We start from the raw sequence: 144179 nt of genomic DNA on the forward strand, positions 1-144179 counted from the left end.
GTTTTATTTTTACAAAATGTCTAAAATGTAAACTTTTTTTAATGTCAATTAACTAAAAATGCATACTCAGATTAGTTTTCTTCTCATTCGCATATGTTGTAGCTTAGACCCTATTTCACATCTGAAGTTTTTGCGTTGTGCCCGCCATTGGTTGAGTCAACTTGTTCATGAATACAGGGTGTCATTAAACTCATAGAAATATAATTCATAGACTGGACCTATCCTTTCAGACCAGGTACACCAGCTAAATTCTTTGTTGTAGTGATTAGTAACTTCTAATTACTACCACAAAGATTATCATGCACTATTGAATGTCAACTTCAATGGTCATGTTTGTTCTGTTATCTATATTTCAACAGGTTTCCTAGGGAGGATTGTCAGTATAATTTTAAACAGATATTCCCATTCAAGTCAACATTCTGTGTGAACCTACAACCAGCTTTGTGATACCATTTGAAAGTTTACATTTAAATTGTATTCCCATTTTAATACATTTTATCAGCCAAAACATGACGCCCACCCTGTATTCAAGAGCATGTTGTCTCAACACAATCTTAGATGTAGGTCGAAGGTCTAAGCTACAACCTATGTGAGAATATCTTTAAAAATATATATATATATATATATATATATATGAATTGACTTGGTTCACCGCTCTCTAGTGACTCCTTGTGGCGTGCCGGGTGCCTGCAGGCTGACTTCTGTCGTCAGTTGAACGATGTTTCCACCCACACACTGGTGCAGTTGGCTTCCGGTGTAAGCGGGCAGGTGTTAAGAAGCGTGGCTTGGCGGGTCATGTTTTGGAGGATGCATATTTCGACCTTCGCCTCTCCCGAGCCTGTTGGGGAATTGGGAGAAAAAGGGTTTAGAAATTACTCCGAGATCGATAGAAGTGGAGGCACCATATTTTATGACCCAACAGCTTATATATGTCCTCTACCATTACCAACTGTAATTTCTGGGTTAAGGGAAATGAGTTGAAATTAAATAGGCCGACAACAGAACTACCGCAACATTACTTTTGTACCTGCCGGCAGGGTGGGAATAACACAGCCTTGGAACAGGAGTAACAGCTGGTGAGAAGTGCACAATGTCTCTTATCTCAGTGTTTCCGGTATGTATTGCTTGTTACTTAAAAAAAAATGCTGCGCCATTAGACATAATTTCATGTTTGTGTCTATTTGAATAATTCACGCTATAGGTTAAACATTTGAATAAAATGAGCTGTGTCAACATCACAATGTTGCGAAACCACAATATTTTGCCTACAATATTAACCGGACTAAAATGTATCACATTTTTCTCCTCCCTTTAATGGGAATGTAGTAGATGTATTTCACAATTTTTAATTACTATTCATGCTTAGCCCTACCAGTCATGTGCGCTCCATGTGTCTTGATAGAATACATGTCTTTATTCTCTTCATAATGGCAAACTCATCATGCTTATCACATTTCCATGGCTTGACATAAGTTAACTGGCCCTCAGAATCATGAAGATATATTTTTTAACCACTAACCTGTCGATTTAAAAAAAAAAAAAAAAAAAAAAAAAAATGTTGGAAGCTGATCCATCAAGTCAATTGATTAAGGCATAATTCTAATGTCATGTCATTGTTGATATTTTGCTGAGTAAAATTATAAAAGCCACATGAACTAGAGACACAATGGCCTCTGCTTAAACGTTTATTTAAATTTATTCCAAGTGTAACAGTATAACTTTAGACCGTCCCCTCGCCCATACCCGGGCGCGAACCAGGGACCCTCTGCACACATCAACAACAGTCACCCAGGAAGCATCTTTACCCATCGCTCCACAAAAACTTCGGCCCTTGCAGAGCAAGGGGAATTACTACTTCAAGGTCTCAGAGCAAGTGACGTCACCGATTGAAACGCTATTTAGCGCGAACCACCGCTAACTAAGCTAGCCGTTTCACATCCGTTTACATTGTTACTTTCGTACAACTCGTCTCTCCTGTAACTTTTCCCAGGCGAACTCCCAACTCCCAATACTAGCTAGCATGTTACTTTTGTCCTGGCTCTGCAGAGAAACATTTCAAGTTTTGAAGTTAATTTCCTGTAATTCTACACATACTGCCACGAGGCGCAGGATTTTTGTATGCTGTTTTAAACATTTTTTTCTGGAATTCTACACATTTTTCCATGGGGCGGAGAGAAAATGTTGCAATTTTAGAGTTCATTTCCTTATATTCTCCACATTGTGCCATGATTTATGCCATGTTAGTGACTAACAAAATCAATGGGGGCCCCCTCGAGGTCAGGGCACCTGGGCAAGTGCCCTTCCTTCCCCGTCGGTAATTCGGCCATGATTACGACAAGTTTAAATAGCTGGCTAGACTAATTACCTATCTAAAACATGTTAGCTGATATGGGCTAATTGAGTGACTCTTAGTGACTGACATAACAATTGAAAAACTTGTTGACGCACAACCAAATGTACTATTCTAACTCTCAACAGTAAGTTGAGACCTCGACTGAGTTCCTCCACCACTTGTGTCGCTTATTCCTAGGGCAAACCGTCACTACATAGTAGGTTCAACAATGTAATCTGGGAATGTCCCACAAGGTGGCACTATTGTAACCTGAAGTGACTGCTCTGCTTTCTGTCACCTGCTGCTCAATCACTAGAGCACATGTTCCAGCTTATTTTTGTGCTTGATTTACGATGACAGACAAATACTGTGTGCAGAAGTTTAAGGACCAGACACAAATACAGGTACAGATGTCAAGCACAGGGTTACTATTTTAGCCAATGGTGTAATTGCCTGTGTGAGGGCAGTAGAGGTGACAGGGATAGACAGGTACCACTTGAAGGTATTGAGTCCCAAATGACTGATACGTATTCCCTACATAGTGACCTGTCATTGGAATAATATCAGTGTCTAGTGCAATCTTATCAAAGTGCAATATTTTGTAACAAACACAATTTCAACCAATGTTTTAACTGTTTATTACATCTAAAATTTTAACATAGATTTTTTTACATTTGTAAAGGATACACAAATAAAATAAAGTAACAATAATGAATAGTATTTAGGGTGGCTTGGGGTTAAATGCCCAAAGGATTAAATTCAAAGGAAAGACACCAAGAGACAACAAAAATAATATTTACCCACTATTCATATGTGACTAATTTCAGGAAACTAGGCATATGTCGTGATCAGGTCATCTGATGCAGCCCTCCATCACTCTCCTCCTTGGTCAAATAGCTCTTACACAGCCTGATGTCCTGTTGTAAAAAAAAATTATAGTCCCACTAAGCGCATACCAGATGGGATGGCGTATCGCTGCAGAATGCTGTGGTAGCTATGCTGGTTAAGTGTGCCTTGAATTTTAATTAAATCACAACAGTGTCATCAGTAATGAACCCCCACATTATCACACCTCCTCCGTTCACCTACTCTGCATCTCACAAAGACACGGCGGTTGGAACCAAAAATCTCAAATTCGGACTCATCAGACCAAAAGACAGATTTCCACCGATCTAATGTGTTTCTTTGCCCAAGGAAGTCTCTTATTATTGGTGTCCTTTAGTAGTGGTGTCTTTGCAGCAATTTGACCATGAAGGCCTGATTTCATGCAGTCTCCTCTGAGCAGTTGATGTTGATGTCTGTTACTTTTATTTGGACTGCAATTTCTGAGGCTGGTAGCTCTAATGAACTTATCCTCTGCAGCAGAGGTAACTCAGGGTTTTCTTTTCCTGTGGCGGTCCTCATGAGAGCCAGTTTCATCATATCGCTTGATGGTTTTTGCGATAACTTTCAAAGTTCTTAATTTTCTGGATTGACTGACCTTCATGTCTTAAAGTAATGATGGACTGCTGTTTCGCTTAACTTATTTGAGCTGTTCTTGCCAAAATATGGACTTCTGTATACCACCACTATCTTGTTACAACGCAACTGATTGGCGCAAATGCTTTAAGAAGGAAAGACATTCCTCAAATGTACTTTAACAAGGCACACCCGTTAATTTAAATGTATTCCAGGTGACTACCTCATGAAGCTGGTTGAGAGAATGCCAAGAGTGTGCAAAAGGTGGCTACCTTGAAGAATTTCAAATATAAGATATATTGATTTGTTTTACACTTTTGGTTACTACATGATTCCATATGTGTTATTTCATAGTTTTGAAGTCTTCACTATTATTCTACAATGTACAAAATAGTAAAAATAAAGAAACCCTTGAATGAGTAGGTGTCCAAACTTTTGACTGGTACTGTGTGTCTGAAGTGTATGCAATAGATTATACAAGTGGTTAGACATTTAAAAAGATGAGAAAAATGTACTACTTCTCTTCTAAACCATGAAAGACTATCATGCATGCTATTGATGTTAGTTCTTTGTGTGCAGATAAGGGCAAGGTGTGCTGCTTTGTTTTGAGCCAGCTGCAGCTTTGCTAGGTATTTCTTTGCTGCACCTGACCATATTACCGGACAGTAATCAAAATGGGACGAGAGCAAAGCCTAAACAACAAGTACAGTTGATCTTTGCGTTAAATGCACAACATATTTTTATAACAGACATACCTCTCCCGATCTTCACAACTTTTTCAATATGATTTGACTATGATAATTGACCATTAGTGTTTAGCTTCCTCAACTTGTTCAATGGTCACACCTTATATGCACAACTCCAGTTGAGGTTTAGGTCAAAGAAAATGCTTTGAACCAAATACAGTGCTTTTGGTTTTAAATGTATTTAAGACCAGTTTATTTTTAATTACCCATTCTGACACGGACTTACTCATTTTTAAGTCTTGGTGAGCTCACTGGCTTTAGGTGCTGATGTATAGAGTGTGCAATCAGCATACATCGTCATTTGAGCTTCTTGTAAGACAAGTGGCAAATTATTTGTAAAAATAAAGAGTAATGTCCCAAGACAACTTCCCTGAGGGATACCGCACTGTACATATCTGTTATAAGCTTCCATTGAAGAATAGTCTATTCTATTTGATAAGTAATTATCCAACCATGTGATGGCTAACAGTCACAGTAAAGCCATAATAAGTGAGTTTTTTTCAAATAACAAATGATCAATAAAAGGTTGCACTGAAATTGAACAATACAGATCCAACTATCTTATTATCCATTTATTTGAGTCAATCATCAGTTATCTGCGTCTGTTTAGTACAAAGTTAAGTGCCCTTCCCTATATGCATGCTGAAATAAATCGAGATGAATTGTTTTTTTGCCCATAATATATACTTAAGTCTTTTCCCATTGTTTTTTATGTAATTGATCTTGTTTTTGTAATAAAATCTTTTTTTGTTAGGTTCAGTCACAACATTTCTCTATTGAAAGTATGTCAACCAATCAGCTGAGCAGCCTGACTTGTTTGACACTTTTTTGTTGCATCATTTCTTTATTCATCATCGATACAGGGGGCTCTAACAGTTTGCCCAGTTATTGAGGTGCATTTTGTCAACAATGGGCAAGAATAATTTTACAAATACTCCCAAGTGTTGCATCTGTATTCTCCTCATACAAATCAGACCAACATACCTTTTTTACCTCTTCAACAAAAGAGTCATGAGAGAACATTTTGTACGATCTCTTATAAATAACTTTAGGCCCTGCCTTTGGGGTTCCTTGTCATTGCCACAATGTTATGGTCACTACAGCCAATGGGAACTGATATTGCTATGGTGCAAAGTTCTGCAGTATTGGTGAATATATGGTCAATACAAGTGGATGTCACCGGTCCAACACTATTGGTATACACTAGTTGGTTGAGTGATAACCTGGGTCATGTTACAGGCATTAGTCACAGTAAGAAGCTTCCTCTTGAGAGGACAACTAGATGATAACCAGTCATTGTTCAGGTCACCAAGAAAATGTCTCTGTTCGCATTAGAGACCTTATCTAACATCACACACACATTCTCCAGATACTGACATTTTGTACTTGCTGGCCAAAGCAGCACCCTAAAAGAAGAGTGATTAAATGCCATCCTGTAATTCTCACAATGTGACAAAGTTATTTATGTCACTTTCTTCAAACTTTCCCTGGATACCAATAGTCTTGCTCAACTAAAAATGTCATCGGTCTGAACTTTATAAGTTACTCCAACAAACCATTTGAGGTACATTGATCTAATATTTTGTCATTTAGAAAAAAGTTTTATATATAATGTAATGAAGTTAGATCTATAAACTTTTTTTACATAACATTTAGGAGAGCCTAAAGAGAAATAATCCACTTGGTTAGAGAGAGACATTTGAATAAGTTTTTTATGAAATAGTAACATTTTAAAGTGAGTATGTTTGGGGAAAAATGTCCGGCCTTCAGTGGGGCAAAATACCCCCAGGGCAATCCAAAGCAAGACAATGGTACCTATATTAGCATTTTCCAGAATCATATCCAAATCATCTATAAGTAACTTAATTGAATTACACAATCAATTTTGAGATACTTTAGCGTGATTTGGGTAGGGAGTGTGAAACTAAAAAGAGGATATTAATAGTGAGATGTGCAATACCATTTTGTTTCGATATTTTATTTATTTAATTAAAATAAGATACCTATTTTTTTAGGTTTAAAGAGTCAAGTACCAAAATGCCAAAGTAAAAATGTATGAAATGGTTTAGCACACTATTCTTCAGGGGGAACCCTTTATAAAGTTTCTGTTTTTATTGAATAACAACCAAAAAATATGAATTCTGCCCACTTATTTCCCTTCAAAAATGTGTTTGCCTAAGGATAACCAGTATGGATATATCTAAATCTTACTAAATGTAGTTTTTTTTCTGTCAGAAAATACTACACGTTCCCTTAGACTTTGTATATACTTTTATAAATCCAAGACTTGTCCAACATTTTATAAAGTAGTCCAATACTTAATAACATTGACACCCCCAGACAACTTTCCCCTAAGACATGGGCAAAAAAATAGATATAACTCAAAAACACATTGTTCTAACCGCTTGCACTTCCTTCAATATTTTCCATGTTTAAACGTTTAAACTCACTGCCCTGGCCCCTGTTTTCAGGGTGGGAAATATTGTTCTCGATAGAATAAGATCAGAAGCATGCATTAGGCAATGTAAAAGCCATGTCCTGTTTACTTTATAGACACAGGCCTAAGGGTTATCATTGGTGGCCACTCACTGTCACTCAAGGACCTAGTGGGTGTTACCCAATGTCTGTTACCAGTTTACTTCGTAGGATTTACAAAAGGTAATTTAGTATAACCGTGATTGACACTGACAGTAGACATCGACAAGCGTGATATACATGCTACGAACAGAACACGGATACACTTTAACTGTAACCGCGCAGTTTTAGATAAAGGAGCTAAACATTTTTTTGTATTACTTCATCGTAAACCACCGGCGGTTATCAACCAGTGCCTTCTATCTGGGAGTTCGTGAAGAAGTGACGACGGTTTCTACACTTTTACATTTGGTGCCTGGACTGGTCGATTCATTGAGTGTCTTTATGTGACAGTTGCGCTATTTGCCCGTTTGCTTTTCGAGATGGCAGAATTACCACCGCCGCAACAGTTGGTTGATATTGACCCGGATTTCGAGCCGCTCTCCCGCCCCCGGTCATGCACCTGGCCTCTGCCTCGACCGGAGTTCATCGAACCCGCCAGCTCGAACACATCTTCACCGGCGCCTGCAGTCAAGCAGGAGCCTGTCGAATACATTAGTAACCTCAGTTTGTTAGAGGAGTCAGAGGACTACCAGGAGGATGAGAAACGGCTCGTTTTGTGCAATGATTTTCAATGCCAGGAGAAATGCATACACCAGCAACAGCAGCAACATCATCCACAGCAGTTACAGAAACACCCGGGTACTCTGCTGCCACACCAGCAACAGGTGCCCCCGCTCTCGTCTCCCGTCGGGTCAAATTCGGTGGCCGCTGCTGCCGCCGCTGCGCAGAGGAAAAGCAGCTCGTCGCGTCGGAACGCGTGGGGGAATATGTCCTACGCGGACCTCATCACCAAGGCGATAGAGAGCTCACCCGAGAAGCGACTCACCTTGTCTCAGATCTATGACTGGATGGTGAAGAGCGTGCCATATTTTAAGGATAAAGGAGACAGTAATAGCTCTGCAGGTTGGAAGGTAAGCAAGCAATAAGCATCCATTCGCGCGTAATATCTAATATGACATTATGTAGGCCTATTTTACAGCCATCACGTTATGAATTGTCCCTGAATTATAGGCTACCCTGTGTCAAGTCAATTAAATTGTGTCCCAGGTCATTAATTCACTACGAGCCACAATGTCCCGCAGTCCAGAATCACGGATAGATGGGGGTATTTGGAGATCACGGGTCAGTGACTTAAAAATGTGTATATTAGATCGATTGTCTGGGGCCAAGTTTACTTTCCCTCATGTAACAAAGATGATCATTTTGTTGGCCTACTTGACCAATTCCAGTCCACTTTCTTAGTGGGTCCGTGGTCCTCCCTATGTTATCAGATTTGCTATTAGCAATAAGCATTATCATCTGTAGCCCAACTGATGCATTTACTCTATTGGACAGAACATCCTGATTTGTTATTACATCCGTATTACATTATTTTGTATTATAAATGTAAATGCATCATTATTAATTATTATTCACTCAAATATATATTTTGGGTTTCTATTGCAAAGTACACTGAGTACACAAAATATAAAGAAAACCTTTTTCCAGGACATACACTGCCCAGGTGAAAGCTATGATCCTTTATTGATGTCACTTGTTGAAACCACTTAAATCAGTGTAGATGAAAGGGAGAAGACAGGTTAAGTATTTTTAAGTGCCTTTGAACGGGTTTGGTAGTAGGTGCCAGGGGCACCAGTTTGTGTCAAGAACTGCTACACTGCTGGGTTTTTCACTCTCAATAGTTTCCCATGTGTATCAAGAATGGTCCACAACCCAAAGGACATCCACCCAACTTGACACAACTGTGCGACGCATTGGAGTCAACATCCCTGTAGAATGCTATCGACACCATGTGAAGTCCATGCCCTAATGAAGTGAGGCTGTTCTGAGGGGGAAAGGGGGTCCCTGATTTGATTGACGCAAATCAGGGAGTCAAATTATGCAATTTGGTTCCCGACGTTCACCAAAAAGTACACTATGCTTGAAACTCTGGTTTAAATAAAGTGGTAGCAATGGAGAACTTGGATCACCCTCTTTTTCTTTTTAACCAAAAAGCTAAAACTGTTTTCAAAATACATTAGCCAAAACTGATTTGAAGTGTTTTCCCGGTGATTGCATTAAGAATTGCGCATTGACTGCTTGTCATAAAACATGTTTCCCTACCTATGGCTCTCGCAACTTGAAAGCACCTCGAGGAATGCTTCTCTCACACTGAACACACAACAAGCCGACTAGGTAAATAGGTAAACTACTCTACTATGGGGTTGTCTGATTTTGTTTTAATAACAACCTTACATGGCAAAAATATTAGCACTGGAAAGTTGCACCTGAGTGATATAGGCTTTGAATGACTTTGCCAGCAGCTACAGTAGACTACACACCTCTGTCTGAGTTGAGCGCTGCTGTGGTGCACATTATAGACTATTTCATTCCCTTTGTCTGAACATCGGACTGTTAGCAACAATCATGCGAGCTTGTTCTCAACTGGCCTACCTGGTAGATTTTAAATGCAGATCTACACTGACCTCAAAAACGACATCTCCAGAATCCATATGATGGAAATCTGTTGCAGTGACGGAGAGCATGAATCCCTCTGACAAATTCAGAGAAGTTGACTTGTTTGTCAAAGCTGAACTGTTAATTCTGTCTACACAGAGTGATGATCTCTTCCAGTGAAGAGCACATCTCTCAATTAAAGTTGGACCATCTTGCTTATCATAAATGCTTTATAGAGCATTCATAAACTATTCATAAGTACTACACAGATGCTTCACAAATCATCTAAAAAGACTTAGCAATGGTAATACAATTTAAAATAAGGCATTTATAAATGGTTTGTTTAATGTTGTATCTAAGGGGCCTTCTCACAGGCACAGATAACTGTGTAATTGTAACTGTGCCTTTATAACCGTGTCGCTTAGGGATGCACGATATATCAGTGAACATATTGGAATCGGCCAATATTAGCTAAAAATGCCAATATCGGTATCGGATGATGTCTAGTTTAACGCTGATGTGCAAAACCAATGTCAAAGCTGACGTGCATACCTATATAACGTAATGACGGCACGTAAAATTCTGCCCTACACGCGCAACACAGCATTCCTAACCTAGCCCACAATGTCTGCTGTGTGGATTGAGCAGTCATTTGAAAGAGTAAGAACATTTCAGCGGGACAACTCAAAGGCGAAAGCCATTACAGCCAAGATAATGGAATTCATTGCCCTTGACAATCAACTGTTCTGTCTTGGGTGATGTTTGCTTTCGCCGCCTGGTTGAGCACCGGTACACACTACCAAGTGCGCTATTTTTCAGATGTTGCCCTACCGAAGTTGCATAGGGATAGCGTCACTGCTATTAGCTTCACGACATACATACTATGGAACACCATTTGGGTCTTTGCGTGTCAAAAAAGATACAGTAGCACTGTCAAAGCTGTACAAAAAAGTCTGCAAACACCGGCCACGTTGATAATAAAGCAATTTGTTTGACCACAACTTCTGGGGTAGCTAGCTTTAGCTTGGAACCTAGCTAGCACCAATACAACCAACCTGAAAACATTGACCAGTAGAAACTGCAGTCATTTTCATTATTCTTAGCAATGATTTAGGAATCCTTGTGATTAAGTATTAGCTAGGTTGCCACTTGTTGTTCGCCTATTGAAATTGAACTTCAGTTCATGAAAATAAATAACTAGCCAGCTACTTAACCCTGTTGCCCAAAGCTAACGTTATAATCAGCCAGCTAGCTTCATCTGGCTAGCCACAATAAAGATTAGGCACAATAGTGGAATTTGCAAAAGTATGTTATTGACAGATGCAAATAAATGCAAATAGTAGAATTATGCCATACTTTATTTTGAAGGCTAACCACAAAGTCCACTATTGTGGCTAATCCTTATTGTGGCTAGCTTCACATAGATGGGTCCGACCACCATTAATCAAATAAGAACTGTCTTATAAATTAGGGTTATTTTAGATGACACCTAGCTATATAGTTAGCTAGCTAACTATAGCTACTGAAACATTGTCGTTTTTCTATGTTTTTGGGGAACATTGTTTGCATCCATGAGCTAGCTAGCTTTTTTTATGACCAGAACTGTAGGTGTGCGAGACAACTTTACCAGCATCATAGCATACGTATCGATTAATCGTTGTGACATATGAAATATGAGTGATAGTGTAATCAATGTGTAATAACTACGTAAAAAATGTATGAAGCCGTTAAATTGTGACATGCAGTCATATTCAGGTCCTAATTGGTCAACAAGCTTATTTGACACACAAAGACCCAAATGGCGTTCCATAGACATCCTTGTTGAGAATGAAATTACTGAACAAATTAACAACGCAACAGCACAGCAAGTTAGTGAAAGAAATAGGTTTTGATTATGTTTTACTGGTATTGGGGACATACGTAAATGCCAACAAAATAACTTTTTGGTCAGTGTGTGTGTGTGTGTGTGTGTGTGTAACCTTTATTTAACTAGGCAAGTCAGTCAAGAACAAATTCCTATTTACAATGACAGCCTACCCCGGCCAAACCCGGATGACACTGGGTCAATTGTGCGCCGCCCTATGGGACTCCCAATCACGGCCGGATGTGATACAGTCTGGATTAGAACCAGGGACTGTAGTGACGCCTCTTGCACTGAGATGCAGTTCCTTAGACTGCTGCGTCTGTGTATGTGTTAACTATTTAACTGTACTAGAATGCTTAAAAGGCCGCTAAAATGTTAAATATCGGTTATCGGTATTGTTTTTTGTTGGCAAGGAAAATCTTGGGTATTGGCCAAAAATGTAATATCGGTGCATCACTAGTTTCGCGCATTCAACCCACTACATAGCTGAAGTTTTAGCATAGCAGTCTTGCGGTTGTTATGCTACTCTAATGGACGTCAGGGGCCCCTCCATTCTTCAGGATAAAAATAGATGTGGAGAGTTACCTGTGTTTACCTGTGAGAGAGGTACTCCAGAGGTGTGTTCCAAGACGTAACAGTCATGGTCTGCCTATGCGTGCTGCCACAAAACGTCTGCCCACGTTCCCCTTGAGACAGCGCCGTGTCAACATTCCATGAGGTCATGGGATGTTTCTGTGGATCTACTTTTAAGCTGTAGCTGTGGGCATATGTATCAGAGATCAAATTTGATTTGTCAAATGCGCTAGAATACACTTTACTGCGAAATGCTTGCTCACTAGCCCTTCCCAATGAAGCAGCGAGACAAAGAGAGAAAACGAGAGAGAAGGAAAAAAAGCAAGACAGACAGACAGAGAGAAAGAGAAGGAAGAGAGAGAGAGTAGAATTGTTATTGATTCAGGAAAGCTAACCTGCTGCTCACACATTTCGTGCTACTGCTGTTGTGGTTCACTTTGAAGTTCCCCTCTAGCATAGGAAGACTATTTTATTATTGTCTTCTTTTCAGTCCAGCGTACAGTTATGATGGGCTCAGCCCAGCAGAGCTTTGGCGGTCTGTCTCCACTCCCGAGTGTAAATCATTGACTGTGAAACAGTTAAGTGTCTCTCAGCAGGCCCCTGGGAAAGAAAGAAAGGAGGAGAGAAAGAGAAAAACGAGAGAGGAGAGCAGCAGGTTCCAGAGATCAGGTACAAAAAACCACCTAGGGGAAGTGTGATTTAAATCTCTGTATCAAAGTCATGTCATCATTTATTTTATTGAACCTTTATTTAACTAGGCAAGTCAGTTAAGAACAAATTCTTATTTTACAATGACGGCCTACCCCGGCCAAACCCTCCCCTAACCCGGACGACGCTGGGCCAATTGTGTACCGTCCTATGGGACTTTTGATCACGGCCGGTTGTGATACAGCCCGGGATTGAACCAGGGTCTGTAGTGACGCTTCTATGACTGAGATGCAGTGCTTTAGACCAACGCACCTCTCGGGAGCCCCATGCTGTGCTGGTTCATTGGTTTTAGATTTATATATTGACAAATAACTGAATGTGTAACAACTTCCGTTCCACCTGAATTGTGTGTATGTGTCTGTCTGTGTGTCGGTCACTGTAGTGTAAGGAATGCGACTGGCAAACCCCCTGTCCATATCAACTTATCCATTGTGATCTTAAAGGTAAACTCATCCTAAACCAGCACTCTGAGACGCTTGATAGGCTACATACAGCCCCTGACTAGGGTGAGTGACGGCTCTAAGTGTGAGGTTGGCGGGGGAGAGAGAGAGTCTGTTACTGGAGTGAAAGGAATGCGACAGGCAAACCCGCTCGGTGACTTTATAGGCACCGTGCCCATTTGGGGTGGCACTGCACTCCTATTGGCTGTATGTGTATTCCGAGTTTTACCCCACCCCATTAGAATTAATGCTGGTCATGTTTAGTTTCTGTTCAAGACGTGTTGGCAAAGAACGGAAGCTAGGAGGAGTGGGCAGACAGGCCTGTAAGGAGAACAGTGAGGGAGCAATATATCTGTTTAATCAGAGTACCTGGAGCTACACTATACCAGTATTAAAGGACTGAAGAATGGTTTGTCTTCGTCATATAGACTTGCTAAAGAAATGTCCCAAAATAATTTACACTGCCTATAATGATCATTTCAGCACATTGTATTGACTCTCCTTCTAAACCAGGTTAAATGCAATGTTTTCTTACAGATTCCTTTTTGACCCAGTTTAACTAGGCCTATAGGCAGTGTCCATGATGCTATGGTTTGTTTGTGTGTCAATCTTGAACATTTTGTTCCTTTGAAACTCTTAACACACACATACACACCCTTGTTTATATAAGTAGTGGTGTACTCTGTGTCCTTGTCCATATTCTTCAACAGCACTGTGTATGTAGCAAAGGACACTGCTTCTGGTGGCTGTGCAAATGTTTATCAGTCAGCCTTGATATGGCTGGTCGCTGGATGAACCTAGGTACCCCAGTAACCTTTGAAGTCCAGAGGAGTGAGGGGAGATATTCTCCCTCCCTCTCCAGTGATGCACCACGTGCTTTGTCCTCCCTTCTGTCACTAATTTTACTGACTTCTTCTCTCGAAACAAACAAGTTATAGGACATCTGTTGGAATACTAGAGAGAGCGAGCCCCGCTGCAGGCTTATCGAAAACAAAACAAAAACACTATCAGTCGGTGCGCCTTATGATATTCTAGGACAAGAGGAGCACAACAAACAGTGAGTGTGTTCAGAGTTGGTCATGGAAAGATTTGGCATACAGGTTGTTGGCACCTAAACGCACTGATTTGATTTGTCAATTCTACCAGGCTTTGAGTTTGTTGTGGTGCCTTACAGACAGACATCCAGTCAATCAGAGAAAGCTTTACTCAGCTCTATTCCTCCACCGGCTGATTTGGTGAGCAGCAGACACTAGACTAGACGGTTGTAGAAATACCTTAAGTAACATAAGCCTCTGTGGAGGTGGTCTGGCACGAGGCCAGTTCAATAAGAGCTATCGTAATGCTGGCACAGAACTTCTCTCGTTTACTACAGCACTGTGAGCTTAGAGCAGGCTGGCGTGTATTTCAGCATTTCAGAGTAGGACTAGGAGTGCTGATCTATAATCCTTAACAGCTTGTTTGTGCTTGTTAAATAAAAAGGCCCACATACTGTATTTTGTCACTCAAAACATTCCTCAGTGCGAAAGGAATGTAACAAAATATATACATATTCTCGTACGGACGGTAATATTCTTTATCAGTCAAAACACCTTTTCCCCCCCCTTTTTCCGACGCTATCTTTTGCAGCACCGACCGAGGCACCGCCGTGGGTAGGCTAAGTGTGAGTATGGATGTGTGAGTTCAGATGGGGTGACTCGTCTTATAAGAGACATTACGCAAACAAAAACATTTACTGGAATTGGAATGCCCTGGGCCAAAGTCTGCTGCCGTGCGTAGGTAGTTAGTCAGCTCAGTGGTGATGATAGGATAGGGAGAGCCGTCTACTTAGACCAGATACAGATGGAATTACAAACAGAAGAGGAGATGCAGACACATTTAGACAGACAGAAATGACAGGTTGCCCCAGACAGACACACACAGCTAGACAGACAGACATGAAACATGGACTCAGAAATTAAGGCTAACTCATCTCCCACAGCATTTTGTGCTTTACTTGTGCTGTGTTCAATCTACTTTTTGCAGTATATGCCTAGCAGCCTAAGTGTTTAGGAGTTTAATGTCACTTCTGTGAGATGAAACACCAATAGTGAGTCAGGAAATGCCTGCAGAGCTATGCGTGACTGACGGTGCTGAACAAATCAGTTTCCATTGTGTGAAACAAAACAACTTGGTCACTGCATGGCCGCTTTATGAATTACTGCCCTAGCTACAAGACAGCCTTTTCCTCCTTTTCATTCTAAACCTGTCTGAAATTATTCATCTATAGCCTCTCTTCTTTTTGAACATGGGGGTGAGTCGTGGGTTAGGGGCGCTTGGTGCTGCTAGTAGCGACAGAGCTTATTTTTACTCAATTAAATGTTTTTCTTTTTCTGAGTCCTCAGTCTTAACAATAACAGGAGGCAACACAAACACCTCAATCAATGTAGGGGGGAGGGGGCATCAAACATCCTTGAATTCCAGAGTTGTGTGCTCATATCCCTGTGTCGTCCATGTCCTCTAGTTTCCTGTGCGGACTCAACAGCTTGGCCTTTCAGGTCGGTGTCGCAAATGGCTAGTGCTGAGCGATTTAACTGACATCGGTTCAATTATTTGAATTCCATTTGGTTCAGGGGGTTTTCTGTGAGGGCAATGTGCAGTTTCTCTAGAGATAAATCAGATCAAGCCTGAACTGTGTGATTTGTAGTAGGGAGTTGTATTTTCCAACAGGCCAATATTCTACATAGTTTAGCACAGAAACGTGTTAATGAACTATAATGGCCATAATCCATTGCGAGCCTCCTTGTCCGGCCTGAGACGGAGAGAAGAGACAGAAGACAGTGCGATTGAGAGGTATAGAGAGCAGTTGCTTCGTGAGGTATCTATACTTGATCTAAGATTGATAGTTGGTTTTCAGCAGTCATAAAAGTATGCCTTATTTACTTTGAAGAGCTACTAAAATAGTGATTTGTGTCAGACAGCATAGGCAGCAGCTCTATATAGATATGTTGACTTGGAATTAAATAATAAAGTCATCAAATAGGCCTAAAACAAACGTAATATACTGTGCCTTCAGAAAGTATTCACACCCCTTGACTAATGTGAAAGTGGAATGTGTACAAATGAATTAAAATTAAAAGCTGAAATTAGTAAGTATTCAACCCCTTTTGTTATGGCAAATATATTCAGGAGTAAAAATGTGCTTAAAAAGTCACATGAGTAGCATGGACTGACTCTGTGTGCAATAATAGTGTTTAACGTGATTTTTTAATGACTACCTCATCACTGTACCCCACACATACAATTATCTGTCAGGTCTCTCAGTCGAGCAGTGAATTTCAAACAGAGATTCAACCACAAAGACCAGGGAGGTTTTCCAAATGACTCGCAAAGAAGGGCTTCTATTGGTAGAAGGGATGAAGGACAAAACATGAAGAAAAAAAGAACACTGAATATCCCTTTCAGCATGTTGAAGTTATTCATTACACTTTGTAGTGATTGTATGGTGTATCAATACACCCAAAGATACGGCTGTCCTTCTTAACTCAGTTGAGGAGAGGAAGGAAATCACAGGGATTTCACCATGAGGGTAAGGGTGAATTTAAAACAGTTACCGAGTTCAATGGCTTTGATAGGGGAAAACTAAGGATGGATAAACAACATTGTAGTTACTCCACAATACAACCTAATTGATAGAGTGAAAAGAAGGAAGCCTGTACAGAATAAAAAATATTCCAGAACATGCATCCTGTTTGCAACAAGGCACTACAGTGATTCTGCAAAGAATGTGGTGAAGCAATTAACTTTTTTCCACGAATACAAAGTGTTATGTTTGGGGCAAATCCAATACACACATTACTGAGTACCACTATCAATATTTTCAAGCATAGTGGTGACTGCATCATGTTATGGGTAAAAAAAACACACAAAAAACGGAATGAAGCTAAGCACAGAGGAAAACATGGTTGTCTGATTTCCACCAGACACTGTGAGATAAATTCACCTTTCAGCAGGACAATAACCTAAAACACAAGGCCAAATCTACACTGAAGTTGCTTATCAAGGAGACAGTGAATGTTCCTGAGAGGCCGAGTTACAGTTTTGACTTAAATCTACTTGAAAATCTATGGCAAGACATGAAAATGGTTGTCTAGCAATGATCAACAACCAATTTGACAGAGCTTGAAGAATAAAAACTAAAAAGTTGCACTATCCAGGTGTGCAAAGCTGTTAGTGACTTACCAGAAAATATTCTAACATATTGACTCGGTTGTGAATACTGTATTTCGGATTCAAAAAATGTGCTATAATTTCTAAATGGGATATGGGATATTGTGTGTAGATGGTTAATATTTTTTAAATATTTGTTTTTACATTTAATCTATTTTGAATTCAGGCTGTAACACAATAAGTAAAAGGGTCGGAATAATTTCTGAAGCCACTGTATATAAGCACATCATGCCTGTATGATTATGAATGCATCCATCTGTCTGTCTGTAGTGTGTAAGCTGCTATGTGACCAAAAGTCAGTACAAGCCATTGCATCATGTGGAACATTCGTGGGTGGCGGGGTGAGGGAGTGTTTGTGCGTGCATGCGTGTTGTTGGCCACGGGGTGACGGAGTTGGGAGTGTGAAGGGTCGGTTGTGTGACATTGCATGTAGTCACCATGAACTCTAAGGATTGGAATCAAGCGCCTTAACCATTCATGACCACAAAGTCTCCTGTTTGAGCCCTGTCCTGCAGTAAAGGCCCACTCATTGGAGACACAGGGAGAGCTGCAGCTTGGGCGTTTGTGTGGGTAAGTCAGTCTGCTGGCATGAACTGAGGTCATGTCTTTGGTACTACTACTATGTTGTCAACCAACAATAAAACACAAGAATACTGTTATGACAAATACCGCATAGGCATGGCATACATTTAGTGGTTGAAAATTGGATTTCAGGTGATTATAACCTGTTAATAACAAAATAAATACAGCACTTTGACAAAAGATCCGGGAACACAACCTCAAAGAGCATCCTTGCTTGTTGTGTGCAAATGGCTGTTCTCCTTTAATCTAAAAACAAACAAACAAACAAACATAACAGGAGTTTTTCATGTCATGTTATGCCGGCCCAACCCCCGGCCCCAGCCCCGGCCCTAAGTCCCGGATGGTGGAACCTTTGGCGATTGGTTATTTTTACCCCTTCCTGTAAAAACAGCAGCAGCTCGGTCGGTGCCTTGGTTTGTCCCCCACAATGAACTATGATGCACATCCTGCTGACTGGCTGGAAAATAGCACCGGCCTGCCGTGTGTTCGTATCTCCTCCGTCCTGAAAAACATAAGGGCCAGGCAGGGTGGGAGGGGGGGAAGAGGGAAGGGTAGGGAGGTAGGGGTAGCAAGAGGAGGGAGGGAGATGGTGAGATAGAGAGGGAGGGAGTAGGTAGGGAGGCAGAAGGGAAGCAGAGGGGAGGGATAGTTAAGGAGAGAGGGAGGAGGGAGAGAGGGAGGCAAGGAGGGAGAGAGGAGTTAAGTCGCTAACAGACAGTGCGCGGCGTGTGGGGTGGCCCATTCATTTTCAATGAAGCCTAGGTGACGGGGCAAAATTCTATCCAGGCGGCACTGTCGGCGGTGCTCATGCCTGTGAAGGCATGCACAAGCCGAGGCGGAGAAAATAGAAATCTATTCTATTTCTGAAGTGGTGCTGCCGTTGTTGACCAATAACAGAAAACGTAGCCTGCGTGGTGATACATCATCAGCACGTACATCCAACAGAAGGACCAGCAAACTTGCCAACTCTAGCTAGCTGGCAAAAACTTTTCAGTTTACCGAGTCATGTTTAGCAATAAAAATCATTGTTTTCTAATAGTTTTTTGGGGGGTTAATAATTTCTGTACCATGTAAATACATTGTTATGCATGCTTATGGTGTTATAGAAATTCACTTTTGGCATGTCAATAACGTATGCTTATTTCGTGCTATGGTCACCGCTGGCTGTCGCGCAGTGTGTAAAGGCACGAGCCGCTATTTTTCAGTGAGAATCGCTATTGTTTCCTAGATTTGTTCTAGAAGTTGCTAGATAACATCTTGCCATTGCCATGACGATGTCACAGCACCAATTTGCCTTGCTGCAGCCCCCAATGTAGCTTTTTCGCCTCCTCTCCCACCACAGCTTTCGCCCCTTCTTCCGGAAGGAGGGAGCACAAGACAGGATAGTTCCTGGCTCAGGGTAATTTTATTTTATTTTTTATTTTACCTTTATTTAACTAGGCAAGTCAGTTAAGAACAAATTCTTATTTTCAATGACGGCCTAGGAACAGTGGGTTAACTGCCTGTTCAGGGACAGAATGACAGATTTGTACCTTGTCAGCTCGGGGTTTTGAACTTGCAACCTTCCGGTTACTAGTCCAACGCTCTAACCACTAGGCTACCCTGTAAAGTGAGGTGTTTTCTCTATTCTCCACAACTGTCCCTCCCTGTGCTCTCCCTATACTGTCTGTCACCTTATCAACAGTTGATCATATCTATAAAAAGGTCATAGATCAGATCTATATATCTGGTATGTACAGTATTCATACTACCGTAATACGGAAACAATATAGGGTGGGGTAAATGATTCCCAAATTCCACCTCCAGCGATGCTGATAGTAATAATAATGATGATAATGGTGATAGTATCACCAGGGAGGAGGGTGTTATTTTACTCTTTGTGATAACACCACTCCCCACCACTCTAGTGGGTAGAAGGTGGATTCTGAACTCCACCCTATCGGAGGTGGAAGGTGTTAGGGGTGGATGCTGCTCTCCACTCTGTGTGTGTGTGTGTGTGTGTGGTTGGGGGAGGGCGGAAGTTACTAGAGGTGGGTGGAGCTTCCTGTGTTCCCCACGCTATGCTTATTTATTACCCATCAGTGTTTGTGTGTCTGTGTGTGCCAGCTGGGCGTTCCAGCCGTTTGCCCTGCCAGCCCTGTCTCGCCGCTTGCCTACCCGCCAGACTGCCCGCTGGGGCCTCTCTCTCTCCCCTGGGTTAGCCTGGAGGCCCTGGAGGCTGGGGCTAGGCGCCAAAGGGAGGAAGGGAGGGAGGGGGAGAGAGAGAAAGAGTGAGTGCACCACGCCATGAACGGCATCTTCCTGGAACTCAGTGTTTTTCTCAATGAGCTGTGATCTGAGCCATCGCCAGCCACACGTGTAGCAGCTCTGTAACTGTGTGTGTGTGTGAGACTAACTTCCTGTTAATGTTTATTTTGTATTTTGGGGGGTGTGGTTTGGGTTCCTTAGAGATCCCTGAAGACCATGTCTGAAATTTGTTTTTAATACATGTACGAAAATGTATGCACTCACTACTGTAAGTCGCTCTGGATAAGATTGTCTGCTAAATTACTAAAATGTAATCATTACAACACCACAGGGGTATACTACAAAGCAGGATCAATGAGTTAGCCAGCTAACTTCAAGTTTTAATGTCACGTGCACACGTACAGGGAAATGCCATAATTGCAAGCTCTAAACCCAACAAGGTAGTAAACAATACCAATGTAGTACTAAAAATAATGTAAGGTAGAATAAAAACAATAAAATAAGAACATGAGAAAGTAAGAAGCTATATACAGGGTTGGCTTGGGTGGTATTTTTTTATTTTTTTTATTTCACCTTTATTTAACCAGGTAGGCTAGTTGAGAACAAGTTCTCATTTGCAACTGCGACCTGGCCAAGATAAAGCATAGCAGTGTGAACAGACAACACAGAGTTACACATGGAGTAAACAATTAACAAGTCAATAACACAGTAGAAAAAAAAGGGGAGTCTATATACATTGTGTGCAAAAGGCATGAGGAGGTAGGCGAATAATTACAATTTTACAGATTAATAACACTGGAGTGATAAATGATCAGATGGTCATGTACAGGTAGAGATATTGGTGTGCAAAAGAGCAGAAAAGTAAATAAATAAAAACAGTATGGGGATGAGGTAGGTAAAAATGGGTGGGCTATTTACCAATAGACTATACAGCTGCAGCGATCGGTTAACTGCTCAGATAGCAGATGTTTGAAGTTGGTGAGGGAGATAAAAGTCTCCAACTTCAGCGATTTTTGCAATTCGTTCCAGTCACAGGCAGCAGAGAACTGGAACGAAAGGCGGCCAAATGAGGTGTTGGCTTTAGGGATGATCAGTGAGATACACCTGCTGGAGCGCGTGCTACGGATGGGTGTTGCCATCGTGACCAGTGAACTGAGATAAGGCGGAGCTTTACCTAGCATGGACTTGTAGATGACCTGGAGCCAGTGGGTCTGGCGACGAATATGTAGCGAGGGCCAGCCGACTAGAGCATACAAGTCGCAGTGGTGGGTGGTATAAGGTGCTTTATTGACAAAACGGATGGCACTGTGATAAACTGCATCCAGTTTGCTGAGTAGAGTGTTGGAAGCAATTTTGTAGATGACATCGCCGAAGTCGAGGATCGGTAGGATAGTCAGTTTTACAAGGGTAAGTTTTGCGGCGTGAGTGAAGGAGGCTTTGTTGCGAAATAGAAAGCCGACTCTAGATTTGATTTTGGATTGGAGATGTTTGATATGAGTCTGGAAGGAGAGTTTTCAGTCTAGCCAGACACCTAGGTACTTATAGATGTCCACATATTCAAGGTCGGAACCATCCAGGGTGGTGATGCTGGTCAGGCGTGCGGGTGCAGGCAGCGAACGGTTGAAAAGCATGCATTTGGTTTTACTAGCGTTTAAGAGCAGTTGGAGGCCACAGAAGGAGTGTTGTATGGCATTGAAGCTCGTTTGGAGGTTAGATAGCACAGTGTCCAAGGACGGGCCGGAAGTATATAGAATGGTGTCGTCTGCGTAGAGGTGGATCAGGGAATCGCCCGCAGCAAGAGCAACATCATTGATATATACAGAGAAAAGAGTCGGCCCGAGGATTGAACCGTGTGGCACCCCCATAGAGACTGCCAGAGGACCGGACAGCATGCCCTCCGATTTGACACACTGAACTCTGTCTGCAAAGTAATTGGTGAACCAGGCAAGGCAGTCATCCGAAAACCGAGGCTACTGAGTCTGCTGATAAGAATATGGTGATTGACAGAGTCGAAAGCCTTGGCAAGGTCGATGAAGACGGCTGCACAGTACTGTCTTTTATCGATGGCGGTTATGATATCGTTTAGTACCTTGAGCGTGGCTGAGGTGCACCCGTGACCGGCTCGGAAACCAGATTGCACAGCGGAGAAGGTACGGTGGGATTCGAGATGGTCAGTGACCTGTTTGTTGACTTGGCTTTCGAAGACCTTAGATAGGCAGGGCAGTATGGATATAGGTCTGTAACAGTTTTGGTCCAGGGTGTCTCCCCCTTTGAAGAGGGGGATGACTGCGGCAGCTTTCCAATCCTTGGGGATCTCAGATGATATGAAAGAGAGGTTGAACAGGTTGGTAATAGGGGTTGCGACAATGGCGGCGGATAGTTTCAGAAATAGAGGGTCCAGATTGTCAAGCCCAGCTGATTTGTACGGGTCCAGGTTTTGCAGCTCTTTCAGAACATCTGCTATCTGGATTTGGGTAAAGGAGAACCTGGAGAGGCTTGGGCGAGTAGCTGCGGGGGGGAGCTGTTGGCTGAGGTTGGAGTAGCCAGGCGGAAGGCATGGCCAGCTGTTGAGAAATGCTTGTTGAAGTTTTCGATAATCATGGATTTATCGGTGGTGACCGTGTTACCTAGCCTCAGTGCAGTGGGCAGCTGGGAGGATGTGCTCTTGTTCTCCATGGACTTCACAGTGTCCCAGAACTTTTTGGAGTTGGAGCTACAGGATGCAAACTTCTGCCTGAAGAAGCTGGCCTTAGCTTTCCTGACTGACTGCGTGTATTGGTTCCTGACTTCCCTGAACAGTTGCATATCGCGGGGACTATTCGATGCTATTGCAGTCCGCCACAGGATATTTTTGTGCTGGTCGAGGGCAGTATACCGGGGTATTTGGAAATAGCCACGGGATGGTTTTTCAATACCTTCAATACTGTTTACTATTTCTTTGAAGTTTTCCAATACATTTTTATATTTATGGCTATTTTTTAAGTAAACACCTGCAGTCAACTGGTGCAATGCGTTCGGACAGTGGTTCTCAATCCTGGTCCTGGGGACCCAAAGGGGTGTGCGTTTTTGTTTTTGCCCTAGCACTACACACCTGATTCAAATCATCAAAGCCATTTTGATCAGCTGTGTAGTGCTAGGTCAAACAAAAATGTGCACCCCTTTGGGTCCCCAGGACCAGGATTGAGAACCAGTGCATTAGGAGATAAAGCAGATCGCGTTCTTATTTCACCTGTCACAATATTTTACATTATGAAGCTTACTTAGTTCCCCAGAACAGTGTGGCCAGTCATGTGTTTGTTTGTAAGGTGGTCCCAGCTGTGTATTGACAGGGGTAGCCACAGAAGTGAATGAGATTACAATATAAAAAGCAAGGTATTTTGTGCAAACACGATGCATGGCCATCATATGTATAATGGTTAGGCCTGCCATAGAAATAATGTAGCCAGCTACATTTCCTAATGTTTTGCTTAAAGTTAATCTTGCATTTTACCTGAGAAAAATCGGTAAACCAAGAAAGTATCTGAGAAAAGAAGCTACATATCAGTCGGAGCGCTGTCTGCTGATAGAATGCCCATTCGGGAATTCTCATCCGAGTTTAGAAGTGCAACTGAAGCACAACATGTGTCTGATGCCCGAGCAGAAATTACAATAAGCATTTATTCTAGGGGTCATGTTATCTAAGTAAGTGGCTGAACTAATAATGTGACAGGGCATCATGTTGTGTTAGCTTACTGCCGTGTTTGAGAAGGCAAAGCCCTTTGGATGAGTTATTTGTACAGCTGCCACTGTTATCTTGATTTCCTTGCGTTTTTTCTCCTCTCCGTTCTCACCCCCCCTGCTCCTCCCCCCTCTTCTCTGAGCAGAGCAGGCAGGCCTTTTGCGCTAGCGACTACAGACTCCACACAGACACAGGATGTAGACATGCTGCTTTGTTCATTTGAGATTTGCTTGTAAACAAAGTAACAAAAATGACATGCGTCAAAACTTTGTTCTGTTTTTGCATTTGTTTATCTCATTCACATTTGCTTGTAAATGTCCAAACATTTTGTTAATCAAAAATGACACCAGTATTAACATAAATCATGGGGTGAGAGAAGGATGAGAAGGACCACCCAACCCTAATATAGGGCCAGTTCCAATACCATATTTACAATGTGCAGGGATACAGGAGTGATTGCGGTATAGGGGCAAGGTGAATAGCTATCAGGATGTATGATATACAGCATCAATTAAAATTGTACTGTATGTGAGAATGTGTGTGTGCATGTGCGTAGAGTCAGTGCCTCTGGAAACTATTCAGACCCCTTAACTTTTTCCACATTTTGTTAGGCTATGTTCCCTTATCAATATACACACAATACCACATGATGACAAAGCAAAAACAGGTTTTTAGAAATAACTGAAATATTACATTTACATAAGTATTCATACCCTATTTTCTACATTGTAGAATAATAGTGAAGACATCAACACTATGAAACAACACATATGGAATCATGTAGTAAAAAAAGTGTTAAACATATCAAACTATATTTCATATTTGAGATTCTTCAAAGTAGCCACCCTTTGCCTTGATGACAGCTTTGCACACTCTTGGCATTCTCAACCAGCTTCATGAGGTAGTCACCTGGAATACATTTGAATTAACAGGTGTTCCTTGTTAAAAGTTCATTTGTGGAATTTCTTTCCTTCTTAATGCGTTTGAGCCAATCAGTTGTTGTGAAAAGGTAGGGGTGGTTTACAGAAGATAGCCCTATTTGGTAAAAAAAACAAGTCCATATTATGGCAAGAACAGATCAAATAAGCAAAGAAAAACCACAGTCCATCATTACTTTATTGAGGCATGAAGGTCAGTCAATACAGAAAATGTCAAGAACTTTGAAAGTTTCTTCAAGTGCAGTTGCAAAAACCATCATGCGCTATGATGAAACTGTCTCTCATGAGGACCGCCACAGGAAAGGAAGACCCAGAGCTACCTCTGCTGCAAAGGGTAAGTTCATTAGAGTTACCAGCCTCAGAAATCGGCACTTAACTGCACCTTAACTTCACCTCTGTGAATCAGGCCTTCATGGTTGAATTGAAGAAAACCACTACTAGAAACCACTACTAAAGGCCAATAAGAAGAAGATACTTGCTTGGGCCAAGAAACACGAGCAATGGACATTAGACCGGTGGAAATCTGTGGTCTGTGGAGTCCAAATTTGAGATTGTTGGTTCCAACCGCCGTGTTTTTGTGAAACTCAGAGTAGGTGAACGGACAATCTCGGCATGTGTGGTTCCCACCATGAAGCATGGAGGAGGTGTGATGATGCTTTGCTGGTGACACTGTCAGTGATTTATTTAGAATTCAAGGCACACTTAACCAGCATGGCTACCACAGCATTCTACAGCGACACACCATCTCATCTGGTTTGTGCTTAGTGGGACTATCATTTGTTTTTCAAAAGGACAATGACCCAACACACCTCCCGGCTGTGTAAGGGCTATTTGACCAAGAAGGAGAGTGATGGAGGGCTGCATCAGATGACCTGGCCTCCACAATCACCTGACCTCAACCCAAATGAGATTGTTTGAGTGAAGGAAAATCAGCCAACGAATGCTCAGCATATATGGGAACTCCTTCAAGACTGTTGGAAAAGCATTTCAGGTGAAGCTGGTTGAGAGAATGCAAAGCTGTCATCAAGGCAGAGGGTGGCTACTTTGAAGATACTCAAATATAAAATACATTTTGATTTGTTAAACACTTTTTTGGTTACTACATGATTCCATATGTGTTATTTCATAGTTTTGATGACTTCACTATTATTCTGCAATGTAGAAAATAGTTTTTTTTTAATTAAAAAATAAAAACCCTGGAATGGGTAGGTGTGTCCAAGCTTTTGACTGGTACTGTAGTTATAGAGAAACAACAAAAACAATAGTAGCATCCAACTAGTTCATCCGTCCTACTACTCAGTCAAGACCACCATCATAATGTCTGCTATAGAAACCACCCCATGTTGCTCCAGTCTGTCTGCCCTCTCACAGCCCACTGAAACCCCAGCCAGATTAATGGACTGAGCTGTGGGCCCCCAGCCAGCCCGATGAATCCCTGTTCCTCATAATTACTTGCAGTGCTGCGATGTGTGTTGTATTGTTAGTGGTGGCCTAGAGGCCCCCCAGGGCCCCGAATATATGGAGTTGATAGGGAGGTGATTATCCTGTCGCTTGCTGGCTGGAACTAGAGGACAATGCAACGGCCCCGCGTGCCACACATTCCACAGCCTCACACAGCCTGCCTCATAGACCATAGACCCTGCACTGTATTACTGCTGTACAGCCTCTTTCAGACATCAGCCTCACACACATAGATACAGGCAGGAATGCAAGCAGGCAGACTAACTCACACACACACTCACTCACTCACTCACTCACTCACTCACTCACTCACTCACTCACTCACTCACTCACTCACTCAAAGGTGTTTACATGCCTTTACCCTCCACTACATCACTGCTGTCCATATAGAAAGTAGTGTTGCACGGTATACCAAAACTTCTGTGCTTTTTCGATACAAACTATATTACGTTTCAGTACTAGAATTTTCGTTACGTTCAGTACTTCTGTCAAATGTGTCTCGTGATTGAGAGGATCAAGTCTGTCTATCAGCGCAGCCCCTTTGTAGCGTGAAGAGCAAAATGCCTGCTGCACTTCCTCATTCATTGCTAGATCTTTCTGGGCTGCATTGTTAGCCACCCACTCAGGCTGCACTGAAATGAACGCACTTGAATAATGGAACATGGCATGTAGACATTTTTTAACTGTTCATTACTGTTCGCAAAACAATGTCTCACTTACAGCTGAAGCAACATCAATTCACTAACCTAGCATATAACAAAATATGCTGATTTCAAAGCTGATTGTCACCAAAAACTTTATTTCACTTCATCTCCCTCGCCTCCCTCATTCACCTGTCTCGTGAATCAATGTAGGCTACATCTTGATTTACCCAGTTTATCACAGCTCAATGCTATATATAGATGTCAACACAGTTGACCACAACAGTCCTAGATAGAAACCCCCTAGTACACAAGGTCATTATTATCTCTGTACTATATTTTCTGGACCCTATTCTCAGGGTTTCCAGGAGATTAAAACATCCCTATTTGTTGCTCTAGTCTAGAAGGAAGCACGTTTGGGTTCAAGTGCTCAACAAACCAATTAAATTAAAATGTTTACAGTGTAAAACAAATAGAAATGTGACCGTGTTTAGTCATTAGTTTTGATTAATATCATCGTGCGCAGGTGCAGATAAAATAAATTACAAATAAAAAAATTACTACTTCATATATTCATATTTGTATATTTTTATACTCAAAGTGCATGTTGAATGGTGTTTTGGTCTGAAGTTGTGTGAGTGGAATATTCAGAGGACTATACTACAAAGCAGGATCAATGATTTAGCTTGCTAATTTTGATAAGCAACCAGAAATAAACTAGAGATTTTCTGGTTCATTATATATAGCTCAACTTTGATATGTTTTTTTTTTCATTTGTTGAATCAATTAGACCATGCCCAGAAAAACAGGGCTGCAGTGGAGCAGGTCGAGAGCTTTAAGTTCCTCAAGTTCCAAATCACTAAGGACTTAAAATGGTCCACACACACACTTATAAAGAAGGCGCAACAGTGACTCTTCCCCCTCAGGTGGTTGAAAATTTTGGCATGGGCACTCAAATCTTCAAAAGGTTTTACAGCTGCACCATTGAGAGCATTTTGACTGGCGGCATCACTGCTTCGTATGGCAACCGCAACAACTTTGATCACATGGCGCTGCAAAGGGTGGCGCGGACAGCATAGTATATCACTGAGGCCGAGCTACCTGCGATCCAGGACCTCTATATCAGGCGGTGTGAAAAGAAAAAAGGGCCAGAAAATCTTTAAAGACTCCAGCCACCCAAGCCATAGACTATTCTCTCTGCTTCCGCATGGTAAGCGGTCCCTGTGCATCAAGTCTGACACCAACCACTGCATCGGCTTGCTAGAGATGTCACTACAGACCCGGGTTCGATCCCAGGCTGTGTCGTATCCGGCAGCGACTGGGAGACCCATGAGGCGAAGCAACAATTGGCCCAGTGTCGTTTGGGTTAGGTGAGGGTTTGGCCGGCCGGGATGTCCCTGTCCCATTGCGCTCTAGCGACTCTTTGTGGCAGGCCGGGCGCATGCATGCTGACATCAATTGCCAGCTGTATGGTGTTTCCTCTGACACATTGGTGCGGCTGGCTTCCGGGTTAAGCAAGCAGTGTCTCAAGAAGCAGTGCGTTTTGGCGGGGTTGTGTTTCGGGGGAGGCTCTTGACCGTCACATCTCCTGAGTCCGTATGGGAGTTGCAGAGATGGGACAAAACTAACTACCACTTGGATATCACAAAATTGGGGAGAAAAATAGGTAAAAAAATATATATAAAACAAAAATGCTGGCACCAACAAGCTCCTGAACAGCTTATATCCCCAATAAACAAGACTGCTAATTAACTAACAAAATGGCAACACAGACCATCTGAGTTGACCCTTGTATTTACTTTTATTTTTGCACTGTCTGTATGCACAATCAGAGTTGTACACATACACACAGACACTCCAAAACACACATAACATGCACATACAGTAACAGTCACAAGTTTAAAGAGTTGTGGGAATTTGAACTGAGAACATTGAAGATTGCCAATCCTCCTGACCCGGAGGGAGAGGTTGGAAGCAGGAAAACTGAGAACTTCCCTGCATTTTTATTTCCGCTTTTGAAAACAAATGATAGTCTCACGAAGCGCAATGTTGTGGCAAAATGCTGTGGTGTCCATGCTGGTTAAGTGTGGCTTGAATTCTAAATTAATCACTGACAGTGTCACCAGCAAAGCACCCCCACACCATCACACCTCCATGCTTCACGGTGGGTACCACACATGCGTAGATTGTCCATTCAGCTACTCTGCGTCTCACAAACACACGGCAGTTGGAACCAAAAATATCATATCGGGACTCATCAGACCAAAGGACAGATTTCCACCGGTCTAATGTCCATTGCTCATGTTTCTTGGCCCAAGCAAGTCTCTTCTAGTAGGGGTTTCTTTGCAGCAATTCGACCATGAAGGCCTGATTCACACAGACTCCTCTGTACAGTTGATGTTCAGATGTGTCTGTTACTTGAACTCTGTGAAGCATTTATTTATGCTGCAATTTCTGAGGCTGGTAACTCTAATGAACTTATCCAATGAGGAAGAGGTAACCCTGGGTCTTCCTTTCCTGTGGTGATCCTCATGAGAGCCAGTTTTATCATAGTGCTTCATGGTTTTTGCGACTGCACTTGAAGAAACTTTCTTAAAGTTCTTAAAGTGTTCTGCATTGACTGACCTTCATGTCTTAAAGTAATGATGGACTGTGGTTTCTCTTATCTTAGTTGATCTGTTCTTGCCATAATATTGACTTGTTCTTTTACCAAATAGGGCTATCTTCTGTATACCACCCCTTCCTTGTCACAACACAACTGATTGGCTCAAACACATTAAGAAGGAAAGAAATTCCACAAATTAACAAGGCAAAGCTGTCGTCAAGGCTAAGGGTGGCTACTTTGAAGATACTCAAATACAAAATACATTTGGATTTAACACTTTTTTGGTGACTACATGATTCCAAATGTGTTATTTCATAGTTGTGATGTTTTCACTATTATTCTACAATGTAGAAAATAGTTCAAATTAAGAAAAACCCTTGAATGAGTAGGTGTGTCCAAACTTTTTACTGGTACTGTGTTGGTATGTGTTGGTAGCAATATGTTGAAGTTAGACATTGTTTTAGACAAGGCAAAAACACACTATAGAAACTCACATTGAACTCAGTCAGTGTGCCTGTCTGCCCGGGTGCATTTGAGGTGAAACGAAGGCAAGCGGAAATAAAAATGCAGGGAAGTTCTGAGTTTTCCTGCTTCCTACCTCTCCCAACCCTCCTCACACATTCTTCACTGTTCTCAGTTCAAATTCCCACGACTCTTCAAACTTGAAGTGGGCATCAGCACTGCCAACTGAGATGTGTCATAATAATAAGATGTTGAACATCATATAGACATCTGCAGATGTTGAGATGGCCACTTGCACGTTTCTCTCTGGAGAGGTTTGGTTTTAAGAGCCTGTGTTGGATGTAGAACCAGGCATTCTCTAAGACCATTAAATATGGCTGCCATCTTCAAAGGGCAGTAGAGGTCCCTTCTTCCTGACTCAGACTTTTAGACGTTTCCCTCCAACTTCACTGGTACACGCAACGCAACGCACACACACACACACACACACACACACACACACACACACACACACACACACACACACACACACACACACACACACACACACACACACACACACACACACACACACACAGACACACACACACACACACCGCCCAGTCTGTCCATTGTGCCCTTTAGGAGGCCACTGTCTCCTGTGTTTGGCAGTCAGATGGGCCATATCAGCACCTACCAGCACTTCCTGAGCGGATATGATGGAGAAGGGAGTGGAGTGCACTGACTGACCTGCCCACAAACAAGCCCAATGGGAAGCTAAAGTCTCTTGCTCTCTTTTTCTCTCTCTCTTTGGCACTCTTTCTTTCTTTCTTTGTCTGGCATAACACTGCTCTGGCACACAGAGTATTGCAGGCTATCACAGCACACACACACTTAGTCATGTACCCATGTCCAACACACACACACACACACACACAAAATCTGGTCTTCTAACGTCTATTATATAAATCACAGAGAAAGAGGGAGAGAGAAACAGGGAGGGAGAACATAGACAGAAAAAGAGAGAGACAGAGAGAAAGAAAAAGAGAGAGGCAGGGAAGGGTGACAAAGAGTATGACGTGGTGTGAAGAAAAAAAACAAATAATCAAAAGTGACTGAGATTAAAGCTCAATCCTGTTAAAACTATTTGGCCTTTTTACTCTGGAAGTAGACACGTGAGTCATTAATTTTCGAAATTAGGCCCAGTCAGAGATTATAGATCGGAATATCTCTGCCTAGAATGTATGCCTTAGCTTCAGACTAGAACTTTTACAAGTCTGACTATCTCTGTCTAGGCATTAGCTTCAGCTTGTGGAACTAAGGCTGAAGCCTTATTATTGTGCAAATAGACCTAATAATAATATAATAAGATATGCCATTTAGCAGTCGCTTTTATCCAACATGACTTACAGTCATGCGTGCATACATTTTACGTACGGGTGGTCCCGGAAATTTAACCCACTACGGGGGGTTGTTGAGGATTATTTCTGTCTGTAATAAAGAAGTTTTGTGGGGGAAAACTACTTCTGTTTGGATGGGCCTGGCTCCCCACTGGGTGGGCCTATGCCCCCCCAGGCCCACCCATGGCTGTGCCCCTGCCCGGTCATGTGAAATCCATAGATTCGGGACAAATTTATTTATTTCAAATGACTGATTGCCTTATATGATCTGTAACTCAGTAAAATATTTGAAATTGTTGCGTGTTGCGTTTGATATTTTTGTTCAGTATCGATATGAGCAGCAGCATTTACTCTTAAGGGGTATTTATACCCTAAGGAGACGCAAGATTTGGAGCGTAGTGCAGTGTTGCAATGTCGTATCTTGTACTACGCTCCAACATTCGACGTACTCCTATGCCACATAAAAATTGGCATGCGCCGTATCATCCCTTGCGCAGCCGTGGGGGCAGTGTTGTGTAAGGCAATGAAGCTGTATTTCACTACCAACTCGCTTGGTTCCTTGATCTGATCTATATAGGCTATACATCAATGTAGCCTATTTTGCATTGATAACCAAATATAATTTCAGCGACTGTTCAAACAGGGTCCTATAAAATCTGTGTTGTGGAGAACGGCGACGGAATCACGGAAACCAGACATTAAAACTGAATTCAACAATATTCAGAAATGTATTGACATTTCCCTGGTCTTGTCAATGAATTTTTCGGGAAATGTGAAGAAGTCCCGGAATCCTGGTTATCCATGTTAATCTCTAGTCTACACTTTGTGTAGCTGTTAACAATGATGCTAATGATAACCTTCTTCTGTTAGAGATGAAGGCTTATTTGCATAATTTCAGTGTCCATTTGTTTTGCAAACTCTGAAATCACATGAGCGCCACAGAAACAGCTTTAACCAAACAATTGACTTCAATTGACGTCAAAGGTGGTCACCTGATGTAGTTTAAGCATTGTCGTGGACTTAGAACATCCAATTTAGTTGTTTTTCCATTTAAAAAGTGTGCATTTGAGAGCAAAAAAACTAAAGAATGGGGAAAAACAGACTTGGAAAAACTAAATGGAGAAAACTGAATTTGGAGGGAAAAAAATGTAATCTGGTCCAAAAATCGAACAGATTTAATTTGGGCCCTAATTGTAGCCTTATTAGAATCCCCCAAAAGGTATTTTGTTTAGAAGTGATTACTATGTGATTCTAGGCTACATTACAATGTGAAAACAGCTGTAGCCATGTTAAAAAAAAAATCTGTGACAAAAATTATGATATTCTATTTTTCGCTGATATGGGAGCGAATACATTGAAGCAGCAAATTAAATTGGGATAATGTAGGTTACAATGGCCAGGCTAAAGCCAGCTAGCTACTACTAGTAAGGGAAGCCGACTCTTCCTTACTTTCACCACTAAAGAAAACGTTAAAAAACTCTTGTATCGCCCCCTTGTGAATGGGAGTCTATGAAACACGGATCGGTGAGGGTATCATGTTACTTAAAGGTGTGTGCTGCTCAAAAAAAAAAAAATCGGACTCCACCCCATGCTCATGCCCGTGAATAGATCAACGGACTAAAGCTTATATCAGCCTTTAGACTCTCTAGGCTAGTAAAACAAGACTTTAGGTTCATTATGGGAAGTGACCGTACTAATGGTGCCCGATAAAGCCTTGCTGTTTTCAACCTGACTATGCTCTTTCTCTGTGAGACTATGATTCTCCTCCCTGGCTGTTTTCACCAAGCCAATTTGCAGGCCTTGCAGAAATAGGTCACTCATCATGTTGCTTAGTGTTCACTGAGGAGAGGAGGCATCCCAAATGGCACTGACCCTATTCACTACTTAGTGCACTTGTTGTGCACCGTATAGGGAATACGGTGCCATTTGGGACACGGGCATCATGTTGCTTAGTGTTCACAGAGGAGAGGAGCAGGCTGCATTATACTAGGACCATTGAATATGCGCCCCAAATGGCACCCTATTCCCTTTGTAGTGCACTACTTTTGACCAGGGCCGGTAGGGCTCTGGTTAAAAGTAGTGCACTATATAGGGAATAGGGTGCCATTTGGGTCTATTGGAGGTGACATTCAGCTCTTTCTCTCTCCAGATTGTGCAAGAAGAGTGCTTTTCATCAGCACCCACCGTGCACACGCCTCACTGCTGGCCTCTTTACAGTCCCTTAACACAAACCAAGCCTGCCCTCTCTTTCTCTGTTTCTCTTTGCTTTTCTGCTCAACCCTCTGTTTCAGTCATTTTCAGTTTGCTCCTGGGTTATCTAATGTGTGCATAGAGAGAAAAAAAGAGGGGGGGAAAACAGAGAGCAATACAAAGCGAGATAGAGAAAAGAGAGGTACTACGTACAGGAATAGCACATCAGGATGTGGTTAGCCCATTCAGCCTGACATTGTGAACTTATCTATGTAAGCTCTGACTGTGTCCTCTCTTTCTCTCTCTCTATTTGTTCTCTTATCTCCACAAGACTCCAGTCCTCTAACCTCTTTACCAAATCTCAGCCATGTGAACCCCATTCCATTCCCCCGGGTAGAGAGGGATATCATCAGGGCCTCAGAAATTTCAGCAAAGATTGTGGAGACAGATAAGAAACCCGTATGTTTGTTTTCTAATGAAACTTGAGTCCACCATTAGGCTGCATCCCTATCTGAACCTGTTGTTTCCACAAAGCCTACAGTACACACTAGAGGTTGACCGATTATGATTTTTCAATGCCGATACCGATTATTGGAGGGCCAAAAGGCCGATACCGATTAATCGGCCGATTTTTATTTATTTATTTGTAATAATGACAATTACAACAATACTGAATGAACACTTATTGTAACTTAATATAATACATAAATAAAATAAAATTACCCTCAAGTAAATAATGAAACATGTTCAATTTGGTTTAAATAATGCAAAAACAAAGTGTTGGAGAAGAAAGTAAAAGTGCAATATGTGCTATGTAAGAAAGCTAACGTTTCAGTTCCTTGCTCAGAACATGAGAACATATGAAAGATGGTGGTTCCTTTTAACATGAGTCTTCAGTATTCCCAGGTAAGAAGTTTTAGGTTGTAGTTATTATAGGAATTATAGGACTATTTCCCTCTATACCATTTGTATTTCATTAACCTTTGACTATTGGATGTTCTTATAGGCACTTCAGTATTGCCAGTGTAACAGTATAGCTTCCGTCCCTCTCCTCGCTCCTCCCTGGGCTCGAACCAGCAACACAACGACAACAGCCACCATCGAAGCAACGTTACCCATGCAGAGCAAGGGGAACAGCTACCAGAAGGCTCAGAGCGAGTGAAGTTTGAAACGCTATTAGTGCTCGCTAACTTGCTAGCCATTTCACTTCGGTTACACCAGCCTAATCTCGGGAGTTGATAGGCTTGAAGTCATAAACAGCGCAATGCTTGACGCACAACGAAGGGCTGCTGGAAAAACGCACGAAAGTGCTGTTTGAATTCATGTTTACGCGCCTGCTTCTGCCTACCACCGCTCAGTCAGATACTTAGATACTTGTATGCTCAGTCAGATTATATGCAACGCAGGACACGCTAGATAATATCTAGTAATATCATCAACCATGTGTAGTTAACTCGTGATTATGATTGATTGTTTTTTACAAGATAAGTTTAATGCTAGCTAGCAACTTACCTTGGCTTACTGCATTCGCATAACAGGCAATCTCCTTGTGGAGTGCAACGAGAGAGGAAGGTTGTTATTGCGTTGGACTAGTTAACTGTACGGGTGCAAGATTGGATCCCCCGAGCTGACAATGTGAAAATCTGTCGTTCTGCCCCTGAACAAGGCAGTTAACCCACCGTTCCTAGGCCGTCATTGAAAATAAGAATGTGTTCTTAACCGACTTGCCTAGTTAAATAAAAGGTATAATAAAAAAATAACATCGGCAAATCGGCGCCCAAAAATACCGATTTCCGATTGTTATGAAAACTTGAAATCGGCCATAATTAATTGGACATTCCAATTAATCGGTCGACCTCTAGTACACCCATCTTTGCAAACCCCATTTTCAGAAGTCAATTAGTGATTTATCACATTTTATCGTTTTTTACTTGTATTTATTGAACCTTTATTTAATCAGGAAAGTCCCATTGGGGGAGGCATCAGTTGGCATGGCATCAAGCATGCTGTTTCTATAATCTCCCTAAACCAGCCTGATCTTGCAAGCTCACAAACTGTTTCACTGCAAGTGAAGTGAAGTGATACCAGTGTGAGCACAGTGGTCAATCTGGTTTCACAAGTCTATTCTATTCAACATTAATGTGGAGTATAATCTTTAATAATTGCATCATGTTTGGACATACTGACCCATCTGCTTGTGGGATGCCTTCCTCGGGATCTCTGTCTGACAGCCAGACCTCTCACACGACCCAGCTCCTCTGTCAGCTCAGTGTAGGCCAATGCCGGGTTCATCCTTCACAGGAGGAACAATAGTTTATAATCTTTTAATGCTGCGTTCCAAATAGTACCCTATTCCCTAGACGGTTGTCAGTGTAGACATGTTTGATAGTTACCTTTACTGGTGGCTATGTCCGCAATGGTTCACACTACCAGGACTGCCACAACCTAAAACAATTTCGGTCCCCTACGATGCATAACCCGCTTGCCTTCACATTCAGGTGCTACACAAACAAACTATGTCCTATTGTCCTTTCTATCATTCCTGTAACAAAGCCAATAGACTTCCAGTACATTTAAGTTTCACTCTTTCTGCTCCATCAGCCAAATGTTAGTGTGGCCTTGGAGTGATTCAATAGCGGATTGGAGTGATTCAATAGCTCACATAACGGAGCCTTCATTATGTTACATACGGAACCTTCATTATGAATTACTATTGGATCACTCCAATATGCTATCACAATACCAGATGAATCTGTGAACTCGGTCTGGGCCAGACGGGGAGCAAAGTCCTGTAGGATTGAGTTTAGGGCCGTCACAGTTGCTGTGTCCCTCCGTCCCCACGCAGGGAAGTGAAGGCAACACCCAGCAAAGCTATACCGACTTCATTGGCGGGGTCAACATTGACTCGATAGTACCTAGATCATGCTCAATTGGCCGAGGCGCAAATGTCATTGAGGGGAACTCTCCCACGATTTAGCTACTCCTCTAGTAGAATGCGCTCCTGCTCCCAGGATGAGGCGCAGACTAGCCAATCGTCCAGGTAAGGCAGCTACTCCAGTAAAATGCGTCACCCCAGCAAAAAGGCAAAGGTCGGCAGTCCAGACGAAATGCTGCAGTTAGTGTCCACCTTGCAATGTGAGAGTCTGTTCGGATAGATCCTGGTCCAGAACTCTCACATCATAGTAAATTAAAACTGATAAAGCTTTCATATTGCCTGTGTCTGTGAAAAGTAAGTGTCCATTGCCCTAGCTGGGCACAACACACTGGGGGAAGCCTGGACTGTAATGGCTGGTTAACATGTCTGTCAGACAGAACCCTTGGCCAGAATGAGGTGTTAGGATGGAGGACAACACTCCTTTCATCTGAACTCATTAGGAAACATTCAGTCAAGCAGGACAGTAGAAGACCCTGAGACATTAGAGGAGCCAGAACTATAGTGATGGCCGGCATCAGAATTGGAGTTCGGAACTTTCCATCAAAGTATTTAGTACCCATGGGGACCACACTTGCCTCTCCGAGTTTGGCCTTTGGGCCTGTGAGAAGCTGCAAATGCCAGCGCCAAGCAAATCAGGATGACTGCTGCGACCCTTCTTAAAACGCAGTCCGCTGCCTGTGGGCAGGGACACCTTGCATTTCTCAAGGCGAAACAATACTGGATATGGTAGTTTCTTTCTGTGGAAAGAAGAGAAGGGTGGTGTATATCCTGCAGTGTAACAGAAAAAAATTGCAAACTCCAGCTACACACTGTGTAAGACCAGCAGTGTAATCGAGCTGTTATGGGAGTTTCTAAGGGAAACTAGGATAGTTAGTGTCTGTACTGTAAAGGAGTATAACAGAAAACTATCACAACCCAGCTACCCACTGTGTGAAAAAGTGTAATTTCACTATGGTGGGGCTAGCATATACCCAGCCTAATACTGGAAAATGAAGCCTACAGTGTAATATGACTGTGTCTATAGTATACACTGCACAATACTGTATGATAAAGATCACTACGGACCTACAGTATTAGCCTTTGTGTCATACACTATCTGAAGGAGAGATGTGTAAGGCTGTATGTAGCTTTTCCTTGTGGAAAAAAATTAAGCCAACAATGAAACATACTATGTCTATAGTAAACACTGCGCAATACTGTATAATAGTGAACATTTTTTTCGGACCTGCAGTATCGGTCTTAGTGTATGAGACAATCTTATTTCTTGCTTTATACGTGTGGGTCGGCTGTAACTCACGCCATGTTTATAGTTTATTTTCTTGCTTTATACGTTGGGGTTCAGGTTGGCTGGAATTAAGGGAAAGTGTGCTTATAACTTTGTGCTTTAGTCCTGCAATGGTCACCTCTCGTTGAACTAGCTTAAACCAGGAGGGTTACGGTGGACGGACAAGTTACACAGACAACTAGGATAACCCCTCAGCGCCGCAATACTGGTCGACCAAACCGAGTACCGCCCAGGTTGGTGAACTGTCACAAGTAATTAAAACAAAGACAAACACCAAACGAGATGGCACAAACCAAGCTATTGAATAGCAGCGGGTATAATTCTGCGTTTATACACGCTAACATAGAGCTCTTAACAAGCGAATCCTCTTTGGAATGAGCCGAGAAAAGGAAGAGGTGGAAGTAGTGCAGTGGCAGCTATTTTTAAGGAGGTCAGCCGCAGCACTACCTGGTACAAGGTACACGGAACTAATCTGAAAATCCTTACTCGGAATGTATCCTGCCGCACAGAAGGATACCATATTGGAGTGATCCAATAAATTGCTACATAACGTATTTGAGTGAACATTAGCAAGCCAGCAGCAAATGAAACAGGAGGTTAATTCTCTCCTCTCCCTTGTTTTTTCTTGCAACTATCACTGTCTAGGCTTAGGCTATTTACTGCTATAAACGTAGTTATGTTAACGACATATGGCAGGACACAAAGAAAATGTAGCTCGCTTATTTTGCCAGCTAGAAAGAAATAGGCACACATTAATTCAGAAACGGAGGGAGAGGATAGCTAGCTAGAGCAATAGCTAACGCAGACTTCTGCCTCTTCAAGTAGCGTTGCAACCAACATTTTCAGCGCTGCAAATGCAGACTTTAAAAAAAAAAAAAAATTGTCTTTCAAGTGACATTATTGATACAACATTGCCAATGTCAATTTAACAACTGTCTTACCTCAACTGATCCAATTGGTTTCCATTTCGAATCTCTTTACAGTCACCTAGGACAGGGGTGTCAAACTCAATCAGCGCAAGTGCCACATTGAAAGAACAACGAATTTGTGGGCCAGACATAGCCTATTATGTTTGTTTGTACCCCTCAAAAAATCGTGCACACAACTGCGACCCAAACTGGCCGTTTGTTTTATTAGAAATATATGGCCTTTATAATGTCCACTTATGTACATAGTATGTAGCGTTTTAACATATTAAAACAAGAGATAAATACTATTTGTCTAGCCTTTGCTGTTATGCTTGTAAATGTGCGTAATATGATACGATCCTAATCCAAAAATATTTAATAACTCCAAATAACAAAAACGCAGCTGGTTTGTTGTAACATTTAAACTTAAAACATGTTTTTCTTTTTGCACTGCATGGATCACCGGTGCGGTTGAATGTATGGTGCACTCAGAGACATGGACATTTAGCCTACAACACCTTTAAACTTTCAGTCCGGTAGAAGATTCAGTTAGTGCCATTAGTGATGATATGATACAGCACACTGGCTGGCTCGAGTATGGGTGGGTGTGTGGCACGTTGGCAGTGCTTGCTGTGACTTGTAGTGCAGCACATGGCGGGCTGTATGGAAGCGGGCCAAAATGAACTGACAACCCAAATCATTGAGCGGCCGGATAGAAATGTGTCACAGGCCTGATTCGGCGCGCGGGCCTTGTGTTAGACACGTGATCTAGGAGGATTTGCTTCGTTACTGTTCATTGAAGTAAAAAAGAAGTTACTGCCCATAAAACCCTAAACCAATTGTATCTACAAGTACCAGTCAAAAGTTTGGACACACCTACTCATTCCAGTTTTTTAAATTCTATTTAAAAAAAAAAAACGATTTTCTGCATTGTAGAATAATAGTGAAGATATCCAAAACTATGAAATAACACATATAGAATCATGTAGTAACCAAAGTGTTAAACAAATCAAAATATATTTTATATTTGAGATTCTTCAAAGTAGCCACCATTTTCCTTGATGACAGTTTTGCATACTCTTTGCATTTTCTCAACCAGCTTTATGGAATGCATTTCAATTAATAGGTGTGACTTGTTAAAAGTTTATTTGTGGAATTATTATCTTAATGTGTTTGAGCCAATCTGTTGTGAAAAGGTAGGGTGGTATATATGCTTGTTGTTTGGGGTTTTAGGCTGGGTTTCTGTATAGCACTTTGTGACATCAGCTGATGTAAAAAGGGATTTATAAATACACTTGATTGATTGATTGATTGATTGTATACAGAAGATGGCCAGATTTGGTAAAAGACCAAGTCCATATTATGGCAAGAACAGCTCAAATAATCAAAGAGAAATGACAGTCCAATCTTACTTTAAGACATGAAGGTCAGTCAATCTGGAAAATGTAAAGAACTTTGAAAGTTTCTTCAAGTGCAGTTCCAAAAACCATCAAGCGCTATGATGAAACTGGCTCTCATGAGAACCGCCACAGCCACAGGAAAGGAAGACCCAGAGTTCTCTGCTGAAGAGGATACATTCATTAGAGTTAACTGGACCGAGAGTCGAGGAAAAGCAGCCAACAAGTGCTCAGCATATGTGGGAACTCCTTCAAGACTGTTGGAAAAGCATTCCAGGTGAAGCTGGTTGAGAGAATGCCAAGGGTGTGCAAAGCTGTCATCAAGGCAAAGGGTGGCTCCTTTGAAGAATCTCAAATTTGAAATATATTTTGATTTGTTTAACACTATTTTTGGTTTCTAGATGATTCCATGTGTTATTTCATAGTTTTGATGTCTTCACTTTTATTCTTTAATGTAGAAAATAGTAAAAACTAAGAAAAACCCTTGAAAGAGTAGGTGTGTCCAAACCTTTTTGACTGGTACTGTATTTTTAGCTCATGTTGTCATGTGTAAATAGCAATTTCCTGAAATGAAATTGGTGATTGGACGGCAGTGTTATTAAGGCTTTAAACCATCATAACTATTCTTTGAAATTAGAATGCTCCTGCTGGAAAGGGTTAAATAGCAGAAATGTTCCCAGATTTATTTTTCCTGTTTTGCCAACACTCTTATGGTTGTTTGGCCATGCTAAATCTTGTAGTCAATGTGACAATACAATGTGATGTTTGTTGATGTGTTGGTTTGTCTCCTTGAATGATTGAATCTCCTGGGGATGCTTTGGCAGCTGCAGTTAGTGTGGTTGTGATGCGTCTTTCAGTTAGTATTCTCTCCATGGATTGGCTGTCAGTCAATTCAGTCTCTGTGGATTGGTTGTTCTCTCACCCAGGGTGCACCTGGCAGTCTCTGGGTCTTGTTGTTTGTTGACTTGACCTGTGACCGTTACTGTGATCCTCCTCACGCCTCACTAATCTTACTGCAGCCAACCAGCTGCGACCATCAACTTGTTGTTCAGTTTTGTTAAGATATCCCCAGTGAGCAAAAGCCGACCTTTCAACATCTTTTTAACGTCTTTGCAACCAGGAAGACGTATTTTCAATGTATTGTGCTCATAGACATGATGCTGTTGTTGTTTTTGTTGGAGAACAGTTCAGTTCATGAAGACCACCCTTGGAGCATGATTTTTTTGTCCCCCCAAAAAAAAATGGCCTGTAACACCATGGGCCTAAAAGGTGACTGAAATGTATGTTGTATGATGCAAGGAACCACCTCACAAAACAACATTCATTATTATCACTGGTATTGACAATGGAAGGCTGCTGGTCTCTGATCCCATGTATTATATCTCCTCCTGTTGTGGCCTTGAGCAAGGCAATTAACCCCCTACAAATTAAAATACTGCACTGATAGGCTACTGCATAAAACACATGTCCGTCAACCCTCTATCTGGAGAGCTTCTGGGTGTGCAGGCTTTTGGTCCAACCCTGCTCATGGGGCGGCAGGGTAGCCTAGTGGTTAGAGAGTTGGACTAGTAACCGAAAGGTTGCAAGTTCAAATCCCCGAGCTGACAAGGTACAAATCTGTCGTTCTCCCCCTGAACAGGCAGTTAACCCACTGTTCCTAGGCCGTCATTTAAAATAAGAATTTGTTCTTAACTGACCTGCCTAGTTAAATAAAGGTTAAAAAAAACACATCAGAGTCAGCTTATTAAGGTCCTGTTTAGCAGCTGATTTTTTACAATGTGGTGTGTTTGAGCAGGGCTGAAACAAAAGTCTGCACACCCTGTACCTCTCCTGGAGAATGGTTGGCTAACCTGCAGCATTACAATTACCCCCCCCAAAAAAAAAAAACCTCTTTCAATGAACCAGGGATCAAATGGCTAAGGTGGGCCGGGGTAGCTAACTAAGATCTATCTGTAAGGCTAAAACAGCAGAGGAGTTACTTGTCAATTAGGTTATTCTAAGAATATATTTTTACTTTGTCAGAATTGCATGACCAGTATTAAATAGAGGTGAATCCTAGTCAATTTTGAGTGCTTGAGAGACAGTTTTACAACCAGAGTATGCAGACAGTAGCGGTGTCTGTTGTGATGGGGCCAATGGTTAGGGCTGCCATCTTATTGGCCCTCAACCAATCATGCTATTTTGTTTGTTTTTTCGCATTGTTCGTAACTTGTTTTGTACATAATGTTGCTGCTACCGTCTCCTATGACAGGGTATATAACAAAGTATTGAGATAAACTTTTGTTATTGACCAAATACTTATTTTCCACCATAATTTGCAAATAAATTCATAAAAAATCCTACAATGTGATTTTCTGGATTTTTTTTCTAATTTTGTCTGTCATAGTTGAAGTGTACCTATGATGAAAATTACAGGCCTCTCTCATCTTTTTAAGTGGGAGAACTTGCACAATTGGTGGCTGACTAAATACTTTTTTGCCCAACTTTATATCATACCTTTTTTTTATATACTCAAAGATCCATTAATAACATGTTTTAATTACTGTTATACAAATGGTAGACTTTCAGGTTCTCAACCAGGTCTGATTTCATTACTACTAAAATAGGACCCATGTTGTAAGTATAGAGATCCAGTCCATTTAAAAAACTCGAGGCCTCTACATTTCAATGTTGTGATGTGAAAATCCTGTCAAAATGCATAGAACAGTTGGTTTTACCAGATATTGTTCATCCTGATCAGACAGATTATTGGAGATAATATATGACAATTACTTGAAACAATTGAACATTATGAAAAATGAAAGATACAAGGCATGGTCTTCATAGCAGATTTTGAAAAGGCTTTTGATAAAGTACGACTAGAATTTATATATAAATGCCTGGATATGGGGATTGTGGACGCCAGGTCATCTGATGCAGTACTCCATCACTCTCCTTCTTGGTAAAATAGCCCTTACACAGCCTGGAGGTGGGTTGGGTCATTGTCCTGTTGAAAAACAAATGATATTCCCACTAAGCCAAAAACAGGTGAGATGGCATATCGCTGCAGAATGCTGTGGTAGCTATGCTGGTTAAGTGTGCCTTGAATTCTAAATAAATCACAGACAGTGTCACCAGCAGAGCACCCCCACACCATAACACCACCTCCTTCATGCTTTACGGTGGGAACCACACATGTGGAGATCATCCCTTCACCCACACTGTCTCACATAGACACGGAGGTTGGAACCAACAAAATTTGGACTCCTGACCAAAGGATACATTTCCACCGGTCTAATGTCCATTTCCCATGTTTCTTGGCCCAAGCAAGTCTCTTCTTCTTATTCGTGTCCTTTTAGTAGGGGTTTCTTTGCAGAAATTTGACCATGATGGCCTGATTCACACAGTCTCCTCTGAACAGTTGATGTTGAGATGTGTCTTTTACTTGAACTCTGTGAAGCATTCACGTGGGCTGCAATCTCTAAGGCTGGTAACTCTAATGAACTTATGCTCTGCATCAGAGGTAACTGGGCCTTCCATTCCTGTGGCGGTCCTCATGAAAGCCAGTTTCATCATAGCGCTTGATGGTTTTTGCTACTGCAAAGCTGTCATCAAGGCAAAGGGTGGCTATTTGAAGAAACTGTTTAACACTTTTTCTGTTACTTCATGATTCCATATGTGTTCTTTCGTAGTTTTGATGTCTTCACTATTATTCTACAATGTAGAAAATAGTCAAAGTAAAGAAAAACCCTTGAATAAGTAGTTGTTTTAAAACTTTTGACCAGTAGTATGTTCTTAATTTTTTGTCTTAGTTAAGAACAAATTGTCGTCCAATAGACTTTGATTACATTTCCAATATCCCGTCCACGTGGAAATTCTGTAAGAGTTATATGGAGGCCAATTAGATGGTAGTCCGATCGCATTCGGTCTCCTGTTAATATTTTTTTTAAACTTTTGATGCCAGCAAGAACGAGACCAGGAAGTAATCAAGACGGCTAGCTTGATTAAGCCTCCTCCATGTATATCTCACTAGGTCAAGGGTTTTCAACCTCCATATATCCACTTTTTCTATTGTATCCATGATCTGTGTGATCTCCCTAAGTGCTTGAGGGTGATAGTTTGTAGAATTATTTCCTTTACGATCCATTGAGGTACTAAAACAGTATTTATAATCTCCCACCATAATAATATATTATTTTGTTGCTTGTGAGCTCAATAGATTATTATATATATTTTCGAAAAAGTATGGTTCATCATTCTTTGGCCCATATATATTAATTATCCAGATCTGTTTTTGGTCCAATAGCATATTTAAAATAATCCAACTTCGTTGCGAATCTGTTTGCACAATCGGATCAACATTTTTATGAATTAGTAGAATCATCCCTTTTGAGTTTCTTTGCCCATGTCAAAAATATATTTCTCCCTCCCAGTCCTTTTCCCACCCAACCTCATCTATATTTGTAGAATGAGTTTCCTGTAAACAATAGATATGATATTATTTTTCTTTTAGCCATGTAAAAATGTATCTTAGTTTTTATGATCTGCTAAGCCATTACAATTATAACTTGCTATACTCATTTCCCCACTTACCATAATGATACCCAGGTTTGAATTATACTTACCACAACCAATGTTTGTCAACTTACCATAAAAAGCACCATACAGCTGTACCATAATAATTTGCACTGTTACGCTTACAGTAGCTGCAACTTTGTAAACCTCCAATTGTTCTATATATTCCACCCACTAAAACCTCCCCCCATATCTAGGTCTGTTGTCACTAAGACCATGGTTCTTTGAAGAACACAAAGAACCCTTTTGGAACCAGTTTTTCTAAGAGTGCATAGATACAGATACAGTGCCTTCAGAATGTGCCCACACCGGTTGAAATTTTTCCAATTTTGTTGTGTTACAAAGTAGGATTAAAATGGATTTAATTGTCCTTTTTTTGTCTGTGCTAATGTCTCTTGATTAGATAAGTATTCAACCCCCTGAATCAATATGCCTTTTTCAGTGATTACAGCTGTGAGTCTTTCTGAAGAGCTTTCCCCATCTGGATTGCGCAACAGTTGCCCATTATTCTTTTCAAAGTTCTTCAAGGTCTGTCAAATTGGTTGTTGAACATTGCTAGACAATCATTTTCAAGTCTTGACATATATTTTGAAGCAGATTTAAATAAAATGGTAACTCGGCCTCTCAGGAACATTCACTGTCTTCATGGTAAGCAACTCCAGTGTAGATTTGGCCTTGTCTTTTAGGTTATTTTCCTGCTGAAAGGTGAATTCATCTCCCCACTGTCTGGTGGAAAGCAGACTGAACCAGGTTTTTCTCTAGGATTTTGCCTGATTTTGTCTGTGCTTAACTCCCCACTTCCCCAGTCCAATGACAAGCATACCCATAAACATGATACAGCTACTGCTATGCTTGAACATATGGATATTGGTACTCAGTAATGTGTTGTATTGGATTTGCCCCAAACATAATACTTTTGTATTCAGGACAAAAAGTGCATTGCTTTGCCACATTTTTGCAGAATCACTGTAGTGCCTTGTTGCAAACAGGATGCATGTTCTGTAATATTTTTATTCTGTACAGGCTTTTCCCTCTATCAATTAGGTTAGTATTGTGGAGTATCTACAATGTTGTTTATCCATCCTTAGTTTTCTCCTATCACAGCCATTAAACTCTGTAACTGTTTTAAAGACACCATTGGCCTCATGGTGAAATCCCTGAGCAATCCTTCTTCTCAGAGTTAGAAAGAACGCCTGTATCGTTCTAGTTACTGGGTGTATTGATACACCTTCAAACGTGTTATTAATAACTTCACCATGCTCAAAGGGGATATTCAATGGCTGCTTTTTTTTTACTCATCTACCAATAGCGAGGCATTGGAAAGGTTGAATCTGTGTTTGAAATTCACTGTTCGACTCCTGAACTTATTTAGGCTTGCCATAACAAAGGGGTTGAATACTTATTAACTCAAGAAAACACTTTGAAAAGCATCATTCCACTTTGACATTATGGGGTATTGTGTGTAGGCCAATGACAAAAAAATCTAAATTGAATCCATTTTAAATTCAGACTGTAACACAACAAAATGTGGATAAAGTAAAGAGTGTGAATACTTGTTGAAGGCACTGTAGATACAGAAAAACAGATCATCTCACACTCAGAAAAGACCAGAAGGTTCTGTCCGTAGGTGAAAACAGATCTAAAGGATTGGAGTTCACACTATCATTGATCTAATCTCCTATATCTATCTATCAGCCTGTGACGTTGGCTCTAGTTTTGTTTTGAACATGGGTTGCCTCAAATGACTCACAGGGTATTTTTTGGCGGAGGGTTGACATTTCAGGGTACTGTGTCTGAAGAGGACGGGACAACCCCAGCCCAGAGTCAATGATGTTGTGAAGGCCTCCTCTGCTGTGTCCTGTGGAGTGAGGCGAGACCTGTCTCAGTTTAGGGATTATCCCCCAAGAGGAATGGCGATCACTCCTTGGATCCCCAACGGCTGCCACATTCACCATGGACCCATACTTAGTCAGTAGTCACACACACACACACACACACACACACACACACACACACACACCACACACACACACACACACACACACACACACACACACACACACACATTAAGTAACACATGCACGCACGCACCTGCACAATGTAACACACATGCATTCATGCACGCAGGCAAAGACCAGATAACATTGTGTTTGGGTTTTTCTCTGTGATTTGGATGATTAGAAGATAAAACTGCCAACTCTCTCTCTCAATTCTCAGGCCTTTTCAAATGACTCACGTCCTGTGTTTCATGTTTTACTGTGTGTATGAGTGAAAGAGGGAGAGAAAGAGAGAGAGAGAGGAAGGAAGAGAGAGTGGAAAAGATACAGTACTCACTTGGTAGGCACCAGGCCAGGGTGTTGAAGGAAGTTCTAGCACAAGTAAACACAGACACAGTCGGTGTGACAAGACCCTCATCTATACAGTATAATGTAGTAACAATAATACACTAGTATTACACTAGTCGAAGTGTTTCTTGTTGTGCAGTTTCATCCTGTTTGTTTACTACAAACCCTACTCCTGTGGTCCTCTCTCATTCTTTCTCTTATCTTACTTTCCCCCCTCCCCTCTCTCTCTCTCTCTCTCTCTCTCTCACTCACTCACTCTCTCTTTTTCTCTCGTGTTGTGGTGCTGACTGGGCCGGGCAGGCTGCCCAGCACTACAGTAGGCCTGCCCGGACGTGCTTCAGCTCTGGGAGTCTTTTCTTAATGGAGCCCCAGCCCACAGCTAGCCGTGGAGCAGAGCAGAGCACACACACACACACACACACACACACACACACACGCAAGTAGGAGTCAGGCACAGAAAGGGGGTTCAATTTTAGTATTTCAGTGAGTCACGCAGACGCCAGACGGCCCGAGCCAGTCGAACTAGCAAGTCACGTCTGAGGCCTCCCCTCACCGCTCCTCCCATCCCCCCTCTCCTCCTTCTCCTGTTCAAGCCTGTTTGTTGTCTGTCAGCGCCCGCCGAGGAGCTCTGCTCTGCTCTGTTCTCAGCTCACTCTGAACTCATGGACCCCGGCCCTCTCACCGGCAAACCATTCCCCTCTCCCTCCCTCTGTCCCTCCCTCCGCCTCTCTCCCTCCCTGTCCGTGCCTCGAACCCTGCAACCTCCCTCTCCCTCTCCCTTACACACTCTCTCTCTCTAACGCCCCCAGCCCCCTGTCTTCACCCTAGATCTGGGCTTTTCTACCTACAGTGCCTCTCGAAAGTATTCATACCCCTTGAATTATTCCAAATGTTGTTGTGACAACCTGAATTCAGAATCAATTCAATTGTTTTTCTCACCCATCTACACACAACACCTCATAACGAGGAAGTGAAAACATTTTAGTAGGTATTTTTGCAAATTTATTAAAACTGAAATACAGAAATATCTAAATTACTTAGGTGTTCATACCCCTGAGTCAATACTTTGTATAAGCACCTTTGGGGGCGATTACAGCTTTGAGTATGGGTATGTCTGTATGAATCAATCAATCAAATGTATTTATAAATGATGTCACAAAGTGCTATATAGAAACCCAGACTAAAACCCCAAACAGCAAGCAATGCAGATGTACAAGCACGGTGGCTAGGAAAAACTAACTAAAAAGGAAGGAACCTAGGAAGAAACCCAGATCGGAACTGGGCTCTGAGGGGTGGCCAGTCCTCTTCTGGCTGTGCTGGATTAAGATTACAGACCGTACATGGCCAAGATGTTCCAACGTTCATAGATGACAAGCAGGGTCAAATAATAATAATAATCCCAGTGGTTGTAGAGGGTGCAACAGGTCAACAGCTCAGGAGTAAATGTCCGTTTTCATAGCCGAGCATTCAGAGGTAGAGACAGTAGGTGCGGTAGAGAGAGAGAGAGTCGAAAACAGCAGATCCGGGACAAGGTAGCGCGTCCGGTGAACATGTTAGGGTTCCATAGCCGCAGGCAGAACAGTTGGAACTGGAGCAGCAGCACGACCAGGTGGACTGGGGACAGCAAGGAGTCATCAGGCCAGGTAGTCCTGAGGCAAGGTCCCAGGGCTCAGGTCCTCCGGGAGGGTAGGGGAGGGAGAGGGAGAGAGAGAATTAGAGGGAGCATACTTGAATTCACACAGGCCAGCGGATAAGACAGGAGAAATACAGCAGATATAACAGACTGACCCTAGCCCTCTAACACATAAACTATTTCAGCATCTGGATTTGGGGATGTTCTTCCATTACTCCTTTCAGATTTCTCAAGCTATGTTAAGTTAGATGGGGAGCGGCAATGAACAGCAATCTTCAAGTCTTTCCGAAGATTTTCAATGGGATTCTATTTTGGGCTTTGGCTGGGCTACTCAAGGACTTTCACATTCTTGTTCTGAAGCCATTCCAGCGTTGCTTTGTCTATGTTTGGGTTATTGTCCTGTTGGACTGTAAATCTTCGCCCCAGTCTAAGGTCATTTGCACTCTGAAGCAGGTTCTCATGTCTGTATTTGGCTCCATTCATTGTTCCCTCTATCCTTACCAGTCTCCCAGTCCCTGCTGCTGAAAAGCATCCCCATAGCATGATGCTGCCACCACCATGCTTCACGATAGGGATGGTGTTATATGGGTGATGAGCTGTACCTGGTTTTCTTTGCATTCAGGCCAAAGAGTTACATGTTTGCCTCATCAGACCACAGAAACATTTGTCTTATGCACTCAAAGTCTTTCACGTGCCTTTTTGCAAATCCCAGGGGTGCTGTCATGTGTCTTTTTCTCAAGAGTGGCTTCCATCTGGCCACTCTCCCATAAAGCCCAGATTGGTGAAATGCTGTAAAGACTGTTATCCTTCTGGTAGGTTCTCCCATCTCAGCCAAGGGACTCTGTAGTTCTGTCCAAGTGGTCATTGGATTCTTGGTCACCTCCCTGACCAAGGTCCTTTTTTTCTGGTTCCTATGTTTGGTCGGACGGACAGCTCTAGGTAGTTTTTTCCATTTCCAAATGATGGAGACCACTGTGCTCTTGGAAACTTTCAACACTCTAGAAATTGTTTTATACCTTTCCCCCAGATACAGTATATGCCTCATCACAATGCTATCTCAGAAACCTATTGACAGTTCCTTGGACGTCATGGTATAGTTTCTGCTCTCACATGCACTGTCAACTGTTGGACCTTATCTCCCGCTCGTAGGGGCGGCAGGTAGCCTAGTGGTTAGCGCGTTGGACCAGTAACAGAAGTTTCTAGATTGAATCCCAGAGCAGACAAGGTAAAAAGAAGTTTACATACACTAAAATGACTGTGCCTTTAAACAGCTTGGAAATTCCAGAAAATGATGTCATGGCTTTAGAGGCTTCTGATAGGCTAATCGACATAATTTGAGGCAATTGGAGGTGTCCCTGTGGATGTATTTCAAGGCCTACCTTCAAAATCAGTGCCTCTTTGTAGACCTCCACAAATCTGGTTCATCCTTGGGAGCAATTTCCAAATGCCTGAAAGTACCATGTTCATCTGCACAAACAATGGTATGCAAGTATAAACACAATGGGACCACGCAGCTGTCATACCGCTCAGGAAGGAGGCGCGTTCTGTCTCCTAGAGATGAACGTACTTTGGTGCGAATGTGCAAATCAATCCCAGAACAACAGCAAAGGACCTTGTGAAGATGCTGGAGGAAACAGGTACAAAAGTATTTATATCCACAGTAACCTGATAGGCCGCTCAGCAGGAAGAAGCCACTGCTCCAAAACCGCCATAAAAAAGCCAGACTATGGTTTGCCACTGCACATGGGGACAAAGATCGTACTTTTTGTAGAAATGTCCTCTAGTCTGATGAAACAAAAATTGAACTGTTTAGCATAATGACCATCGTCATCTTTGGAGGAAAAAGGGGGAGGCTTGCAAGCCGAAGAACACCATCCCAACCGTGAAGCACGGGTTTAGCAGCATCATGTTTTGGGGGTGGTGCACTTCACAAAATAGATGGCTTCACGTGGTAGGAAAATTATGTGGCTGTATTGAAGCAACATCTCCAGACATCAGTCAGGAAGTTAAAGCTTGGTCTCAAATGGGTCTTCCAAATGGACAATGACCCCAAGCATACTTCCAAAGTTGTGGCAAAATGGCTTAAGGACAACAAAGTCAAGGTATTGGAGTGGCCATCACAAAGCCCTGACCTCAATCCTATCAAATTTGTGGGCAGAACTGAAAAAGCGTGTGCGAGCAAGGAGGCCTACAAACCTGATTCAGTTACACCAGCTCTGTTAGGAGGAATGGGCCAAAATTCACCCAACTGCTTGTGGGAGACTACCTGAAACGTTTGACCCAAGTTAATCAATTTAAAGGCAATGCTACCAAATACTAATTGAGTGTATGTAAACTTCTGACCCACTAGGAATGTGATGAAAGAAATAAAAGCTGAAATGAATCATTCTCTCTACTATTATTCTGACATTTCACATTCTTAAAATAAAATGGTGATCCTAACTGACCTAAGACATGGAATTTTTACTTGGATTAAATGTCAGGAATTGTGAAACTGAGTTTAAATGTATTTGGCTAAGGTGTATGTAAACTTCTGACTTCAACTGTATATATAGACAGTTGTGTTTCTTTCTAAATCATGCCCGAACAATTGGCCATAGGTGGACTGCAATCAACATGTAGTGGCATCTCAAGGTTGATCAAAAGAATTTGGATGCTCCTGGGGGGGTGCAACTCAATATTAGGAAGGTGTTCCTAATGATTTGTCCATTCAGTGAATAGTGTGGAGAATTATTGTTCCAACGTAAACCGCTGTGAAATATATTTTCCGTAAACACAAATATAGTTTTTTCAGCTGTTTGAAGCTGGTGTACAAAGCCTTAAGTAAAAGACGCAAAAATGTAAGATCGGGAAGCATAGATATAGCTCAAAAAGAACATATCCCCAGTTTTTTAGACTTGCTTTCATTGAGAATTACAGATCTATAACTTACATTTATTTCTATGTGCATTTGGTATGGTTGTCTGAAAAGTTGCATATTACAGCTTTACAGGAAAGAATTCAACAGCCATGTTTTTGTCAGTAACGAATACAGTCATGGGTGTTAAACTCTACAATTTACTCAAAAAGAAAAGGATCACCGAGAAATATGCAAGTTATACTTTACACCAAACAACACCCAAAAATTATTTACTGTAAAACTACAGTTTTTAATTTATTACACTGAAAAGTCCGTACTAAGCAAATTGAGTCAAGTTTACTCTAAATCAAGTGTTATGTTTTACACTGTAGGTGTTGAGTATTACTTTACAGTAGAGCTTTGCAAACACCACAATCGAGTTTCTTTGAACACTTTAAGATTTGTCGCGGTAGGGGATTTTGCTATAGGACCGTTAAAGGTAACCCCGTCGAGAGTGATTACAAGTCGTCTCACTCAAGTTCTTATGTCACCCGGCTAACAGGTGACTCACAGGCCCGCCGGACTGGCCTGGTTATGTATCCTGCCCTTTTATTCGTAGATTAGCCTTATGTGGTGCCGTTACGTTGGTTTCGGGATCTTAGATAATATCGATCAGACTTAGAGTACCTCTTGCTTTGCTTTCGCTTTCCATTTGTATGCTCTTATATCTAGACTCAGGCAAGCTGTACCTTAGTTACGATTTATAGTCTATGCCCGTCAACTAATACTACTTGAGTATTAATATAGAGGATACCGGTTACAATTAAATGATTATTCTGTCCAAACCATCATATTGTCTTTAGTGTAGAAACTAGACTTGTTCCCCTAGAACGGGAGTGTCAGAGGCGTTCTCTCCCCTAGGGTTTTGGGTCTAGTTTCTACTTTTTATTCAATGTTTGCAAGTCACACAGTTGTATACGTTATTACAGTTTCTTCTTTGTCCTTAATTTATAACATCAACAATCATCAAAACACTTACTACTATTAATACCTTATATATGTATTACAACAAGCGGTTCATTACCTTGGCGCAGGTTGACCTGGTTGGTCCCCAAAGAGTATGTTCTTCCAGAGGCTTATCCAATCACTTAGTATCTGTGTCTCCTACTAGAAGTTTGTACTATGATTTACTGATTAAGAGAAGAGAACAGTTCGAGACAAAAACCCATTATAACACCACTGTTGCTATTCATCCACCTCGGTTAGGAGGTGGATTTATTCAGCACCAGGAGTGTGGAGGGTATTTGTCTCATTATGTCTCGTTCAGAAATCAGAAGTCAAGAGATACAATTGTTCTAGAGTATGAAAGTCAGATATTACCTTTTAGGTTGATGATAGTTGAAGTATCACGAGCTGTCTGTCGGTGATAAGTCAAGTAGCACTATCATGCCCTCTTAATGAAGGCACTCTCCTTATATACTCTTTTCGGGACCAGGTCAGCTTTAGCGCTGAGTCACATTCTAACCTTGTGGCGAGCTATTTCTGTAAAGGGTTAGTTTGACATGTTACTGTGAACCATTACTAATGACAGATGCATCCTCTATCCCCAACTCTTGCATCAGTTTAACCCATTCAACTGCTACTGCTAGTCTAGCTCTTCCTCGTTCTGTCGATGGCCCACTCTCTCCCCCTTCTGGGGGCGGTGCCCGAATGCAAGGCATCTCCTCGGGCCAGCTATCCGGCCCCCACTCAAGAGGCGGAGCCAGTGGTGACGGTGTGTGCTGATCCAGCGAAGGAGGTGTCCTCAGAGCCCCTTTTTGTGCTACCGCATCAGATTACAATGGGGAACACTGCAACAGAGTTAAATATTGAACAATTTCGAAAGTGTTATTTTAACACCAGTACAGTGGGACTCACATGTTCACAGACAATAGTGTACATATTACTTTCAGAGTTAAATATACACTATTGATTTAGCTGTGTGAATACCTCCTTTGCTGTGTGAATGTGTCTTAGGGGGCAGCAGTCTTTACAGGAGGACTGACAGTCATGACCCTGCTGGATTAAGTGGTCGGATGCTGACCCTGCTAGCTTGTTCCTCTTCTTTCCCTTTGTCCTCCCTTATCCCTTTGCTTTCCCCTCTTCCACCCTCAACCCTTTGACAAGTCTTCCTGCATGAAGTGGCACACATGAAAGTTAGGGGCTAACTTCCTGTCTGACTGGATGGGATGTTTCAGGGACAATCACAGAGGAGCTTCTTTGCTTGGTTAGGGAGTAATATCTCTTCTTTGTTCAACTTGATTGTTGCTAATATTAGATGTAGTTCAGATGCTGTGACTTCATTTTCAAGCACGGCAGGCAATGATGTTGTTGCAAAGATGTTTTGAGAATATAAAGCTTGCAAACAAGTTATGTTAAGTTTATGCATTCATTTTTTATTGTTATATATATATTTTTTTTATACAATAGATTTATAGATATATAAGAAAAAAAATATATATATATATGATAAAAGCAAATAAATTAATATTACATAGTAAATCTACTGAACAATACATCATATAGCCTCAGAAATAGTTACAAATTATTAATAGACATTCATGGATATAAAGGCTCATTGGTTAAGAGTTCAGAAATGTGCGCTGCTGCTTTTTTCCATGTGTCCAGAGTGGACACCTTGGCCCTGTGTATCCTGGGCGTGGAGAGTTAAATGTGCGCTGCTGCTTTTTTCTATGTGTCCAGAGTGACACCTTGGCCCTGTGTATCCTGGCCGTGGAGAGTTAAATGTGCGCTGCTGCTTTTTTCTATGTGTCCAGAGTGGACACCTTGGCCCTGTGTATCCTGGCAGTGGAGAGTTAAATGTGCGCTGCTGCTTTTTTCCATGTGTCCAGAGTGGACACCTTGGCCCTGTGTATCCTGGCCGTGGAGAGTTAAATGTGCGCTGCTGCTTTTTTCCATGTGTCCAGAGTGGACACCTTGGCCCTGTGTATCCTGGCCGTGGAGAGTTAAATGTGCGCTGCTGCTTTTTTCTATGTGTCCAGAGTGACACCTTGGCCCTGTGTATCCTGGCCGTGGAGAGTTAAATGTGCGCTGCTGTTTTTTTCCATGTGTCCAGAGTGGACACCTTGGCCCTGTGTATCCTGGCCGTGGAGAGTTAAATGTGAGCAGCCATTATTGCCATTATTGCAATGGTAACTGATGAGGTGGAATCCACCTTTACACAATCTTTTTTTTAGCAGCTGTGGTTCCTGCCAACCACACTCTCTGTTGGCGCTCTGACAAGTGCAAATCAGAGTCATCACAAAGCCACCTCACTATTGGATCTAATGACATTATTTTTATCTATAGGTACAGTACAACTCCTTTTGAGGGGTGTCTGTCCATTAGAAGTTTGACCAATGGGTGTATTGCTAATTCTGCTCCCCAGGGGACTCCAAAGACTCGCATGGATAGGCGGAGTTGAAGGTAAACACAAAATGATGAACCTGGGACATTTAAACAGTGGCAGATTTCCTGGAAACTGAGGAGTCCATTCACATAGAACATGTCTTTGAAAGTATAGATACACTTCTTAGACTAAGAATCTGATATAAACGCTTTTTCTTACACGCTGAGAATTCTTTATTATGCCATATTGGAAAGTATGAATGCAATTTAAGATTAGATCTCATATGCTTCTCTGTAGCTTGCCACATGTTTTTTTAACTAGTTGACATGACCACCATTGTCATGTAATACTTGTTACCATGGATGTAGCTCCAAATATAAACATACACTCTTTATGCAAACGTATGTAGACAGTGGACACCCCTTCAAATTAGTGGATTCGGATATTTCAGCCACACCTGTTGCTGAATCGAGCACACAGACATGTAATCTCCATAGACAAATATTGGCAGTGGAATGGCCTTACTGAAGAGCTCAGTGACTTTCAACGTGGCACCGTCATAGGATTCCACCTTTCCAACAAGTCAGTTCGTAAAATGTCTACCCCGCTAGAGCTGCCCCGATCAACTATATAAGGGCCATAAGTGGAAATGTCTAGGAGCAACAACGGCTCAGCCGCAAAGTGGTAGGCCACACAAGCTCACAAAACGGGATTGCCGAGTGCTGAAGCGCAGTGCTTAACAAATGTCTGTCTTTGGTTGCAACACTCACTACCAAGTTCCAAACTGCCTCTGGAAGCAACATCAGTACAAGAAGTGTTCTTCGGGAGCTTCATGAAATCGGTTTCCATGGCCAAGCAGCCGCACACAAGCCTAAGATCACCATGCGTAATGCCAAGCGTCAGCTGGAGTGGTGTACCGCCATTGGACTCTGGAGCAGTGGAAATGTGTTCTTTGGAGTGATCACGCTTCACCATCTGGCAGTCCGACGGATGAATCTGGGTTTGGCAGATGTCAGGAGAACACTACCTACCCCAATGCATAGTGGCAACTGTAAAGTTTTGTGGAGGAGGAATAATGGTCAGGGGCTGTTTTTCATGGTTTGAGCTAGGCCCCTTAGTTCCAGTGGAGGGAAATCTTAACGCTAAAGCATACAATGGCATTCTAGATTATTCGTATTTGTAGTCAACTCCCCCCACTCTTGAGCACATCTTCATGCGTGTGACACTATTGAACATGGGTCAAAAGGCAAACAAAAGTATTATCTTAGTTTTTTCGCTGGTAGACAGTGTCCTGGACACCTTTAATAGAACTGCAGGAAAACAGTGCCCGACAGGCGGGGGTGAAGGACACTGTGTACCGGTGCATGGCTGGCTAGCTAGCTACCGTTGTTACCCCCGCCCCTTCTTCTGTGGGGGTTGTTGGCGGCTGGCATCCAAATTTATTTTCCATTAATGGCACCTAATGTACTGGAGTTCCCCACCTCCTACCTGTCCTAGCTTAAAAATGTACTAACATAAGTATAAAGAGGGGTTCATGAAGATGCAGGAATGCCCACATGCAGGAATGCGCCGAATTGCACCCTTCTCCAGATTGATGATGTCACGCAAGCTGAGAATTGAGTGGGGACAAATCGATATGTTTCAATTAGTTCCCAGCTAGCAACATCAGCAGCATGGCGCTAGATACAACTTGTAATAGAAGTGATGTTTATTTCTAGAGGCAAAGGGAAAAATTACTTGTAGTATTGGTCACCTACTGGAATTTCACCTTGACATACCAATTAGCTAACGTAATGACAAGCTGGTGTGAATGACCAGTGCAATGGTGTTGGATCGAAATGCTTCCCCATTGAGACACTTTTAAATTACTAGAGGGTCTATGTCATAAACCAGCAACGTTCCAGAATGGGGGGAAAATGGCAGCCATATTGTCTAATTGGAATTAATGGTATTAGAGACATAATCCAGATTTTTACTTATGCAGGAAAATAAAAAGCATGGGATATTTTATAAATTAGGTAATAGAATTATTGTCAACCTAAAATATTGTCATTTAATTATATGGGTTTTATACAAATGTTCTGTATAAATAGCCTAAACTGATATAAACAGACCATAAATGTCTGCATTTCTGCTTTTTTGGAGTGAGTGCTATTATATGTGAGTACTATTATATGATACAAGATCAGTACTTGTTGCATTTATAACTTGTCTGAGTCCTATCATCAACGTGTTGGCATATTGCCAGTTAATTTGAAAATTAATGGAATCATTCCTCTAAAACTGTCTGGCTAGCTATCTAACAAACATACAGTGCAGATCAATTCTTCATATTCTTTATTTGTCTTTTCACAGCACTGGCGACAATATCTTATCACAGCACTGGCAAACCATGGTTGACCAACTCCCTGACCAAAATGGCTGACCTTTATCCCATCATAGGAAGGTTCATGTCCATTCTAGTATTTTGATTCCTAATTCTATGTGCTTCCACTGTTGCTTCCAATGACTGTATATATGAAGTTGCTTCCCACTGGGTAGCAGTTGCACTTGCTTCACCGGGCAGCTGGATCACATGTTGCTGGTGGTAGCTAACGTGCATGGCCAATTTATTCCATCCCACTTGATTATATTTAGAGTAGAATAGCAGCCTACACGAGAAATAACTTGTAATATTGGTAGTAACCATCTGGATGCCACGTGATACAGTTTACTGCTCAATTTGGAGAGTTTGCGCTGCAACCCGGCAACACAACAACACAGGGTGAATTCTTCGCTCCCGAGTCCTGATTGCCCAGCACTGCTGTACTGCAGTAACTTAAAGGGACGTAGCTAGAATAGTGTAGCTAATATCAGGCCAGGGTGACAGCTAAAGCACATGTATTGTTTTGTAGTCTGATAAAAACCGAATGATTCTGAAAACTCCCAAGTCCCAACTTCGGCAAACAAGTTTCAAATTGTCGCTGATATTTCTAGCCATAAGCATAAGCTAGCTGCGGAGGGCGGACGGCTCATTAGGATGACTGACTGAACTGACTGAAACCAATCCGTTCATCCCCACTCAACTTTTGCTATGCGACATACGTCATAATTTTTTTTTTTTTTGAGTCAGTCGGTAAATCATGAGCGTTTTCAGGTGCAACTTTACTAACAATGGTTTTGGGAAATAGCTCTGAGATTTATCGATGCTCCTACGAAGGAGCCACTCTCCCTCCCTATTGTTATTCTCACTTCTCTTCTTCTTGAAGAGCATTACTCTCTAGCTCTCTTCAGCACGACAGGATCCCTGATTTCCTGCTTAACTGCTCACATGTGAACTGTGAAGGACATCACTGCAGAGCGTAGGTCTTCAGACCCTGTTAGAAGTGAGTAAATACCGCAAGGTTTTTGCTTGGTGTAGAAATTGCTTTTCTACTTCTCAGTCTCAGTTGGTAACTATTTTAGACTCAGGTCAACTTGGCTAGCTCACGAAGAAGCAAGCTATCCTCATTAGCATACTCTACCTACAACACGGTAGCATTGCTAGCTCACCTCTCGTCTAGCTTAACCTACATTGTTCTGAAAGAGCTGCAAAACGTGGACCCATACAAATCAGCTGGGCTTGACAATCTGGACCCTCTATTTCTGAAACTATCAGCCGCCATTGTCGCAACCCCTATTACCAGCCTGTTCAACCTCTCTTTCATATCTTCTGAGATCCCCAAGGATTGGAAAGCTGCCGCAGTCATCCCCCTCTTCAAAGGGGGAGACACCCTGGACCCAAACTGTTACAGACCTATATCCATCCTGCCCTGCCTATCTAAGGTCTTCGAAAGCCAAGTCAACAAAAGATCACTGACCATCTCGAATCCCACCGTACCTTCTCCGCTGTGCAATCTGGTTTCCGAGCCGGTCACGGGTGCACCTCAGCCACACTCAAGGTACTAAACAATATCATAACCGCCATCGATAAAAGACAGTACTGTGCAGCCGTCTTCATCAACCTGGCCAAAGCTTTCGACTCTGTCAATCATCATATTCTTATCGGCAGACTCAGTATCCTTGTTTTTTCAAATGACTGCCTTGCCTGGTTCACCAACTACTTTGCAGACAGAGTTCAATGTGTCAAATCGGAGGGCATGTTGTCCGGTCCTCTGGCAGTCTCTATGGGGGTGCCACAAGGTTATATTCTCGGGCCGACTCTTTTCTCTGTATATATCAATGATGTTGCCTTGCGATTCCCTGATCCACCTCTATGCAGACGACACCATTCTGTATACTTCTGGCCCTTCCTTGGACACTGTGCTATCTAACCTCCAAACGAGCTTCAATGCCATACAACACTCCTTATGTGGCCTCCAACTGCTCTTAAACGCTAGTAAAACCAAATGCATGCTTTTCAACCGTTCGCTGCCTGCACCCGCACGCCCGACTAGCATCACCACCCTGGATGGTTCCGACCTAGAATACGTAGTTGCAGCGAAAACGGTTTCTATAAGTACCTAGGTGTCTGGCTAGACTGTAAACTCTCCTTCCAGACTCATATCAAACATCTCCAATCTAAAATCAAATCTAGAATCGGCTTTCTATTTCGCAACAAAGCCTCCTTCACTCATGCCGCCAAACTTACCCTAGTAAAACTGACTATCCTACCGATCCTCGACTTCGGCGATGTCATCTACAAAATAGCTTCCAATACTCTACTCAACAAACTGGATGCAGTTTATTACAGTGCCATCCGTTTTGTTACTAAAGCACCTCATACCACCCACCACTGCGACCTGTATTCTCTAGTCGGCTGGCCCTCGCTACATATTCGTCGCCAGACCCACTGGCTCCAGGTCATCTACAAGTCCATGATAGGCAAAGCTCCGCCTTATCTCAGTTCACTGGTCACGATGGCAACACCCACCCGTAGCACGCGCTCCAGCAGGTGTATCTCACTGATCATCCCTAAAGCCAACACCTCATTTGGCTGCCTTTCCTTCCAGTTCTCTGCTGCCTGTGACTGGAACGAATTGCAAAAATCGCTGAAGTTGGAGACTTTTATCTCCCTCACCAACTTTAAACATCTGCTTTCTGAGCAGCTAACCGATCACTGCAGCTGTACATAGTCCATCGGTAAATAGCCCACCCAATTCACCTACCTCATCCCCATACTGTTTATATTTATTTACTTTTCTGCCCCTTCTGCACACCAGTATCTCTACCTGCACATGACTATCTGATCATTTATCACTCCAGTGTTAATCTGCTAAATTGTAATTATTCGCCTACCTCCTCATGCCTTTTGCACACAATGTATATAGACTCTTTCTTTTTTTCTACTGTGTTATTGACTATTATTGTTTACTCCATGTGTAACTCTGTGTTGTTATCTGTTCACACGGCTATGCTTTATCTTGGCCAGGTCGCAGTTGTAAATGAGAACTTGTTCTCAACTAGCCTACCTGGTTAAATAAAGGTGGCTATAGCGTTCTACTGAGCTCATTGTTGGTAGCTATTACCCTCAAGGCTACTAACTAGCTAGCTTATAACACTGTTTACACAAGCTACTTTAGGCTAGCCACCAGCCGCAAGGCTCCTAACCAGCTAGCTTATAACACTGTTTACATGAGCTACATTTCATTTCGCTAGCCAATCAGCCGCAAGGCTTCTATCTAGCTAGCCTATGCCGTCTACACGTTGTTCTTACAACAGGCGTTGTTTTGTCCTCCTAGCAAGCCTTGTTCCTCACAGTGACCAATGCTATTGCATCCCAGGATGATCCCAGCACTTGAACCACCACATTCTTGCGCTTGCGGATCCATGATTGCGGGTAAGGATTCCCACCCTCAATGCATCAATTACTTGTGAAAGGAACACGCTCAAGAGGCGCTCAACAAGCCTTAGTCCTATGAGTACTGCAAATCGCTGACTGGGTCGGGTCTTAAGAGGAAGATTAAATGAGCAATAATCTCGATAGTCCCTCTCACCTCCGAGCCAACAGCAAAAACGAGGCTCCGCTACCCTGAGCCTCGACTCCCTCCCCTCACTTTCTGATGATGTAGTGTCAGGAGAAGGCGAGCTAGGGGATGATGAGGACGATGATGGGGTAAATCTCACCGATATCCTCGAGATAGCTCAGGCGATGGGGGCTGATGAACCCATTCTCCCGCCCTCTCAGGCTTGCAGATCTGATGGCCCGAGAGCAGTTTAGGCTCCTCCATGTCGGCAGGCGACTGGCCATCTCTCGTCAGTGCTAAAAAGGCCCTTTAAGGCAAGGTTTCCCAAATTCAATCCTGGGGACCCCTTGGGTGCACATTTAGTTTTTTGCCATAGTACTACACAGTTGATTCAAATATCCAACTCATCATCAAGCTTAGATTATTTTAATCAGCTGTGTAGTGTAGTTCTAGGGCAAACAAAAGTGCAGCCAAGGGGGCCCAAGACCGAGTTTAAGAACCCCTACGTTAAGGGACCAGTACGAAGGGAAGACTCCCGTCTCATACAGCCCCGGTAAAACAACTGCTCCCTGCAGTACCAGCTTGCCTCAGGGATGCTAAGAGCATGCGAGACAAACCTCTCACTAACAAGATTCTTGCTAGGGGCACCCCGAGCCTAGACATGACCTTCAGTATATGGAGGAATCCTTTCATTGGCCTACCACCTCAGCCCCTCGCACCGTGTTACTAACGACACCAGCACCTAACCCCTGAAAAAGACTTTACTGCCTTAATTTTTCAGAAGACGTACAAATCCTCGCCCCAAGCAATCGGAGCTCACAATGTGACCTCTTTATTGTTGGCTTATCGGGCTGAGCTAATGGAGGTGGTGGGGAAGCTTTTAGACTCGGACACCCTAGATCCAGATACTTGGGAGGAGATCTGTGTCCTTGATATCCTTTGTCTGCGCTTACAGACTGCCCTCTTCAATTCAGTGCTTCTGCAGCCCACACCCACTGCTATAGTTGCCCCTACTCCAATAGCTTGCATCATCAGAACGTCATCAGAGTGCGCAGCTGAAAACTGTATGCTTGAAAACACTCACTTGGTTTGTTATTGTTGACTGAAACATCTTCGTTAAATATAAATACTGAACCTGTTTTTGCATGGATTCCATGACGCGGTTAGCTTTTAACAGCTAGGAACACTATTTCTTGTCCCGGAATCCCGCTGCTTGACAGGGCCGCTAAGCTGCTAACCATCAAGCTAATGAAGTTTGTCCAAGATAGGTTTTACAATGGAGCCCTCTTTATCTGGAGAAGTAAATGAACAGCTCAAGTGCTGTAAGAGCTGTATCTACTCTGCTTTGATTTCGGGACAAACTGGATCACTCCGAGTTCCAATGCGGCAATTATTTGCTTGCCGAGGATTATAGGCTTGAGGGCTTCCTTGATCACGCACGTCGCCAGCCTACGTAAGAAACTGGGGAAAACACAGTGTGGAATATTGACCTTTTCTACGCTGGTGGCTGGAAGGCGTTCACGCTTGTTGGAAGCATCTCCGCCAAGTTGTTTGTTGTTATCCGTCTAACTGGTGTGCCCCGGAGTTTGTTCGCCAGGGGAGCCATCTCCTGCCTCTCCTCCCCCATCTGATGGCAGAGTTGAAGGAGTACAGCAAGAGGAGCATGGCAATCAACGATGGTCACATGTCACAAGCCGTGGAAGCCGAAAACAGCAGCCTCCAGCAAAGCTGTCTACACTCCCAATGAGAGGCCCGGAGCGGATACAAACAACGAATAGTTTCACCGCCCTGCAGCCTGATCTTCCTGCACCTTCGTCGCAGAGGGTACCTGTATCTGCGGCCCCTGTGCCTTCTCCGGGAGCTGCGGGCTCATGTTATCCTGCCTCTCGCCCGTCCTTAAAGGGTTCTCTGAATCCTGTGAAGCCTGTGAGTGGGCAGATTTCCTCATCCTTCTCACCAACCATGATTTTGGGCAGCTCCATGGTAAGAAATGTGACTGTTCCTGGTGCAAAAACAATGTCCTATCCCGTAGCTCGAGTAAATGACATTACTAAGCTGCTCCTGAATGTACGACCTCAGGACATGTGGGTTTTAATGACATTATGAAGGGCAGTTCTGAACATTTGAAACTGGATTTAAAGAGCTGATTGAACCTCTGCTAGACACTAATAAAATACCCATCATATCTGTCCCTGTGCCCTCTCTGAATTGTGGCATTGAACGCTTTAGCAGGATTCTTTCTCTTCACAACTGGCTACGTGATTATTGCAGCACAATGGGTGTAGCTTTTGTTGACAATTTCGATCACAAAACCCATTGTAAACTGTCATGGTCAAAACATTCTGATACGACAGTAGCTAAATCTGTCCATAATAAAGCGCTGCTCTACCTTCTTAACATCACTATCTACAAGGCAGGTCCTACAGGCTCTAGTTTTGTTGCACCTGGACTACTGTTCAGTCATGTGGTCACATGCCACAAAGAGGGAAATTGCAATTGGCTCAGAACAGGGCAGAACGGCTGGCCCTTGGATGTACACAGAGACCTAACATTTAAAATATACATATCGAAGTCAAGAAGAGATTGACTTCATCAATACTTGGATTTGTGAGAAGTATTGAAATGTTGAAAGCACCGAGCTGTCTGTTTAAATGACTAGCACACAGCTCAGACACCCATGCATACCCTACAAGAACATGCCATCAGAGGTCTCTTCACAGTTCCCAAGTCCAGAACAGACTATGGGAGGTGCACAGTACTACATAGAGTCATGACTTCATGGAACTCTATTCCAAATTAGGTAACTGATGCAAGCAGTAGAATCTTTAAAAGATTTTAAAAATCAGATTAAAATACACCTTATGGAAGCAACACAAACATAGACACAGACATATGCATACACACACACGATAACATAAGCACTATACACACACGTGCATATGGATTTTGTGTTGGAGATATGTGGTAGTGGAGTAGGGGCCTGAGGGCACACACTTAGTGTGTTGTGAAATCTGTTATGAAATGTATAGTCATGTTTTTAAAATTGTATAACTGACTTAATTTTGCCGGACCCCCGGAAGAGTAGCTGATGCCTTGGCAGTGGTCATCCATAATAATAGTCATCCATAATAATTACAAATACAAAGTACAAATATGATAACAGACCTAACCCTCTGCACCATTGGTGGAAAATGTATCCAATTGTCATACCCAAATAAAAGTAATGCTACCTTAGTAGAAAATGACTCAAGTAAAAGTGAAAGTCACCCAGTAAACTACTACTTGAGTAAAAGTCTAAAAGTATTTGGTTTTAGATATACTTAAGAATCAAAATCTAAATGTAATTGCAAAAATATATTTAAGTATAATTTAAAATGACTTATATTAAGCAAACCAGACGTCACAGTTTTCTGTTTTTTATTTATTTATGGATTGCCAGGTGCACTCCAACACTCAGACATAATTTACAAATGATCAGAGGTAATAGGGTAGACCAGGGATGTTTTCTTGATAAGTGCGTGAATCTTCAAAATGTAACGAGTACTTTTGGGTGTCATGGAAAATGTATGGAGTAAAATGTTCTTTATTTTCTTAGGAATGTAGTGAAGTAAAAGTTGTCCAAAATATAAATAGTAAAGTACAGATACCCCAAAAACAACATAAGTTGTACTTTAAAGTATTTTTATTTAAGTACTTCACACCACTGCTCTGTACTTCCCGTAATGCCATTCAAGGCTGTGGTCATACCATGAGCCTTGAGGTGGTGGGAGAAAAGGCACTTTGGTTAAGCCTGTCCAGCTTTATAGACAAAGAAAAGGTGGACCTCCTGGATGCCCCAGTGACACCCAAGAATTTGTTCGGGCCCACTGTCGCCACCATGCAGCAGAAGTGTAACATGCTCAAGAAAGAAGACGAAGCCTTCAACTTCTGCCGGCCCCTGCATCTCGCCCCAGCCTCACAGATCAAAAGTGTAGTTAAGCAGTCCTACGCTGCAGCCGTATCAGGGTTCTGCTCTTCTAACTCCCCTAAGGGGGCACAGCTCTGGTGGCTGAAGAGGATATAGTGCAAAGCCCATGGCTCCCTGCGCTACTCTCCCTCTTTTGGGTTTAATGTTTGCCACTCCTTCCCCTCTCCGTGTTTCGCAGCAGTGGGAAGGCAGGGCTCCGTTAGATCAAAATCCTGTTCTCTGTGCAGCAGCTCACCTAATGTCCATGCTCACATGAGATAATGGAGTATTTTTTGTTCCCCCAGAGTGCCTCCCTCAGGCTCTCCCCCTGACGCCTTCTTAGGTTTTCAGCCAGAGGCATAAGTCAGCATATCATCTCTCCCTCCGGTCTCACAGACACACGGATCAGGATGACAATCTGTCTCTCACCATCCACTGTGGCCATTTCCCCCTTGCCTATGGCCTTTTTGCCTATAACTGTCATTGCACAGACAATCACCGTCAAGCCAGCTCTGAGATGCATCGCTCCAGTTTTCCCACTGGAGGGTGCTGCCATATTCGCTTCCCCGTTCTACGGGGCTCTGAGGGAGCTTTTTTTCCCCTCTATATGGCAAAGATGACTTTGTTATGGAGAACACTCTCCATTGAGCTAGCGATCAATCAGTATAGTAATTTATTACTTCACTTTCTGGGTCTTAGGGAAGCCCCAGACAGCTGTCTGGTACTCCCGAGTCCACAAAAATGTTGGTTCACGCAACCAGACCACTACCCGCTCTGCCTCCCCATCTTACGGGAGTGAGCGGCTGAGGATATATCTTTGCTTTTGACAACCCTCCATTGAGCAGGTCCAAGGCATACCAGTCAGCTAGCTGTCCTACTGCCCAGGATCAGGAATACTACGCTGCAGTCATTTCCTTCTTCCTTTGGCTACATTGCCTGACGTCTTACGTAGTGCCGAAACCCCGAGAGAGACCGCTTCCCGCATGTATCTGGACTGACTTGCTGCAGCCTGGCAGAAGCTATGACCCTGTGAGGGCCCTGGAAGACTCCACCCTCAAAACGGTGACCATGCCATTTGGCGTGGGAGAGCTGACACACCCATGAAATAGGGTGATGCCTTATGCTTTTCCTTCTATGTTGCCCATCCTCCCTTTTCCATCTACACGGAACATGGGAAGAGGACTTCCCCCTCATCTTCAAGCCCCTTGATGACCAGTGACTTTCCAGTTGGCAGTTACACCCTGCTCACGACCAGTCCTGGCTGCTATCATCATGCAGATTTTGTACCCTAGCATACTAAGCAATTCTCTACCCTCACCCGGATGCTATAGCCCTTTGGGCATAGCTGGTGAGAGAAGGGAAAAAAGAAAGAAAAAGAAAGACAGGCCCGTGACTCTTGGAAAATAGTGCCAGCCAGCGTTCGCTCTATGCTGCTCACGGGCTCGCAGCTCCCCTTCGGACTGCCACGCAGATTAAATATCAGCCCATGCAGAGACGCACGAGATTGAACATCCCTCAACTTTCCATAGTTTTCCCCTTTAGTTAACAATGTCAACGTTTCACTCTGCTGTGGCAATTGTGCTCAAATTAATGCAATATTACAGTGGTTCGTCCTTTAAAAGTTGCAGCGTATTGCGGTACAGCTTGCATGGTGCCGCAGAATTCTATGGCACGTTATTTAAGTGTCAACCACTGGTACCATTTAATGCTAGTTAGTGCTAGTTTGACCACCAGAGGACATCTTTGAGAAGCATTTGATAGCATTCAATAGTGGCTGTACTAGAGAATTAAAGAAAACATTTTTGTTAAAACATAGTATATGGGACTGATTTAAGAATTGTTGGTTAATTCATGTTAATTCATATTATGGTGTTTATATTCCAAGAAAAACTAAAACCCCTCTGGGTTTCTGTTAGGATGGAACAGAAAATATGTTGCTGTTAAACGTGACGGTCGGGAGTAGGCTACAGTACTGGGCTATTTAGCTAAAGAATCCCTGTGTCGTGCAGGCATGCGGGAGACTGGGGTTCAATTCCCCAATGGGGAGGAAGGGGTAGGCTGTCCTTGTAAATAAGAATTTGTTCTTAACTGATTTGCCTAGTTAAATAAAGGTTACACTAAGAGCATGACATTTCTACACCCTAATTGTATAATTGTAGTTTAACCAATACCCAAACGGAGATTCAGTCAAAATCAAGTTGATTTATCAAGTCCCCATGCTTGTCTCAGAGCAGCACGAAATGGTGCTAAAATAGTTGTAGGCTATTGCTTAAAATCCTATTGCTTCTATCTTCAATATGCTATTTAAATAAATAAGATCTACACCACTTTTAAGAGCACATAACTCAACACTAGTGGGACTCATGTCGCCTACAGTATATTGAAAAATATGAAGTGACTCTCCACCAATAATTACATATAGGGGATTGGAGAATTCAAAATTAAAACCAAAAGCCGCCTCATGGGTCTCCCGGCAAAAAGTATTTAGTCAGCCACCAATTGTGCAAGTTCTCCCACTTAAAAAGATGAGAGAGGCCTGTAATTTTCATCATAGATCCAGAAAATTACATTGTAGGATTTTTAATGAATTTATTTGCAAATTATGTTGGAAAATAAGTATTTGGTCACCTACAAACAAGCAAGATTTCTGGCTCTCACAGACCTGTAACTTCTCCTTTAAGCGGCTCCTCTGTCCTCCACTCGTTACCTGTATTAATGGCACCTGTTTGAACTAGTTATCAGTATAAAAGACCTGTCCACAACCTCAAACAGTCACACTCCAAACTCCACTATGGCCAAGATCAAAGAGCTGTCAAAGGACACCAGAAACACATTTGTAGACCTGCACCAGGCTGGGAAGACTGAATCTGCAATAGGTAAGCAGCTTGGTTTGAAGAAATCAACTGTGGAAGCAATTATTAGGAAATGGAAGACATACAAGACCACTGATAATTTCCCTCGATCTGGGGCTCCACGCAAGATCTCACCCCGTGGGGGTCAAAATGATCACAAGAACGGTGAGCAAAAATTCCAGAACCACACGGGGGGACCTAGTGAATGACCTGCATAGAGCTGAGACCAAAGTAATAAAGCCTACCATCAGTAACACACTACGCCGCCAGGGACTCAAATCCTGCAGTGCCAGACGTGTCCCCCTGCTTAAGCCAGTACATGTCCAGGCCCGTCTGAAGTTTGCTAGAGAGCATTTGGATGATCCAGAAGAATGCTGAGTTGCATCCAAAGAACACCATACCTACTGTGAAGCATGTGGGTGGAAACATCATGCTTTTGGGCTGTTTTTCTGCAAAGGGACCAGGACGACTGATCCGTGTAAAGGAAAGAATGAATGGGGCCATGTATTGTGACATTTTGAGTGAAAACCTCCTTCCATCAGCAAGGGCATTGAAGATGAAACGTGGCTGGGTCTTTCAGCATGACAATGATCCCAAACACACCGCCCGGGCAACAAAGGAGTGGCTTCGTAAGAAGCATTTCAAGGTCCTGGAGTGGCCTAGCCAGTCTCCAGATCTCAACCCCATAGAAAATCTTTGGAGGGAGTTGAAAGTCCGTGTTGCCCAGCAACAGCCCCAAAACATCACTGCTCTAGAGGAGATCTGCATGGAGGAATGGGCCAAAATACCAGCAACAGTGTGTGAAAACCTTGTGAAGACTTACAGAAAACGTTTGACCTCTGTCATTGCCAACAAAGGGTATATAACAAAGTATTGAGATAAACATTTGTTATTGACCAAATACTTATTTTCCACCATAATTTGCAAATAAATTAAATAAACATCCTACAATGTGATTTTCTGGATTTTTTCCCTCATTTTGTCTGTCATAGTTGAAGTGTACCTATGATGAAAATTACAGGCCTCTCTCATATTTTTAAGTGGGAGAACTTGCACAATTGGTGGCTGACTAACTACTTTTTTTGCCCCACTGTATTTTGCACTGCGGGAACCCCAATCCATTCGGGAGCCCCATCCACAAAGTATCAAAATACAGAGAGGTGTTGGTAAAAGGTATATTGTCCTGCTAATAGCCCATAATGAAAACGAAAGTGAGCGATTGTAATCTGAATTTAAAAAACAAAGTAAAACATTAAAACATCCCTCTAAAAACATTTATTTCTGTTTTTAGAGGGAGAGAAACGCTTGGCCAATTGTGTGCCGCCCATAAAGGCCAAAATATACCCTGCTAATAGCCATAATGGTGCTGTACAACATGACCGTGTGTGTTTGAAAGAGTATTTTCCAGTAAGCAACAATTTGTTTACCTTCATTAGACAGCTTTGTTCCAATATTTTTGTAATTTATTCCCATAGTAATTCGTTATGGAGCCATAACTAAATAAACATCGGCATTTTGAAAGGGTATTTTCATCATTATTTTATTAATGAAAGCATAAAGATGCTGATGAGGAAATACAGTACTGTAAAGTATATGCTTTTACATTTGGATAATAATGCATTTAAAGCATTTTGAAGGTATAAGCCACCTGCATTTGTTTATTAGTCTACAGCAGAACAGCATAACGGTCCGGACGGCCCTTGCTGTGCCTGGTGAGCAGTTGGTCAAGTTCTGTTGTCAGAAGAGGAATGGAAATGTCAGGGTGAACCGCCGACCTGATGAACCCACCAGGTATATTGACTCTGCCTGTCGGAGGTGGAGTTCCAGAGCTCAGAGGTGTGCCTTGCATGGATTGTGACTCCATCTCGTTCCTTACCCTCTTCAACGCGTCATTCTCTGCCTGTCTTTCTGCCAATGCCGCCTGGACCAATGCATCTCTGCCCCGCGATAATGTTTATTTTTCTGCTGGTCTGCCTTCAATGATTCGATCTCGGTCTTCAAAGTTTGAATCTGATCCATGTGCACCTTCATCAGATGAACAGAATGGTACCGCCCTGAGCCCCCATCGATTACAGTAGCCTATGATAGAAACGGTAGATCAATTAAGAATTAAAAGTGACTTCAATACACAAATGCTGCGTACACATTTTAAGAATCGGCCCATTGTCCAGCCCTTTGTCCACTGATCTCCACGGAGGGTTGTCGGCATGTTTGTATGCTCTGCAAAACAACATTCACGTTTTTAGTACACAATCGTTTACATTTATTTAATTTATTTAACTTTTATTTAATTATCGATTTTATTACTCAGTATTCCTGTGGCAGGGTAGCCTAGTGGTTAGAGTGTTGGACTAGTAACTGGAAGGTTGCAAGTTCAAATCCCTGAGCTGACAAGGTACAAATCTGTTGTTCTGCCCCTGAACAGGCAGTTAACCCACTGTTCCTAGGCTGTCATTGTAAATAAGATTTTGTTCTTAACTGACTTACCTAGTTAAATAAAGGTTAGAAGAAAAAAAAGGTTATATAAATACCTTTAGTTTCAGTGATTCTCTCAGCTCCGGCTCATTTTCAAGTCCTCTCGTGGTTACGGTCCTACTCTTGGAATGGGTAGGACCATAGAAAGAAGCTTGCTTGATGTAAACAATCTCCATTTGGTATGTTCTCTTTGGTCGCAATGTCATTTTTTGCAGGTAGGGGAATGTTCACACCTATAGTAGCCGGGCTGTAAAGAGTCTATTGTCCTGCTAATCTGCTACAAGTGTTTGAAAACCTGTTTTCAGAATGCCACCAGCTGTCCATCACTACTTTAAATAAAAACACATCTTGTTTACATTCTTTATTGTAACCATAATGTCACAAATAATTTGCTCACCTTTCCAATTACTTTATTTACAAATGTGTGCTTTTCATTACATTTTTCGTTAAATCCAGTTCTGATTTAAGTATAACTTTTTAGTGACGCCTTTAGTGAGAGATCTAATGGTTTAATATTTAATAATATCTGCCCTCCGAATTCATATCTACGGGGCATTTTTCACACCATTATTAATGACATTGTTTTAGTTTGAACGTGCAGACTGGCACTAAGAACAGAGGGAACGTTTCCCCTAATCAGCTCCATTATTAGTTACATTGGTTTAGTTTGAACGTGCAGACTGGCACTAAGAACAGAGGGAACGTTTCCCCAGTCAGCTCCATTATTAGTTACATTGGTTTAGTTTGAACGTGCAGAATGGCACTAAGAACAGAGGGAACGTTTCCCCTAGTCAGCTCCATTATTAGTGCAATGCCCCTTAAAGTGTTGATCTGTTCCGCATGGGCTAGGTCCGTCTTCTGTGCGTGGCTCTGCGGCCCATCCCGTGCCCCCTGCCCTCGTTCCTTGAACCTCACACGCCCACCTCTGTTATAGTGGATTCAGCTGGAGAACTGCAAGGCAATCCCATTGTGCGTCACTCGGGAGCCATGACCAATATATATTGTCCTGCTAATAACAGGGGTTAATAATATATCTGTGAGAATATCCAAGGGGCTTTTATTCTAAATTAATAATAATAATAATCATCTCTTTGTTTAAAAAATAACAATATTTTGGAGCTGATTTTATTTTTCAAATAACATAAAATTAGTGACAAAAAGGCCATTCTTGAACATGGGGTGAGACATTGTTACTAATTTGTAAATAAAACCAGTTTGTTATTTAGAATGATTTATTTCTGTTTTTAGAGGGAGCGATACCAAAAACCTACAGTCATCTCATGGGTCTCCCAGTCTACGGGTATTGAACCAGCATCTGTAGCAACACAGCTTGACTGCTATGCAGTATCTTAGACCATTGCTAGTGGCTCTATGACCAGTCAGGAGTGGGCTACAGTACTACAGTAAGAACAAAAATAATCCTAGCAAAATAAAATAATAAAAACCTTAGTGTAACAACAGTTTTAGTAAGTAATACTGAAGTCGTGCATAATTATCCGTTTCTATCTAGGTTTATGGCACCCATTCATTGTCAGTTAGAGACACAGTAGGACCCAAAGCATAATTAGTGCTCTAACTCCCCGCTTGCACTGGTCTGGAGCAATGAAGTAGTGACGCAGGGTACCATACTAAACCACAAATGACCTCTTAAATCCCGCAGCATAATCGCAAAACTTTTAGTGGAGCAACCACTGTAGGCACTTTCAATGTAACATACTGAAACAAAATGAACTATGCAAAGCTAAGAGATTTTTTTGCAGGCAGAGCGCATTGGAGTAGGATTCTATTGCATTGACATGCACGACTCAAAGCCAATTTATGCTTGATCCGAAAATGTGGTCGGAGGCGCCGTACGAATGGTGTGACACAATTGCGAAGCCTCCAGAGGCCAGGCCTCCAGAGGCCCGCTGCTCGGCGAAGCGCAAGAAGTTTGAATGCCCTGACTTCTGCTAAAGCCATATCACCGTAAATGCTGTACATCCAATGCAGACGTCAGATTGACCATGCACTACTCTACACAGACCTGTGCACCATAACCAATCAGAGCTGCAGTAGGCCTAAATGCAAATATCCATTGCCATATATGGATCTGTGCCATTCACTTTGAACTGGACAGCATGAGTTGTCATGAGTAGATGCGCTTGTTTTGATCATATTCTTTGCCAGTTAGTGAGTTATTAGCCCAGTTATAGCTAATTTCTAGTCAACAATGGGGGAGTGGTTGCTTCCTACAAGTGCACAGAATGTGTGCATTTCTAGTATTTTTGAAAAGCAAGTCTGGTAAGAGCTTAAAGGGGCAGTGTTGTATTTTGCAACAAGTCTTGAATAAGCTAAGTAGCCAATAGGCAGAGGGTAGCATAATGTTTCTGATTCTCAGTAATAATGGTATGGGAATAAAAAATAATACATAGTGTTGTTTTTTTTTGCATCAAACAACACAACATTTTCAATCACCTTGTTTGAAGGCCAAGTGGATGAACAGGTTAATGTCAAGCCCTGCATGTTTTTTTTTCAAAAGACTCATGGCATGTAGGCCTACATTGAACACCACACATTTGCTGCTACTGTAGGCTGAAGATAGAACAGTTATTTCCATGTTAAAATGTCATGGGATGCATTTTTCTAGATTGTTTTTGATGTTAGGCCAATCTGGTAGGCCTACATTATAATCAAATAGCCACAGTAGTCTCAATGTTCACAGTAAACGCGCGCCGGAAGTTTCACAATGTTCAAATTAGCACTCAGCAGACATGAAATTTGCTATGCCCAATTTTTTTTGAGGGAATATTAGTGCCAGCCCCATGAGTCTCTGTTGAGTCTCATGCTCTCTGTTTTACAGTTGATGCGTTTTCTTGAAAAAGTGGTATGACTAAACAGATCGTTCCTCTGTTTTCCAGGGTGCTATGCTCCTGAAAATGTTGTCAGGTCCTCTAGCCTCTTTTTCGGGCCTGCCAAGGCCCTGACAGTAATACAGTTTATCCCAAACGAATATGTCACTTCTAGGGGAGGCACATCGCTTACGCCCAGTCTCTAAGCCTTTAACTCATCCTGCGATGTGTCTATTGTGCTTAAGATCCTTTCACAGCAGCTACTAGCCACTGAGAAGAGTGGAGATGTAATATTCATCAGTCTTTTTCTTTACTACTACCCTTGGCATCCCTAAAGTGATTGTGTCTTGACTGCGCTCTACCAACCACTGTTCATGCTCACAATCTGCCCCCAGGTTTTTCAGGTTAATGTACCTAACCCCATCCTTGGCCGACTTCTCGTTGTCGCACCTTGGAGCCTATTTCTTTTCGACTGTCGCCTTCCCCAGAAAGATGTCCCTGTCGTTGTCCAGTACGCACGTTGCACATGTACTTGGATTGAACGAGAGCTCGGGCAAGGGTGTCATGCTCTTTGCTCATTGGGCAACCACCCTCAACGCTATCCTGGCAGATCATTGGGACAATTATGTTTATTTATAATGGTGAGGGTGACAGCCTTCGTAGGGGCCTGAAACAGCCCTCTCTTACAGAGGAGTTTACCTCTTTGGCACTGTTTTTGGGATATACAGTACTTATAGAACGTCTACACCCCCTTTTACCTTTTTTGTATTTCCCTGCCATAAAATGTAATCTAAACAGGATTGAATTGGATTTTTTGTAATTATTTTTTTGGGGGTGACAGCATCATGTTATGGGTATGCTTGCACCAGCAGGGACTGAGGAGTTTGTTAGGATCAAAATAAATATAAGAGGAGTAAACCCTAGATGAAAAGTTAGAGGAAAGCCCACATCAGTCTTCTGAAAATCCTGGGATAGTTTTTTTTTCTGCGGGATAATTACACAAATGTTTAAGCAAAAGACACACCAGAATGGCTTTCCAAGAGGTGTTGAGTGTTCCTGAGGGGTCTAGTCTCAGTCTTGCCTTAAATCTGCTTACAAAATCCGAGACAAGATTTAAATATCATTGTCCATCAATGATCCCCAACCAAATCTACAGAGTCTGAGCAATTTTGACAAAAAACGATGGATATACAGTAAATTCGGAAAAGTATTCAGACCCCTTGACATGTTCCACATTTTGTTACGTTACAGCCTTATTCTAAAATTGATTAAATCATTTTTCCCCTCATCAATCTACACACAATACCCCATCATGACAAAGCAAAAAAAGGTTTTTAGACATTTTTGTAAAAAAAGAAATAAACTGAAATACCTAATTTACATAAGTATTCAGCCCCTTTGCTATGAGACTCGAAATTGAGCTCAGGTTCATCCTGTTTCCATTGATCATCCTTGAGATGTTTCTACAACTTGATTGGAGTCCACCTGTGGTAAATCCAATTGATTGGAATGATTTGGAAAGTCACACACCTGTCTATATAAGGGGGCTCCCGAGTAGCGCAGTGGTCTAAGGAACTGCATCTAAGTGCTAGAGGCATCACTACAGACCCTGATTCGATTCCAGGCTGTATCACAACCAACTGTGATTGGAAGTCCCATAGGGAGGTGCACAATTGGCCCAGCTTTGTCCAGGTTAGGGTTTGGCCTGGGTAGGCCGTCATTGTAAATATGAATTTGTTCTTAGCTGACTTGCCTAGTTAAATAAAGGATAAATAAAAAATAAGGTCCCACAGTTCACATTGCATGTCAGAGCAAAATCCAAGCCATGAGGTTGAAGGAAATGTCCATAGAGCTCCAAGACAGGATTGAGTTGAGGCACAGATCTGCAGAAGGATACCAAAAAATGTATGCAGCATTGAAGGTCCTCAAGAACACAGTGGCCTCAATCATTCTTTAATGGAAGATGTTTGGAACCACCAAGGCTCTTGCTAGAGCTGGCCGCTCGGCCAAACTGAGCAATCGGGGCAGAAGGGCCTTGGTCAAGATGGTGACTAAGAACCTGATGGTCACTCTGACAGAACTCCAGAGTTCCTCTGTGGAGATGGGAGAACCTTCTATAAGGACAACCATCTCTGCAACAATCCACCAATCAGGCCTTTATGGTAGAGTGGCCGTACAGAAGCCACTCCTCAGTAAAAGGCACATGACAGCCCGCTTAGGCACCTAAAGACTCTCAGACCATGAGAAACAAGATTCTCTGGTCTGATGAAACCACGATTGAAGTCTTTGGCATCACATCACACCTGGCACCATCCCTATGGTGAAGCATGGTGGTGGCATCATCATTCTGTGGGGATGTTTTTCATCGGCAGGGACTGGGAGACTAGTCAGGATCGAGGCAAAGATGAACGGAGAAAAGTACAGAGAGATCCTTGATGAAAACCTGCCCCAGAGCGCTCAGGACCTCAGACCGGGGCAAAGGTTCACCTTCCAACAGGACAACGACCCTAAGCACACAGCCAAGACAACGCAGGAGTGGCTTCAGGACTCTTAATGTCCTTGAGTGCCCCAGCCAGAGCCCGGACATGAACCCGATCAAACATCTTTGGAGAGACCTGAAAATACCTGTGCAGCAACGCTCCCCATCCAACCTGAGAGCTTGAGAGGATCTGCAGAGAAGAATGGGAGAAACTCGCCAAATACAGGTATGCAAGCTTGTAGCATCATACCCAAGAAGACTCAATGCTGTAATCACTGCCATTAGTGCTTTATCAAAGTACTGAGTAAAGGGTCTGAATACTTATGTAAATGTGATATTTCAGTTTTTTATTTGTAATAAATGATCAAAAATTCAAAATACCTGTTTTTGCTTTGTGATTATGGGGTATAATCAATATTCGAATAAGGCTGTAACATAACAAAATGTGGAAAATGTCAAGGGTTCTGAATACTTTCCGAAGGTACTGTAGGTCGCTGAAAATGACTGTCCATAAAGAAAAAACACGGTAGGAATTTCAGGTTTTGCTCATCATTCAACCGACATGAAATTATAAAATGAGACAATACATTTTTAGGACCTCAATAAATACATTATAACTACCCAAATGTTAATTTTGGTGAACTTACCCTTTAAGGTTTTGTTTAAGGGTTAAAACAAAAAAATCTGTGCCTGGCACTGGGATTTGATTCGTAGTTCCATATATCCATGGAAAGTTGCAATAAGAAGGAGAATGGAGAAGAAAGGTTGTGTAGTATAGATTGAACTGAATGTGAGCAATTCAGGAGACACCCAGCTCATTGTTGTATTATGAATCATGTTGTGAGTGAGTAAACATGGAAGAATTTCACTGTTGTTAATCGTAAACCAAAATGGATATTCTTGTGCCTCATTTGGATAATCATTCTATTGTTGTTCATTCCAAGAGTCAGTATCTGTGTGCATGCGTGCATGGGTGTGTGTGTGTGTGTGTTTGTATCCATGCAGAATCCTGTGGTCTGGTACATCTGGGTTGATGTACAGAGGGGTGTCTCAGCCTAGCTCAGCCTCAGTCCACATGGTTGTTTTGGGAAATTCCCTGGGTGGTTGGTGGGTGGGTGTTTTGTTTTCTGTCGCCTGCCTTGTTTTGGTCTTTCTCTCTGTTCCCTGTGTCCTGCTGCATCACAACAGTAAGTTGATACTATAGCGTGCTGGGAAGATTTTGGCTAGACAGTCTATGTGTGTGTATGTGTGTGTGTGTGTGTGTGTGTGTGTGTGTGTGTGTGTGCGCGCGTGCGTGCGTCAGAGGCAGACAGACTGTGTGTCTAATCGGTCTGTCAGTCCTTGTAATTTGACCTTGTTGTCTTCTGTAATGGTACAGGCTGTGTGTTTAGGTAGGAGAGGGACAGACTGACTACAGAGGGACAGAAAGAGTAGCCTGGTTCCTATAGGAGTCGACAAGACAAGACAAGCACAAACAGAACTGGATCCAGGCTACAAAGCGAGGGGTTGTGTCAATCTGCCCATGTCTTTCCCACTGGGCACAAACTGCTTGAATCAACGTTGTTTCCATGTCATTTCAACAACAAAAAAGTAATCAACGTAAAGGAATTTTGGGAATGTTTGTATTTTTTTCACCCAACTTTTAAACTAAATCCAATTATTTTTTATTGATTACACGTTAGTTGACAACTCAATCAAATGCAAATCAAAACTAGACATTTGTGTCCAGTGTGTTGCCAAAATAGAGCTAATTCATCAGGGACTTTTGTTTCATTTCGCTGTTATGTTCCTTAGCTTCTGTCCTCTTTTTTTATACCCATATGTCTCTCTATGTTGTCTGTTTTTTTTAACCTTTATTTAACTAGGCACGTCAGTTTACAATGACGGCCTACCGGGGAACTGCCTTGTTCAGGGGTAGAATAACAGATTTTGACCTTGTCAGCTCTGGGATTTGATCCAGCAACGGTTTTGGTTACTGGCCCAACGCTCTAACCACTAGGCTACCTGCTGCCCCGTGGTAGCCTCCTCTCTTCTGTGGGTAGCTAGGAGAATCGTGTTCATTTCCTAAAGACTTTATATTTTTCTCCATTACATAAATGATAATAGGTAGTGAATTATAGCTTTCTTTTATTCTTCCCCCTCCAGTCTTTCTTCCTAGTGTGTGCTGTTGTTGCCCCTTACCCCCCCCAAAAACTACGTTGTTTGATGACTGAACTGCTGGATTGTAAGCATTAGGTCACTGAGTTGGGTTATTTTCTTTAAAAAGAACAAGGTTCGGTTGTTGATGCTGGGTTATTGACGCTGGGTTACTGAGATATGACCCAGCAGGACAGAGCAGTATATTGGAGGCGTGGCTTAGTAGGGGCGTGGCTTTGATATAGTTATTTTTGGACGTCCGTGAGAGTAAAGTCATTCCGGTTCATCTGTTCTGTTGTATGGTTATCACATGTTAAGGTTGAAAACTGCCCATTTTTGTAGCTTTAATGAGGCTTACACAACTGTAGGAGTTTCTTAAAGGCTATAAAAATCCCAAAGTTGGGATAGTTACCACTTTTATACAATATGTAAATATTAATGTTATTAATATTATTTTAGAATATGTCATGTAAAAAAAAATATTTAATGACATTGGCAGTGTACCAAATTAACATGATGAACAAGAATGACATTTACTCTCACGGGTGGGGAAAAATAACCTATTGATTACATAAAAAAAGACCCAGCTGCTGGGTCAAAATAACCCAGCATGTGTTCTGTCTAATATTTAGCCAGTGCTGGTTTACTAAATAAGGCAAATTGCGTTGATTTTAAGCCAGCATTTTTTTCTGCTGTTAACTAAAACAAAACAAAAAGTAAGGTGGTCACATAGTATGTATTTGGTTTTTGAATAAGGAATATTCAAACAAGTGGGGACATTTTACTGGTCCCTACAAGAAAAGAATACTATTTTAGGCTTAGGGGTTAGGTTTAGGGTTACAATTAAGTTTACAGTTAGGGTTAGGAGTTAGGGTCAGTGATTTGGGGTTAAGGTTACAGTTAGGGTTAGGAGTTAGGGTCAGTGATTTGGGGTTAAGGTTACAGTTAGGGTTAGGAGTTAGGGCCAGTGATTTGGGGTTAAGGTTACAGTTAGGGTTAGGGTTAGGAGTTAGGGTCAGTGATTTGGGGTTAAGGTTAGGTTTTTTTTTTTTTTAAGATTTCGAATGGGAATCAGTTGTTTGGTCCCCACAAGGAAAGTAAAACAAACGTGTGTGTGTGTTCATTTAAGCCTCCTGGTAAACGCCTCCCCCATAAGACACATAGGTTTTAACAGGTGAGACTCTTCAGTCTTCATGGCTTAGTTACCATGGTTCCCATTCTCTACAACCACTGTATTGATGATCCTCTTTAATTAAGCTCTTATTCCAATACTTACTTTCTTCAACTTAACCCATTCACACGCACACACACACACACACACACACACACACACACACACACACACACACACACACACACACACACACACACACACACACACACACACAAAACCTAACCCCTGAGCTTAAAATAGCCTTTGTAACTCAATAGGGAGAATTTTCCTTGTTTTCTATCCTTGTGGGCACATTTGGGGATTTCAAGTACCTACAAGGATATAAGAACAAGTACACACACGACACTACAGGGACAAAGTGGAGTCACAATTCAATGGCTCAGACACATATGTGGCAGGGAAAATCACAGATTACAAAGGAAAAACCAGCCACGTTGGGGACACCGACGCCTCACTCCTGGACGAGCTAAACATCTTCCTTGCCTGCTTCAAGGAAAACAACATTGAGCTGCCAATGAACTCCTCCCTGTGCAACTGGGTCCTGGACGTCCTTACGGGCTGACCCCCAAGTGGTGAAGGTAGGCAACAACACCTCCGCCACGCTGATCCTCAATACGGGGTCCCCACAGGTGTGCGTGCTCAGCCCCCTCCTGTACTCCTTGTTCACCCATGACTGCTTGGCCATGCATGTCTCCAACTCAATCATCAAGTTTGCTGATGACACAACAGTCGTAGGCCTGATTTACAGCAGAGAGATCACAGCCCTATCCACATCGATGGGGTCGCAGTGGAGATGGTCAGAAACTCTTCGGCGCGCACATCACTGACAACGTGAAATGTTCCCTTCACACAGGCAGCATGGTGAAGAAGGCGCAACAGCGCCTATTCAACCTCAGGAGGCTGAAGAAATGTGGCTTTGCCCCTAAGACCCTCACAAACGTCAACAGATGCACCATTTAGAGCATCCTGTCAGGCTGTATCACCGCCAGGCCATCAGACAGTTAAACAGCTAACTGGCCTCCACCCAGTACCCTGCCCTGAACTTTTGCCACTGTTACTAGCCGGCTACCACTGGGTACTCAACCCTGCACTTAGAGACTGTTGCCCTATGTACATAGTCATTGAACACTGGCCACTTTAATAGTGTTTACATACAGTTTCACCCACTTACACTGTATGTATATACTGTATTATAGTAATGGCTCATCCTATATATATTTTTCTGTGGGGCAGATTATGTGTGAATAGCTTGTTTTGATTTTCTATTGCTAGATATTACTGCATTGTTGGAGCTAGACATATAAGCATTATAGCAATAACATCTGCAAATCTGTGTACGCGACCAATGAACTTTGATTTGACCCACACACACACACAGAGTGGAAGTGAGTCACGAAGAGAAAGTGTTACTCAAACTCCCTTCGAGTAGATCCAGGCTAATCAGATCTTGCCTCACAGAACCCACTGGTCTAGCCAAGTTGGGTCTCTTGTGACTGGAAAACATGCACCGCGAAATTTGGTTCTGGGTGGTGAGATTATACTGTACATATAGCTATGTGGTTGTGAATTATAACTTATCCGACTGTCAAATAATCAAATCAAATTGTGTTTGTCACATGCGCCAAATACAACATTTGTAGACCCTACAGTGAAATGCTTTTTTACAAGACCTTAATTAACCCACAATGCAGTTAAGAAAATACCAACGAGAAAAAAAGAAAAAGTAAGAGATAAGAATAACAAATAATTAAAGAGCCGCAGTAAATTTTCTTGAAAGAGGAATGGTTTGGGTGGGGAACTATTTCAATTTACTGATCTCTTGAAACTATTTCTCTGGGTGTCTCTTGTAACACAGCCCGGCCCTCCTTTAAAAACGAAAGAATTCCTTTTAAAAACATTTTTTCCCTACCTTTGTACTTTATCTCTCGCTTATATTTTCTCTCTGTTTGATGGTGTATGTGGTTAGGGTGTGTGTGTTTGTAGGTGTGTGTGTGTTTATATGTGTGTGTGTGTGTGTGTGTGTGCGTGTGTGCGCGCCCGTGTGTGTGAGGGGGAGTAAAGGATTGTACAGGTGAAACAGGGTGGAGCCCTACAGGAAACGTGTTATTAAGAGCTATTGTGAAGAGGATTACAACCATTGGTTGTTTGTGTGCAGTGTGTGTTGTGACTGAAATGTTGAAGAAAATACTCCTCTCTATTTTGTTTATTTTTAAATCACACTGCAACGCTAGCAACTAGCACCTTAATCTCTGGCTCAGAGTGCACACCTCAAAGACCTGCACATCTTTGTAGATTGTAAACAAGGTTATAGTCAGGGTGGAGGGCTACAGGGATCCTTTACTGATTATGGTATCAAAACATCTCAGGTCCCAAACCATACTTAAAGTGTATTAAAGGCCCACTGCGCAGAGCCCTGTCCTGTAACCCCAGAGCTAGAGGGACATATGTTTTAAGGTTTGAGGCTTGGTATTTGACATGGTAGACCAGGGTTTCCCAAACTCGGCCATCGGGACCCCAAGGGGTGCATGTTTTGGTTTTTGCCCTAGCACTACACAGCTGATTCAAATAATCAACTAATCATCAATCTTTGATCATTTGAATCAGCTGTTTCCCAAACTTGGTCCTCGGGACCCCTGTGGGGGGGCACGTTTAGTTTTTTCTCCTAACACTAAACAGCTGATTCAAATGATCAAAGATTGATGATTAGTTGATTATTTGAATCAGCTGTGTAGTGTTAGGGGATCAGTAGATCCTGAATACTAGGAGTAATGGTGCTGGGCATTCATAAAGTACAGTAAAGCTAAGAGGAGCTTTAGTGACAAATACATACGTCTCAGAAATTATGATCTGTGCTTTTTTTGTGTTTGCGTGTAAGGGAAGGTTTAAGGCATGGTATTTGACTTGTTAGACCCTGAATCTCCATACTATCCATTTGTCCTCAAGTCACCTCAACTAGCCATCCCTTCATAGACAGAAAGAGCTGCTTCTTATATTACCTTCTACCACCTCTGAAGGTGATGTAGTAGTTATAGAATAGAAACTATACTGAGAAAGACAAATCAGTGCTCTTTAACACAGGAAGACTCAATATATACACAGCAAATTCTCCAGGGTAAAAAAACAACAACTGAATTAACACAGATTGTTAAATTAACACTGAAAGTGTTGAGTCTGTGGACCCACATAGACACCAGAACAGTGTTAATTAACACTGCTTAGTGTAAAGACTAATTCAAATATTTCCCAGAGTGCCTTGCCTTTTGGTTGTGGCATTCATCCGTTTTTGGTCCTATGGAATTCACCAAGTAAGATCCTAAGCAAATATGTTATCATTAAAAAAATGTTATTTAACACAATACTATCCGTATTTCATTAGGACTTATTTTGAGGGCCTAGTTTTACCCTAATACAGGTACCTGAAACTCATACACATTACTTCAGCCCATCATTACCATATTTCCCAGCATGCTCTATTGCAGGTAGATTTTTTTGAATTGTTTGTTTCAATATCTATGTTTGTGCATTGATTGATAGATATAATACACAAAAAAAAAAAAATCTTAACTAATCCAATCAGTTTTTTGTAGCTGTTACTGAAATGCTTGTTCCTCTTTAAATGCCTTAGGTAGTCTCCGCACAACATTCCTAACCCTAAATTACAGATGAATAAAAATTCCAGCTGTTGGATATCCTAAATGCGTCCACGTGCTTCCCAGCCGAAACAGTTCGGTAGAATTTGCATATATTTTGATTACATTTTATTTATTTATTTTTTCAATCAATCAATCATAATCACTAGTTATAATTACACATGGTTGATGATATTACTAGTTTATCTAGCGTGTCCTGCGTAATAATCGATGCGGTGCGCATTCGTGAAAAAGGACTGTCGTTGCTCCAACGTGTACCTAACCATAAACATCAATGCCTTTCTTAAAATCAATACACAGAAGTATATATTTTTAAACCTGCATATTTAGCTAAAAGAAATCCAGGTTAGCAGGCAATATTAACCAGGTGAAATTGTGTCGCTTCTCTTGTGTTCATTACACGCATAGTCAGGGTATATGCAACAGTTTGGGCAGCCTGACTCATTGCAAACTAATTTGCCAGAATTTTACGTAATTATGACATAACATTGAAGGTTGTGCAATGTAACAGGAATATTTAGACTGATGGATGCCACCTGTTAGATAAAATATGGAACGGTTCCGTATTTCACTGAAAGAATAAACGTCTTGTTTTCGAGATAGGTCATTAATATGGTCGAATCCGGAAACTAAGGCTCGTATTTCTGTGTGTAATTATGTTATAATTAAGTCTATGATTTGATAGAGCAGTCTGACTGAGCAGTGGTAGGCACCAGCTGGCTCGTAAGCATTCATTCAAACAGCACTTTCGTTGCCAGCAGCTCTTCGCAATGCTTCAAGCATTGCGCTGTTTATAACTTCAAGCCTATCAACTCCCGAGATTAGGCTGGTGTAACCAATGTGAAATGGCTAGCTAGTTAGCAGGTTGCGCGCTAATAGCGTTTCAAATGTCACTCGCTCTAAGACTTGGAGTAGTTGTTCCCCTTGCTCTGCATGGGTAACGCTGCTTCGAGGGTGGCTTTTGTCGATGTGTTCCTGGTTCGAGCCCAGGTAGCGGCGAGGAGAGGGATAGAAGCTATACTGTTACACTGGCAATACTAAAGTGCCTATAAGTACATCCAATAGTCAAAGGTATATGAAATACAAATCGTATAGAGAGAAATAGTCCTATAATTCCTATAATAACTACAACCTAAAACTTCTTACATGGGAATATTGAAGACTCATGTTAAAAGGAACCACCAGCTTTCATATGTTCTCATGTTCTGAGCAAGGAACTTAAACATTAGCTTTCTTACATGGCACATATTGCACTTTTACTTTCTTTTCCAACACTTTGTTTTTGCATTATTTAAACCAAATTGAACATGTTTCATTATTTATTTGAGGCTAAATCAATTTTATTGATGTATTATATTAAGTTAAAATAAGTGTTCATTCAGTATTGTAGTAATTGTCATTATTACAAATAAAACTGTTGTAAAAAATCGGTAGCAGATTTTTTTGGTCCTCTAATAATCGGTATCGGCGTTGAAAAATCATAATCGGTCGACCTCTAGTTCACAGACTCAACACTTTCAGTTTTGATTTAACACTCAGTGTTAATTATTATTTTAACAAATTTAACACTGGAGAATTTGTTGTGTTAACAGTATGTTTGTGTGCAGGAGGCCAAATATTTACAGAAATGTTTGAATGATACCACCACATCCTGATCCTTCTGCCCACATGCCCCTCTCTCCCCCTCTCTCCTTCCCTCCCCCACCAGAGAGGGGGCCCTGCCAACAGCGGTCTTGTCTGGGAGTGAGTGGAAAAAGCTGGCTAGTCAAAATATGATTAGGGAGGGTGTGTGTGTGTGTGTGTGTGTGTGTGTGTGTACATACAGCGCAGAGCATGGTACTGTTCGTCTATCTGTCTGGTCTGTTTATTTTGATTTCACTCTGCACCTCCTCCTCGTATGACAAAACTCACAGATGAGTTTTCCCCTTCAAGCCCAATAGGTAATGTCTCCTCTTTGTAACTCCTATTGAGCAGCGGGGACTGTGGTGTTTCTGGTTGAAGTGCTCCCTCAAACACACACTGACACATCACACCGTCAACTGTCTTAGGGGGGAGATTAGGTCAGGTAGATATGGATTCTGTAATGGAAGAACACTGAGGAAAACAAGGAAAAGGAAAACAAATTTGCACCATCATTGGGGAATCAGAGGTCATACATTATTTAAGCAACTCCTTTAAGCAATTTACAGTATATCCTAAAACGTTTAAAGACACAGAAAGCCTGAATGGTGTTATTTGCAAATGTCTATTAGGATGTTAAATCAAAACTCTCTCCTCCAGAACTCCATCCGCCACAACCTGTCCCTCCACAGTCGTTTTGTTCGTGTGCAGAACGAGGGGACAGGGAAGAGCTCCTGGTGGATGCTGAACCCCGAGGGAGGGAAGAGCGGGAAGTCCCCCCGACGTAGAGCTGCCTCCATGGACAACAACAGCAAGTTCACCAAGAGCAGAGGACGGGCTGCAAAGAAGAAGGTAGGAAGGAGTAGAATGGAGATGGTCTATTATTAGCTTCATTTTTAGAACCTCTACAGTGTTTGTTTGTCAATATGGAAGAGTGAATAACATAGACCACACCAAAAACAAAATGCTGGGTTGTATGGATAACCCAACTGCTGGGTTGCAGGCATTGGGTCACTTAGATGGGTCGTTTTCTTTAAAAAGGGGGCAGGTTGGGTTATTGATGTTGGGTTATTGAGATATGACCCAGCGGGTCAGATCAGTAGATTAGTAAGGGTGTGGCTTTCAGATAGTTATTTTTGGCTACATGTGAGAGTTAACGTCATTCCGGTTCATCTCTACTGTTGTATTGTTATCACATGTTAAGCTTGAACACTGACGGTTTTGTAGCTTTAATGAGGCGTACACAACTGTATGAGTTCCTTGAAGCCTATGCATATTCAAATGTTGGGATATTTAGAACTTTTATTTAATTGAACCTTTATTTTTATTGATTTCATTTCACCTTTATTTAACCAGGCAAGTCAAATACAACCAGGCAAGTCAAGAATAAATTGTTATTTACAGTGATGGCCTGGCAAGAGACAAAAGGCCTGGGATGTGGGCTGGGACAAAAAAAACAAAAAGAACAAACAATATAAGACAAAACGGACAACACAGACAGAAGACACTGGCAACAGCACAAATACAGCAGTAAACAAACAGTGTGTGTGCGTGCGTGTGTGTGTGTGTACGCGTGCAGGCATGTGTGTGGTGTGTGTGAAGTAAAACAACATGCTTCTTTACGTAAGGCAATGCAAACAACTGACATCAGGTGACAACTAGGAAAAACTAAATTTCTCAACAACCTGTTAATCTATTTATCCTTTGAAGTTCTCCCACGAAAATAGGTCCTGGAGTTTTAGGCTGTCTTGGATGGAATTCCAAGACTGAGGGCTGAGTAATGAAAGGACCTTATTCCATGCTCGGCTCTAAATTTTCGGGACTCTTAGCATGAAACAAGGTTGAGAGCTGAGGTTGTATGTGTTTTCATTTTGAGCTAGAAGAGAAGATATCTGTAGATAAAATGGCAGTTTTCCTAAAATGGTCTTGTAAATAAGAATGTACCAGAGTTTGAGCCTGCATGTTGCTAGTGATGTCCACCTGACAGCACTGTAGCGATCACAATGGTGAGTAAGACACCTCTGACTGATGACAAAACAAAGTACTGCATGATACACAGAGTCAAGAGCCTTCAGTGTAAAGTGTGAGGCTTGCACATAAATAGTATCACCATAGTCCAACACACAGAGAGAGAAGTGCAACGAATCAACCATTTTCTAGCGGAAAAGAAAAAACAAGCTTTGTGCCAGTAATAAAAACCAATACAGCTTGAGTTTCCTAACAAGGTTCTCTACATGGGTGGTGAAGTTCAACTTCTCATCCACCCAAACTCACAGATATTTGTGAGTTTAGACTTGCAATATAGAATGTCCTTCCAAGGTAGTAATTATAGTGGGGCAAAAAAGTATTTCGTCAGCCACCAATTGTGCAAGTTCTCCCACTTAAAAAGATGAGAGAGGCCTGTAATTTTCATCATAGGTACAATTCAACTATGACAGACAAAATGAGAGAGAAAAAAATCCAGAAAATCACATTGTAGGATTTTTAACAAATTTATTTGCAAATTATGGTGGAAAATGAGTATTTGGTCACCTACAAACAAGCAAGATTTCTGGCTCTCACAGACCTGTAACTTCTTCTTTAAGAGGCTCCTCTGTCCTCCACTTGTTACCTGTATTAATGGCACCTGTTTGAACTTGTTATCAGTATAAAAGACACCTGTCCACAACCTCAAACAGTCACACTCCAAACTCCACTATGGTCAAGACCAAAGAGCTGTCAAAGGACACCAGAAACAAAATTGTAGACCTGCACCAGGCTGGGAAGACTGAATCTGCAATAGGTAAGCAGCTTGGTTTGAAGAAATCAACTGTGGGAGCAATTATTAGGAAATGGAAGACATACAAGACCACTGATAATCTTCCTCGATCTGGGGCTCCACGCAAGATCTCACCCCGTGGGGTCAAAATGATCACAAGAACGGTGAGCAAAAATCCCAGAACCACACGGGGGGACCTAGTGAATGACCTGCAGAGAGCTGGGACCAAAGTAACAAAGCCTACCATCAGCAAGGGCATTGAAGGTGAAACATGGCTGGGTCTTTCAGCATGACAATGATCCCAAACACACCGCCCGGGCAATGAAGGAGTGGCTTCGTAAGAAGCATTTCAAGGTCCTGGAGTGCCCTAGCCAGTCTCCAGATCTCAACCCCATAGAAAATCTTTGGAGGGAGTTGAAAGTCCGTGTTGCCCAGCAACAGCCCCAAAACATCACTGCTCTAGAGGAGATCTGCATGGAGGAATGGGCCAAAATACCAGCAACAGTGTGTGAAAACCTTGTGAAGACTTACAGAAAATGTTTGACCTCTGTTATATACCCTTTGTTGGCAATGACAAAGTATTGAGATATACTTTTGTTATTGACCAAATACTTATTTTCTATTTGCTATTTGACCAAGAAGGAGAGTGATGGAGGGCTGCATCAGATGACCTGGCCTCCACAATCACCTGACCTCAACCCAGTTGAGATGGTTTGGGATGAGTTGGACTGCAGAGTGAAGGAAAAGTAGCCAACAAGTGCTCAGCATATGTGGGAACTCCTTCAAGACTGTTGGAAAAGCATTCCAGGGGAAGCTGGTTGAGAGAATGCCAAGAGAGTACAAAGCTGTCATCGAGGCAAAGGGTGGCTACTTTGAATAATCTCAAATATATATATATATATTGTGTTACTACATGATTCCATATGTTATTTCATAGTTTTGATGTCTTCACTATTCTACAATGTAGAAAATAGTAAAAATAAAGAAAAACCCTTGAATGAGTAGGTTTGTCCAAACTTTTGACTGGTACTGTATATATTTTTTTACAATTATTATTGTTATATATATATTTTTTGTACTTTTACCGCTTTTACTCACCAATTGGTAGTTATAATCTTGTCCCATCGCTGCAACTCCCCTACGGACTCTGGAGAGGCGAAGGTCGAGAGCCATGCATCCTCCAAAACAGGACGCTGCCAACCCGCGCTGCTTCTTGATACACTGCTCGCATAACCCGGAATCCGGCAGCACCAATGTGTCGGAGGAAACACCGTCCTGCTGGCAACCAAAGTCAGCTTGCTGTACCCAGTTCTCCACAACGAGTCGCTAGAGCACGATGGGACAAGGATATTACGGCCAGCCAAACCCACCAATAACCCGGGCAACATTGAGCCAATTGTGCGCCGCCTCATGGGTCTCTCGAGGCTGTAGTGATGACTCAACAGGGTATCTAAAGGTGATCCTTGAGGCACATCCGATCACAACTCTATGGTGTCCGACTTACAATCATCTGCTTAACACACTGGGTTTGATTTGACAGGTAGTTCACGAACCACTCCAGAGCATGACACAGTAATCCCAATACACTTCCATTTCTGCACCAGGACAGTATGGTCCACAGTTTCAAATGTCTTTAACAGGTCTATGAATACAGATACACAATGCTGCTTCCTATCCATGACACAGTGAACATCATTCAGAACCTTCAATGTTTCTATGACAGTGTTGTGGCTAGACCTGAAATCCTGGAGGTAGGCCTTAAGCATGGTCCCCAAAAGCTTGTCTTTTATGTATATAGCGACACCAGCACCCTTAGATTTACAATATGTAAGTACTTATGCTATTAATATTATATTAGAATATACCATGTGCAATCATATTTCATGAAAATAAAATTTGCAGTGTACCAACTTAAAATGATGAACACAAATTACATGAACTTAGGTGGTGAAAATAACTATCTGAAAGCCATTACCATAATAAGACACACCTCCTGAAAATAACCAATGGATTACATTACAAAATACCCACCTTCTGGATCAACCCAGCATCAAAGTGAATATAACCCAATTGATGGTTAAATGAACCCATGTTTTGGTCATCTCAACAACCCAACATGGGTTCCATGACGGACTGACCAGGTGAATCCAGGTGAAAGCTATGATCCCTTATTGATGTCACATGTTAAATCAATTTCAATCAGTGTAGATGAAGGGAAGGAGACAGGTTAAAGAAGGATTTTTAAGCCTTGAGACATAGATGGAGGGGGGTTGCAACTCAATATTAGGAAGGTGTTCCTAATGTTTGGTATACTCAGTGTAGGTTAATCTGTTGAATTTCTTTTATTTTACCAGGTAAGTTGACTGAGAACACATTCTCATTTACAGCAACAACCTGGGGAATAGTTACAGGGGAGAGGAGGGGGATGAATGAGCCAATTGTAAGCTGGGGATGATTAGGTGGCCATGATGGTTTGAGGGCCAGATTGGGAATTTAGCCAGGACACCAGGGTTAACACCCCTACTCTTACGATAAGTGCCATGGGATCTTTAATGACCTCAGAGAGTCAGGACACCCATTTAACGTCCCATCCGAAAGACGGCACCCTACAAAGAGTAGTGTCCCCAATCACTGCCCTGGGGTATTGGAATATGTTTTAGACCAGAGGAAAGAGTGCCTCCTACTGGCCCTCCAACACCACTTCCAGCAGCATCTGGTCTCCCATCCAGGGACCAGCCAGGACCAACCCTGCTTTAGCTTCAGAAGCAAGCCAGCAGTGGGATGCAGGGTGGTATGCTGCTGAATCTGAAGGTGCTGGAACTAAAGCATTCTCTACCTAATGTGCTGAGTTTTTATTTTAGCCTTGTGTCAGGGGCCTGTCCACCCGTGTACCTTTGTCTACCTGAGCTCACCTCTGTGATTCTCCTCTCGCCAGGTGGCTCTCCAGGTGGATGGGGGCGCAGACAGCCCGGGAGGCTTCCAGTACTCCAAGTGGCTCGGCAGCCCCAACTCCCATAGCCACAGCAACGACGACTTTGAGGCCTGGACCACCTTCCGGACGCGCACCAGCTCCGACGCCTCCACCCTCTCTGGCCGTCGTTCTCCCTTCTTGGAACAGGAGGTCGACCTATCAGAGGCCGACATCCACATGGGCTACCCCGGAGGGGTGGGGCCTAAGATGACCTCCATGGCCACCCTGCCTAGCCTATCAGAGGTGGGCCTGGTCGACTCCATGGGTGGTCATCACCACGGTCACCACGGAACAGAGAACGTGATGGATAGCGTCCTTGACAACCTCAACCTGCTGTCCCCCAAGAATCAAACCCAGCTGGGGGTAGGCGGTGGTCCTGGGTCTGGGCCTGACTCCTCCCGGTCCTCTCCCTCCTCCAAGCTTCAGAACAGCCCTTATAGCTCCCCTTCCATGACCCCTCACCCCCAGCCCCAACAGCAGGACTATAGGAAGTGCCACTACGGCCAGGCCGGGCCAGGGATGAATAGCCCACATCTCTCTCCCATCCCCATGCAGACTCTGCAAGAGAGCAAGTCGCCAGGGTCCTTCGCACCCTTCCTGAGCCATTACAACTGCCCTGCTGGGCTACTCAAGGAGCTGTTGACCTCTGACGTAGCCGACCCTTGTTGTGGTGGGGAGGCCATGCCCTCCATGGAGACTGTAGTGTCCCAGTCTGGGAGAGGAAGAGGAGGGCGGATGCTTCCCAACTACAGCAGCCAGGGGCAGGTAGGGGGGCACGGGGGGGTGAAGATAATGAGTCCCCCACCTCAGCAACACCCACAGCACCCTCAGTCACATCCTCACCCTCACCCGCGGCCCCTCCACAGCCAGGGCCCTCCCCCCTCTGGGCCCTCCATGAACAGCTGTGGCCTGATTCCCCTGACCAGCCTGAACCACGCCGGGGGCCCAGCCCGTCTTGCTAGCCTCAGGACACACATCCACCAGCTACAGCAGCAGCCACGTGGTGGTGGTCACCCAGCCTCAGGCCACCAAAACCACAGTCCCCACCACAGCGGAGCTCCTCCACCCAGCTACGGCAGCAGTGCTAATGGTTATGTGAGGCCAGGTCCAGGCCACGGCCACAGCTCTGGTCATCCCCAGGCTCACCATCACCACCAATATCACAACCATCATCAGGAGAGGCTGCCTAGTGATCTAGACGACATGTCCATAGAGAGGTTCGAGTGTGACATGGAGTCTGTTCTTCATGACACGCTGATGGACGGAGACTCGCTGGACTTCAACTTTGACCCCATGGTAACCTCTCAGGGGTTCAGTCAGGGGGTTGGGGTGAAGACCACCACACACAGCTGGGTGTCTGGCTAGGACACACACCTCTCAGACAGGTGAGTATATAGAGATACAGTATAATTTGACAGTGTAAATATAATATAGTATTCTGTGGGTGAGTGTCTCAAACCATGTGTGGTAAATGTTTTGAAATCCTGAAACCCATGGATAATGCAGTTATTAATGGTTTTACATGCGTGGTTTTTCAGATTTTTCACCCTTCGACACTGGCCTTCATTAAGAGAATGGAAAGGTCTAAGGAAACCATTGCCCCTCTCCACAGCACTATCATCAGCCCGTCCCAATTCTCTCACTATCCATTGCAGATCTGTAAGGTGGAAGAAATAATGCATTTTGCGAAGATCGAAGGGTAAGGGCTTAGAGAGTGAATCGGGGCTGGCTGAGACTGTGCTTGTTTGGAGGGAACGTCTCGTCTGAAGTTGGCTTTGTAAATACAGCAGCGCCTGACTCGGCACAATGTCATTCACTTCAACAGAACCTGGAAGAAGCTGGAGCCTAATTTACAAAAAGCTTTGTTTTGTTGTGAAATATATTTTGTTTTTATTTTGTTTTTATTGTGTTATTATCGTTTTTGGGCTCTCACATGATGTTTTTGGGCTCTCACATGATGTTTTTGGGCTCTCACATGATGTTTTTGGGCTCTCACATGATGTTTTTGGGCTCTCACATGATGTTTTTGGGCTCTCACATGATGTTTTTGGGCTCTCACATGATGTTTTTGGGCTCTCACATGATGTTTTTGCAAGTGTATTTCTTTTTTATGTTCAGTGTCAAAATCACACAAGATCAGGGCTAGTTTTAGCTCTTCAAAAACAACTGGAATGGAGTCTGTTCTACTCTACATTCAAGTGGGGTCAGTCCCGCCCTTCAGGGTGCTTTTCAACAAGGTTGTCAAAAAGCATTTGGCATATTATGTATGAATAAAATATTAGGGATGTAAAATATGCTACAATACTTCAAACATATGTAATGTATACTGTGTGTATATTTGTGAAAAGGAATATTCTTACATTTTTATTATTCTTACACCTTTCTCTGTGTGCATTTAAAATTCCCTTTTCATTGCCTCTCATTACCTTTCAAATGACCAATATGCTATGCTATGTTGAACCATCTACCCAGAAACCAGGCCAGCATAGGGATAGCCAAAGTCACAGTGATAGGACAAATCAGACTAGTTCAGTGATGATATATATATGTATTTTAGTGACAGGACAAATCAGAGAAGTGCAGCAAGTGGTTACTTATCTAACATCTCAGGCTATTCTTTCCTCAGCTGTTCATCACTCTTCCCTTCTCTTGCCCTTCACGTCTCTTTCGAGTTACGATTCCTAATTCCATCTACTTTTCTCTAATCATCATCTATCTGATTGTGACGATCACACTCTCCCTGGCCTTCATTCAGCTCGCATCCCTGACTCCCTTTTCTCACTCCCACCATTTCCCTCCCACTCTCCTACCCTTTTCTAACTCACCTCTCTTTGTGCCTTATTACTCTCAATTCCTCTCTTCATCTCTCGCTCTCGCCCCCTCTTCCTCTCCTTCTCTGTCTGTGGGTGTGAGGGCGCTGTATGCATTAGGAGGGCAGTGATAATTTGAGAGGCTGATAATGGACTCTAGTTTATCTCACATAACAGTGCTCAACAGCAGAACACAGGATTTGAGCTTTTTTCCTCCCTAGCAACCCTCCCTCTCTTCCTCCTTTTTTTTGTCACACACCAAAACGTGTAACCTAAATAACCTGATGTTTTAGAGTCAGTGTGCTGATTCACTGCACCTTTTATAGTCTCAGATTTATGTAAGTAAGTTTTGGAAAGTCAAGGCTTTATTTGTTACTAGACTTTGCATTGTAGTTTATAATAATTCCCTGAGTGACCTGTGAGAATCTGTGTAGTGCTGGAGTAACCTGGTAGAGTCTGCACCTATAGGTTGCTATTTGGGACTTAACCTAAATCAGCTGTTTCAAACTCCAGGCACGGGATCTACTGTATATTAGCCCCACAAGATGCTTTCTTGTGTTCCCCAGATTAATATCTCATTTGAGTTTGAGGTCTAAATGGATTCCCCTCTTTTACCAGCCTCTCCCCCACTTGGCTGTTTACTAAACATGCTTAATTAATGCAATTTAAGATGAGTTAACGCACACTCACACACTCATACCTCAACTTATTTTACCTCTCACCGTTCTGTCACAGTACATGGGATTGGGTATGTAAAATATGATCCATAACTTTTTTCTTGATATACAGTATGGATGGACATGTTATTGATGTTACAATGGACCATTCACAAACCTTACCAGCTATATGTGTACTGAGTGATATAATATATTTCTTCTTTCACTTTTTGTTGATTCCATTTTTTTCTCTCAAAACAATACCCCTTACCTACTTTCAGCATGTGACCTCACTGTAAATAATAAGAAATTAATATGTAGATTATTTGAAATTCATGAAACATTTAAGATAGGGTATGCAGTACCTACAGAGACCCTATTGTGAGAGACTGTCTGCATCCCAAATGGTACCGTATTCCCTATATAGTGCACATGGGGTTCTGTTCAAAAGTAGTACACTACATAGGGAATATGGTGCCATTTGGGACCGACACACTATGTTAGTTCCAGTTTTCAGATCATCATTCTTGAGAAAATTATATCGTATAAAATCTTTTTATTATTATTATTATTATCTTAACTTTTTGTAACTATTTGATTTGATTTAGATACTCAACAAAAAAATGAAGTATTCAGCTAATAGATTATGCAATGATTTAAGTGCTCTTTTTGTTTTTGGAAACTGACATTGTTACTTAGCTGCTGTTTGTATAAAAAAACGAATAAGTGAAAGTAGACATTTTGAAATTGACTTCGTAAACAACATATACACAAAAGATAACGTGAATAAAAGTTGGACCAATTTACGTTTACAATGTTGCACTTCTAAAGTTTTGTAGTTTGCTCAAGTGTTTTGTATAATTAGTTTTGACTGTAAAGATTTGACAGAAAACTGCTTATCCTCAAACATAAACAAGTGTTTGGGCCTGTTACATTTCTTAATTTATGTATGGAAAGTCAAATGTATTTTGATATTTGTCTGAGATTTGCCATAAAAGTACAATGAGATTTGTTTATGAATTACAAATGATCTACAGTGGGGTCCGGAATTATTGGATCTCTTAATAAAGATAAGTTTCTTTGAATAAAGTATGCTCAATAAAGTATGCTCCAATTTTGTTTTTATGGATGAGGTATTTTCTGCATATGCATTGTTCTTTCGAAGGCCAAACACAATGCTCGTGTGGGTGGCCAAAGAGCTCTATTTTCGTGCCATATGACCATAGCTCCAGTTCCAATCCAAGTACCAATGCCGTTTAGCAAACTCCAGGCGGTGCTATGGTCAGATGACATGAGAATAGAGCTCTTTGGCCACACACACCAATGGTGGGTTTGGCCTTTGAAAGAACAGTGCAAATGCAGAAAATACATTGACTCTACTGTAAAATATAGTGATGGATCTTTGACATTATCAGAATATTTTCCTTCCACTGGTCCAGTGGCCCTTGTTAAGGTCAACGGCATCAGAAATTTACCAAGTACCAGGACCAAACCTTGTTGCCTCTCCTAGGAAGCTGACATTTCTTTGCAAGTGGATCATCTAGCAAGACAATAACACCAAGCACACAGCAAAATCCACAAAGAAATGGTTAATTGGACACAAAATGTATATTTTTCTCAGTCTCTGGACTTGAGAACCCAATTGAAAACCTGTAGTTTGAATTGAAGAGGGCAGTCCATAAGCGCAGACAAAGGATATCAAGGATCTGGAAAGATTTTGTATGGCGGGATGTCCTTCCCAATGTGTTCACCAATCTCATTATATATCTATTTTTTTTAAAGGCTCAGTGTCATTATACTTGCAAGGGGAGGGTGCTGGACTATTGAAAGCATGGGATCCAATCATTTTGATCCCTTTCTTTTACATAACATTTTTTATTATACACTATAGCTCAGTATTTGTACTATTTATTTTATACAGTCTTTTTTGTGCATCTTTATCAAGGGATCCAATAATTCCGGACCCCAGACTATATATTTTAAAATAGCTCTTGTTTGTTTGAAGTATAGAGACTTGACCTTCTGAGTTCTGATTGGAAACTGTATCTATAATTGTTAACTGCTTATATGATTATACAGTGCATTCGGAAAGTATTCAGACCACTTGACTTTTTCCACATTTTGTTATGTTACAGCCTTATATCTAAAATTGATTAAATTACTTTTTTTTCTTCATCAATCTACACCCCATAATGACAAAGTGAAAACGGGTTTTTAGAAATTGTTGCAAATGTATTACAAATCAAAAACAGAAATACCTTATTTACATCTGTATTCAGACCCTTTGCTATGAAACTCGAAATTGAGCTCAGGTGCATCCTGTTTCCATTGGCCATCTTTGAGATGTTTCTACAACTTAATTGGTGTCCACCTGTGGTAAATTCAATTGATTGGACATGATTTGGAAAGGCACACCCCTGTCTATATAAGGTCCCACAGTTGACAGTGCATATCAGAGCAAAAACCCAGCCATGATGTCGAAGGAATGGTCCGTAGGGCTCCAGCATTGTGTCGAGGCACAGATCTGCAGAAGGGTACCAAAACATTTCTGCAGCATTGAAGGACCCCAAGAACACAGTGGCCTCCATCATTCTTAAATGGAAGAAGTTTGGAACCACCAACTCTTCCTAGAGCTGGCCGCCCGCCCAAACTGAGCAATCAGGGGAGGAGGGCCTTGGACAGGGAGGTGACCAAGAACCCGATGGTCACTCTGACAGACCTCCAGAGTTCCTCTGTGGAGATGGGAGAGCCTTCCAGAAGGACAACCATCTCTGCAGCACTCCACCAATCAGGCCTTCATGGTAGCATGGCCAGACGGAAGCCACTTCTCAGTAAAAGGCACATGACAGCCCACTTGGAGTTTGTTAAAAGGCACCTAAAGGACGCTCAGACCATGAAAAACAAAATTCTCTGGTCTGAAGAAACCTGGATTGAACTCTTTGGCCTGAATGCCAAGTGTCATGTCTGGAGGAAACCTAGCACCATCCCTAAGGTGAAGCATGGCGGTGGCAGCATCATGCTGTGGGGATGTTTTTCTTCGGCAGGGACTGGGAGACTAGTCAGGATCGAGGGAAAGATGAACGGAGCAAAGCTTGTAGCGTCATACCCAAGAAGACTCTGTAATTGCTGCCAAATGTGCTTCAACCAAATTCTGAGTAAAGGGTCTGAATACTTATGTAAATATGATATTTCCATATATAAAAAACTGTTTTTGCTTTGTAGTTATGGGGTATTGTGTATAGATTGATGAGGGGGGAAAGAACTATTTAATCAATTTTAGAATAAGGCTGTAACGTAACAAAATGTGGAAAAAGTTTAGGGGTCTGAATACTTTCCGAAAGCACTGTATTTTGACACAGGCAAATCTTAAAGTCAATGGTTATTGTGCAATGTTGATGCTGATCTTAAAATCAATGTTGATGAGTTAGTGTTGACTGTAGTTGTTTCTGGTAAGTGTTCATTACATTTAAATTGTTATTGGTTCATGTTTATCCTGACATGTATGTAAATGTTGCCTGCTATTCTTTTGCCTTGGTGTTAAAAAAACATCCAACCACCCTCCCCTTTAATAAGTAGTCATATCTTAAAGGGGAGAAGTGACAACTCAGACCAGCCAGCTACACCATGGTGCTTTCTTGGAACCTCGAGGAGAAAGTGCCTGACACTATTCTATCTGCGCCATATTTACAAAAAAAAATGCAACAAGTAAGATTTTGTGAAAAAAATCTTTTTGCAGATGTTGGTTGAAGCCGTATGTATATATAAATGATCTCACTGAAAATATTTGTGGCTGTCTATTCATTGTATAATTAATTGGTGGACACTCTCTCTTTGTAACCCCTATAGCAAGCTGCTTTTTCCTACTCACTGTACTTTGCACCTTTTCACCAGACACCCAACACCTTCACATCCCTAATCTAGAGTACACTACATTCTTCTCCAGTTATTGGCACAATGTTATACACACATAATGTAGTTATAATGGTGCTAGATTCATTTAGATTCTACAAGCTCTTGTTGGAAATCCATGCAGAATGTGTTCTCAGATCTAAACCTCAGCAGACCTGGGTTCAAATACGATTTGAAATGTTTCGATCTTTCAAAGACTTTGAGCGTTTGCTTTAGCCTGCCTGGAATGCAGACTAAAGATGGTTTTACACTTTTGGGACACTATAATTCTATTGATTCCATTTTGTCAGGCAATCTCAATCAAACACAGCTAAAGTATTTGAAATTATTCCCAATAGTATTTGAAACCAGGTCTGCACTGCAGTGACCTTCTCATGACTCTCTTCAGTCTTGGGTTTAATCATCAGATCAGGATATGGAGAGAAGATATTTAATTCCTCAGCCAAACTCAAACCCAAAGCCAAAGTAACACCCCAAATTGGACTATATGAAACGTTGATCAGCCCATATCAATCTCGGACCGTCTTCAACATTTATAAAACTATTTAATATATCTATAATATTACTGGAAACACCTGTGTGGGGTCCTCCTAGTGCCATTCACTCAGTAGGAAGAGCCTGCAAGTATAATGCTCTATGTTTTAAACATATGAGCCTTTATAATGTCTTATAATATGTCATATATACTACCGTTCAAAAGTTTGGGGTCATTTAGAAATGTACTTGTTTTTGAAAAAAAAAAGCACTTTTTTTTTTTGTCCAGTAAAATAAAATTAAAATTGATCCGAAATACTGTGTAGACATTGCTAATGTTGTAAATGACTATTGTAGCTGGAAATGGCAGATTTATTTAATGGAATATCTACATAGGCAAACAGAGGCCCATTATCAGCAACCATCAGGTTAATTGGTCATTAGAAAACCCTTTTACAATTATGTTAGCATAGCTGAAAACTGTTGTCCTGATTAAAGAAGCAATAAAACGAGCCTTCTTTAGACTAGTTGAGTATCTGGAGCATCAGCATTTGTGGGTTCGATAACAGGGTCAAAATGGCCAGAAACAAAGAACTTTCTTCTGAAACTCGTCAGTCTATTCTTGTTCTAAGAAATGAAGGCAATTCCATTCGAGAAATTGCCAAGAAACTGAAGATCTCGTACAATGCTGTGTACTCCATCACAGAACAGCGCAAACGGGCTCTAACCAGAATAGAAAGAGGAGTGGGAGGCCCCGGTGCACAACTGAGCAAGAGGACAAGTACATTAGAGTGTCTACTTTGAGAAACAGAAGCCTCACAAGTCCTCAACTGGCAGCTTCATTAAATAGTACCCGTAAAACACCAGTCTCAACAGTGAAGTTACTCTTTCCAGTGTCTGTGTTCTTTTGCCCATCTTAATCTTTTCTTTTTATTGGCCAGTCTGAGATATGGCTTTTTTTTTCAACTCTGCCTAGAAGGCCAGCATCTCGGAGTCGCCTCTTCACTGTTGATGTTAAGACTGGTGTTTATCCCTGTTTCTCAAATCAAATTTTATTTGTCACATAGGCTGAATACAACAGGTGTAGTAGACCTTAATGTGAAATGCTTACTTAAAAGCTCTTAACCAAAAATGCAGCTCAAGAAAGAGTTACTAAAATATTTACTAAATAAACTAAAGTAAAAAATCTAATGAATCAAAAAGTGACAATACATTTACATAACAATAACGAGGCTATATACAAGGGGTACCGGTACCGAGTGAATGTGCGGGGGTATAGGAAGGGGGGTGTCAATGTAAATAGTCCAGGTGGCCATTTGATTATTTTAGTTGTTCAGCAGTCTTATTGCTTGGGGGTAGAAGTTGTTAAGGAGACTTTTGGTCCTAGACTTGGCACTCGGCCTTCTTCTGACACCGCCTAGTATATAGGTCCTGGATGTCAGGAAGCTTGGCCCCAGTGATGTACTGGGCCATTAGAGACAGTAGCAGCAACATTATGTACAAAATGAGGTACAAACAATGCGAAAAAAACAAACAAAATAGCACAGTTGGTTATGTGCCTGTAAAACAGCAGACATCCTCTCTGGCACTATATGTGGAGGGCTCTCAGGCCCCTGCCCCCCCAGTCTCAGACAGAGAAATTGACAGGGGCGTCAGAAGAGAATTGGCTCTAGAGGAATGTGACCTGCTCGTGCAGGATAGACACGCAGCACTACCAAGCACACATGCCGCCCATATGTTCTCCCCAGCGGGAGAGAAGAGGACAGGGCCAGAGAGCTATCTCCAGAGCGCACTCGAGGACACAGCACAGGGAAGATGGGTTCACTAGCTGGGGCAGTGTATCTGGAGAACAACCCCACCACCCCTCCTTTTCTCTATACCTTTTTTTCTTTGCCTTTCTTCAAGTTCATTTTGAGGGATTGGGTTAGGGCTGTTACGGGGAAAGTGTTTCAGTTTACACATTCCAGACCTGCATTGTGTGTTGAATTTATGGAATTATTGTCACGACTTCCGTCGAAGTTGGCTCCCCTGCCTGTTCGGGCGGTGCTGCGCGGTCGTCGTCACCTTCCTACTAGCCACTACCGATCCCTTTTTCGTTTGTCTGTTTGGTTTTGTTTTATTAGTTTCACCTGTGTGTATTTTAGTTTAATTAGCGTCCTTATATATAAGTAGGTTGTCCCGCCCTTTTTTTGTGCGGGATTGTTTTTTATGGTGGTTTTCGTATGAGTATTCTCCGGACTATTTGGTCCTGTGTTTGGGCTGGTCAATTGTATGCGCCCTGTATGTTGGCGTGACCGTTTTGTGCGCCAGAGAATAAATTGAGATCTACTGAACCCTGCTCTCTGCGCCTGATTCCACCCACCACTCCTAGTATCCCGTGACAATTATCACAATAAGGAACCAACGGTAATGTTGTTCTAATAGAATGCCGTATTTGAATGGATCAGTTCTTGCCAGGGATGTTTCTAGGATTTGAAGACATTGGTAGCTTAGCTTCACAAAAAAAGAAGTAATTTCAACAGCTAAATGCATGAATTTGGTGTACTTTGAGGTAACTTGCACCTTCCCACCTGCCACAGCAGACACTTCCAGTACTCAATTACAGTAACTACTGTGAGTCTCTCTACTCTGGAACACATAAATCTACAGCCAGGGGCACCACATAACCTGATGGGGGGTCTTGGGCTCCTCCCCCAGAATTTCTTGGGCATCTAAAGAGAATTTCCTGCATTTTCACACAATCCAACATGCCGTCTCTATTTAGAACACAATGTAAGCAAAAATGTCTGTGAGGGTCATCAAGTTAGGTAAGAGATCAATATTAAATATGTTTAAGTGATTAACAAGACTGAACTAGAACAAAGGTAATTCAATAATAAATGTGTTGCAGCTTTAACCAATCGTCTAACAACTTGAACAACTTGAAAAAATACAGTCTTTTGATTATCTTTATTAAGACATCCTCTATATCAAATTTTAGCCAGACCGACCAGCCAGCCCAAGCCGCCTGCACACCCGACCCCCACCATTCTAGTCAATAACTCAACTTTCTCCCAACACAATTTCCTTCCAAGTTCCAACCTGTCATACAGCTCAAATAGTGTGCAAAGCTGTCATCAAAGCAAATTGTGGCTACTTTAAAGAATCTCAAATATAAATATATTTTGATATGTTTGACACTTTTTTGGTGACTACATGATTCCATATGTGTTATTTCATAGTTTGATGTCTTCACTATTATTCTACAATGTAGAAAACAGTCTAAATAAAAACAGGAGACAAAGGGCTGTGAGAAAGTGGGATGAATGCGGGGCAACAGAAGATGAACAGCAGAGGGGCTAATGATCTTGGAGATGGAGAAAGGGCCGATAAAGTGGGGGGAAAGTTTGTGGGACTCCACCCGGAGGGGCAGCCATACCGTCTGCACGAGACGATACCGGGGAACCGGGGTCCGGTGGCGGTCCACTTGTCATCGATACCTGGAGGTGGTCTTGAGAAGAGCCGACCGGGCTCTCTTCCAGGTACGACGACAGCGGTGGACAAACATCTGGGCCGAGGGTATGCCGACCTCTTCCTCTTGCTCTGGGAAGAGCGGGGGCTGATACCTCAGGGAACACTCGAAAGGTGAGAGCCCAGTGGCAGAGCAGGGGGGTGACCCGGCCTATAGAGCGCCCGTCCAGGACTCTAACGTCCAAGGGAATGGAAAGGGGCTGAGTGGCTCGGATGCCAGGGTAGCGTCCAAAAAAAAAACTCTCATCTGCCCCAGAGTCGATGAGTACCCAGAGAGATTTCGGCTGGTTCCCCCACAGCAGGATGGCATGGAAAGGGATGCGAGTAAGGGGAGAGGAAAAGTGGGCCATACAGATCACCAGAGTGCTCGGCCCTTCTTGGTTTTTAATTGGCAGGTAGCTATGAAATGTCCCGTAGCTCCACAATATAGATGGCTCTGCGTGTGGAGTCAGCATAAGTGCTCAGCCAGAGTCAATCTAGCCCTGCCCAGGTGTATGGACTCCAAAGGAGGCGAGTCGGCAGCCCTCAGTGATTCCCGAGGAATTTCGGATGACGTCAGATTCACTCGGACATGTGGACTTCGGGGGTCTCCGGGATTCTTCGGAGGCGAGGTGGGAATCGAGAGCGAACGAGAACAACAGGGCACAGATTCCCTCTCCCTCCTATGTTCTTGAAGCCGCCCATAGATCCGGATGGTCAGGGCTATGAGGGAGTCAAGGTCCATGGACAGCTCCCGGGCTGTGAGCTCATCTTTGAGAACCTCCCATAATCCGTGAAGGAACATGACGAACAATGCTTCCGGGTTCCAGGCACTCTCATCCACCAACGTAAGAAAATTCACCATGTAGTCTGCCACACTATGAGAGTCTTGACGTAGCTGGAGCAGCCTCTCTCCCGGACAACGGAGAATCATACACCTTCCGAACTTCCTCCACAAACTCCTCCAGACTGAGGCAGAGGGTGGACAGTTGCTCTCACACCGCCGTGGCCCAGGTGAATACCCTCCCAGACATCAGCGTTATGATGTACGCTATCCTCGATTGGTCCGAGGGGAACGAAGAAGGCTGCAGCTCGAAAATGAGGGAGCAATGGGAGAAAAGCTTGGCAGGTTCTGGAATCTCCAGCATAGTGCTCCGGAGGAGGTAAGTGGGGTTCTCGGGACACTGGGGTAGGCTGGGAGATTACGGGGGTGGCCCGCTGCCCAGTGGGGAGGTTCGTAAACGGGTCAGAGTCAGGTAGGTACAGAATGTCAGGCAGGCTCGGGGTCAGGGCAGGCAGAATGGTCAGAACAGGGGAAACTAGGGAACAGAACTTGAGCAAGCAGGGAGATGGGAACACGCTGGTAAGACCTGACAAGACAAGACAAACTGGCAACAGACAAACAGAGAACACAGGTATAAATACACTGGGAATAATGAGGAAGATGGGCAACAACTGGAGGGGTTGGAGACAAGCACAAAGACAGGTGAAACAGATCAGGGTGTGACACATTGGCCTAAGAGTACTGTAGAGCTATTTTTACTTGCACACAATATAGCTGGGTCATCCTGTTCTTAGGGGTCCACCACCCTGCAGTGCCCCAACCCAACACACCCCACTCAGCTTTAGGATGTTAGTGAAACATTCCTTAATAGTTTCAGGTGTGTTAGGCCAAGGCCAGAGTGACAACCCACAGTACGTCAGACCCCCGGGGCCAGGGCAGAGCAACCCAGCAGCTAGGTATTGCCTAAAAGGTTATCTCCCCTGACTTGGGAAGGTTTTCAATACAGACACCTTAAGTCGTACTGTATTCCCTAGAAGGCATCCAGACCTTATGAAAGTTGCCCAGTATACCCTTAATCTTGTAATAAATCAAATCTAGTGATACATAACTTGACATTGTGGAAGGATAACCAACCTTCCAATTAAGGGCAATGCATTTCTTAGCCACTATAAATGATTGGTTACACAGTTTCTTCAGACTCCAGTATCAACATTTCCAAGCAAACAAAAACAGGGAGAAGGGATAATCTGTAGACATGCTGAGATAAAAGTACATACTCTTTCAGCCAGCCTTCAGCCAGCCTTCACAAGACCATAACATCTGCAAATATGTCCCCTTTTGTGTTTTACACCTCCTGCAGAGGAATGACATTTCTGAGTGCATGTACACTGTTATTCAGTTTCACTGGCATATAGTACATTCTATGGATGGTCTTAAACTGCAGTAATTTATGTCTGAGATTATATGAACATGACTGGTCATTCAAACATACCTATATCCATTCATCATCATCAATAGCTTCTACCAGATCTTCCTCACATTTTTGTTTTGCATGTTTTGTGTCATTGGGAAAAGCCCATCAACTCTTGATCCAGTTTGGAAATAAACTTTGGAGGTATGTCAGACTGCCTTAAAATAGCATCTGGCTTGTCCCGTGTTTGCTACACAGAGAGATTAAAGTGTTGTATCTGTAAAGATTCACCTCAACTCCATCACAGACTGGCCTTCCCTGGCTGCTTGACCCTGCTGAGACCCCTGTCACCATGTGATGCTCCTAAGAGGAGACAAGATAAAGAATTACCTTGGTGTACATTTATACATGATATTAACCAAGAGTAGAATCAATGGTTCAATAATTGAAATGACCATTATTCCCAGATCCAAGACTCTAACTTTAAGCTTAATCTGCTGTCCTGTTGCTACTGTAGGTCTACCCATCAATTCAAGATGGAACCTTGTATCATTCACTGATATTGTTAATATACTGTCAAATTCACCTGAGCTCCGTAGACCGGTCTTCCCTGGCGGTCTGACCCCGCTGAGACCCCTGTCACCATCTGATCCTGCTAAGAAATGATGAGCATAGTGTTGTGTACTGACTGCACTAGAGGGTTGCATTCCCTGCTGCATTTTCATTCAGCGGGCAGGAGCGGGTGGTGAGACAGATGACCTGAAAATATTGATGAAAATATTTTTGTTGTGCCACAGATTATTTGGAAACGGTCCTCTTTCTGCTCTGTATGTGTTAGTCTACCTATTGTATTAAAAGCACATATTCCTTTTCGCATTATTCACACACTCAGAATTCGCTGTTTCAAATTCAGTAGCCTACCTCGTCTAGTTGGGCGTGAGAGTTCAAGTGCACCTAGTATGTGTGGTCTCATTGAAACAGAGTAGGCTGTCTACATGGGCGGATAAACACATGTCAGTTAACTTAAATATGAAATTAACTTAAATATGATTAGACTGTAGTTTACTAGTGTCTGTAAATAAATATTGATAATAGAAAGAAGTGGAGGGCGCACAACCAGCGTGAGTCGAAGTGCAATTTAAAAATATAATCAACATTGAAAAGGCACAAATATGCACATAGGTTAGGCTAACTAACACTGCGGTTTAGTTTGGGACCAGTTCTTGCCGTAGTGGGTGGGAGTCTGACAGAAAGCGGGGTGTGGTATGAAAAGCTGCAGGTGTGGGCAGGAGAGGTATGAAGAAATCAGTCCCGCGCAGACCTCTACTGTGCAACATAACAGTGAAGCCTGTAACATTAGAGCTGTTTATTACCGTGTCAGTGTAAAAATGTGAGATTTATCTAGGAAAACTGTAATCAGTAACGTTTACATGCCATACTGCCTAATAAAGACTTCTGAATATCGGTCTTTAATCTTTTGTCCAATGGTTTCATCTTTTGATTTAGGTCTAGTGTAGTTGAGGCAAAAAGAATAGCTAACGTTAGCCAACTTTTGGCCAGCTCTCTCTCAAGTGGTGCATCAACTGGCAAAACCTAACTAAGTTAATTTGCTTCTGTTGAAACTGGACAGAACAAAGGACACAAAACATTTCCATATAAACAACAGCTGTTAGATAGTAATAATAGTCACCTCATATCTGAAAGTTAGCTAGCTAGAGGCTAGATCTGACCTAGCTGTGGTAATAGCTAGCATAGCTAATTCATTCACCTCAGTGGAGAGGGGATGACACATTAGCTAATGTTATTGTACATGTCAGTTACAATACTAGCTCAGGACTAGTTTCATTTTTTTCTGTTAAGTTAAACAGCAGTTACCTTGCCAGATACATCAGTAAACTAAAGAGTAGCCAGTTTCTGCTCTGCTTGCTTTTACAATTCAGTGAAAGAGCGAAACACATACAGACTGAACTATTCAAAACTCTCCTGTGCTGGTCCAGCCAACCTTTCAGAAGCTTTTCCTTCACACAGCCCGCTCTGTGGTGTCCATGCAGTCCTAAAGCACACCGTTGACGCATTTTGTATCACATTGCAATGATAAAACTGGGGGGACAAAAATGCTAATTCACCATGTCGGGCGGACATGACCCACCCATCCCCAGTGAAAGCTGTGCCCGTCTACAGTGTATTGGCAAAAACCTCCATACCACTCAAAATCTCCAAACCACCTACATACCACAACTTAAAAAAATTACTCTGATCTGTCCATGAGCCAAACTGATTTTAAAAAACAGAGTACCCAAACATCGTCTCTCTCTCTCTATCACATACACTGTGCAGTAATTAGAATCCATAGAGCAGCTTTAGGTGACACAGTCTACTGTGTGCTCAACCCTGCTCTGCTTCTCCCATCGTTTTCTCTGTGTCGTCTATTGCTGTCTCTCTTGTCTGCCCTCATCTGTTGCTGTCTCAGTCTTTTCTGTTGTGGTCTCTTGTCTACTCTTCTCTCTCTCAATAAAATAATGATACAAATATTATTTCAAAATGCAGATGTTGATTTAGTTATGGATCCATAACGAATTACTATGGGAATAAATATCACTGATTTACAGAAATATTGGAACAAAGTTGTCTAAAGTAGGCAAACGATTTTAGAATCCTCCAATCCTGTAGGCTACTCCCGGTTTCACAAAAAAAAAAATAGGAATAGAAACACCATAATATTAATCAAATTAATGAAGTTCAATTTCTTAAAATCAATCCCATATACTATGTTATTACAAAAAAATGTTTTAAATTCTCTGGTAATGCCAATATGGAAAACTATCAAATGCTTCTGAAAGATGCCCTCTGGTGGTCAAACTAGCACTAACTTGCATTAACAGAAAAAATTTAAATTAGATAACGTGCTACAGAATGCTGCAGCAGCCCGCAAGGTGTGCTGCAGTATGACGCAACTTTTAAAGAAACAACCACTGTAGCACATTGTTACATCTGCTGATGTAAAAAGGACTTTATAAATACATTTTGCTGATTGATCGTTGGAGGTTCCGAACTGTGGCCCGTCGTTCGAGGTTCCGGTCTGTGAACTGTCGCCGGATGCTCTGGACTGGGTACTGTCGCCGGACGCTCTGGACTGGGTACTGTCACCGGAAGCTCTGGACTGGGTACTGTCGCCGGACGCTCTGGACTGGGTACTGTCGCCGGACGCTCTGGACTGGGTACTGTCGCCGGATGCTCTGGACTGGGTACTGTCGCCGGACGCTCTGGACTGCCGAGGCGCACTGTAGGCCTGGTGCGTGGTGCCGGCACTGGTGGTACCGGGCTGGGGACACACACCTCAGGGCGAGTGCGAGGACCAGGAACAGGGCGTACTGGACTGCCAAGGTGCACTATAGGTCTGGTGCGTGGTGCCAGCACTGGTGGTACCGGGCTGGGAACACGCACCTCAGGGCGAGTGCGAGGAGCAGGAACAGGGCGTACAGGGCTCTGGAGGCGCACAGGAAGCCTGGTGCCTGGTGTTGGCACTGGTGACACGCACCTCAGGGCGAGTCTGGGGAGGAGGCACAGGATACACTGGACCGTGGAGACGCATTGGAGATCCAGAACATAGAGCTGGCTCAATACGTCCTGGCTGGATGCCCATTCTAGCCCGGAAAATGCGAGGAACTGGAATAGAGTGCACAGGGCTGGAATAGCGCACTGGAGACACCATGCGCATCTCTGCATAACACGGTGCCTGACCAGTTACATGCTCCCCATGGTAAGCACGAGGAGTTGTATCAGGTCTCCTACCTGACTCAGCCAATCTCCTCATGTGCCCCCCCCAAATATTTTTATTGGGGCTGCCTCTCAGGCTTCCGTGCTAGCCGTGTACCTTCATATTGTCGCAGTTCCTCTATTCTCTGGTATTTCTACTCCTTAGAACAGCGATACTCCCCAGGCTGTGTTCAGGGTCCTGCTCCATCTAGTATTTCCTCCCATGTCCAGGATCCTTTTCTGTCCAAAATCTCCTCCCAAGTCTGCTCCTCCTTTTCACAATGCTTGGTACTGTTATGGTGGGTTATTCTGTCACATTCGTCGTAACAATGAGACCAATGCGCAGCGTGATTTGAATACATTCTTCTTTATTTACAAAGAACACTAAACAAACTAACAAAAACGGCCGTGACGCTAATAATAACGAGTGCTGACATGCAACTACACAAAGACAATAACCCACAAAACCAAAATGGAATAATGGCAACCTAAATAGGATCCCCAATCAGAGACAACGATAAACAGCTGTCTCTGATTGGGAACCAATTCAGGCCACCATAGACCTACATATACAGTACAGTCAATAATACAGTAGAAAAAGTCTATATACAGTGTGTGAAAATGAGGTAGGATAAGGGAGGTAAGGCAATAAATAGGCCATGGTAGCGAAGTAATTTCAATATAGCAATTAAACACTGTAATGGTAGATGTGCAGAAGATGAATGTGCAAGTAGAGATACTAGAGTGCAAAGGAGCAAGAAAAATACATAATTACAGTATGGGGATGAGGTAGTTCGATGGGCTATTTACAGATGGGCAATGTACAGGTGCAGTGATCTGTGAGCTCCTCTGACAGCTGGTGCTTAAAGCTAGTGAGGGAGATATGGGTCTCCAGCTTCAGTGATTTTTGCAGTTCGTTCCAGTCAATGGCAGGAGGGAACTGGAAGGAAGGGTGGCCGAAGGAGGAATTGGTTTTGGGGGTGACCAGTGAAATATACCTGCTGGAGTGTGTGCTACGGGTGGGTGCTGCCATGGTGACCAGTGAGCTGAGATAAGGTGGGGCTTTACCTAGCAGAGACTTGTAGATGACCTGGAGCCAGTGGGTTTGGCGACGAAAGTGAAGCGAGGGCCAGCCAACGAGAGTGTACAGGTCGCAGTGGTGGGTAGTATATGGGGCTTTGGTGACAAAACAGATGGCACTGTGATAGACTGCATCCAATGTGTTGAGTAGAGTGTTGGAGGCTATTTTGTGAATGACATCGTCAAAGTCGAGGATCGGTAGGATGGTCAGTTTTAAGAGGGTATGTTTGGCATCATGAGTGAAGGATGCTTTGTTGTGAAATAGGAAGCCGATTCTAGATTTAAATGTGAGTCTGGAAGGAGAGTTTACAGTCTAACCAGACACCTAGGTATTTGTAGTTGTCCACATATTCTATGCCAGAACCGTCCAGAGTAGTGATGCTGGACAGGTGGACAGGAGCGGGCAGCGATCGGTTGAATAGCATGCATTTAGTTTTACTTGCATTTAAGATCAGTTGGAGGCCACGGAAGGAGAGTTGCATGGCATTGAAGCTCAGCTGGAGGTTTGTTAACACAGTGTCCAATGAAGGGCCAGAAGTATACAGAATGGTGTCGTCTGCGTAGAGGTGGATCAGAGAATCACCAGCAGCAAGAGCGACATTATTGACGTATACAGAGAAGAGAGTCGGCACGGGAATTGAACCCTGTGGCGCCCCCATGGAGACTGCCATAGGTCCGGACAACAGTCTCTCCGATTTGACACAATGAACTCTATCAGAGAAGTAGTTGGTGAACCAGGCGAGGCAATCATTAGAGAAACCAAGGCTGTTGAGTTTGCCGATAAGAATGTGGTGATTGACAGAGTCGAAAGCTTTGGCCAGGTCTGTGAATACAGCTGCACAGTAATGTCTCTTTCTCTTTCTATTTCTGGGTGGTAGCTCTAATGAACTTACGCTATGCAGCAGAGGTAACTCTAGGTCTTCCATTCCTGTGGCGGTCCTCATGAGAGCTAGTTTCATCATAGCGCTTGATCGTTTTTTCGACAGAACTTGAAGAAACTTTGTCACAACACAAATGTTTGGCTCAAACGCATTTAGAAGGACAGAAATTACACACTTTAACTTTTATGAAGGCACACCTGTTAATTGAAATGCATTCCAGGTGACTACCTCATGAAGCTGGTTGACAGAATGCCAAGAGCGTGCAAAGCTGTCTTCAAGGCAAAGGGTGGCTATTTGAAGAATCTCAAATATAAAATATATTTGGATTTGTTTAACACTTTTTTGGTTACTATATGATTCCATTTCATAGTTTTGATGTCTTCACAATTATTTTACAATGTAGAAAGTAGTAAAAATAAAGAAAAACCCTGAGTAGGAGTTCTAAAACTTTTGACCAGTGGTGTAAATTAAGTTTGATTTGATTGATGATATTACAGCTATAGAATATTTAATAAACTGTAATTTACACATGAGGACAAGTACAGATTTTCCATAAACTTTTAATCGATAACTTTGGATTTTATCACTTGACATATCAATCATATAGTGGGAAGGAACCCATAAATCAAGACTGTGTGAATTCATGTACCCCTGCAAATAAATAAAAACTGTGCCTTTGAAGATTTGTCTCTGGTCATGAAACTACAATACAGTCTGGATATCTAAACAAAGTCAATTCTGAATGACCAGTGGTGTGTCAATACATATTTTTAAATTAATTATCATCAATGACAACATTCTAGAACTGAAATATCACTCATAGAAGTCTGGTATCCGGGGTATTCTGGTTAATGATTATATCATTGATTAAGTGGCTTTTTCCTTTTAGAATGTTGACAGCTGTATAGAACACATTGTACTGCTAAGATGCTCAACCTTGACTTAATAGCTACACTCACTGACACAGGATCAACTTTATCCCTCATGCTGGTCCTGACCAAACCGATATGTTGCCACTCATTATAGCTGCACTTACCCACATGGTTGGACTTATAGTGGTTTTCTCCCCTTGTAATGCTCATATGCTTATCCTTAAACATTTCCGTAAGGTCTGAAATAGACAACAAAGTCGACATAATATACAAACAATGATCTAGGCAAAGTAATACAAAAGTATTGTTTTATCTACTGCTCCGATAACTAGCTAGCTAAAGTGTCGTCAGAGTCTAGCTAAGACCGAGAAAGAGGACGGAAGACGTTCAACAGCTTATTCAATTCATTTCAATATAACACATGGATTCATCACGGATTGGGGCACAGGTCTGCTCGCGCTGGTGAATGTAGTTGACATGGTTAGCTAGAGATAATGTGCAGGAGCATCCTACAGGAATTTGTAGACTTGCTGAGGTGTTCTCTGTTGCTAATTAGTATTTCGATTTTTTAAAATGAAATTGAGGCAATTATATTGATAAAACTCACATTGTCCGAGAGGGAATCACACAGTTAACAAAACGTATTGTCAAGGTAAGCCTACACCAAACACATACTTAATTTCAAGTGTTTTTAAAATTCACGATAAGAAAAATGAATCGTGGAAAAGCTATTGGAACCATTTCCATGTTTTACATACTATACAGTTTTTTGTCAAATCAAAAATCCAATCAAATTGTATTTGTCACATACACATGGTTAGCAGATGTTAATGCGAGTGAGGCCAAATACTTGTGCTCCTAGTTCTGACCGTGCAGTAATATCTAAAAAGTAATCTAACAATTTCACAACAACTATCTTATACAGTGCCTTGCGAAAGTATTCGGCCCCCTTGAACTTTGCGACCTTTTGCCACATTTCAGGCTTCAAACATAAAGATATAAAACTGTATTTTTTTGTGAAGAATCAACAACAAGTGGGACACAATCATGGAGTGGAACGACATTTATTGGATATTTCAAACTTTTTTAACAAATCAAAAACTGAAAAATTGAGCGTGCAAAATTATTGGGGGGGGATATACACGGCTTTGATTATAATCGAAGAGAATTCTCTTGGTAGATAATGCGGTCGGCATTCATTGTAAGGAATTCTAGGTCAGGTGAACAGAAGGACTTGTGTCACGACTTCCGCCGAAGTCGGTCCCTCTCCTTGTTCAGGCGGCGTTCGGCGTTCGACGTCACCGGCCATCCAGCCATCGCCGATCCACTTTTCATTTTCCATTTGTTTTGTCTTTGTCTTACACACCTGGTTTCAATTCCCCAATTACTTGTTCATTATTTAACCCTCTGTTCCCCCATGTCTGTTTGTGAGTAATTGTTTGTATGTAGTAAGGTCCGTTTATGCAGGCTCTCTTTTTTGTATTGCATTTGTGTATGTTGAGTAAAGTATATTTATTTACTCATATCTGCTGTCCTGCTCCTGACTACACCAGCTACACACAGACCTCATTACAACTTGAGTTCCTATATGTTGTTATGATCACACCACGACTAGTTAATCATAAGGCATACACCACCGCCCATTTTCGTACCAGAGAGATGTTTGTTTTGTCGGCTCGATGCATGAAGAAACCCAGGTGTCTGTACCAACTCTGATAACATATCCCGATTGAGCCATGTTTCCGTGAAACAGAGAACGTTACCATCTCTGATGTCTCTCTGGAAGGCAACCCTTGCTTGAATTTCATCTACCTTGTTGTCAAGAGACTGGACATTGGCGAGTAGTACACTCGGGAGCGGTGGGCGATGTGCCCGTCTATGGAGCCTGACCAGAAGACAGTTCTGTCTGCCCCTTCTTCGGCACCATTGTTTTGGGTCGCCTGCTGGGATCCGATCCATTGTCCTGGGTGGTGGTCCAAACAGAGGATCCGCTTCGGGAAATTCGTATTCCTGGTCGTAATGTAAATACTGCATAGTTTCCTAAGAACGCGAAGCGAGGCGACCATCTCTGTCGACGCCATCATACATACAAGTATGTACAGTTTTATTGGTATTATGACGCATCCACTGTGGCGGCCTATTATATCAGCATTTGCGCATTAACGGCATTTGCTCCATGTCGAACAAACAAATGATCTCTCAGCATTTATAAAATCATATCGAAACTTCCTGTTTCCATCACAGTTGTTCGTGATTACATTTGTTTATACGATATGACTTTACTCTGCATAAAAACTCAATGGAAAAAGTAGTTTGCGAGACTCATAAATGTGTAGATTTGGATGGGGGCCATGTACATTTTCAAGGCACTTTCAAGGCCAGTGTAGTAACTTGACAAGGAATGCCCACACGCATTTTAATATTACTTTCCTTTACTTTCAACCTAAGAAATAAAAAGTGTACAGCGATGTACAAATGGTACAAATACAGCCAAACGATACAGGCCACTCAACATGTGGTAGAGTCGCATTGTACAGATTCGACTCGGGGTGATGATATCATCCAAGGGGAAAAGTCACGGTCAATGCCAATAATAACCATGCACACATGAATAGCAATCATACTATACTGCAGGTAAGTACAATACATATTCAATGTCATAAACTTCACTGTGGAAAAGGTGATATGTTGATATGCTTCAGTTTTCTGCCTTATGACTGGTTTGACATTTACAGCTGAAGTCGGAAGTTTACATACACTTAGGTTGGAGTCATTAAAACTTGTTTTTCAACCACTCCAGAAAATGTCATGTTAACAAACTATAGTTTTGGCAAGTCGGTTAGGACATCTACTTTGTGCATGACTCAAGTAATTTTTCCAACAATTGTTTACAGACAGATTATTTCACTTATAATTCACTGTATTCACTGTATTACAATTCCAGTGGGTCAGAAGTTTACATACACTAAGTTGACTGTGCCTTTAAACAGCTTGGACAATTCCAGAAAATGATGTCATGGCTTTAGAATCTTCTGATAGGCTAGTTGACATAATTTGAGTCAATTGGAGGTGTACCTGTGGATGTATTTCAAGGCCTACCTTCAAACTCAGTGCCTCTTTGCTTGACATCATGGGAAAATCAAAAGAAATCAGCCAAGACCACAGAAATAAATTGTAGACCTCCACAAGTCTGGTTCATCCTTGGGAGCAATTTCCAAACACCTGACGGTACCACGTTCATCTGTGTAAACAATAGTACGCAAGTATAAACACCATGGGACCACGCATGGGACCATGCAGGCATCATACCGCCCAGGAAGGAGAAGCATTCTGTCTCCTGGAGATGAACGTACTTTGGTGCAAAAAGTGCAAATCAATCCCAGAATAACAGCAAAGGACCGTATGAAGATGCTGGAGGAAACAGGTACAAAAGTATCTATATCCACAGTAAAACGAATCCTATATCGACATAACCTGAAAGGCTGCTCAGCAAGGAAGAAGCCACTGCTCCAAAACCACCATCAGAAAGCCAGACTACGGTTTGCAACTGCACATGGGGACAAAGATCGTACTTTTTGGAGAACTGTCCTCTGGTCTGATGAAACAAAAATATAACTGTTATGTTTGGAGGAAAAAGTGGAGGCTTGCAAGCCAAAGAACACCATCCCAACCGTAAAGCACGGGGGTGGCAGCATCATGTTGTGGGGGTGTTTTGCTGCAGGAGGGACTGGTGCACTTCACAAAATAGATGGCGTCATGAGGCAGGAAAATCTGTCAGGAAGTTAAAGCTTGGTCGCAAATGGGTCTTCCAAATGGACAATGACCCCAAGCATACTTCCAAAGTTGTGTCAAAATGGCTTAAGGACAACAAAGTCAAGGTATTGGAGTGGCCATCACAAAGCCCTGACCTCAATCTTATAGAACATTTGTGGGCAGAACTGAAAAAGCATGTGCGAGCAAGGGTGCCTACAAACCTAAGTCAGTTACACCAACTCTGTCAGGAGGAGGAATGGGACAAAATTCACCCAACTTATTGTGGGAAGCTTGTGGAAGGCTACTCAAAACGTTTGACCCAAGTTAAACAATTTAAAGGCAATGCTACCAATCCTAATTAAGTGTATGTAAACGTCTGACCCACTGGGAATGTGACAAAATAAATAAAACCTGAAATAAATCATTCTCTCTCCTATTATTCTGACATTTCACATACTTAAAATAAAGTGGTGATCCTAACTTAGCTAAGACAGGGATTTTCTACCTGGTTTAAAAGTCAGGAATTGTGAAAAACTGTGTTTGAATGTATTTGGCTGAGTTCTATTTAAAGTTCCGACTTCAACTGTATGTCCAGCGATTGTAAGGTAAAATAGATGTAAAACAGTTGTAATTTACATTTACAATCCCTTTACCCAAACGGCTTACTAATTTACCTAGCTCGTATTAGTAGCTCTTATAAATTTGGAAATGAATGTGCATGGAGAATTGTGTTATTTCTATGAGAAAAATAAAGTACAACCTTCAGAAAGTATTCACAACCCACTTGACTTTTTCCACATTTTGTTGTGTTACAGTCTGAATTTAAAATGGGTTCAAATGTAGATTTGTTTGGCAGTGGCCTACACACAATACCCCATAATGTCAAAGTGGAATGATGTATTTTGATTCATTTAAAATTGAAAGCTGTAATGTGTTGCGTCAATATGTATTCAACCCCTTTGTCATGGCAAGCCTAAATAAGATTAAATAAAGAGTAAAAATGTGCTTAACAAGTTGCATGGACTCACTCTGTGTGCAATAATAGTGTTTAACATGATTTTTGAATGACTACCTCATCTCTGTACCCCACACATACAAATGATCTGTAAGGTCCCTCAGTCAAGCAGTGATTTTCAAACACAGATTCAACCACAAAGACCAGGGAGGATTTCAGGATTTGGGAAATATCTTGCCCATAAAAACTTAGCTTTATTTCAAACTATTTTAATGACTTATAATGACTTATTTCAAGCGCAGCATTGAAAGGACAGTATAGGGTGCTTTTAGTTATATACAAGCTGTGCTATGTAAAGAGAAACACTGTATCTCACACTATTCATTTGGCTAAACTGAACAAAGATAACATCAGGTTTCTATCACACAAAAGAGAAACCTTTCCTTTTAAGTTTGAAAAAGCACAAAGATCTTGAAGGTAGGATGCCTTTTACCATCCAATTACAAACATAATTTAATAAGCTCTCTGTGCAATTTACTTTAAAACACTAATGGACTCAAGAGGTGAGCAAATAACAAGAAACATTGATCTATCCATCTCCAACAATGAAAGAAAAAGAAATGATCAAACAATAGATAATTACTGTGTTTTAAAAGAGTAAAAATGAGAAAGCCTTGGTATTAAAGCTACACTCTACTCTCCATTACTCACCATTCTATCACCTCCTTCCCTCCACTCTATCTCTCATCTCCCCATCAGCCCCTTCCCTCCCCTTCCTTCACTCTCTATTTCTCTCTCTCCCTCATTCTCTCTACCTCCCTCTCTCACGTCCCCACTCTCTTTCTCTCCCTCCCTCTCTAATCGTCAGATTACCAGATGCTGCCCGTTTCACACTCAATTAATTCCGGTGAGATTGGTCAGTCAAGTGTACTGAGAGCCATTTAGCAGCGGGGAGGCGGATGACAATAAAACACCTTAATTGGTTGTTGTTCAAAGAGACGGGTGTGCCGCAGAGTGGATTCAGACCTCTGATTGGTTGATGGGGAGAGGTGGCCACCTGCGGCAGGGGAGAGTGTGGAGTGGGAGTAGAGGTTGGTCACCCATGCAAGCATGGATGCACACACAAGCATGGCTGCACATGCACATGCACGTGCACATCCTCTCTCCCCACCCCACTGTGCACCACCACCACTTCAATTTGTTGTGATGATGGGAGATGGAGGTGGTCACATTTACCATCATGCTACCGAACCATGATCTTGTGAGTAAGTGGGGAGTCCGGTTGGCCATAGTGTTAACGTTTTATGGACATCCAGTCAGTCACTCTGGTTACAGACCTTTTCCCTCCGCATAGTGGAGAGAGGGAGTCCTGACTATATTTTAGCTAAACTCTTCTCTTAGTCTGTATTTGTGAAAGGCAGCGACAAAAGCAGTCACAGCAGGAGACAGATCAGACGAGCGTCGCTGCTTGCTGCTCAGCCATTATCTCTGACGAAGGTTAAATATGTTAAATGTTATTGACAGGCAGACTAGACCCCCCTGCTGTACTCCTCTCTCCCTACCTCCTCCTCTCTTCCATGTTATTTCTATACCCCCTCCTGCTCCTACCACCCTCTTCCTGCCTCCTCTTCCCCCTGTGCCTACTTATCTCCTCCTCTCCTCTCTTCTCTTCTCTCCCTGTTCCTCCTACCCCCTCCTGTGCCTCCTCTCCCCCTGTGTCTCCTCTCTGTCCTCCTCTCTACCCTGCTCCTCCTAATTGAGTGAAAGGGGTCATAACAAACCCTCTCTTTACATTTCCAGCCAGCTGACCGACCGTCCCCATCCAGGGCTCTGGTTAAAGCTACAATCTAGGATCTGGTCATCTGTGTAATGGTCAAGTGGCGATGCCGGGCTGCCGTTTTGTTGTATTTTGAATCCCAGATTTGAGCTTTAATGCACCCCAGTGTTGATTGTTGACGGAGATAAGGCTCCAGACATCATGTTTAGATCATAAGGACAGACAACTGTCAACAGACAACTCTCTCCTCCACAGGAGGAGGTGCCGCATGGGGCCTGGCAGCGGGCTACAGGGGGCTGGGGAGGGAGTCTCACAGCGGGATGGGAGCCACGGCTAATATCCTGGTGTGGCCCCAGCACAGGGCCATCGAATTAGACCACGGCTGCTGGAGCTAGACTTTAATGGGGAGAGCAGTGTGCACAGGCATGGTCACAGCCCAGACCCATCCTCAACCCACCACCAGCCTCCAGCTTCAGCTATGCTCTTAGGATGACAAGGATAAGGTGGTTGATGTACATGCACATGTACACAGACGATTGTTAGATATAAAGTCTATGAAGAAGAAAAGAAATGGACACCGTCTTTTGTACAATAATATATAATACTATATTACAGTGTATTGAGTCAGAATGATAATGCTGCAAGGGAAGTATGGTCTTTGTTTTGTTTGGATTGTACATGAACTGTCATGATATGTTTGTTTGAGTCAGGTTGTAAACATTTGGACTGTGGGCGGCTTATGTCACCACCCCACCTTAAGACGTCACTTGACTTGTGAATCAGCCAAAATATACTTAGTAAATCGTCTTGCGGATTCACATTCCAAAGGGGAGCCAACCAATTATTCAATGACAACAGAAAGAACGCTGTACATGTTTTAGGAATGTCTGTTCCATTGTCACTGTAACCCGGCGCTGACAAAGGGAAGTTGATTTAAGGATGGGGTTGAGGAAACTCAATCAGTCAAGCAGACAGGATCCTTTTGAAGGAAATGACGCACTTAAAAGACTTGAGTGACTGTATTGTTGCTCATGTGAGGATAAAGAGTACATAACCTGGTTACAGTGTTGTATTGTTGTATGTCAATCAAATATTTGTATTTATTATTTATTTATTGAACCTTTATTTAACTTTGGCAAGTCAGCTTACAGTCTACCCCGGCCAAACCCTCCCCCGGACTTGTACTAATGCAAGATATGTTGTACCCGGCTTTCCGGGTAACAACATGAGGGGTGCCATGGGTGTTGTTATGGTAATTTCATTTATTTTGTAGAGAACAGGAAAGACTGTGTTCAGTCGAAATGGAACTTTCAGCCCTCATGCAGCAATAGGCATGAACATGTAACATTGGGGATTACAGTACAGAATAATATATCAATATTACCCCACGAATACATTTGGCGTAGTCAGCATGATTAGCTATTATTATTAATCAGTAGATACCCCCACGTCACAAAAAATAAATAGGCTTTTTTCTTCTCCTCTACCTCTGAGTGTGGGAATTTAAACCCAGTGAAATGTGTGTTGGCAGTAAGAGTTGCAGTGGCTTCTTCGCTCCGGAAATCTGGTGCACCATTTACTGTTCCGTCGATATGCAACATTCAACTGCCTTTATCAGTAAGAGTTGCAGTCCACCTGTCATTTGTTGTGCCTGTGAGTTTGATGTTTCTCAACACCAGTGGTATTCAAATCTTACCCTACTGGTGTCCCAAGTCTAAATCAGCCCATGATTTGAGGAGAACAATGAGGAACTGCAGTGGAACTGGCTTCGAAGTCCAAAGTTTGAGTTTGAGGGCTCTACACAAGTAAATATTCCCAGCTCCTAAAACTGTCACAGCAATTAACCATTAATTAGGAGCTCTATTCGTGATGGTCTGGAGATCTGGTGTAGGTCTGGCAGTGAGAGACAAACAGTACTGTTTCATAGTCAAGTTTTACATACAACGTCTAATAGTCTGACATCACAGTAGAGTAGCCCAGGGGCATTATGGGTGGGCCTTAGGGGTCCTGGGGTGCCCTACCGCACATCCTTACCTGTCCAAATAAAATATCTAAATATTGATAATTTATTTAACCGAGAAGCGTGCGGACAGAAAGATGCATCAATCTCAGATGAAGCATCTGAGTGAGCGAAACAGCGCCCTTTTGTCTCAGTATGTGTGTTCCCGACACCTAGATTGTGCAACATTTGCCCATTTATTCTTTTCAAAATTCTTCAAGCTGAAACTGATAGTTGATCATTGCTAGACAACCATTTTCAGGTCTTGCCATGGATTTTCAAGTTGGTTTACATCAAAAGTTCCACTTGGCCACTCCAGAGCATTCACTGCCTTCTTGGTAAGCAACTGCAGTGTAGATTTGGCTTGTGTGTTAGGTTATTCTTCTGCTGAAAGGTGAATTCATCACCCAGTATCTGGTGGAAATCAGACTGATTCAGGTTTACCTCTAGGATTTTGCCTGTGCTTAGCTCCACTCTGTTTATTTTTTATTGTGAAAAACTCCCCAGTCCTTAATGATTACACACATACCCATAACATGATGCAGCCACCACTATACTTGAAAATATGGATAGTGGTACTTAGTAATGTGTTGTATTCGATTTGCACCAAACAAAACAATTTGTATTCAGGACAAAAAGTGAATTGATTTGCCACAGTTTTTGCACTATTACTTTTGTGCCTTGTTGCAAACAGGATGCATGTTTTGGAATATTCTGTACAGATTTCCTTCTTTTCACTCTGTCATTTATGTTTCTATTGTGGATTAACTATAATGTTGTTGATCCATCCTTAGTTTTTTTCATATTACAGCCATTAAACTCTGCAACAGTTTTAAAGTCACCATTGGCCTTCCTCTCTGGCAACTGAATTAGGAAGGACGCCTTTATATTAGTAGTGACTGGGTGTATTGATACACCATACAAAGTGTACTTATTAACTTCACCATGCTTAAAGGGATATTCAATGTCTGATTTTTTACATTTGTACCCATCTACCAATAGATGCCCTTATTTGCGAGGTATTGGAAAACCTCCATTGTCTTTGTGGTTGAATCTGTGTTTGAAATTCACTGCTTGACTGATGGACCTTACAGATAATTGTATGTGTGGAGTACAGAGATGAGGTAGTCATTCAAAAATCATTTCAAACACTATTATTGCAAACAAAATGAGTCCATGCAACTTATTATGTGACTTGTTATGCAGATTTTTACTCTTGAACTTATTTAGGCTTGTCATAACAAAGGGATTGAATACTTATTGACTCGACTTGATTTCAGCTTTTCAGTTTGTATTAATTTGTAAAAAATTTGAAAAACATAATTCTGGACAACCAGAGCCTACATCGAGCCACTACCCATAGACAGATCGATTGGTTTCAACAGAGATACGACAGAGAAAGACATCTATGTATAAATATATATTGTTTTTCTAATCCAAATGAGCGGTGGTTAGGGTGCTAAGTATTCTGGTTACTGTGAGCGTAGTTTCCAAATGTATGTACGATAAATTTACTCACTTTGTCTCTCTCTCACTTTATTTTCCCCACCCCTTTTCCATTGTATAACAAGCCGTCATGTCGTGTCAGTCCACTAGGGACTTTTATCTCATGTAAGTGTGTATGGGTATTCTGTGTTATTATTTAGTTAGTAAATAAATGATTTAAATCAATTTGTGTAGTACTGAATATTCAAAAGGGCCAGGGTTCTTGCGGACCCAAGGATTATGCGACTTTCAGAATGAGACTGATGAGGTAATAATTAATATCTGTATATCTTTAGAGTTTGAGTTTAACTTTTCCTGTGGTGCCCCCAAATTCCTAATTAGTTAATTGTTACACGATTGTTACACGATTAATTTAAATGAGTAATAATTAAACATAATTAGTTTGATTTGATAAATAACAGTCAGATTTATGATAGTCACGACAGTGATAACACATTGGGAATTCAACAAACTTCTGGTTGTCTTTGAGTGGGTGAATAAAGGTTGAAATCTCATTGATCAACGTCTCTATTACAAAAATGTCCACATTGAAATGTCGTAGTGTGCCCAGTGGGTAGGGTTTCAAAGCTCTGGTTGATTTAATGATATTTAGGTCTTGATTCAATCTGTATCGCTGAAGTGTTGCAGAGTGTGCACTTGAAATGTAAAGGTCATTTCGGATTGAGCCGACACACGCAGCGTTTACTGTGAATGCAGGCTCCGCTAATGCGGGAACATTGCCTTGAAATTTCAGTCACTTTGAAATTCAGTGATACTGTAAGGACAGGTGTTGGAGAGGTTTGAGCAGATACGGAGTAGAACATTTAATAGGGAACAGACATCAAACAGGACAGCGACAGCATCAGAACCGGGTATGCAAAGACAAACAGACATTTATCTTGAAGCAGGGAACAGAGCTTGGGAACAGACAGATATAGGGGAGGTAATGATACAGGTGATTGAGTCCAGTTGAGTCCAATAGTTACTGACCCTCGTGATGGGGGAGGGCAGGTGTGCGTACTGATGGTGGCAAGAGTGCATAATGCTGGGGAGCCTGGACCCTTTGAGCGGGGGAGCAAGAGCAGGCATGACAGATACAGATTGAAATGAGCCCTTATATGATTCTGAATTATGTTTAAGTGTCAAAGTAAACAAATATAAGCATTTGAAGAAGATGTAACTTCAACTTGGATAGTTCCATTTGTATGGGAGGCTGGCGACCCGGTTGAGGCGTGACAGCATGATGATCCCGCTGGAACGTGGGAGCCTGATGAGCCGGCTGAGGCATAAAACCCTGGAGGGGGAAGGCAGGTGTGCGTACTGATGGTGGCAGGAGTGCGTAATGCTTGGGAGCCTGGCTCATTTGAGCGCCAGGGAGGGGGAGCAAGAGCAGGCTTGACAGATACAGATTGAAATGAGCCCTTATATGATTATGAATTATGTTTAAGTGTCAAAGTAAACAAATATAAGCATTTGAAGAAGATGTAAATTCAACTTGGATAGTTCCATTTGTACCACTGACCCTAGTAGGCTTTAAATCCAGTTTGTCTACAAATTAATAATTGATATGTTGGATTTACGTCTCCATTTCAACCCAAAATGTAAGTTAAAGAATTACACTAAATAAAATCAAACATTATTTAAAGTGCATTTAATGTTTGATTTGATTCTTTAACCCCTTACACTCGTGGGAATTGGCCTGTACACTATTAGGAAAAAGGGTTCCAAAAGGGTTCTTTTGCGGAGGGATAGGGTTTTACCAACAACCGTTTTAATCTGAAGAACCCTTTTTGGAAGACAATGGTTGATGTGGTGTACTCCTCAATGCCATCAGAAGAATCCCGAAACATATTCCAGTCTGTACTAGCAAAACAGTCCTGTATTTTAGCATCTGCTTCATCTGATCACTTTTTTATAGGCCGAGCCACTGGTGCTTCCTGCTTGAATTTGTGCTTGTAAGCAGGAATCAGGAGGATAGATTTATGATCAGATTTGCCAAATGGAGGGCGAGGGAGAGCTTTGTATGTGTCTCTGTGTGTGGAGTAATGGGGATCTAGAATTTTTTTCCCTCTGGTTGCACATTTAACATGTTGATAGAAATTAGGTAAAACTGATTTATGTTTCCCCTGCAAGTCCCCGGCTACTAGGAGCCCTGCCTTTGGATGAGTGTTTTCCTGTTTGCTTAAGACCTTATACAGCTCATTTAGTGCAGTCTTAGTGCCAGCATCGGTCTGTGGTGGTAGACAGCTACGAAAAATACAGATGAAAACTCTCCAGGTAGATAGTGTGGTCTACAACTTATCATGAGATACTCTACCTCAGTCGAGCAAAACCCTGAGACTTCCTTAGATATCGTGCACCAGATATTGTTTACAAATATGCATAGGAGCCCATCCCGTGTCTTACCAGAGGCTGCTGTTCTCTCCTGCCGATAGAGTGTATAACCCACCAGCTGTATGTTCTTAATGTTGTCGTTCCGCCATGACTCGGTGAAACATAAGATATTACAGTTTTTTATGTCCTGTTGGTAGGATATACGTGCTTTTAGTTCGTCCCATTTATTTTCCAGTAATTGAACGTTAGCTAGCAGAACAGAAGGCAAGGGCAGATTAGCCACTCGTCACCTGATCCTCACAAGGCATACTGATCTTCCTTTTCTAACGAATTACGGGGATCTGGGCCTGGTCGGGTGTCCGTAGTATATCCCTCGCATCCAACTCATTGAAGAAGAACTCCTCGTCCAATTTGAGGGGAGATATCCCAGTTCTGATGTCCAGAAACTCTTTTCGGTAGCAAGAGATGGTTGCAGCAACATTATGTACAAAACGAACAACGCAAAAAAACAAACAAAATAGCATGGTTGGTTAAGAGCTGATAAGACGGCAGCCCTACCCTCCGGCGCCATCTTGTACTATACCTGCTAAGCTACCGATCAGATTAAACTAATTGTACAAACTCGAGAACTATATTTGTAAGTACGGTGTCCTGAAGAGGTTTTGTAAAAGCATGTGATCAAATGAAGCTTTGTACATCATTGATTACGTACTTCTGATAAAGTGATACACGCATCGGAACACTGCTTCGGAGTTAGCTACTTAGCAATTTCGACTCATGCCTCGGAGCTCCCATTTGAACCTTAACATCACTAATCTTTAGATATCTTATTTTCTCACAGAATAAATATGGAAAGCATATGCATAACCATGGTACCAATTAAAAAGGAACAGTTTGGAGATTATGGGAAAATTATTAGACTAAAGGCGAGGACACAACAGTTCACCTGAATCCAAACATTACACTGTTGATTTTTGTGCATTTTACAATCACTGTCATTTTGTTGCATTTGTTGATAATGAAATCTAAAAAATACTTGTGATACATACAGTAACATAATAGGAATATTCTTGGAACATTTGGGGTAGGTGGAACATAAGACAACAAAAAGACAAGGGCTTGAGTGAGAGGTGCTGTTGTGCTGCTGTGTTGCTACCATGCTGTGTCCCATAGTAATGAACGTGTTTGTTCTGGCCACTCTTCTGTAAAGCCCAACTCTGTGGAGTGTATGGCTTAAAGTGGTCCTATGGACAGATACTCCAATCTCTGCTGCGGAGCTTGGCAGCTCCTTCAGGGTTATCTTTGGTCTCTCTTTTGCCTCTCTGATTAATGCCCTCCTTGCCTGGTCTGTGAGTTTTGGTGGGCGGTCCTCTCTTGACAGGTTTGTTGTGATGCCATATTATTTAAATGTTTTAATAATGGATTTAATGGTGCTCCGTGGGATGTTCAAAGTTTTGGATCATTCTTTATAACCCAACCCTGATCTGTACTTCCCCACAACTTTGTCCCTGACCTGTTTGGAGAGCTCCTTGTTCTTCACAATGTCACTTGCTTGGTGGTGCCCCTTGCTTAGTGGTGCTGCAGATTCTGTGGCATTTCAGAACAGGTGTATATATACTGAGATCATGTGACAGATCATGTGACACTTAGATTGCACACAGGTGGACTTTATTTAACTAATTATGTGACTTCTGGAGGTAATTGGTTGCACCAGATCTTATTTAGGGGCTTCATAGTAAAACAGGTGAATAGATATGCATATGCACCACTTTTACGTTTTTTATTTTTTAGAATTTTTTGAAACAAGTAATTTCTTTCATTTCACTTCATCAATTTTAACTATTTTGTGTATGTCCATTACATGAAATCCAAATAAACAATCCATTTAAATTACAGGTTGTAACACAACAAAATGGAAAAACGCCAAGGGGGTGAATAATTTTGCAAGGCACTGTAAATGTGTAACGCATCCATGGTCATATTTTGCGGTTACTGTAACTATACATTTATTCGTATGTAATCATATAGGTCGTCACAGGTATGTGGAGATCTTCACAATTTCTGTAATAATCTGCACAGAATCTTAAACGGTATTCATCACTTGCAGCATGTACTTTTAATGTAATCTCAACTGCAATCCAGGTTCTTTGGTTCTGATATTCAATGAAGCACAACGATAACAACTTATTCTGTTGTATAAATAAACCAAAAATCTGACATTGTTTTTCCATTGGTATTTGGTTGTGCTTTTCAATGTTTAAAACCATAGTAATACCACAATGGAAATTCAACAAACTTTTGGCTGTCTTTTTGAGAGGAAAATATGGGTTGTATCATTGTCTCAACCAAAACTTACACAATTATCCATGTCAAAATAGTGTGGTGTACCCAGTGGATATGATACAATGAGATATACTGTCTTTCAATTTTGTCACTCCAGTCTCCGATTGGCTCATGAAGAATTCATCAAAGGGACATAAATGTTATACTCTTGGTCATCATGGGGTGCAACCATGGAAATGGTCGACATAAACAGTCAATATTGGGTATGTCATAAACATTTATGAAATATTTATTTGGCTTTTTGGTCTTAATTTAAGGTTAGGGTTTAGGCATAAGGTTAGAAGTGTAGTTAAGGTTAGGGTTAAGGTTAGGTTTAAAATCCGATTTTATGAAGATAATTGTAGAAATAGGCAGGGTTTATAAATTTGATGTGCCAGCTAGTGACGACCACCGCCCAGGGCTTCATCTGGTAGAGAACACCAGAGCCCTGAGGATGTGGCCTCAACAACAGAAGTAAAAATGTAAAAATGTATACTGAACATAAATATAAACTCAACATGTAAAGTGCGCTTTGCGTCACATGATGCATTTTGGAAAACATTTTGGGACTGTATCAACAGTGGACTACTGATAAAAATACCAGAGGATAGTTTGAGTGTGTTATTGCTTTAGGACATTGAATAGTGTGCAAACTCAGAGAAATACCCATGTAGCGACCACATAAGACCTACAGTATTGTGTGTATTAGAAACATAATATTTCCGATACTTTGCTGATGTAAATATTGTCATCTATACTATGGATAATATTTTATGTTGCTTTTAAGCCCTGAATGAGCATAAATTACAGTTTTTCTCAATTGCGTACAATAACTTTTTGGATCTGTGTTTAGACATATCTACAGCAGAACAGCAATGATCAAATGCTCAAATACATTTTAGAGAACTTCTGATCATTTTCTTGCCTTAGTACCTGACTTACATATCTTTTACAAAACGTTAAATGCAAATATCAGTTATGCACCTTCATTGTTTTCACCTTATTTTCCATTGTGTTTTTTTGCACCAATGGAAAGTCTACAAAACTATGAGCAAACCAGCCTTTGTATTGAATACATGGAATTAAATTTTGATGATACCATTGTATGAATCCGACACAAAATTCATTTTTTTCTATTGTATTTTTTATCAGGAATAATATTTGATTTGATGTGTATGAAATTGTTTGCTGAAATATGCATATAAGGAGAGTAATTGTTAATAATTCTGCACCTTTGGATAGTAGTATTTACATTTTGATAATCATGATTTAGTGACTTCAAAGAAAATGTATGGATCTACTTGGACTCGAGATATGGCTGCGTACATTCTTTTGCAGGCAGTTGTGTTCTTTTGATGAAAGTATTTGCTCTTTTGACAGTATAGTTTTGATGAAAGTATTTGTTTTGTGAAAGCAAATTCATTTTGAAAACACATGTACTGTTTTGCAAAAGGCCACAGAGTTCTGTCTTAAATGTTTACATTTACATTTTAGTCGTAGCAGATGCTCTTATCCAGAGCGACTTACAGTAAGTGCATTCATCCTAAGAGAGCTAGGAGGGACAAGCGTATATCCCAGACATAGTAAGTATATTCTTCCTCAATGAAGTAGCTATCAGCAAATTCAGTGCTAGTAGGTGCTGAAAAAGTCAAGTGTTATGTCACATCCTGACCTTAGTTCCTTTTTTATGTTTCTGCTTTAATTTGGTCAGGGCGTGAGTTGGGGTGGGCATTCTATGTTTTGTTCTATGTTTTATACTTCTATGTGTTTGGCCTGGTATGGTTCCCAATCAGAGGCAGCTGTTAATCGTTGTCTCTGATTGATCACCATACTTAGGTAGCCTGTTACCACCTGTGTTTGTGGGTAGTTGTTTTCTGTCTCTGTACCAGACAGGACTGTTTCGGTTGTGCCTGTTTGTGCTAGTGTTCAGTGTAATTAAAAGATCATGAACACGCTGCACCTTGGTCCTCTCCTTCTTCCACCAATGACAACCGTTACATGTTAACTTAATATATTTTCTTTGGGGGAGTTGAGGATGGGGGATGGGGGTGCTGTGGGATTATTTAAGACACTCTTTGAAGAGGTAGGGGTTTCAGTTGTTTTTGGAAGATGGGCAGGGACTCTGCTGTCCTTGCTTCAGGCGGAAGCTGGTTCAACCATTGGGGTTCCAGGAGAGACAAGAGCTTTGACTGGGCTTAGTGGGAGCTCCCACCCCTCTCGTAGGGGTGGGAGGGCCAATGGACCAGAGGTGGCGGAACACAGTACTCAGGTTGGGGTGTAGGGTCTGAGCATATCCTGAAGGTAGGGAAGGGCAGTTTTTCTTGTTGCTCTGTAGGCAAGTACCATCTTGTGGATTCTATTTTGAAAATCGACAATACTGTTTAATTATTATTATTATTTTCTTTTACACAACTGAGAAACTAATGGAGCATGTATTAGTAGTCTGCTGATGTAAAGAAAAGCTAGAGGAAGGAGAACAGAGCAGACAAAGACCTTGGTTAAATTATACATCGGCAAGCTGTGAGCATCAGTGATGACTCCCATGGTATCTAGCAAAGTGGGCCGTGAGTGTCAGAGCACCTGTGGGGTTCTTAAAAGGTAAGTAAATAAGAATAACAACATAATGATAATATTTATAACAATTATAATTGGGGGGAGGGTCAGTCAGTCAGTTAGTATGACACTGGAGTACTTGGCTACAGTACCGACATAGACACAGTACAGTAACTATGTAAGGCTCACACATTTGAGTCCCAAATGGCACCCTATTCCCTATATAGTGCTCTACTTTTGACCAGGACCATATGGGCCCTGGTCCTAAGAAGTGCACTACAAAGGGAATAGTGTGCCATTTGGGATGCACACCCAGACTGGGGAGTTGGAGCTCTGGCACCAGCTGTGAGTCTTCAGTAAAGGTGTTTAAAGATGCTGTTCAAGTGCGGGTTGAAAAGCCCAGAGGAAGGTCTTTCATCACTGCTAAGTGGATCCATCCTCATCCAGACAAGCCCAGGCAGGCTTGGTGCTGCTACTGCTAAGGCCATGGGACAGGGAGCTGACAGCCTCACACCCATATATCCCATGAGGGTGCTTGCGGTTGGCAGGGAAGGGGAGAGACTGGTTCGGCAGGCTGGTTCGGCAGGTCCCTGTATACCATGCACAGTATGATGAGAAGAGATCACTGATCCATGGATAAAGTGTAAAGAATAATGAACAAACTATAATCGCAACATGTAATGTGTTGTTCCCATTTTTCATGAGCTGAAATAAAAGATCTCAGAAATTTGACAAATGCAAAAAAAAGCTCCTCTCAATTTTTTGGGCACAAATTTGCTTACATCCCTGTTATTGAGCATTTCTCCTTTGCCAAGATAATCCATCCACCTGACAGGTGTGGCATATCAAGAAGCTGATTAAACAGCAATATCATTACACAGTTGCATGCTGTGCTGGGGACAATAAAAGGCCACTCTAAAATGTGCAGTTTTGTCACACAATACAATGCCACAGACGTCTCAAGTTTTGAGGGAGCGTGCAATTGGCATATTGACTGCAGGAATGTCCAACAGAGCCATTGCCAGATAATTAAATGTTAATTTCTCTACCATGAATCTTTCTGCGTAGCCCTGTCTCGCTCTGGTTGTAATTTAATCATTTCTGATTGTTTCCGAGAGGGGGAACAAAAGTCCCTTATCTGTTACTTGAAAAAAACGATGTTAATGTAGTTTAAGTTAGTTCATGGAAAAAAAAATGTATTTTTCGTTTTAGAGAATTTGGCAGTACAAATTTGGCAGTACATCCAACAGGCCTCACAACCGCAGACCATGTGTAACCACGTCAGCCCAAGGCCACTTCATCCGGCCTCTCAACCTGTGGGATCGTCTTAGGGGGGGTGCTGAGGAGTATTTCTTTATTTCCTTTAATAAATCCCTTTTGTGGGGATAAACTAATTCTGATTGGCTGGGCCCACCCATAGCTGTGCCCCTGCCCAGTCATGTGAAATCCATAGATTAGGGCCTAATGGATTTATTTAAATTGACAGATTTTCATCTATGAACTGTAAATCAGTCAAATCTTTGAAATTGTTGCATGTTGCGTTTATATTTTTGTCCAGTATAGTTTGTGATGTGTGAGATTCTTAGAATGGCCTTATTATTCATTCTTAGAAGAAGGGTTAACATGATTTGTAACATATGTCCAGGACTGTGTCATGAGATCTTATCAGACCCATCCTGAACTTGTGACAGGAGAGCTGATGGAGTGTCTGGTAATTGGTGCTGGCTATTAAAGGCTCCAGGATGAGAAATGGAGGGGGAATGTAGAGGCCATTGTTGAGAGCAGGGAGGAGAAGAAAGGGAGTAATCACTGCTATTTTATGTAACAAAAGAGCTCTCATAGGTCTCAATGAGCTACCATTTGGGGGACAAGCGGTCTGAACTGTACTGTAGGGGTGTCTCCCAAATGTTACCCTATTCCCTATGTGGTGACCAGAACCCCATAGGGCTCTGGTCAAAAGTAGTGCACTATGTAGGAAATACATGTGTGCCATATGGGATGTAGCCAAGGCCTAAGTATTTTCTTGAAAGCTCCGAATGTGATTGTGTCTTTTCATATACATGTAAAGAAGTGCAAAAAAGACTGTATAAAATGAATAATAAAAAAACGGAGCTATTGTATGCTCAAAAAAAATTCTGGAAATTATATTATTTTATACTAATACAATTGCTCAGAGAAAGATATTTTGTTTAACAAGTACTTTTTTAAATCTCAGAAAGATAGGGATCAATATTATTGGCATCCCATGTTTCAATACTCTAGTACCCTCCCCTTGTGAGGATAATGACACTGAGAATTACATAAGAAAATGGGATGGATCTTAGACCATTCTTCCGTACATAATCTTTCCAGATCCTTGATATCCTTTCTCTACACTTATGGACTGCCCTCCTCAATTCAAACTACAGGTTTGGGGTTCAAGTCGGGAGACTGAGATGACTATTGCAAAATGTTGATTTATGGTCAATTAACCATTTCTTTGTGGATTTTGATATGTGCTTGAGGTTATTGTCTTGCTGGAAGATCCACTTGCGGCCAAGTTTCAGCCTCCTGGCAGAAGCAACCAGGTTTTTGGCTAAAATGTCCTGGTACTTGGTGAAGTTCACATTGTTGAACCTTATCAATGGGTCCAGGAACAGTGGAAGCAAAATAGTCCCATCACATCAAAGATTCACCACCATATTTGACCATAGGTATGAGGTACTTTTCTGCGTACTGTATGCTTCTGTTTTTCAACGCCAAACCCACCAGTGGTGTGCGTTTCCAAAGAGCTCTATTTTTATGTTGTCTGACAATAGCACCAGTTCCTATCCAAGTTTATCAAACTCCAGGCTGTGCTATGGTCAGATGACATGAAAATAGAGCTCTTTGGAAACGCACGCCACTGCTGGGTTTGGAATCGGAAAACGGATTTGACTACAAAGCATGTGTGTTAGGACATTTCATGTTACGTCTTTGGATATTTCAGGGTGTGTCTTGAAACACTAATGTGAACCACGCTATGCCTTGGTCGGAAGACAAGGGAGTATTTGTAGTGGCTTTGAACAAAACACATCAGTAAATTAAGTGAAATTGAAATGTTCTCTTTGAACTGTGTATTTAACTCACCATTTGAAAATAATAATTCCATGCCTCATTCAATTCAACATCAAGTTATTAAGGCCTGTCTATGGACATCTTCCTTTTGATACCTCAAGACAGTTGGTAGAGCATGGTGCGTGCAATGTCAGGATTGTGGGTTTGATTCACGGCGCCACTCACATGAAAAGAATTATGCACGCATGACAAGCGTCTGCTTATTTACATATATTATTATTATGTTATGACTTTGTTTAGGAAGACATCTTCACGGTGATGGCTGTGAAGAATGCATGGTTCTGTATCCTGTCTTGTACATATTAATAATTTTCTAATTCTTATAGAGAGGAAGTTATCATTTCTAGGTAGTAGGTAGTTATCAGTCTTTACTCTAAGGCTCATCAGGCTACTCTCTATGCTTGTACTCGCAAGATATGCTGATGGGTTCTGTCTAGGTCTTACCAGGACATGGAGCCAAGTCCATGACGCACGGGCAAATCCTTACACAATCGTCTTTATTTAATTACTGACCCGCCTAATCACATTGGGTCCAATGATTCTCCCTATCAAATCTCACTTATCAGATAATTTCTCTCTCCCCACCATCAGCTCTGTCTCCAAGGGGTCATTGTGTGAGCAAAAAAAACACCCAAATAGATGTACCCTTTCTAGCCACAAATCACATGCAAAATACAGCGCACACACACAACAACAAAGTGCATAGATGTGATATACACAGACTAGAAGGAATTAATGAGAGCAAATCAGTTCCAGTTAAGCTTTAACAAGGATGAAATATAATAACTGATTTATAACACCTGTTATAAATATGCATGAACTATTAACCTATTTATATTTTTTCCATTGAACCAAACATATACAGTACCAGTCAAACGTTTGGACAGACCAACTCATTCAAGGGTCTTTCTTTATTTGGACTATTTTCTACATTGTAGAATAATAGTGAAGACATCACAACTTTGAAATAACACATATGGAATCATGTAGCAACCAAAAAAATAGTTAAAGAAATCAAAATATATTTTCGATTTTCGATTCTTCAAAGTAGCCACCCTTTCCCAGCTTTGCACACTCTTGGCATTCTCTCAACTAGCTTCACCTGAAATGCTTTTCCAACAGTCTTGAAGGAATTTCCACATATGCGGAGCACTCTTCCTTCACTCTGCGGTCCAACTCATCTCAAACCATCTCAATTGGGTTGAGGTCAGGGGATTGTGGAGGCCAGGTCATCTGATGCAACTCTCCATCCCTCTCCTTCTTGGTCAAATAGCCCTTAAACAACCTGGAGGTGTATTGGGTTATTATCCTATTGAAAAACAAATGATAGTATCAGTAAGCACAAACCAAATGGGATGGTGTATTGCTGCAGAATGCTTTGGTAGCCATGCTGGTTAAGTATGCCTTGAATACCAAATAAATCACTGACAGTGTCACCAGCAAAGCACCCCCACATCATCACACCTCCTCCGACTGCAAGGCACTTCAGAGGGTAGTGCGTAGAGCCCAGTACATCACTGGGGCAAAGCTGCCTGCCATCCAGGACCTCTACACCAGGCTGTGCCAGAGGAAGGCCCTACAAATTGTCAAAGACCCCAGTCACCCCAGTCATAGGCTGTTCTCTCTACTACCCCATGGCAAGCGGTACCGGAGTGCCACGTCTAGGACAAAAAGGCTTCTCAAGTTTTTACCCCCAAGCCATAAGACTCCAGAACAGGTAACCAAATGGTTACCAGGACAATTTGCATTGTGTGCCCACCCCAGCCCCTCTTTTACGCTGCTGCTACTCTCTGTTTATCTTATATGCATAGTCACTTTAACTATACGTTCATGTACATACTACCTCAATTGGCCCGACCACCCAGTGCTCCCGCACATTGGCTAACCGGGCTATCTGCATTGTGTCCCACCACCCGCCAACCCCTTTTTACACTACTACTACTCTCTGTTCATCATATATGCATAGTCACTTTAAGCACACTTACATGTACATACTACCTCAATAAGCCTGACTAACCGGTGTCTGTATACAGCATTGCTACTCTTATTTTCAAATGTATTTTTACTGTTGTTTTATTTAGTTACTTACCTACACACACACACACACACACACACACACACACACACACACACACACACACACACACACACACACACACACACACACACACACACACACACACACACACACACATACCTTTTTTTTCTCCACACTATTGGTTAGAGCCTGTAAGTAAGCATGACGTGACATTTCACGTGACAAATAAACTTTGATTTCATTTTGATTTGATTTGTCTTCCTTTCCTCTGGCGGTCCTCATGAGAGCCAGTTTCATCATAGCGCTTGATGGTTTTTGCGATTGCACTTGAAGAAACTTTCAAAGTTGTATATATTTTTTGGAATGTCATAAAGTAATGATGGACTGTCATTTTTCTTTGCTTATTAGAGCTGTTCTTGCCATAATATGGACTGGTCTTTTACCAAATAGGGATATCTTCTGTATACCTCTACCTTGTCACAAAACAACTGATTGTCTCAAACTCATTAATAAGGAAAGAAATGCCACTAATACATTTTTATCTAGGCACACCTGTTAATTAAAATTAATTCCAGGTGACTACCTCATGAAGCTGGTTGAGAGAATACCAAGAGTGTGCAAAGTTGTCATCAAGGCAAATGGTTGCTACTTTGAAGAATCTAAAATCTAAAATATATTTGGATTTGTTTAACAGGTTTTTGGTTACTACATGATTCCATATGTGTTATTTTATAGTTTTGATGTCTTCACTACTATTCTACAATGTAGAAAATAGTAAAAATGAAAATACCCTGGATTGATTAGGTGTTCCAAACTTTTGACTGGTCCTGTAAATCAAACTGATATTACAGCACAACAGGATTGGTGAAAGATACTGTAAATAGTTTTACGACATACCATATTCATACCTGTACATTTTCCTCTTACTTTCGCTCACTTTTCTGTTTATCTGCTTTCGAAGGTGATCAGATTATTACGTGGCACTCTGGCACCATTAACGATCTGGCTGCCAAAAATATCTTCTGAAAATCAACACCACTGGAGTTGAAAATGAGGAAATAACCCAGAGGGGAAAAATAGAGATACAGTACGTACTGACATAGAACAGCATAACTCAAAAACAGGCCCTATCATTCTCCAACTGTTACTGGTGTTAATGAATTACCATGAAACCAGTGACAACACTTCATGACTTCATCTTCTTCCTCTAAGAGTAAGAGCATAGCACTTTCTGTGATACAGGCAGACGCCGTGCTCTGATTCTTGTCATGCTGAAATAACAATAATAATATACCATTTAGCAGACACTTTTATCCATAGCGATTTATAGGCATGCGTGCATAAAACCACAGTGGGAATCAAATTACCCTTGGCATTGTAAGCACCATGCTCTACCAACTGAGCCACACGAGGCGCTGTAGGTAAGGGACGGCACGAAAACAAATCAATTGGATGGGCATTTGATTTCTATAGGCGGCCCGTTTATTTCACACATTTTAGTCACAAATTCTGTTAATGGGTGTTTTAATAAAGACCATAGGCAGCTCAGGAGTTTCAAGTTTGGGGAAGCTTACAATTGATTCTACAATTTCTACCTATCTTACGTGCCATTTATGATTATTTTTATATGCACATGTTTGTGGAAGTTTTGTTTCTAAAAAGTATTGTCATGTGGTTAAAATTATAAAAGTTAAAATTCCACTAATGCAAGAGCACCAGCCTTTTCCATATGGACATACTGATACACCATTGGCGGCTAAAGAAAATAGCGCATGGAACTCAGAAATACCATATAGGCCAATGCAGCGGTATGCCTATAACTAAGTTAAATACTTCAGACCTAAAGCCGACAAATAAAAAAATGTGAGTTCTTTCAATCGCAAGAATCTATCTACTCTGCTTGTCTGTCTCCCTTTCTATCTGTCTCGATTTCAGCTATTGCTAGTGAAGTGCAACATTGTATCAACTCAGCAGGTTGGTGTGCTCAGGTGCACATGCTCCCTCAACATTATGAGGACAGAGAAACCACACACATGCTCATTGCTCACATGGAGCCCTCCAAACAAAAGACAATGAAAACATTTACAAAACGCCTAAATGATGGTAATGAACAATGTTCCCTCTAAGCTGCGAGCGTGCCTGGGCGCTCATCTCCCCTGGACTGCCACAGAGAAGCCCGAGATGTAACTTTCTAGTTAACACTATCAACGTTTCCCTCTACTGTAGGAATTGCCAATGTTAGCCACTTTCAATGCAACATGCCAAAACAAAACGAACTATGCAAGTATGCAAAGTATGCAAAACAAAGTATGCAAGAGATTTTCTTGCAGGCTTCTATTGCATTGACAGGCTCATTTAAAGGCTCAGCCTGTACTCTACAGACCAGTGCGGCATAACCAATCAGAGCTGCAGTATCCATGTGTGCACGTGTTCACATTCTTTGCTAATAAATGAGTTATTAGCCCAGTTATAGCTAATTTCTTACTTACAATCTTGTCTCATCGCTGCAACTCCCGTACGGACTCAGGAGAGGTGAAGGTCGAGAGCCGTGTAACCTCCAAAACACAACCCAACCAAGCCGCACTGCTTTTGACCAATGGCCCACTTAACCCGGAAGCCAGCCGCACCAATGTGTCACAGGAAACACCGTAAACCTGGCGACTGTGTCGGTCACAGGAGTCGCTAGTGCACGATGGGACAAGGCCAAACCCTCCCCTAACCCGGACGACGATGGGCCAATTGTGCACCGCCCCATGGGTCTCCCGGTCAAGGCCAGCTGCGACAGAGCCTGGACTTGAACCCAGAATCTCAAGTGGCACAGCGAGGCAGTGCCATAGATCACTGCGCCACTCGGGAGGCCCCCAGTTATAGCTAATTTCTAGTTAGCAAATGGGGGAGTGGTTGCTTCCTAAAGAGCACAAAATGTGTGCATTTCTTACCATCTTTGAAAAGCGAGTCAGGTAAAGAGCTTTTTTTCTGTCTTAAAGAGGCAGTCTAGTATATTGAAACAGGCTTGAATAAGCGAAGTAGCCAATAAGCAAAGGGAAGCATAATTCCTCTGATTCTCTGTAATAATGGTATGGGAATAATAATTAACTTTATTTTGTTAAGTGGTTTCTTGCATCAAACAACACATTTTCAGTCACCTTGCCTGAAGGACAATTGGATAAACAGGTTAATGTCAAGTCTCACTAAATGTAAGCCTACACTGAACACCACACATTGGCTGCTACTGTAGGCTGAATGATAGAACAGCTATTTCCATGTAAAAATGTTATGGGATGCATTTTCTTCATTGTTTTTGATGGTAGGCCACTCTGATATGCCTACACTATGATCAAATAGCCACAGCAGCCTACTTGGTCACTGTTATAACTGTAACTTAAAGCAGGTACAGCCTTGGTGTTCACAATTAACATGCGCCAGAAGTTGAACAGAATCTTCACAACATTCAAGTTTGCACTCAGCAGACCAGACAATTGTTCAGTGCCAACATTCCTTTCAGGGAACACTGGTTATGAAATAAACCAAAATGTATTTCTCAAAAGTGTAGCAGGTTGTGAACTCTGCAAACAACGTTTCCCCTGCCAAGAATGAGAACGGTAAATGAGTAATACATGCATTAAGAGAACTGTATATAACCAAAGGACAGGGATTAATGGTGCATTTACTAGGCGTACTGGTTACATATGTAATGGGGAATTGATCAAAAATAAACAATCAAAGGGAAAACAATTCGCACAATGAAACAATGAATGTGCAAGAATTGGCAGGAGACAGCAGAGTACATTCTGGAGAGCTGAGTGCATGGATTCGGGAGAGAGATGCCCTTATCTTTGCCACACACCACTCCCCTTCTTCTTGTCTCAATTTTAAATTATACGACACATTATCTTCACACATTTGAGATGCTTTTCACTGACAGCCTTAACTCAATAATCAGTTATGCCTACAGCTATGCACGTTGCCCAAATTGTCACGTTCTGACCTTAGCTCTTTTGTTATGTCTTTGTTTTAGTCAGGGTGTGAGTTTAGTCATGGTCAGGGCGTGAGTTGGGTGGGTTGTCTATGTTCCTTTTTCTATGTTGTTTTTTGCATTTGGCCTGGTATTGTTATCAGAGGCAGGTGTCCTTAGTTGTCTCTGATTGATAATCATACTTAGGTAGCCTTTTCCCCACTTGTGTTTTGTGGGTGATTATTTTCTGTTATGTGTATGTCACCTTTCAGAACTGTTTCGTTTCGCCTTTGTTATTTTGTTTAGTGTTCTCGGTTTAATAAATATATGATGAACACGCACCACGCTGCGCTTTGGTCCTCACGTCATTCCAACGACGAGCGTGACACAAATCGCTGGCTTCCCAAATAGGCATAGGCCTAAGCACTTTTTGAAACAATCCACAGCTATTTTTTTTAAATAATCATGATATTTAAATGTTTTTATTTTTTAAAATAATGATCCTCTGTGGCTAAGTACAGCTCTCTGGTAAATTATTTTGGAAAGGAGTAATTGTACAATTTTAGAGAAACATCCATTTACTTTAGGGGATGCCAGCATCCGAACCGTGCACTGTGCACCCGTTTAATTTGCAAGTGGCTGAAAACAGAGATCTGTATATAATGAGGAGATGCTCATGTCTCCACACTAACAATGCGAGTCATTGTCCCATGGCAGGAATGCAGGCGACAAGCTTAGGTCGACATATTATGCCCATTAAAACGCATTGGGTTCACGGCTCGTGTACACTATTATGCAGTAAATTACTGCATGATGCTCCAGCCACCCAGAGTGGCTCGCTTGTAGGTGTGCTAGCAGCATATAACAGCACATTCGATTGTGCGTCAAGAATTCAGCATAGCAAGTTTGTATGAAGGTCTGTTTATTAAACAAATGTATTCACAGGTAAATAGTAATACGCTCTAAACCACTCTGGTGACCAAAAACTTTGCTGCCCTATCTCCAATTGTCCACATGGCTGGGAGAACCTATTCAAGTAAGTAAATACATTTTGAAAATGTAAAAAACAAAAATATGTATTATTAGCTAGCTAGCTACAGTGCAGGCTAACTCAAATGAGCTGCTAACGTAGCTAGCTAACTGTTACGGTTTTCTAGGTGTGAAGGATAGTCGGACCAAAATGCAGCGTGTAGATTGCGATCCATGTTTAATGAACAACGTGAAACACGAATAAACACAAAACACTACAAAACAAAGAACGTAACGAAAACCGAAACAGCCTATACTTGTGTAAAATAAATAAAGAGATAGGAACAACGACACTAAGGACAATCACCCACGACAAACTCAAAGAATACGGCTGCCTAAATATGGTTCCCAATCAGAGACAACGATAAACACCTGCCTCTGATTGAGAACCACTCCAGACAGCCATAGACTTTGCTAGATAACCCCACTAGCTACAATCCCGATACACACACACCAAAACCCCAAGACAAAACACACCACAATACAAAAACCCCATGCCACACCCTGGCCTGACCCAATACATGAAGAAAAACACAAAATACTTAGACCAGGGCGTGACAGAACCCCCCCCTAAGGTGCGGACTCCCGAACGCACCTCAAAACAATAGGGAGGGTCCGGGTGGGCGTCTGACCATGGTGGCGGCTCCGGCGCGGGACGTGGAACCCACTCAGTCAATGTCTTAGTCCCCTCTCCTCACGTCCCTGGATAGTCCACCCTCGCCGCCGACCATGGCCTAGTAGTCCTCACCCAGAAACCCACTGGACTGAGGAGCAGATCGGGACTGAAGGACAGCTCGGGACTGAGGCAGCTCGGGACTGAGGGGAAGCTCGGGAGTGAGCTCAGGAGTGAGAAGCTCGGGAGTGAGAGAAAGCTCGGGAGTGAGAGGAAGCTCGGGAGTGAGAGGAAGCTCAGGAGTGAGAGGAAGCTCGGGAGTGAGAGGAAGCTCGGGAGTGAGAGGAAGCTCAGGAGTGAGAGGAAGCTCAGGCAGGTAGGTAGATCTACCAGATCCTGGCTGACTGGCGGATCTGGCGGATCCTGGCTGACTGGCGGATCCTGGCCGACTGGCGGATCCTGGCCGACTGGCGGATCCTGGCCGACTGGCGGATCCCGGCCGACTGGCGGATCCCGGGCCGACTGGCGGAGTTCTGGCAGATCCCGGTTGACTGGCGGATCTGGAAGAGTCTGGTTGACTGGCAGATCTGGAAGAGTCTGGTTGACTGGCAGATCTGGAAGAGTCTGGTTGACTGGCAGATCTGGAAGAGTCTGGTTGACTGGCAGATCTGGAAGAGTCTGGTTGACTGGCAGATCTGGAAGAGTCTGGAAGAGTCTGGCTGACTGGCAGATCTGGAAGAGTCTGGCAGATCTGGAAGAGTCTGGCTGACTGGCAGATCTGGAAGAGTCTGGCCGACTGGCGGATCCTGGCAGACTGAAAGATCTGGCTGCTCCATGCTGACTGGCGGCTCCGGCCGCTCCACGCTGACTGGCGGCTCTGGCTGCTCCATGTAGGCTGACAGCTCTGGCGGCTTCGTGCAGACTGGCAGCTCCTTGCAGACTGGCAGCTCCTTACAGACTGGCAGCTCCTTGCAGACTGACAGCTCCTTGCAGACTGACAGCTCCGTGCAGACTGGCAGCTCCTTGCAGACTGACAGCTCTGGCTGCTCCATGCAGACTGACAGCTCTGGCTGCTCCATGCAGGCTGGCAGCTCTGGCTGCTCCATGCAGGCTGGCAGCTCTGGCTGCTCCATGCAGGCTGGCAGCTCTGGCTGCTCCATGCAGGCTGGCAGCTCTGGCTGCTCCATGCAGACTGACAGCTCTGGCTGCTCCATGCAGACTGACAGCTCTGGCTGCTCCATGCAGGCTGCCAGCTCTGGCTGCTCCATGGAGGCTGGCAGCTCTGGCTGCGCTGAACAGCCGGGAGACTCCGGCAGCGCAGGAGAGGAGAGAGGCTCTGGCTGCGCTGAACAGGTGGGAGACTCCAGCAGCGCTGTAGAGGAGAAAGGCTCTGGCTGCGCTGAACAGGCGGGAGACTCCAGCAGCGCTGTAGAGGAGAAAGGCTCCGGCAGCGCTGAACAGACGGGAGACTCCAGCAGCGCTGTAGAGGAGAAAGGCTCTGGCTGCGCTGAACAGGCGGGAGACTCCAGCAGCGCTGTAGAGGAGAAAGGCTCCGGCAGCGCTGAACAGACGGGAGACTCCAGCAGCGCAGGAGAGGAGAAAGGCTCCGGCAGCGCTGGAGAGGCGAGGCGCACTGTAGGCCTGATGCGTGGTGCTGGTACTGGTGGTACTGAACCGAGAACACGCACAGGAAGCCTGGTGCAGGGAGCTGCTACCGGAGGGCTGGAGTGTGGAGGTGGCACAGGATGGGCTAGACCGTGATGGCGTACTGGAGATCTTGAGAGCAGTGCTGGCACAGGACGTGCAAGGCTAGGGATGTGCACAGGAGGCCTGGTGCGTGAGGCTGGCACCAACTTCACCAGCCGACTAACACGCACCTCAGGACGAGTATGGAGCGCTAACCCAGGTGCCATCAAATCCCCGACACGTTCCGTCGGGCGAATTCCATGCAAAAAGCACCAACACAGCAACTCCCTCATTTCTCTCTCCTCCAATTTCCCCATTAACTCCTTCACAGTCTCTGTTTCGCTCACCTCCAACACCGGCTCTGGTTCTGGTCTCCTCCTTGGCTCCTCATGATAAACAGGGAGAGTTGGCTCAGGTCTGACTCTTGACTCTGCCACACTCTCCCTGAGGCCCCCCCCCCCAAGAAATTTTTGGGGCTGACTCTCAGGCTTCCTTCCGAGTCGCCATGCTGCCTCCTCATACCGGCGCCTCTCCGCTTTCGCCGCCTCCAGTTCTTCTTTGGGGCGGCGATATTCTCCAGGCTGAGCCCAGGGTCCTTCTCCGTTTAGGATTTCCTCCCATGTCCAGAAATCCTTATAGCGCATCTCCTCTTTGGGCTGCTCCTGCCTGTTGACACGCTGCTTGGTCCGTTGGTGGTGGGTGATTCTGTTACGGTTTTCTAGGTGTGAAGGATAGTCAGACCAAAATGCAGCGTGTAGATTGCGATCCATGTTTAATGAACAACGTGAAACACGAATAAACACAAAACACTACAAAACAAAGAACGTAACGAAAACCAAAACAGCCTATACTTGTGTAAAATAAATAAAGAGATCAACTAATCAACTAATAAATAAAGGGAACAACGACACTAAGGACAATCACCCACGACAAACTCAAAGAATATGGCTGCCTAAATATGGTTCCCAATCAGAGACAACGATAAACTCCTGCCTCTGATTGAGAACCACTCCAGACAGCCATAGACTTTGCTAGATAACCCCACTAGCTACAATCCCAATACATACACACCAAAACCCCAAGACAAAACACACCACAATACCAAAACCCCATGCCACACCCTGGCCTGACCCAATACATGAAGAAAAACACAAAATACTTAGACCAGGGCGTGACACTAACCAACTTTACATACTGTATCGATAGCTAGCCAAGTCAATTAAATATTAAATACCTAACTTCATATTAGCTAGCTATCTTGATGTATTTGTCATTGTAAATTTAAAACACAAACTCCAAATGCATTTGTAGGTAGCTAGCAAACAGCCATGGAAGAGGGTGAAACGATAGCAGCTCCATCTGTCAAAGAAGAGAGAGAGCAGGCTATTCTGGATAGGGCAGGTACTTTTGTGTAGTTCCAGTCCCTATAAAGAAAAACTGAGGACAGAGATAATAGCAACATAATATTCAGTGCTGTCTAATATGAGTATAATGAAGCCTGTTTCTTGTGATGTTTTCTGTCTTCAGATACAGGGAGCAGTGAAAACCTGTCTGCAGATGAAGAGGTCCCAATTGAGAGCAGTGGTTCTCAGTCCTGGGCCTCAAAGGGGTGCACAGTTTTGGTTTTGCCTTAGCACTATACAGCTGATTCAATTGATAAACTCATCATCAAGCTTCAACTAGTATTTACAGTGCCTTGCGAAAGTATTCGGCCCCCTTGAACTTTGCGACCTTTTGCCACATTTCAGGCTTCAAACATAAAGATATAAAACTGTATTTTTTTGTGAAGAATCAACAACAAGTGGGACACAATCATGAAGTGGAACGACATTTATTGGATATTTCAAACTTTTTTAACAAATCAAAAACTGAAAAATTGGGCGTGCAAAATTATTCAGCCCCTTTACTTTCAGTGCAGCAAACTCTCTCCAGAAGTTCAGTGAGGATCTCTGAATGATCCAATGTTGACCTAAATGACTAATGATGATAAATACAATCCACTTGTGTGTAATCAAGTCTCCGTATAAATGTGATAGTGATAGTCTCAGAGGTCCGTTAAAAGCGCAGAGAGCATCATGAAGAACAAGGAACACACCAGGCAGGTCCGAGATACTGTTGTGAAGAAGTTTAAAGCCGGATTTGGATACAAAAAGATTTCCCAAGCTTTAAACATCCCAAGGAGCACTGTGCAAGCGATAATATTGAAATGGAAGGAGTATCAGACCCCTGCAAATCTACCAAGACCTGGCCGTCCCTCTAAACTTTCAGCTCATACAAGGAGAAGACTGATCAGAGATGCAGCCAAGAGGCCCATGATCACTCTGGATGAACTGCAGAGATCTACAGCTGAGGTGGGAGACTCTGTCCATAGGACAACAATCAGTCGTATATTGCACAAATCTGGCCTTTATGGAAGAGTGGCAAGAAGAAAGCCATTTCTTAAAGATATCCATAAAAAGTGTTGTTTAAAGTTTGCCACAAGCCACCTGGGAGACACACCAAACATGTGGAAGAAGGTGCTCTGGTCAGATGAAACCAAAATTGAACTTTTTGGCAACAATGCAAAACGTTATGTTTGGCGTAAAAGCAACACAGCTCATCACCCTGAACACACCATCCCCACTGTCAAACATGGTGGTGGCAGCATCATGGTTTGGGCCTGCTTTTCTTCAGCAGGGACAGGGAAGATGGTTAAAATTGATGGGAAGATGGATGGAGCCAAATACAGGACCATTCTGGAAGAAAACCTGATGGAGTCTGCAAAAGACCTGAGACTGGGACGGAGATTTGTCTTCCAACAAGACAATGATCCAAAACATAAAGTAAAATCTACAATGGAATGGTTCAAAAATAAACATATCCAGGTGTTAGAATGGCCAAGTCAAAGTCCAGACCTGAATCCAATCGAGAATCTGTGGAAAGAACTGAAAACTGCTGTTCACAAATGCTCTCCATCCAACCTCACTGAGCTCGAGCTGTTTTGCAAGGAGGAATGGGAAAAAATGTCAGTCTCTCGATGTGCAAAACTGATAGAGACATACCCCAAGCGACTTACAGCTGTAATCGCAGCAAAAGGTGGCGCTACAAAGTATTAACTTAAGGGGGCTGAATAATTTTGCACGCCCAATTTTTCAGTTTTTGATTTGTTAAAAAAGTTTGAAATATCCAATAAATGTCGTTCCACTTCATGATTGTGTCCCACTTGTTGTTGATTCTTCACAAAAAAATACAGTTTTATATCTTTATGTTTGAAGCCTGAAATGTGGCAAAAGGTCGCAAAGTTCAAGGGGGCCGAATACTTTTGCAAGGCACTGTATGTATTCATTTGTGATGCTATCCTTGATACGATCCTGCTGTTGTCACATGCTACACAGTTGTTCACATGCATCAATCTCTCCAATGCTATCATGATTTGTTATAAGACATCTCATACATTAGTAATCCACAATTACCCGGTGATGTAAAAGTCTAACAATTACATTATCTTCCATATTCCTACACATACCTTGCAATTGGAGATTCTTACAAAACAATTGCCTACAGTTACCGTGTAGGACACTGCACGGTTGGGTGCATTGTCACAAGTGTGACCAGGGCTATCTCATGGGGGATTTCAGTCATGTGTGAAGGCTACCTGTGCCCTGCATAACTACATGAGGATGGACACGAAGACCCGGAGGGGACCTGCAGCTCTCCACCGTGTACCAGAGGAGAGGTCTGCTGCTCTGCAGGATATTGCACAGATGGGGGCCAACAATGCGGGATGGGAGGCAATCCATGTGCAGGAGATCTTCTTTACCTCCTACTTCTTCGAAGAGGGCGCTGTTCCCAGGCAACCCCTTGTTGCCATAGAATACACTATGCACAACTAAACGCTCTTTTAATAAAAGCAATAAAAGTATTCTTCCATTTACTTAACCATGTCAAATGCCGTCATTCAATCCCCAGTTTCTCTCCCTTTGAGTTATACTTCTCAGGTGAGGGTGCTGTTTAGGTAAGAGTGATGTATGTACAAAAACAAAACAGGTTATTTTAAGATAGTCACCCATATTGAAAAAATGTAGAACAATGAAACAACTTATAACCCACACCTACACACTTGTGTATCAATCTGATTGAAGGATTGTGTTGTGCAGTAAGCAGGCTCGGGTGTATAACTGTGGCTCCTTCCACCTTCAAAGAATAAAGAGGACCAACCATAGAGAATAGTAAGACACTTCGTTATTTCTATTTACATACCTACACTATATTGTTTGTCCTCATGTGTCTGTGCATGTTTTTCAGAATAAAGTACTCTGCAGTCAGTTAGTGTGGACACCAGGTGAGGCCACACACACAGACTCCTGTTGAACACTCTCTTTAACTACTTTATTTTCTAAATAACAGTCTCTCTCCTTCACTTCATCCCTTTCCCTCAATCCTATAGGTTACAGTGCATTTGGAAAGTATTCAAACCCCTTGACTTTTTCAACATTTTGTTACGTTACAGCCTTAATCTAAAATCGATTACTTTTTTAAAAACTCAGCAATCTACACACAATACCCATAATGACAAAGCGAAAACAGGATTTTAGACAGTTTTGCAAATGTATTAAAAATATAAAACAGAAATACTTTATTTACATAAGTATTCAGACCCTTTGCTATGCGATTCGAAATTGAGCTCAGGTACATCCTGTTTCCATTGGTCATCCTTTCTACAATTTGATTGGAGTCTACCTGTGATAAATTCAATTGATTGG

General features: G+C 42.3%; 1 protein-coding gene across 1 annotated transcript; it reads left to right on the forward strand.

The window, feature by feature from the left end:
- Positions 1 to 7151: 7151 nt before the first annotated feature.
- Positions 7152 to 94289, forward strand: LOC112228186 (forkhead box protein O1-A). The gene is made up of 4 exons (XM_042309169.1): positions 7152 to 8084; positions 84652 to 84843; positions 89685 to 91105; positions 91259 to 94289. Exons 1-3 carry the CDS (start codon positions 7494 to 7496, stop codon positions 91083 to 91085), a joined length of 2184 nt encoding a protein of 727 aa, XP_042165103.1. The 5' UTR covers positions 7152 to 7493; the 3' UTR covers positions 91086 to 91105; positions 91259 to 94289.
- Positions 94290 to 144179: the final 49890 nt, after the last annotated feature.

Source organism: Oncorhynchus tshawytscha, linkage group LG30 (genome assembly GCF_018296145.1).
Source record: "Oncorhynchus tshawytscha isolate Ot180627B linkage group LG30, Otsh_v2.0, whole genome shotgun sequence".
Classification (NCBI taxonomy): domain Eukaryota; kingdom Metazoa; phylum Chordata; class Actinopteri; order Salmoniformes; family Salmonidae; genus Oncorhynchus; species Oncorhynchus tshawytscha.

Excerpts from the sequence above, each read along its gene's own strand:
- LOC112228186 (XM_042309169.1), top strand. The coding sequence starts at position 7,494 with ATGGCAGAATTACCACCGCCGCAACAGTTGGTTGATATTGACCCGGAT. Across the intron at positions 8,085-84,651 it reads ATAGCTCTGCAGGTTGGAAG|AACTCCATCCGCCACAACCT; the intron begins GTAAGCAAGCAA and ends TCTCTCCTCCAG. Across the intron at positions 84,844-89,684 it reads GACGGGCTGCAAAGAAGAAG|GTGGCTCTCCAGGTGGATGG; the intron begins GTAGGAAGGAGT and ends TCCTCTCGCCAG.